We start from the raw sequence: 102,957 nt of genomic DNA, 5'->3' as shown, positions 1-102,957 counted from the left end.
TATTTTGTACTGCTGCTAATTAACATTCAACCTTACGCGATTATGAATCATGAAGCATGTTTGTGAAATAATCTTCGCCAGGTGTACTCGAGATCAATGTTTTAAGTCAAACAAATAAAATCTTGAAAATCTTGAAAAAATGAACTTGTCCTAACAAAATCGTTCATTGGTCTGTTTGTGTCAAAAATAAAACGTTTTAGGCACAAATCTTGATTCCTTTTTTTTTCAATTGCCTTTTTTTCAAATAATTAAGATTAGTTACAATACACTTTTGTTCACTTTTGCCGGAAAACTATAAATTATGGTATACGAAGAGACAAACAAAGAATCTTAGCAAGTTACTGAATTATTTGACCTCGCAAACATAACATCGGCACTTTCTATTATTGCAATAAATTTACTTGTCCCACACTGGACTTTTTAAAAATCAAACATGTCATTAAAAATATGTATATCGTTATCATCTGTGAAACGGATATTCCATAACGGTCAACCAACTCGTGATGACGTCCGTAAAATTTATGAAGGGATGATTTCAACCTTACAAGCGTGCCAGTATTTCATGCATGCATCTGAGGGTAATGTGTTCAATCTTAACAACAACAAAAAATCATCATAACATATCAAGCTTATAGATGTGTACGTCAGACAAGCCTTTTGCATATACAGATTACGAAGCTAGATTCAAAACTATTGAAAAAAAGGTAAATAAGAATTAAAAAAACCCGCAAAATCCTCAAAAATGTTCATCTTGTGCTCATTGTATGTATAGAAAATCCTTTATAAAACATGAAATATTCTATTAGTACAGTGCAGTCTTTTAACCCCGACACATTATTTATGTATGTGCCTGTCCCAAGTCAGGAGCCTGTAATTCAGTGGTTGTCGTTTGTTTATGTGTTATATATTTGTTTTTCGTTCATTTTTTTTAACATAAATAAGGCCGTTAGTGTTCTCGTTTGAATTGTTTTACATTGTCTTATCGGGGCCTTTTCTAGCTGGCTATGCGGTATGGGCTTTGCTCATTGTTGAAGGCCGTACGGTGACCTATAGTTGTTAATGTCTGTGTCATTTTGGTTTTTTGTGGATAGTTGTCTCATTGGCAATCATACCACATCTTCTTTTTTATATTTTGACTAAAATGAAAAAGAACAAGAAGAAGGTCGAGTGATATGACACCATAATGATATATATCTTGACGTGTTATTTTAAATCAAAGTACCAAATAACTAACATTTATGTCATATGATACTTCAAATTAAAAAAAAAGTTAAATTTGTTTTATATACTTGAAAGGCTGAGTAATATGATAAAACACATATACATTGACCTTCTTAAATACACTGATTAATCTTAAAAATTAAAATAAAAAAATGTAAGTTATTGAATAATAACATTGAGAATGGAAATGGGGAATGTGTCAAAGAGACAACAACCAGACCATAGAACAGACAACAGCAGAAAGTCACCAACCGGTCTTCAATGCAGCGAGAAATCCCCGCACCCGGAGGCGTCCTTCAGCTGGTCCCTAAACAAATATATATTCTAGTTCAGTGATAATGAACGCTATACTAAACTCCAAATTGTACATAAGAAACTAAAATTTAAAATACTACGAGACGAAATAAGTCTTCTTGTACACTAAATCACCGATAGCTTGCTTTACTGTATACGGTGACTTGAACTACGAGATCTTTTAGCTAGCACTAGACAGAGCAAGGTCGAGGGAACACTGTGATGAAAAAAGGTCATAAGTGGAAATTAATAGTGCTAATTTATTCTGTAAACACTAGTTCAATATTCTTGGTAATTAACAATCGTAATGAAACGAAATGGGAACAAGTCGCTTTACTATTGTGTGTATATCCTCTCACTTATGTTTCGCATACTCCATGATTCTGTATTGATTGCTTACTAACATCACATGCGGTAAAGGTCGGCAATAAAACACGAAATTTAATCACCAGCCGAAGTTTTTACTACATAAAATATTATTGTAGATAACAAGAGTTATTAATTTGTATCAAATGTACAAAACCATGCATAGAGGTCTAAGTATATATAAGTGTATTGGTTAATTTACAATATAAGGTTAGAAACCTGTTTTACAATACTCGAAGATAAAATATCAAAACAATAAAAACAAAACGAAATACAAACTAACTATTTATCAATCCAAGATTGAATCATCCTGATAAATAATGGTTGAAAACTATTAAAATTCTCACAAAATGTTTATTTGACTGCAAAAAGTAAAATCACAAAAACACTGAACTCCGAGGAAAATTAAAAACGGAAAGTCCCTAATCAAATGGCAAAATCAAATGATAAACATTTCAAATGAATGGACAACAACTGTCATATTCCTGACTTGGTACAACATACCCTCTGATCTAAGAAGTAAAGACCACCACTATCGCGTATCGCCTTACTTAAATATTTTAAAATCATAGCGACATCAAGTTAATTCGTTTTATGATGACAGACTGCGTTTACAGCTATACAACGTTTTATCAGAGACAACAGGCGTTAGATAGGGTTTCTATCCGCTGTTGTGACATTCTGGCTGAGTCTTGTTCGTACGGCTTCACAGGAATATTTCATTATATTCTGAAAATACCTACATCAGTTGCAATGTTTAAATTTGTTTGATGCAAAAAAAATGACCAAAGTCAAAGTAGCAATTCATTCATATACATTCAAAATAAAGAAAGCAATCCATTCATATACATATATATATCAGTCTAAAGATTTGCACAACTGTACTGATATAAGATGTTATTATACGAAAATGTTGTTATTAAATCGTGTTTACAAATATTTCGGCTTAACAAATGGCCTTCTTCTGTGTCACAAGTTTTAACAATACTGTATTGTTAAAACTTGTGACACAGAAGAATATTTTTATTTCTTCATTTCTGAAATGAAATATGCTGTTAATGGCTTTAACATGTTCTCATTTACAGTATGCATATGTTGCCTGTCATCGTCTGGCATTAAAAAGCTACAAATTCATCTGCAAAGGTATTACGAAAAATGGTTTAAATAACTTCTACCATGTAAAGAAAATTTAATTGATTAAACAGACACTATCGTCGTACACAAATCCCTCTTTAAATTACTTAAAATTAACTTTGTGTTAAAAACAAATGTCTTTTAACTAGTCTGCATAGACATCGAGTTACATAAAAGTTTTATTTAAAGTCGGCTCACATGAAGTATCAGTAATAAAAGCTCTGTAAGACTTTTAACCGACAAAAATAATAATTTGCTTGACCTTTTTAAAAGTCTACAAAAGTTTGCACACACAACCGCTGGACTGATAATAAACAATTGTTAGATTTTTAAATTTAACAATTTCAGTTAGTAACACTATACATTTTAAAAAACTAATGTTTTTTGACACACTATTCTAATTACTACATAATTACAGAACACATTATTTTCATGTACAGATATCTAGTGACCAAGCCACAAGATATTTTTTTCATGTGAAATGTTTCAGTTTGAAATTGTAAAAACATAATTCGGACTCAGGGATCTATTGTCCAAAACGTTTTAGTGGTAAATTATTTCCAATTTTCTGGTAGACATGAGACCGTTTGTGCAGTTCACGTTATTCTCGTATTTTATAAGGTGTACTGTATGCTGGTGGATAGGAGGATCGGAAGAGCCGCCTGAAACAGGATATGCAGGTTATACTGGACCTCTAGGGGAAGGAAAGTAAGTATAATTATAATATAATCCTTTTGGCATTTCATTTTAACAATAAAGCATTAATCAATTTTAACTATTTGTAATAGGCTCTGAAAATATAGGGGTTTTTTTAAAATACCTACGGGACATGCAGTTTAAGCGTTGTTTTTTTTAGTTTTTTTTCACGGATAACATCATGCGTTTCTTCAACGTCAAATTCTTGAAATTCTTGATGTGTGAACTTCTTTCATATTTTTTGTCGTTTGATCATGTTTGTTTGTGCTAAATCCCCCTATGATCTTGAAAAAACACGGAAGATTCCTTTCAGTGTCTGCATAGGTATTTTTAGTCAAGTAGATCGTTATCTAAATTCAAATTGTCCATCATAATTTTAGAAATTACGGTTTCATGTTACTATCGAACATTTTTAAATCTTCAATAGATTGAAACAAGACGAGTATTTTTTGTTTTGGTTACTTGTTATACCTTTGTCAAATGATAAAAATATGCTATTAAAATCGAGACTGCAATTCAACGTGAAGAACATATTTTTTCCAGATATGTTATTCTCCATTTGACCCACACCCTCCTTAAAAAGGGTATGAAGGGGTTTTAAAAATATACCGTAAGATACTAATAATTTTTGCTCAAGAAAAGATAAGTGCAAGTTTTGCAAAACAAAATATGCAGGAAGTAATTGTGTAGAAGCCACGAATTCAGCACTAATGTTAATCGTTATCTATTTCTGAAATGAATTTCTGATTATTCTCTTAAAGTCCTTTTATTCTCTACATTTTTCTCCAACCGGTTTCACATCTTTGTGATAATCATGGATGAATGTAACTAACGGTAACGTAACGTCACGATAATAAGTCTGTAACAATGCATTAAAGGGACGTAACCCTTACAAAAGTAACGTTTTATCTGTTTAGGCTTGGTTTGTACTTTTGTATAAACATATTTTCTTTATTAATCCTCATTTCTTCGGTGAATTGGTCGTCACATTGGTAAAATGTGAAAACATTGTATTTGGGTGATTTGGTACTAGCGCATGAATCCAGGTGTTCACTTACGTTAATCATCCTAATTTCTTTATGTCGGATTTGTTGACGGTGAACAGTAAATCTTTTCCGTAAAGTGTTTCCTGTTTGTCCAATATAATCCTTTTTACACCCATTACATCTGATGACATAAATTAAATTGCTCGATGCACACGTAAAAGAGTTTTTAATAGTGAAAATCTCTCCTGATTTAAATTCATATTGGTTACATTCTTTGGTTACATCTTCTGACATCAGACTCGGACTTCTCTTGAACTGAATTTTTATGTGCGTATTGTTATGCGTTTACTTTTCTACATTGGTTAGAGGTATAGGGGGAGGGTCGAGATCTCACAAACAAATTTAACCCCGCCGCATTTTTGCGCCTGTCCCAAGTCAGGAGCCTCTGGCCTTTGTTAGTCTTGTATTATTTTAATTTTAGTTTCTTGTGTACAATTTGGACATTAGTATGGCGTTCATTATCACTGGACTAGTATATATTTGTTTAGGGGCCAGCTGAAGGACGCCTCCGGGTGCGGGAATTTCTCGCTACATTGAAGACCTGTTGGTGACCCTCTGCTGTTGTTTTTTATTTGGTCGGGTTGTTGTCTCTTTGACACATTCCCCATTTCCATTCTCAATTTTATATGAATGTCCTTCCATAATATTTTGACAAATACCGCAATTTGAACGTCCGCATTTTTTTACAGAAGGAATTGTATCATCTTTGTTTAATTTCGCGCTGGTGAGTAATTTTTTCAAGGATTTTGACTGTCTTTTACTCTTAATAATTCTCTGTGTAGCAAGGGCTCTTTTCATTCTTTGGTCTTTCATCAAAGTTGGTACATTTTGATATATTATGGTATAGGCCTCTGTATTTCTTGGGTTATACGATGAAACGTATGGTAAAATTTGATTCGTATCAATTACTGTGTTTTTCGGTCTTCTTAGTTCTTGAATATTTATAGCCTTTGCACGTTTTATTCCATTATCAATCAAAGTTTTTGGATATTGTCTCTCTAAAAGTATTTCGTTAAGTTCTTCGAGTCTTTTATTTCTCAATTCAATACTGGAGACAATAGTACAAATTCTTCTCGCCAAATTGAACGGTATGTTTGTTCTTGTGTGTTTTGGGTGACAAGAATTGAAAAGTAAGTATTGTTTAGAGTCTGTCGGTTTAAAGTAAATATCGGTTTCAATTTCTGTATCTTTTTTATGATTAAGATATCTAGAAATGGTAATTGTTTATCGCTTAATTCCATGGTGAACTGAATACTTTTGTTGATATCATTGATTAAATTTCTAAATTCATTCAATTTTTCTAAACTAGAAGTGCACAATATAAAACAGTCATCTAAGTAACGTTTCCAATTATCTGAAATATATTCGTGGAATTGGGAACCGAACTGTAATTTGGATCGTTCGTACATTTGAGTCTCCAAATACGCCATTACTAAATTTGTATAGGTTGGGGCAACTTTTGTTCCCATGGCTGTACCAGATATCTGTCTGTAAGATTCCCCGTTGAAATTGAAGTAGTTATTTTGAAGAATAAATTTAATTCCTTCAATAATGAATTTATTCTCTATCCGATCAGGTACTTCGGATGGAAAATTTTCAAGCCAAAATTCAATAACTGTTAATCCATATTCATGTGGTATGGTGGTATACAGGTTAACTACATCAAAAGAAACCATAATGCTGTCTTTGCAAACTGTTCTGGGAAGATAGTTCAACATATCTAAGTCATCTCGAACAAAGCTTGGTATATGTTTAAGTATTGGTTTCAAAAGAATATCTAGAAAATTACTTAGTCTATGTGTTTCACAAGAAGGACCTGCTACATGTGGTATATTCACACATTCTGACTTTGAATTTTTACAAGATTCCCTAATAACATTACTTTTGTGAATTTTTGGAAGTCCGTAAAAATTACTGCTTTTACATTTAAAATTTGTTAGGTAATCGCATTCTTTGTCGGTTAATCTTTTTCTTAGTAAGTGTATACAGGCTATTAATTTGCTTTTTATTTTTGACTGATTGTAGTTCTTTACTTTTCCATAATAAGTATTGTCCTGTAATAAGTTATTGGCTATATTTATATAGTAATGAAGATCCATAACTACAACAGCACTTCCTTTGTCTGCTTCTTTGATTATTATATCTTTGTTATTTTTTAATTTGTATATTGTTTCCCATTCCTGACGACTTGTATTTGGTCGGCATTACGGACTTTGTATTTCGTTAAAGGGAAAATTTGTTATATGATCACAAAATGTATCTAATGCTTTGTTTTTACCCTTTGACGATTTATAGGTACTTTTATTCCGGACAATAGATTCGTCTGGATTCTTTTTATCAAATAATTCTTCTGTTAAACGTAATTTTCGACAGAAATTTGAAATGTCATCTTTAACCTCATTATAATTTGGTGTTTGTGGAGTCGGGGTAAATTTTAGTCCCTTTGGAAGTATTTGAATCTCTGGTGCTGATAATGTTAAGTTAGATAGATTAATTATTCTTGGTATCTCATATTTTGACGGTTCCACCGAGTGTCTCGGTTTCTCTCGCCAGGTTCTAAAAAACGTTATCTTGAATTTCGGTTTCTTTGATATTGATTCCTGTTATTATTTTGACTCTCTGTACTTTCGTCATTTCTTTTATAATTACTATTACTTTGTTCATATCTTTGTGAACGTTGTTGGTGGTTCTGTCTAAAATTGTTCGTTGGGCTGTGGTTTCTATTTCCCTGCATAAATCTGTTTCGCTGATTTTGCTGATTTTTGGAAATTGTTTCGTCTAGAAGTTGACGAACTACGGTTTCTGTTATTGTATGTATTATCTGGTCTGACCTTTTCTACATTAACATATTTGTTTTGATATTTGTTTTGACTGTTTGTTAGTCTTTCTATTTGGTGCTTGTCTAGCTGCTTGGGAAAATGATTTATTTTCAAATTTCTTGAAGAAAGGGTTTTCTGAATTATACTCTTGTTTAAATTCGGTTTCGTAATGATGAAACCAATCGTCACTCTTCTCCCAACGTAGAAGGGATGAAATTTCATCATTTTCGCAATCTTCTTTCCAGAGTTTAATGGTATTATCGCGTAAAAATCCCTCCGCTTTTTTAGAAATTTCTTGTTCAATTTCTTCATCGATAAATTTAACTTTCTGTTCATTTGAATCAGCTCTTGATGGGAGTAATTTAATCTCCGTGCGGAATTTGTCCATTGACATTTTTTCTCGCAGACGTCTTTGCTGTTCGGGTTCATCAGGGATTTCTTTAACCTGAAGTTTTCTTGGAAGAATGATTGGTGTCGATGTTATCCAATTTTTGTATATATCTGCTTTATTTCCGTTTTCAGCATATTCCAAAAAGCAAATTTTCGTAAAGTAAGGTTCTTATTCCAAAAGTGGCCTATACGACTCTTGATAAGATAAGTTGATCGCTGTTGACCATCATCATTATTGTCAGATTTTTGTTCAATATTTGCTGATTGAGGTCTCAATAAAACAGTGTCTAATTTTTTGCATAAGTTATTTATATTTTGACTGACCTGTAATGTTTGAGATCTTTCTTCCTCTTCTTGTCTCCAGTATTGAATTGAGAAATAAAAGACTCGAAGAACTTAACGAAATACTTTTAGAGAGACAATATCCAAAAACTTTAATTGATAATGGAATAAAACGTGCAAAGGATATAAATATTCAAGAACTAAGAAGACCGAAAAACACAGTAATTGATACGAATCAAATTTTACCATACGTTTCATCGTATAACCCAAGAAATACAGAGGCGTATACCATAATATATCAAAATGTACCAACTTTGAGGAAAGACCAAAGAATGAAAAGAGCCCTTGCTACACAGAAAATTATTAAGAGTAAAAGACAGTCAAAATCCTTGAAGAAATTACTCACCAGCGCGAAATTAAACAAAGATGATACAATTCCTTCTGTAAAAAAATGCGGACGTTCAAATTGCGGTATTTGTCAAAATATTATGGAAGGACATTCATATAAAATTGAGAATGGAAATGGGGAATGTGTCAAAGAGACAACAACCCGACCAAATAAAAAACAACAGCAGAGGGTCACCAACAGGTCTTCAATGTAGCGAGAAATTCCCGCACCCGGAGGCGTCCTTCAGCTGGCCCCTAAACAAATATATACTAGTCCAGTGATAATGAACGCCATACTAATGTCCAAATTGTACACAAGAAACTAAAATTAAAATAATACAAGACTAACAAAGGCCAGAGGCTCCTGACTTGGGACAGGCGCAAAAATGCGGCGGGGTAAAATTTGTTTGTGAGATCTCGACCCTCCCCCTATACCTCTAACCAATGTAGAAAAGTAAACGCATAACAATACACACATAAAAATTCAGTTCAAGAGAAGTCCGAGTTTGATGTCAGAAGATGTAACCAAAGAATGTAACCAATATGAATTTAAATCAGGAGAGATTTTCACTATTAAAAACTCTTTTACGTGTGCATCGAGCAATTTAATTTATGTCATCAGATGTAATGGGTGTAAAAAGGATTATATTGGACAAACAGGAAACACTTTACGGAAAAGATTTACTGTTCACCGTCAACAAATCCGACATAAAGAAATTAGGATGATTAACGTAAGTGAACACCTGGATTCATGCGCTAGTACCAAATCACCCAAATACAATGTTTTCCCATTTAACCAATGTGACGACCAATTCACCGAAGAAATGAGGATTAATAAAGAAAATATGTTTATACAAAAGTACAAACCAAGCCTAAACAGGTAAGACGTTACTTTTGTAAGGGTTACGTCCCTTTAATGCATTGTTACAGACTTATTATCTTGACGTTACGTTACCGTTAGTTACATTCATTCATGATTATCACAAAGATGTGAAACCGGTTGGAGAAAAATGTAGAGAATAAAAGGACTTTAAGAGCATTTTGAAATTTAATTTTATTTATATTTCTACTTGTGTGGACACAGAGTTCAATTTTTAGTATATATATATATATATATATATACAACTCGTCTAAACATCAACCCAACAATGTTAGACCTGTAAATTTGCTTTCGCAAATTTTTGGTTTTTCCCTCGCCGGGATTCGAACCCATGCTACTGTGATATCGTGACACCAAATCGCCTGCACTGCAGCCGTCCCGCTAGACCACACGACCACCTGGGCTCTCTAAAAAGAGCTTTCGCTGGCCGTGTGTTACCTTTCCTCGTCAGTTTTAATCTAGCGACGTACTACAGTACATGATATATAAGGCATGAAGATGTTATTGTATATATATATATATATATATAACCTGTTTAAGGCAAATTCATCTATTTACACTCATAAGCAGGCAAGAAAATCAACACCCCAAATATCAAACCAGCTTGTAGAAAACTTGCAGGAAAATACGGAGTTCTTATAATTAAGATTGCTGTTACCAAATTTTAAAAATTATATTGAATAAAGGAATATAAATCATCATGCAAATATCTGGTTCATTGTCTGGCTGCTGTTAGACTTTTTGTCCACTTAATTGATAGCTCTTCTTCATTTAGATAAGCTTAGGATTATCAAATATTGGCCTTGACCATCACTGGAAAAGTATTATTGTCGAAATGCGCATATGGTGGAGATTGATTAATACCGTTAAATTCATTATTGTAATATTCTTATATAAATAAATTTGGTGTATTTACTGTCTTCTGATTGGTTAGAATTATTAGTTTTATTTTCAATGTTGTCAATTTTGATGGCGACACGCCCACTCTGACGTTGTGTATTCATACGCCAACATGTGTGTACGTTTTTATTGTTAATATATATAATATAAAAAAAATTGAGCTTTATTTTTGATAAAAATTTATCTATAATGAATGGCAATAATTTATTTTGATTTTATTGAACCATAAAACTAATTTTTGACTCTTTATATTTTACATAATCCGCTTCGCGGATTATTCAATGTGAAGAGTCAAAAATTAGTTTTATGGTTCAATAAAATCAAAATAAATTATTGCCATACATTATAAATAAATTTCTATCAAAAATAAAGCTCAAAGAATTTTTATGACAACTCTAAATAGCAAGACATACAATAAAATATAACTATAATTTTCGTTCCAGTTATAAAATATTTAAATCACCTAGGGCAGATTGTAATGGCAACCATTTTTTTTATATATATATTCTTTTTGTGTAGGCGATAAGAAATTTACTGTATGTTGTTCTATTCTTATACAGTATTTTAAATATGCAATACTACCTTTCACAGAAGGTTTTTCTCCTGAATTTGTACTGCTATAAATATAAAATTTTAAAATCAACATTATATGTTGTACTACATTATATCGGTCAAAAGTTTCCCCAATACCAAAAATAACATCGTTTGCCTCTATATGTTTAAGGCTAAATCAACATTTTAATAATAAATCTTGAAGTGCTATCCAAATATTTTTGCTGTATATACATTCCAAAAAAATATGCAATAAGCTTTCATTGGTTTCAGTGCAAAAAGTGCACATTTCTGTTTCTATTAAACCACATTAATAAAGAAAAGAGTTTGTGTATACAATTCTATGTAATACACTTGAATTGAAAATTCTGAAGTTTAGTGTTTTTTGTTGCTTAAATGCCATCGAATAAATTTTTCCTCAATCATCAATCTTAACACATAAATCATCAGACCATTTATTTTGTGATCTTAAAGGATTTTCTTAAATTTTTTCTAGAAATAATGATAGGTAGTTGATGTATGGAAAATTTCTTATTGTGTGGGTGTCCATAGTCAGACAGAAGTCATCACACTATTTACATTTATGAAGTTCCTGGATATAGCAATAGTGAATTAATGATGTCTGCATACATGAATCAAGAAATTCATAATTAATCTAGGATTGAGATTTTGCATTTGCGTCACAATGCATTCAAAGTCGTTCAATAATCTGGTTACAGATCCTGTGTTTCTGCTACGATTACAAGCCATAAAAGGAGAGTGTCATGATATTGATGTGATTGGTCGTTCAATATTACAAAATCAAAAATAAAATTACCAATATACCGAACTCCGAGGAAAATTTAAAACGGAAAGTCCCCAATCAAATGAAAAAACACGTCAAACGAATTGACAACGCCTATTATAATCCGAACTTGGCACAGACAATATTAAATGCAGAATATGGTGGATTGAACCTGGTTTTAAGCACTAAACCTCTCACTTGTATGACAGTCGCATCAAATTCAGTTGTATTTACAACGATGCGTGATCAAAACAGACATTCTAGGTAAAACATTGCACAATAAGGATACAGCAGTCATCAACGTGTCACAATCAGAACAACAACTCACAAATATCTAACAAAGAAGCACAAAAAGCATATATTTATTTTAACAACCACGTTCGTTGCTTCATTGCATCAAAATAATTTGCAGTTATTTTAGTAAATCATCAAAACATCATTCATTAATTAATAATCCCGTCTCTGATATATTTCAACAACAATAGTGTGCTTTACTTGTAAATCCTTGCGCTAAAGCTGTCAAAAGTACACTTGGAAGTTTCGCATGACCGCAAATCTCTACTTCTGATTTATCTTATTCAACTATATATCTAATAGAATGTACAATTAGGTTTTATACATTGGTTTGAGCGCTCATACACATATTCAATTTTGGCAATAGTAGTCGACCGGTGTTCAAATGTCTTAGAAGATAAGGTAACTAACAACAACTAGGACTGTCCAGATGGTACATAATTTACCATGTTTTGTAAAAAATCAGGAGTCTTTAATCCTCCATTATTACTATTTATGGAACTTAGCACGTCGAAACAATAATCATGTATGTTTAAAGTCAGGAACCTCTGGTCTTTATCAGTCTTGTATGGTTTTAATATTTTTTGTTCATCTACATATATATGTTTCGGAATTAAGTGTGACATACATTTTCCCCGAAATAGTACAGGTTTTTGTTAAGGATCGAAGTAAAGCACTTATGCTGGTCTTGCTGCTGGCATTTTTAAGGAACTATTAGTGGTCATGTGCTGTTTCTCCCCTTTAGTAGGGTTTTTGTCTACTTGACACATTCTCCATTTCCATTCACAATTTGACATATTTTTAAAGAACAACACTTATTTTATCACAATTCATGTCAAAACCGAAATGAATACAACTGAACAGATAATACCCTCGTAGACTGATATTGTACCAGTAGTAGTACTAATCAAGCACTGCAAACACATAAAAAATGCCTACATTAATGTATCCGAAATGATTTTCTGAATTTAACTCGATCTGTAACGTTAAATGCTGAATATTTCATATCAAGGATATATAATACCGAAATAATTAAAGAATTCAATAACCAAAAGGCCATTAGAATAATAACAAAATCAATCTAAGGCTATCTTTATCAATTATCCCACCAAGTAGGTTAGATGATAACACAAATATTCATATTCCTATTTAAATATGTGTAACGATGATATCACTCACTTTTTTGATTTTGTATTTACATTAACAACACGACAGGTGCCACATGTGGTGTAGAATCTGCTGACCCTTTCCAGATCATATTAGATAACCTGGTGTTGGTAGGGATTCATGTTGTTGGCTGTTGTTTATTTTTTGGTCATTTTCCCTTTTTTACAATGGGGTTGTTAGCTTGTTTTCCACTTATGAGTTTAGATATTCCTTTAGTAGCTTCCGTTCTTCTTTCCCTTAAATTTTATTCAGCAATCAACTATAGATTGCATTTCTGTAAATATTGACAATGTAATTTCCCATAAGCACTCTTGTTACGGCTAAAACTGTACCACTTTTACTATGAAGTTTTGAATCTTATCCTAGAATTGAAAGTTCATATTCACTACAATTTTTTCAAAGGTCAACATATAAGGCTGTGCGGCATATCTTCAACGTTGATATGCCCTGAATTTTTCAGAGTTTAAACTAACACTAATTTTCTTAACTACTCCAACCTCGAATGACGGATTACCACAGATTTCAATGTAAACAATATGCGGTAACGTTCCCAAGTTATGTATCTATGAGATTGAACACATAGATATTAACTGGGAACCAGTATGTAAACAAACTTAGTTTTCTATTTTCTAAATCCCCACAAAAGAGGCGTGGGTTGAGAAACAGTTATATTTACAAAGTGCAATCTATACAAACATTTATTCAAATAGAAAACTCTCTAAAATCAGTTTTTCTCACATATATACTCATTTATTAGAATTAATGCCTTAAAGAAATCACTAAGTATTCTCTAAGTTTTGTTTTACTGAACATTTTATACGCCCTCCCCTGTTTTAATTTTTGAAAGAATTTGAAAAAAAAGACTTTGATTATTGCTAGCTTACCCTATTTGTATATTTTCTGATAAAAAATCCCTAGAACCTGTTTAAAGCTGTTTTAATAACATAATTAAAGCATATCAGAATACTATAAATGTAATGTTTAGCAGTCAAGATTATATAAAGTATCCAGGGGGTAGGCAATATTCTATGGTTTTTGCCCCTGGGTCCTCAAATTTCCTAAATTATTCTGCTGTTTCTAGCCATTTGGCATATTTAATACATATTCAGGATAGAACACACTATTGTTTGTTTTGTTGAGATAGTTTTTTATCCCTAACTTGTATTGTTTATGACGTGGTGACAAAAAAAAAGCAGATTTAGGTGTTACAGCTTACTTTTGGGTTATAGACAGGACACAAATACCCCATAAATAATATTGAGGAAGAATCTATGAGTTTCATTGAGTTTGAAGAGTAAATATAAGCACTTCTTAACAATTTAACTTACTTATATGCAAATATATATGAATTATTTTTGTATTCAGGACTTTAAGTAAACTTTGCATACTGTTAATTGTAAATTTATGCTAAGTCGTCATATCTAAGGCCCTAGTCTGGATTCTATCAATCTTCATGAAATATTTATAAAAAATCATATTTGAGTTAATTTCTTTAAAATCTTTAAGATAAAGCAATTTGGTTAAATTCTGAATGTTCTTTTTTGTTTTTCTTCTCTCTGTTGTTCACTCTATATAATCAGTCGAAGTATAAAAAGAAGTTGCTAAGAAAGTTTTTCCAGTTTTTTCTAAACTTTTTTCATCATGGTTTTTCTAAATCAATACTGATACCTTAAATTTAAAAAAAAGGAAAGTTGTTGATAGGAATATTGTCTAATTGTCATTGATTTGAAATAATCATAAATGCATTTATACTATGTAAAACTACATGAAAAGTACAGCTTTATAAATGCATTGATGAATATTTAACAAAAACATGTTTTGATGTGAATGGAATACTTTCTTTCTTGTGTATTATCGTGAGATATAGTAATAATGCATTCTCTTGTCGACATTATCAAAATTAACAACAATTTACTTAAAAGTCTCCTAAACATCAAACGCTTTCATAAAAATTTATAAAACCATGACATAATATATCATATCAATCGTGTTGTTTAGTCTTTAGTTTTCTTGGTGTTTTTTGTGTACTATTGTGTTTCTGTTTGAATGTTTTAAGCCATTGTGTTGTCAGTGTATTTTTGATCTACATGTATTAGTTTGAATGCCCCTCTGATATCTATCGTTCTCTTTTAATTAAAATTTATGAAATATGTTTTTTTTTTATTTCTTATCTGTTATTTACCGCTGAAGGGACGAAATGCTCTTTGAAGATTCATTAAGATACGGTTCAACTTAAAAACATTTTAAATTGTCAATAGCTAAGCTTAACCTTTCTAAAATTTTGTAATAACAGGAATCTAATTTTTATCAAGAAATTGCATAATCTGAAAACTAATGTTTACTTTATACTCAGAACTTCTTTTCTAGGCAAAATGTACAGAAAGTGTCATGGACTGAAAAGACGAAAACCAAATATCATTGTGGTTTGTTTAACTGGGGACGGTGTTCTAGATATGGGTAGGTACTGTAATCAGTGTTAGTTTTTTTAAGTACATTATGATAATGATTTACCTCTGAGATATCTTAATTCAGTCAACATTCAATATTTAAATGTCAATCGTACGTAATAGAATAATTCATTGAACGGAATTCAATATCAGCCGTCATGGTCTATTAACCCAGAAACTTTTGCTGCGTGTTAGTGTTAACATTTATGATAAGGTCAGTTTAACGTGTTTAAGGCGGACCAGTAATGGTAATGTTATAATATTTGGTCCAATAACGGTAAATTATTATATTTTGTATTCAGTTCTACCTATAGCGTACATGTATTAACATTTGTAAATGTCATATCCTAAGTAATTTTTTCGCCCCACTTTTGGGTTTAAGTATATTGACAAAACTGTTTGCATAATTCACTTGTTTAAAGTTGTGATTATGCCATTTTAAGAACATAAACTAAAAGTAAGCAAGTCCATTATCTTTAGTGCATTTCATTTCCTTGGAAGAAAGTCATTGTTGAATTACTATTGATATTTTGAACTCTATCTAACATTGTTAACGTATTGAAGTTAGTGAATCGGTCATTTAATAAGAGGACCACTGATACCAATTTTATGTTTTCTATGTTTTGTTTTGTAAACTCATACCACATAGTATACTATCTAATTACAAAAGAGAAATGTAGATTTAAACATTTATCATTGTTATATTTTTGAAAGATCCTCAATAGATGATCATTCGTGCATTTAGCGACTACCGTGATGCTGCCCGATGACTTCATGTACTCAAATGTCACTATTTCAATGAGTCTGAGACTGTTATTTCAAAACTTGCCTCTCTAACATACAGGCTTCCATTGTAATCTTGGTTGAAGTAGTAAACAATCCATGAATACAATTAAATCGGTATTGTAATACAATGTACCGATGGAATATTCTTTGTAGACACACGTTAAGTGTCGTATTGGTATGTCTTTTATTCTATTGTTTTTATAGTATAAGTATAATGTAAATTGTTTATTTTCAAATAACAGCTGATAAGGGGAATTAGATGTCAAAAAATTCCGTCTCCACCGGTTTGGGTCAAATTGTATTATATCTATATTCACTGTACATTTTTTGAGCGCACTTAGTAACGAGTTAACTGTTGATTTATAGATGGCATTTAAGCAGACAGTGTTATGGAGGCTACATATTTGTCCGGAAAATAAATCTTGACATGAATTAAACATAAATCATATCATCATTCCATGCATAAAAAAAAATCTGCTTTTGTTTTTTGTTGACAGGACTGTAACCCATTTTTACTTGAAGTGTCTTGATGGTTGGGCACAAAAGACCCAATCTTCGGACTATTGTGAATTAGGTTTGTTTCAACTATATATACATATATATATATACATATATGTCCTAAAATGGAGATTTTGGGTATACACTAAGGTCCACCTTATTTCAACTTTGCTTGAAGATGTTGAAACAAAGGATTTTTATATTATGACAACTAATTATTTAGGATAAAAATAAAAACAGCAATGAAAGCACTATTTTTTTTCCTTTATTTTTTTCTTTCTCAGTATATGTTTGGAGTATTTCATGTGCAATTCCTTCAAAAAAAGGCAACAGTAATAAACCGCTGTTCGAAATTCATAAATCGATCGAAAAAAAACAAATCCAGGTTACAAACTAAAACTGAGTGAAACACATCAATTTTAAGAGGAGAACTACGACACAAAAGAAACACACTACTAAAATGTAACAAACACTGACGCGAACTATAATATAGCAATAGCCATTTTCCTGACTTGGTACAGGACAATTTAATAAAACAAATTGGTGGGTTTAACCTGATTTAGAATGTCAATAGGACACAAGTGTTATTCCGATTTTGGTTTGAAAATAACTTCTAAAAGTCTTTATTACCATTTTATCTGACATGGTTTTATCATTCTAACTATGTTTTTTCGAATTCTGGTATACTGAGTTCATTCATTTTTTCCAAATTTGTCCAGGTCACCGTTTTCAAAACCATGAAAGTGCTCAAATTACAACGAAACATATGTTTCTATAAAATGTCATTTTCCATGGGTTTCTTTTGTAAGCAACGGTCAAATCAAATTGACATTTTGTAACTAAGGAGCCGCTATGTGGACTTGCAGAAACATTTAAAACGCGAATAATGCAAAAGAATAGAAAATAAAACAACATCTACCTAAAAATACTGCTCTACATGTAAAACCCGTCGTGTCAACGTTGCTCACGCTATTTCAGACCTGGTAAATAATCTAATTCGGAAGGTCACATTTGTGAAAAAGGATGTGTTATCAAATAAAATTTACTTTATAATATTTTGGATTTCCGTGCATTTACAGCAATATGTGATTCAAAGACTAACCTAATGGGAGCATGTAGCATCTTCTACTCAAATGATTACCAGAAAACTAGGGCAGGTATTATTCGTTCTAGTGGTGGATCATGTACAGCACCAGAAACTTGTAGCGCGTGTACTACTGGTTTTTATAGTGATGGCCCATACTGTCGCAGTAAGTAATTTATTAAATGTATTATTAAACAATTAGTCATTGAAAGCAAGATATTATTACATTTGCATTGAAGGGCTACGAACAGTTAATTTCATAGTATATACCTTTCCATTGACTATCGAATTCAGAAAATGTTCACAAATTGAGAAATCTTTAAAACAAAAATATATAATTAATACAATAAAATAAATATTATTCTTGTATATATAGAAACTATGCATGTCTCCACGTTTCGTTGTGTTCCTTCTTCAATCGACGAATATTACCCGACTTACAATTTATGGTTAAACCATGAATGTCAAGTGTCACATTAAATTGAACAAAGTTTATTAAAATCAATATATTCTGCAGGGACACAGAGAGATACCTTTGATTGATGTCTCTGTCACACATTACTTATCTGCATGCTCTCTTTAGAAGAAGCTGGACGCAATGTAACCACACAGATTTTTCGACAGAACATAAAATTGGATATCTGCTTTTATATTTAATCTCAGTGATGTTTTAGGTTACCCATACCGAAACATGGACATTCCCATTTTTGTTCACTGTAAATTCATATAATGCTATCCACAATATAAATGCAAGTTTCTATTGTTGCGAACCCTACTTGTATCTGGTCAATTGTTTGGGTAATAATGTTTCTGTTGAAATTAGAGTTTGATTTTTGGTGATTGCAAGGACCTAATATCTTCCTTTGAAGACTCCTTGAAGAAAAGACTACTAATTTAAATGATTAAACATGCATTTTAAAAGAATTATCTATTTGTCTGCAGATTTATACATTAGGTGAACACTCAGCTGATTAAATATCATTTTCTGTCATATCCGTTTGTACTATCATTACTGGAATAAGCAACTTTTATTACAGATTAAATTTGATGATTCCAAGAATAATGTGGATAATGCCAAGATTAAAGTTGAAAATTTCAATATTAAAGTTGATATTCAAGATTAAAGTTGATAATTCTATAATAAAAGTCGACAATTTGAAAAAAAAAAAAAAATAAAAAAAAATAAAAATGAATGGCCCTTATAAGCTTCCGTACATAGCAAAATTACGTAACTTAATGGAAATTCGAAACGGAAAGTTCATTATCATATGGCAAAAGCTCGTACACATTTAACAAACTAAAACAGCTGTCATATTCCTGACTTGGTACAGATATTTCCTTACGTAGAAAATCGTGGTTTTATTGCTAGCTTAATATTTGAATTTTTGAAATACTAAGGTTTTTTTTACCTCGTGCTTTATTTGGCCTTTTTAACATTTTTTTTATTCGAGCGTCACTGATGAGTCTTTTGTAGACGAAACGCGCCTCTGGTGTATATATAAATTTCAATGGTATCTATAATGAGTTTATTTACTAGAATGACAATCGCGTAGAATTCCATTGTTTTGACAAAAACAAATGTGATCAACACAAACAGACTTAATTAGGGTACAACAGTCTACATAATGTTATTATCTTGATCACTATGAAACAAATAACTATTTCTACAAGGAAAATGATATGGCATATGTACACTCAAAAGATAAATTACATATGCAAAAATGAATGAAAAGAACACCAAAAATTACCATAGCACAATAACACCATGATGGGATGTATATATACCGAGTCACGCCAAAAGTATTAATATTACCATTATCCTTGTCACGACACCAATATCATAGATGGTTGCAACGAGCACAAATTAAGGCTAGGTATTAATAACGTCAGCTTGCAATAATACTTGCATTTATCATATGTTTATTAGTAAATACAGTAGATTTGCATATGTGATAAATAGCCTGCTGTTTAATCCATATCGCGCAACTTTGATGCGCACCCTTTATCACATACCCTTTATCACACCCCTACCCTTTATCGCATACCCTTTATCACACCCCTACTCTTTTTTTTTACAGTCAGTTTTGGTCTTTTTTTTTGCTTAAGAAAAATTTTCCTCAAAATAGGTAAATTTTTTGAATGACGTCATTGTTTGGTATGTGACGTCACGAACGTCGAGTTTTCATATTGTATGTGACGTCACGAACGTCAAGTTTTCATATTTTTTGGCACACTAAATGCAACTATGAAAAATACAAAACACACAAATTAATACTATAATACAATAGAATAGACAAAATATTTTTAAAACAACAGCACGCAAATTGTAAGGTAACCCAGGTGCTTCGGATAAGTAATTGAGCAGTTCTTTTAAGGCCTTTGAAAGACAAAAGTAGAAATGAAGGTAACCCAGTGCTATGGATCAGAAAACAGTTCATATAATATAATACTCTTCTGTTGAACTATATGATAAAGCGTATAATACATGGCAAAATCAGTATCACATGCCGTATCACCCTCGACCAATATCATCCCTCGGGCCTAAAGGCCCTTGGGCTGATATTGATGTCTCGGGATGATACGACATATGATACGGATTTTGCCATGTATTATTCTCTATGTATTGGAACTCTGAGATAGGGTAAAGATGGGGAAAATCGGACAACGGGGAATTTCGGACATTTTTATAAATTAAGCATTTTAGATATGATAACAATAAAAAAGTACCAATCTTATATATAAATGCATTCGTATATATATAAATAAATAATTATTTTATGCTGTCCTCGGAATTTGTTTACGGTATGCAGAATTACCACGTGACATACTTCGGTACTTCCTGGATCACTTCCGTCAACATTGGAAAAGAAAGTTTCTGTGGCGGCAAATACAAACGACAAGAATCTCTATTACCCAGTATTTATAAACAGGTAATACATTATTCATGTGTTTTTCTGAGCAAACGTTTGTAAAAACCCTTTGGGAATTCACTACTTGTTAGAATATTGAGATTTAGTAAAAAAATAAATGATATTTCAGTCTTTTTTAGCTGTCCGTATTTCCCCATACAACTTCCATTATGAAAGGGGAAATTCGGACAACGATTTCTATTAATTTTCAAAATGAATTTCTTACTTAAACACGATATAACCACAATTTTAAACAATGTGCACAAAATTTACACATTCCAAAAACAATGATACACAATATTTACACACTTTAAAACAATATACACAATATTTACCCACTCTAAAACATTATCAGAAGATTATATGTAACTTGTTTTGACTAGTCTTGATATATTTAACATTATAATTAAAATGGAGGAACATTATATAAGTATTGTTCTTTTTCTCATCTCTGTTGAAAATATTGTTACCATCGAACATCAACCTTGTCATTTTAGGATGAAGATGCTTATTATTCATAATCTTTGGTGTGTTGGAATGCACCACTGGGGATCAAGGCAACTAGCCGTTGGCGCAGGGTATAAGCTATGTAGAGAATCGAACAACCCAAAAGATGCAAATGCAGTTTGTGTTTTGGATGGGCCGAACAAAAAAGCATACATGAAGAGGGAAGATGCCCAAATTATTTCAAAAATTATAGATTTGGGATTGTCAAACAATTGGCTTCTCAAACCAAAAGAAGACGCTATTGTTAAACAAAGAAGGACTGGGCCTCAGCAAAGATGCTCAATTGGATGCAAAACATCGAGTGTTGAAATTGATAATGCTACTAACCATTTAAGGAAACATGGAGTATTTTTTTAACTTAAAGAATGCTGAAACCACAAAAAAAAAAATGAATAATTCTTGACTTTATTTTTTTGTTTGTTTCTCTTATATTACTCCAAGCATACCTCTAGATAATACGTATTTCCGACTTTGAAACTTAAAAGCACAGTATTTTCGTTGCATTTAGAATGAGTAATATCAAGGCTATAATAACTATACATTTCTATTATTACTAATTATGAAAAGTAGATGTGGTATGCTTGTCAATGAGACTAATTACAACCAAAGACAATATGACATAGAAATTAGCAACTTTAGGTCATCGTATGGCCATCAGCAATGAGCAAACAGCATACTGTACAGTCAGCTTCTAAAGACTCCGAAATGACAAATGTAAAACAAATTAAACAAGAAACTAACCACCTGATTTTTACCACAGGTACTCAACTACAGATTAGATATGAAGTCCGTTAATCGTCTACGTCAACACTCGGCACCCCTCTAGGTGTGGATATTACGTGTGGATGTTGGCAGAGACATATAATACATTTATTTTATGTCTTTGGTTGTCTTAACTGAAAAATGCACGTAAACGACGGACAGGGTTTATTTCTAACCTGTAGTCAATACCCTGTGATTTATAAAAACTAAACAATGAAAGAAAAACTAAAAGGATATACAGCAAGATAAAAACGACAAAGCACTCATTAGCGTTGTGTCATGCTATAGTTTTGGTCAAGCTTAATAAACTATGTTCCACCTCAACAAATCTTGCAGTCTTCTACATGGTGTATACATGTATTCATCTGTCTTTGCATATAATCTAAAGTTCTCTCGCTAGGAAGTTATGTTATATTGCCAAAAGTTAAGCTTGTGTTCGATGGTAACAATAACAGAGATGAAAAAGGGAAATTTTTCTTTGTTTATAGCCAAAGGAATCATTCCTTTTTTCTCTCTGTTATAGGATGGCTAGAAAAGTTAAAGGGTTGTATCAGAAACAGTCACCAATGCTTCAAAGAGCGATTGAGGCAGTCCGTTCAAATCAGATGTCGATCAGAAAAGCAGCTGATCATTATGGTGTTAAAAAATCTACCCTTGGGGATCATGTGTCTGGAAAAATTGCAACTGGCAGGAAAAGTGGTAGAAGCACAGTTTTTGAACTGGATGTTGAAAAACAGATTGTTGCGAAAGCCCAATTGGTGTCACAACAAGGGTTCGGGGTATCGAGAAAGCAGCTTATGAGAAAGGCAGGGCAATTAGCTCGTACAATGAAGCTTAAAACTCCATTTAAAAAAGGCATTCCGGGTCAAGCTTGGTGGGACGGATTCAGACAAAGAAATCCGGAACTAGTCCTTCGAAAGCCAGAAAAACTAGCAAGTACAAGGGCTAGAAATTTAAATAAGCCAGTAGTTGATAACTACTTTAAAGATCTGGATAACACCTTAACTGAGCTAAATTTAAGAGATTCGCCAAATGCCATTTGGAACATGGACGAAACTAATTCAAACATGGAACACACACCTGCTAAAAAGTGTTCTAGAAAAGGTGTTAAATCGGTCCCGGGATTAGTTTCCAACTCAAGGGAATCAGTTACGGTTGTCGCCTGTATTAGTGCCGCAGGTATTGCAATGTCCCCAATGAATGTTGTAAAGGGGAAAACATAAAAATCATTAAATGGATTTAACAAGTCAGAAGGGCATGAAAACGCCGTGTGGGCATTTCAAAAGAATGCATGGATGATGATGCAGGATGCCTTAAATGGTTCCGTGAGGTTTTTCTACAGAACTGTGGTCCAACACGACCACAACTGTTAATAGTAGACCAACACAGGTCACATGAGGCGTTGGATTTACTGGAAGAAGGTATGAGGGAAAATGTTAGAATACTTGCACTACCTCCCCATACTACACATTTCTTGTGCCCGCTAGACCGCACCGTATTTGGACCGTTTAAAAAACATTACAATTCTGCATGTGACGATTTTACCATGCAATCACCAAGCAATCTGGTAATGAAATGGAATTGACCAAAACTTAGCAATGATGCGTTTAAACTAGCATTCAGCCACAGAAATATTGTGAGCGGTTTTAGAGCGTGTGGTATATTTCCTTTCAACCCGTCTGCTATTCCACTTGAGGCTTACATGCCTGCCGAGCCTACAAACATTGAATATCCCGAACCTGAAATTACCCGAGAAATTACCACCACAGAGACAAGATCCGAGGAGGAACAGCATGATATTGACCCTAACCCTACAAATACCAGTACCACAGATCTACCGCCATATGATGGTGTAAACCCTGAAATTAATCTCGAGCTCCTCTCTCAGATCGCGGTTGAAAACCAGGATTCAATACTTGATGAAAAAGAAAGGGAAGAGGTGGAAGAAATTTTTGATCTCTCCGTATTAATTGGAAAAAGTACTGAACCGGAAGTAATTGATTTGCCACTTACTCTCCCCCTGACAACTCTGGAGATAACATCAGGCACAATTTGCTTCAGGATCACACAGTTGAACCAATTCAACATGGTGCAATTAAACAAAGGCGAGATGACCCTCTATGGTCTTCAACAATGATGCAATTCCCATTAAAAGTTGTTGATTGGAATTCAGAAATTAACAACATTTTTACGGTCGCTTCACATGCAAGTATAAATGAGAAACCGCAAAAAAGAAAAAAGAAACAAACCGGTCACCGTGTCTTGACGTCCGATGATTGCATTGTTGAAAAACGCCTGCAAAAACAAAAGAAGGAAGAGAATGATACTAAGAAGAAGGCCAACGCAGAAAACAGAAAGAAAAAGGCAATTGACGTATTTATCAAGAAAATGAAGTGAATTGTAGCGTATATGATGTACTCAGTTAAAACAGAGCCGTATCAAACAAATGACTCTAGTTATAAACAGTTACGATAAAGTTGTTTGGCTGAACCAGTTTAGTAAATGCATTTCTAACATTACAATCCTCAATGCTCTTCAACTTTGTACTTTATTTGGCCTTTCATTATTTTTGATTCAAGCGACACTGATGAGTCTGGTATGGCCGAAAATCGTGTCTCTGGCGTAGAAAAAATATAAGCACAATACTTTAATTTTAAATACCGACTTCACCTGCATATGGGATATCTTTCATGCACAAACTGATATAGGTTGAGCATGAGTGCCCCTCTGTTGGAAATAAAAACATACCTCCACCTAATTTTAGTCAACTGACGAAGAAACATTCAAAACTATAAAATGTTATCTAAGACATCGCCACTGAATCAGTGATATATGTACACATAAATACATGTAAGACTAAAACTAAAGTACATATATAAGACTAAAACTGACATTCGGTCATTACCTGCATTCCCCAAGTCCTGTTCAAATCTGATTCATGATAAAATAAAAATTAAAACCAATGAAATCAAAGGCGAATTAAGAGACCCCCCCCTTGTCTGGAAAAATATGGTTGATTATTTAGAGAACCACTGGAGCATGACCGGAGTGGGCCCTCTCTTAGGCAGTCAGTGGGCCCCCACTTATGAAAATTTCTGGATTCGCCACTGGAAATATCCCTCTAATAGAATAGTGTTTAAATCCCAGTTTTCTAATATGGTAGCTAGGTGGAACCTAAAACTAAAAAATTTGCAAATGCATGTACATGTGATAATATAAATTCTCCAAATTTCACTGTATTTTCCCTTTTGATGTTTTTCAACTACAGCCAGTTTGATGTGGGTTGATGTTTGATTGTTGTACATGTTATATATCGACATGAGATTTGTTTATATACATAATACTTATTTCCCTAAATTCAAATAAAATAGATGTAAGAAATTAAAGAAAACCGTATGCAAATATTAAAACCAGATGCTCCGCAGGGCGCAGCTTTATACGACCGCAGAGGTTGAACCCTGAACGGTTGGGGCAAGTATGGACACAATATTCAAGCTGGTAAAACAATAATAAAACAATCCTTTAAAATGAAAACATTTACTTTTTAGTATGTGGGAAGATAGCCAATTGCAACCACAGAGTGTGTACCTCTGGATCCTCTCAAATATGTGAATGGTGTGAAGGAGAACTTTCACCAGCACGTTATTATAAAGCTTATACTAAAAATTCAGCTGGAACACAATGTGAGAGTAAGTAGTAATGTATGATTGACATATGGATATTAATTATTGAGTTATGTCCCTTACTTGTTATCATTTCGACATGGTGTCCTTTCACACTAGAAAGTGAACGACTATGTCCCTTGATAATGACATTGTGTCCCTTTCACATGGTAAATTGTTCAGATACATGTATGTGCCCTAATTTATACCAAATAAAAAATTTTAAAAAAGAAAAGACATTCACAGGTAAATTGTTCAGGTATGTCCATAGTTGAGACCATGATGATATAGTGTCCCTTACATATGGGAAATTATAACATACGTCCCTAAATCCTGACCATGAAGAGTAGTATTTTTTCACTTGATTACATTATGGATGTATATCAATTTGTTTTTGATTATATCAGTAACCCACTTAAAATTAAGGTAGATCTGGTGTCTTTTTATAAGCATCCATTTTTGGCATGCTGCAGAAATAGTTTATGCTTGGTTTAAGAATATTTTATCCTAGCCGTATTTGACACAATGTTTTGGAATTTTAAGTCCTGATAAGTTTTATGTAGACGAAGCGCGCATCTGGCGTATCAAATTATAAGCTTGGTACCTTTAATAGCTATATATAGTTTATATCAGAAACAAAATTCAAACAAAAAGAAAAGAATTGAAAGAAAAAGACATAAACACATTCATAGATCATTTTCACGATCTTTTATTATAATTTGACAATAAAATGTTTTGTTCAATGAACATTTAAAATATATGAAAAGCGTTTTACCATTTAAAATTTCAATAATAAATTTTAATTAGAAATATAAGGAATATAGTCTTTAACCTGTGGAATTCATGTTAGTGCTCTTAGTCAACGCAATAAACAAAGTAATATATTGGAAAAATAAGAACTTTCTGATTTGGCGCTAGGATATATGAAACAATTACTTATGGAACACCTATCCATTTAGCCAATTACATGCTAGAAACGATAACATTTACACACCATCTATCCTTCAATTTCGAGAAGAACCAATACAGGAGGCTCCATTCAAACGTAAAACTAAATGATAATGTCCATACATTTAAATAGAAAGATGAAAAGACATTAATGTTTCAATTCATGACACAAAGAATCAAAAATCCTGTGAGAGTAGCATCTCTTTTAACATTATTTACAGATTTAGATAGCTGCTAGCGATTCTTTTCTTTTCTATACAATCTTAATTTCTCTATCAACATTATTACATTTTTAATATTCAGCTGTATTTCCTCCCCTCCAGTTGACATTAGAATGTCCCCGTATAGCCTTCTAACGGCAAGTAACAACACAATGACGATTGCATTTTTTAAATTGTGATTTCAAATGTTACGTTAGCTTGTGTGATTTGAAGTTATGGCGGGCAAAAAATTGCATACAAATATTAAAACGTTTTTAATGAACTTCAGAAGGTATAGTACTTAGTATAGAGTGTACAAACTCTTCAAAATTGACGACACTAGATAGGAATCGACTAAATATAGTTCCACTTAAAGAGGCTTGAAAATAAACTAAACATATTTTTTTTTAAATTATGGAACACTAATACAAATGGCAAATTTTGTTCATATCCATTCAATTGAAGCAATTAGAGTTTCAGTGCAGTATATTTTGATTGAGTAAGTTTTAATGTTAGCAATCAATAAATATATGATTGTTTCACAATCAGACTCTCATTCATTTTTTTTTTTATTGATTTCTAGATAGACATTTTCATTTTTGTATCCAAAAAAATAGGATAGAGCAGGTGGGAAAATGCCGCATTAATAATTTTTGCGACATACTTGAGACTTCTATAAAACAAATTACCTTATTGCTATCAACCGTTGGCTTGATGTATTACTGTTTTAATTATTGTCTTTTTTGAATTTCACAGAAGCGTGTTCCTGGAGAGCAGACAGTACTCGATGTTACCCAGGTGAATGTGGTAGTGAGTTAGCTAGTAATTGTGTATGTGCTGCCAATTTTGGAGGTACTCATTGTGAAAACAGTAAGTTTTAATTTCAATTGTGTAGTTTTCCTTTTTTGTAGTATAGGGGGAAGAACGTATATTTGATATTTGTAAAAGCGTTGTGTACTAATTTTATATACACTCTTCAAGCCATACATTGCTGTTGTCTATTCGTTTGATGTGTTTTATCATTTGTTTTTATCATTTACTTAGAGAGTCACACTTTCCGTTTTGAATTTTCTTCGAAGGTCAGTATGTTTGTGATTTTACTCTGTACTTGTGAGCATAGTTAGTAAAAAAAATCCAGCAATACAAACTATTACTTGTTGTGTATAAGGACATTAATATGGATTTAATCTATCAACTACCTATTCAGGAATATGACAGTTGTTATCTATTTGTTTGATGTGTTCCAGTATTTTTATAATTTTGCCATTCCATTTTTTATTTTACTTCTTTCTTCAACTTTAACTAAATAAAATACACATTTAATCTGTTTTTTTCATTTCCTGAAACATAAGTGATAGAATTATTTAAATATGTTGTATTCAAAAAAGAATATTATATCCAATGAGAGAACTCTCCACCAGAGACGAGATGATATACAAGTTAAGAACTATTATTCATCGTACGTCCTTCAACGATAAACAACACCCAAACTGCATAGAGATCTATAAAGGGCCCTGACAAGAAACATATATCAGAAAAGAGAACCAAATATGTGAATATGATGTCAGTCCTAAAAAACGAAATTGATACACAAATTTTATATCATCCGGAAAATTCCTTTTTGAGAAAATTTCAAAGAAATTTTTTTAGAAATTTGATTCTCTGTCTGTCTTGTTTACATTTGATTGACCTAGATTTTTGAGAATGACAAAAAATTTCATTGAAATAAAAAGAAGAAAAATTTCTAAACAAAATTGCCCTTTAATTTTTTGTTTGAATATCAGATATAATATTATATTATTCAATGTTAAGTGTATTTGAATGCTAAGATACTATATAAAAAACAATCATAATTCGATTATACTGACCTCTTGATCTGATCGAAACCATGCTCTCTCACTTTCGATTAATCAGAAACTAAAAGCTAAACAAAAAACGGTCAAAGTTCCGTTTTCATTTTCATTGTTAAGTAAAGTAATGCACACATGTTGTAGACAGCTATTACTCTGTAAATTGTAACTAACACGCAATACTATGTAGAATTATAAAAAGTTTGCCAATGAAATCCCCTGGTTTTATTGGTAATTAACCATACAGGGCAGAACCTTAGTGCCATTGTTGTAACATTAAGGGGATTTGTTAACAACTATTATAGTGAAATAAAGTATATAAAAAGAAACATATAAAACATTTAAAAAAAAGAAAACGTAAGACCTGATGTATGTACAATACAAAATACGGAATAACAGTTATGACAAACAGCAACATTTGAAACCCACGGGCTTCTTATTTAGGATGTGACGGGGTTTAACATGTTTGCTGACGCCATCTCCTTCCTCTAACCTGGGAGAGTGTTGTAACAGTGTAATAAAAAGTCATGAATGGAATGTAACAATTACTGTTCACTGACTCTTATTATAACCACCAGGCGACCTTGATGAGAGGGGTATCTTTTTTATGAATCTATATTTTCGTGTTTAAACAATACTTTGAGTGAAAATGCCGTGAATAGTTACCTATGACTTTGTATATGTCGATATTTGGTTCATCGGAGTTGAAGTAACAAGTCCCTGCTTTTTTAAACTATCTATGAAAACGCTTCACCTGTACAGTAAATATGTATGACGTCCATTTTCAGTGAACCAATACACATTTATGTTTAAAAGGTCAGCTGAAGCGCACGCCTCTGGATGCGGGATTTTGTTTGATGTGCTGATGTGCTGATAATCCATTAACAGACTTCGGCAGTGTTATGCTCTTTTGACGGGTTGTTATCTCTTTGACATATTCTTATTTCAATTCTCAATTTCAGTATTATGAATTAACTGTTTCCAAAACTTTTGAATTTTGGAAATACTAAGGCGTTTCTATCTCACTAATAGATTACCTTCGCTATATTTGGCAAAACTTTTAGGTATTAGCACTTTTTCAATGCTCTTCAACTTCTTACCTTATTTGGCCTTTCTAACCTTTTTGGATTCGACCGTCACTAATGAGTCTTTGTAGACGAAACTCGCGTCTGGCGTAAATACAAAATGTATTCCTGGTATATATGATAAATTTATTAAAAGTCTAGGGGTATATTTTGGACTTAACAAAGATGAATGTGACAGATTAAATACAGAAAAGATTTTTAAGAAAGTCTCAAGATGCAATCAATAGCTGGAACAGAAGAAATCTTACAATTTTAGGTAGAATAACAGTAATTAAATCTCCTATCCTACCAAATTTAACTTTCTTGGCATCTGTTACAACTATATCCAAAAAAATTTTGAATGAATTCAAAAAACTGATTTACAATTTCATTTGGGGCAATAAAAAAGAAAAAGTTAAACGGATATATTTATGTAAAGATTATTTGGAAGGAGGCCTAAAATGATTAATATTGACAATTTCCTATCAGCTATACAATTATCCTGGGTCAAACGATTAACATCCACACACTTTGCAAACTGGAAAGTTATTCCCCTTTTCTTTTTTTAATATATTTGGAGAAAACTTCCTTATTCAACATGAATCCAGGTAACATAAAAGCAATCCCAAACCTTAGTAAAACACTCCCCCTTTTTTTACTTAGAAATAATTAAAAGTTGGTTTAAAATAAAAAATATCTCAAACAAAACCAACGATACAACTTTTATTAATATAAGACAACAATATATCTGGGGCAATAAGCATATAAAATTTCAAAACAAATGCTTAATATTTTCAAATTGGATAACAAATGGGATACTATTTATTAATGATGTAATCGACAAAGAAGGAAATATCTCACAAAAAATTGTACTAGATAAACTGACAATTAAATCAAATTGGATATCAGAACTATCAAGAATCAAAAATGCAATACCAAAAAAATGGCAAATAGAAATGAAATCAGATAAATCGTGCCATACTCAAGTTAAAACAGATAAAAAACTATACTTAAAAACACAAAACAACACAAAATTGATCTGCATTGAAAACCTTCCACCAAAAGAAATATATAAAAGCATTAATTCAAGTAATATAGAGGAAGAAACACCAATTGGCTTTCTAAAATGGAAAACACAATTTAAATAAGAATCGTCAAGCTATCTGTATAAAATGCTTAACTTCATATTCTACAGTTTACAAGTTAACAAATTAAAAATATTCCGGTGGAAGCTACTTCACTATATCCTTCCTTGTAAACAGCTATTGTACATCTGGAAACTGAAAAGCGATGACCAGTGCCATATTTGCAACCAATTAGAAAACTATGAACACTTTTTCATCACATGCCAATACTTTCAATTTTTTTGGAAAAAGGTCAAATTACTACTGGACAAAATAAAAATGGGGACACATATAATCACTTTCAAAAATCTAATACTTGGGTATAAAATATATGGTAAAAACTACTATGACATCAATCTGTTTCTGACTGTATTAATGTTCTCTATTCATAAATCTACATATGCATCAGAATATTATATAAACAAACAAATGTTGATGTCTACAGAATTTTTATGTTAGAATTTCAACAATGCTTTGATAGTATGAAAGTTCTTGATAAAAAATCAAGTAGGTTTTTAAGTGATGTTTATAAAAAATATATAATAACCATGTTTATATCATAAATGTATTTATATTTAATATCATTATACATATCATGAAGGATGACTCATAGGAAATGTAAACAAGTTTCATGTGTATGTTTACATATGACAAATGATCAATGTTTACCTGTACAAAAAGTCAGCTTGCTTAGTGAACATTAACACTGTACTATCTAATGTCAGACAAGAAATTCCTTTACATTTTAGAATAAATCATGATGCTTTCTATAAAATTATCACAAATAAAACAATTGGAAATATTTCAAAAACTCACCATTAGAGACACTTGAATTAGATGAGAACCTCCTGCTCATCATCAAATTTATACACGTGGCATTCTTTAATCATCCGATCATCTCAACTTTCACGTGAACTTGTTTAGATCAAGGTTAAGGTCAACGATTAACTTCTTTCTTTGTTGTATGAGCTTCCTATCTAAGGAACGCCCCTACTGGGTAATCAGGAGTATTTACAGGAGAACTGCAAACTTATAAACAATATCAGACAATAGATAGTACAAATTTCATAATTACGTAATATGAGGAAACTGTAAAAAAAATTGTCAAAATCAATGTATTTATATATCATTACTGTTTATATACCTATATGGAGTTATTTTCTTTCAGAACGACAGGTCATTCTTTTTCAGAATCAACCCGGACGATACCAAGTTTCAATGATATATGCTCCAAGGCATAAAATAATGACCTGTATAAGGTCATTATTTTCCTTGATAAACATGCAATCTATGATTTACTTCAAAACTTTATTCGTCTAATAGTTTTTTGTTGCCGATTTGGAAATTTATATTTTAAAGTCCAATCGATGATAGGTGTAAAAGAAACCGTCATTGTAGTGCCGCATTTTAGTTTTAGAAACAAATAACGTGAAGTTTTGTTAATTTATTGCTACAATAAAGAAACATTATCATATATGTCAGATGAATTTTAATGTAGACTTTCATAACATAAATCCAGATTTAACATATTCGTGTGTAAGATTTTGAAAATCTTATTGAGTCAAACTGAATAGGTTGCAATTGAATGATTTTTGGTTGCTTGCTTAACGTCCAGTGGCAAATATGTCATGCATGTTCAGATCGATACACACTGAATAGGAACTCATACTGTGACCTACATGTATTTATATTCGTCTTCGTGTCAGTTCTTAACTTTTTAAAATTTATGCATACCTTTTACTCTATCAAATGATCAGCTAATAAGATAATCTTATATTCTATTGAATAACATTAACGTAACTCACGAAAGGGTTGGGTGCGGAGGGTATATAATTATATCCTGATTATCTTTTAATAAAATGTATTGCTATTCAAATTGAAAGACAATCTTTCTGAATTTTTCATCCGATTCAAGTAAAATTGTTAGAATTCATAAACTTTTTTCCGCGATAGAAATAACATAACAAATAGAAAAAAAAACATAGCCCCTCCCCCTTTTTCCATAAGCTAAGTGGTACAATAAATTACTTACAATGTGTCTTGTATTTGTCATACACCGTTATCGGATGGTAACAATACATTTGTATCTTACTTCATGCAGTTACAGTAATATTTTTTATTGTGTATGGATAATAATTTTTAAAAGGTTTATATCTAAATTATTTAGTGAGTTTTATTTCACATTCTAAATGAGCCGCAGGGCGTATTAAAACCTGAACGCATTAGAAAGGAATATCCCACTTTAGTGTTGTCGGTAAAATAGGATATTAACTTTTACAAATCTTTATAAAATTAATATTTTTTGGCGGTATATAAGTCAGATAATGCATATTTTAAGGTTTTTCTTGTCGTAGAACACACCTCGGGGTGTCAGGATTGTTCAAAGAAAGACCTCCCTCCGGTCGGTCTTTCATTTGATCAATCCTGACACCCCTCGGTGTGTTCCACGACAAGAAAAAACCTTAAAATATGCATTATCTATAACATAACTAATCATATTTGATATATAATAATTTTACTGTATAATCTCCCTGGTTAAACAGTAACTAATTTACAGGGATACCCGACTGAATGCTGTGAGTCGAGTAAGTTGTAAACAGCAGAGAATTGTGCAATAAAGGATCTATTTTATTAAAAAAAACAAAAAAAATGATAAATTTATTTATTGATCTCATTGAACTAATAAAAACTTGGACGTATGATGATGATAAGCTAGTTAATTAGATATTGACATGTCCTTTTTCATGGATATACAAGTTTAAATATACTGTGTAGTATGAATACAACTTGTTGTCATGTATAAAAGTTATACTCACAAACGAGTCATTGTCATAAAACGTGTCCATTAACTCCAATCGTGTCTAGGTTACATCATTGCTTGCTCAAACTAGTCTAAATAATTTTGAACGCTGAAACGTGTTCCTTCACTAAAATAAATTGTCTAGCATATATAACACCTAAACATGTCCAACTCTATGCAAGACAAGTGACATTTATATATTTAATATTGAAAACGTATACATACAATCTTCAATAGATATAAACAGAACATAGAACTCATTTTATCCACTGCGTACGTAATGATCAGCAAATGAAAAAAATTGTCATAATTCAATCTTTTTGGAATATGATATCTTTTAATTTGAATACGAAATTTCATTTTCTCCTCCTTCACTGTGGATATTACTTGATTTACGTCGTAAGACCATGGCTATCTAAATCATCACTTCTTTCCTATAAATGCCAGTTCTGAACAAGGCATTTATTTAAATCATGATAAGATTTCTGCAATAGTCAACTGTTATAGCTTCTTTCGAATTGGAAGTGTCCTTATATATAAGTATCACATATCGTTCCAACGATTACTTTTAGGAAGTCTTGGTGTAGTTTGATCGTCAAAAATGGTTAAAAATCGTTTTATGAATACGTTAAAGGAAGTATAAGAATCACACATGATAGGGGTAATGAATAAAGGCAACAGTAGTATACCGCTGTTCAAAAGTCGTAAATCTATGGACAAAAAAACAAAATTGGGGTAACAAACTAAAACTGAGGGAAACCCATTAAATATAAGAGGAGAACAACGACACAACATTAAAATGTAACATACACAGAAACGGACTAAGCATTAGATAAAATTGTACATGTTTAGGCTATATGGGAATTAAAATCAAGTTTGAGCGAAATGGAAATGGTTTGTTTTGTCAAAGTCAGGTAAAATGATGGCGGTAATTGTTTGATAAATAAAAACAGTAAACACTAAAAGAAAAACTGACATTAATAATAGAGTATCAAGGACTTTATTTGGGAACTTGGACCAATATAAGCTTTGATTTTGCGCATAAAGCTCGTATGGCATTTACAGAGATGATAACAGAGTTGATATGAGAAAATATAAAAAACCAGCAGTTTGCAAATCTGTTTTCAATTTGTATTTCAGTTAATGATGCACCAAAAATACTCTATAATTTTGGTGAATTTGCTGACACTGGTGGTCATAATGTTTTAAGAAATGATCCAAACTCCGATCTGGATAGCAACCCAATTATGTGGACAAATTTTGTGGCATATACAGTTATTAAAACAGAGATACATGCCAAGTATTTGCAACCACCTGATGATAGAGGTGATACACATTACGTCCGAGGTTTTAAAGTTGGTGTTATTGAGGAAAAAGTCACACTGTCGTATTACAAAGGTTTGTATATAAACAATATGTGAAGTAGAATTTATTGAATTTCAGAGGTACTTCTCACAAGCTTTTTACTGCAGAACATAGTGCATTTGCTAATAATTGTTTTTTATATGCGACTAAAGACGCAAACACTTTATATAAAAGTTAACAAACAAAAATTTGAAAACAAAAAGCTCAAGGACAGAACATTAGGATCCAATTGAACAATTCTGAAAATCCTCTTTTATGGTTTGTTGCAATCATAATAATGGTTTCAATGTGATATACGTGTAAATGCATTTAAACATACAAAATATTTACAGGTTCTACGTTGAATTCTGTTAAAGCCACAACCTGCCCTGGAATGGATAAAAGTAATCCAGTTGACGATAAGTTATGTGAGTCCAGTATAAATTCTTGGACTGGATTTGAACATGATGACAAGTATGTATTCCTTATGAAAATACCAGAAACCTTATAAAGACGAATTGTCGATTGTATAGCCGAGTTGCGACTACACTTATTTAAAAAATGAATGCTTCTGTTTGTTGTTTCATTTGGGTGTAAATTATTTGTTTTGTACTTGATAGGTCGAAATCACACAGCTATAAATATGCTGAAAATTTTCATTTCTTTCTTAAATATACAGTATCAACTTCATAAATAAAACTGTACACGATGGTTTTGAAGTATAGATTCACGATACTGGTGAAGTTCATCATCTTAATAACATATTAAAATATTCTTTTATTTTTGTTTGAATATTACTTTTATTGGTTAGTTTTGTAATATCTATTTGACGTGGCTCGGTATTTGTACATCCTGTCATTGTGTTATTGTGCTATGGTAAAATTTGTATTTTTGTCGCAAAAATTGCTTATGCACTTTGTCTATATGACCTTTTGTGTTTCGTTGTTACATATTTTTGTTTGTTTTCATAGTTATAAGGATTAAGAAGGGTAACACAATGTGCTCTGTTGTACCCCTATTTGACATTTTTAACTATTATGTCTGTTTGTTTTGTTCACAAATCGTTGTCAATATAATGGAATTGTATGCGACTGTCATACAAGTGAAAGGTTTAGCTAGCTTTAACTCCAGGTTTAATTCCCCATTTCTACAAAAAATAATTCTACAGGAATATGACAGTTGTTATCCATTCGTCGGATGTTTTTGAGCTTTTGATTTTGCAATTTGATAAGGAACTCAGAGTTCGGTATTTGTGTGATTTTACTTTTTAATTTTATGATATAGTATACTTTGTCCAAACCCCTAAAAAAATGGTAATGTGCACATGGCAACTTATAGATTTGTCTGTCCTTAACTTTATTTTCATGGTACTTGTATTTAAAAGTAGATACCGATTTGACTTTATATTCTTGGTTCATTGACCATTATCGTACTTTTATTTCCATATTATTCAAAATTTAGTATTTGTTGCACGTTATTATGACCTTTAAGGGACTTGCAACGAATTCAATCATTTATTTCCCTTATCTTACAATCGCAGGGTGATAGCTGAATTCTCATCCACCAATGGAGGGTTTGTCCAAGTTGCTAATAGAGAACTAAATTATCATAACGGTGTCATCAATACTTATTACTACAATGGCCAGACAGCTACAAGAGAATTTGAATACCACTGGGATTTAGTTGATCCATACCATTGCTCAGTGTCTAAAGGAAAATCTTGTTCCCCGTTTGTATCTGTTGGAACAGATATTACCGATAATGTAAGCAGCTGATATATAAATCAGTTATAGTTGTTTTTAAACATAAATAATCAATGTATAATCCGTTTGCGTTCTATAAATTAACACCAATTAATTGTTAAGAGTTATATTATGCAGTGTAAAACATGTACAAAGTTAAATAATATATGACGAATGAACATGAGAGGATCTTGTAAAGCAAATTCTTTTTAATCCCTTTAGTTGAAAACATGGCTTCATCGCTAAGAATGAAATATAAGGAAAACATGCATTATTTGTCGTTTTCTTTAAAAATCACTACTGAAAAAGAGTTATTCTAACAGACAAAAATGCTCAAAATCTAACGATCTAGCTACTGCATATTCCACCAAAAGTAACAGGATAAATTGCCGATCAACGTATCGTAAGCAAGGAAAATGTCAAAACTATTTCGGAGTTTGATTATCATTAAAATCTGAATTACTTCAAGTTTTATTTTTGTACGACATATCTTGTTGAATAATCGCATTATTAAAACCGACAAAAAAGTTCTGTTGTTTTGGATAATTTGTGAATCTGTGTATGCATTTCAGCCCAGTATAACATTTACATGGGACGAATGGGCAGACGACTTATCTGGACTTGATCATTATGAATATGATCTGTTTGAGCTTGGAGACGGTTTGGAGTTGGTGGATGGCAAAGACAAAATACAAACAAATACAAACGTTCCTGTTGCAGAATCTTCTGTAAATTACTCTATTTAATTTAGTATTTTTTATCCACATGCAATCATGTCAATATAAAAACCCTTGTCGTTTCACTAAATCATTCAAAGATTGGCCACTTTATTGAAGCATTTATCCCATCGAAACTAACAGATACAGTTTAGTCTGCCTTATATCGTAACTTATAAATTTAAAATTGACAATGGAGGTCGGTTGAAAACAAAACTTCACAACAAAGAGATGCTTTCAGTTTTCAAATTATGAAGATTCAATTTCTATGTAGTAACATTTAAACAGCGCCTGCATATCAATTATATGTTTTCCTGTTGATATGATATTCCCAAGGTTGCATTTCCTAACATGATTTCTTTAACAATTGGCTGCTGCTCACAAGAACACATTTGAAACATGAGTTCTAATTAGTGAAGTTGTAATCATTCCTTCAAAGAATTGTACGAATGTCATCGCGAGTAGGTTGACCATTTAGGAGTGTCTGTTTTTTTAGATAACGAGGGTTTAGACATAACAACACTCTTGTCCTCTATTTCTCGAATGTAATATACTATATTAGACTAACTAACGGGATTGAACTTACATGAACAAAACGACAGGACTTCTTTCCCATCTGACGTTGTTGCAATCCCCTAGTTTGTATGGGGTTTGTGTTGTTCAGGGTTTAACTTTGTTTTTTATTAACTGTTTATTGTCTATTCAATGTTTTTCGTGATTTGCCATGAAATTGTCAGTCTGTTGTCGATATATTAGTTTGAATAACCCTTTGGTATCTTTGGTCAACTTTTGACTTTTAGTCTTTTGTTATTGACCTTTGAACATAGTGCCTTTTACATAAATATATACAAATATCCAAGGTCATGTTTTTACCTTTTTACACCAACAGTTGTATTCCGCTTTTCAAAAGTCATAAATTGATTAAGAAAAAAGATATCTTGGTTACAAACTAAATCTGAGGGAAAGCCATATAAAAACTAAAAACTATTAAAAATATTTCGTTTTTTTCTAGGCAACTTTAACTATGACAAAGCCAGGGATGTATTCGATTCATATGACTGCAGTAGACAAGGCAGGAAATTATATGACAGGGCGTGGTTTGTTCTTCTTTGATGACGAATCCGTTGTAGACAAACAGGGAGATCCAACTTACTGTCCAACTGCCTCACAAAATACATCAAATGAATGGGTTGTAGTGGATACTGACAAAGTCAAAGTTCAGTTCAAAGATAGATTTATAAATACCAGACACAAACAAAAAAGATGGCTGAATAGAGTACAGACATATAATCCACAAAAAGTTATTTATGAAGATTTGTATGGTGATAGGACCAATGAACCTATTTCTCATATTCATGGTAAGTTATTGTTTGTTATGGAGCAATTCAGTGTGGCTAATTTGCTATTGTATAATAAGGAGTAATGGTACAATCGTACAGGTATTTCTTGTGTAGAAAATGGCAGAAATATTTTCAAAACAAGATGAACCATTGGTGTTTTTTAAAAACATCTATGATTTGCTGGATTTACTGGGTTTAAACACAGACATAATTTATTCTCACTACGAATAGAATTTACAACAAAGCTCTTCAGAAATGAGACAAAAATACTATCATTAATTGAAAGTGTTTAATGAATTTCACACTTATAATATCTATAATTGTGTTCGCCTGTTGACAAATCTGTTCTTTTACGAATAGAAAATAGGTTACTGCTTCAAAGTTGTTAGGTTGACATGGTAAATAATTTGATCATTTGAAAGAAGTTTAGACAAAAATACCTTTTCAGATCGAAATTAGTTTAGTAGATTTGGGTTATAAGTATTGAAGTGAAAGACATATTCATTAAACTGTACCATTTGATTTACAGCCATTGTAGATTTCCAAGTGTCATATGAGGTTCGCAGTGATCCAGATACTGTTAAAGATTCACGTCCTTTAACACCGATATCACCATTACAAAATCAGTATGACATCCTAACATTAAATTGGGCTGATGGAGATCGTCTAACATCAACAGTTAAAGCTTTTGATGTTCTTCGTGAATTTAACGAAGACACTATTGTTATTTACAAAGATGCCACGCCACCTGTTATAGAAAATCTATGGTTGACCAAAGGTAACAGATTGAACATCAGTGTACATTACTTGGAAGATTTTACCAAAATGACGTAAGTCGTTATTTTTATAGTTTCTTGATATATATAATATAAAAGTTAACACCAACAATCAATGGATCAGTTCTAGAACTTTCGGTTTAATTAAGGAATGACTGTAATATTTTTTCTGTCTATGAAGAAATAACATTAAAAATTTGGTGCACACTGAATAACGCGCGTAGCGGGTTATTTAACAGTGTGCACCACATTTGTTATGTTATTTCGAATAGACAGAAAAAATATTACAGTCATTTCTTATAATTTAATTCTAAATTCCATTTTAAACCGTAGAAAACCATGAAAAAACGTTGATGACGTCACGGTCACTTGACTAAATTATGTCTATGGGCTCATAACAAAATAACGTCAGCCAATCAGAAGACGCGTTACATTCAAAATTAAATTATTGAAGAATGTTTGATTCCTTTGCTTAAAATATGAAAAAATTGAAATAAATTTTATTGAAATTTAATTTGCAGTTAAATAAAATACAGAATGATTTATTCAAATTCAGATTAAGTACAATGAATGCAATTTTTCAAGTGAGTATCAACAGATGCAGAAGGTGAAAAATTGTATGTGTTAAAAACAAACAATTCAGAGGACAAAGTATTACATCTTTAATTCCCTATAAGAGAGAGCAGATTCATTATGTTGTCTCTTTGTACATAAGAATGAGTAAATTATGATTTTTTTAATAAATAGTGGATTAATTTTCTTTTATCATTTCACATTATGTAGGCCTATACTATCCACAAAGTTTGAATTCAGTATTTGTTTTGATAACTTTATTATAAATTTAAATAAAGGAAATAGTAGTATATTACTGTTAAACAGTCATATATCGATAAACATTCTTACGAACTCAATTCGAGAAAAACACATTAATTTAATGATAAAAATAACAGAACAACAGAAACCCCGATATGCAAAAATACAAACGCCGACATATTTCATGGCTAGCAACACCTCCCGCTTAATGCTTAAGTCTTATCAAACACCAAAAATGAGTTGAACTCATACGTTATATTTATATTACTCAGGATAGAATGGGAAGCTTATGACATTCACAGTGGACTGGACTCTATATATTGGAAGTTGTATGATCATAAGACTGGGGATGATCATGGGTATGAAGATATCATTGCTCAAGGGTCGGCTGGTGTAAGTTTTACATTCAACACATTTTGTGTTATTGCAGTCAGCTGATTAGAGTTGATTAAGATAAAATGACTTTAACAAACTGGATAGAAGATATTTAATTTTTTTTCTACGTTAGAATCTGGTAAGAAGTCATACATTTTGAGGCTTTTTTTGAAACAACTGTTTGTTTTCTGGAGAAGGAGAACAGACTATTATTCCCTTTCGTCTTGTTACTTGCAAGAATGTTTGTTTCTAACCTTAATCGGCTATGGTATTCATTTCCGATATCCGCAACCAGTGTAAAAATGAAATGCATTCGTTTAAGCGAAATTTGTAGATAAGTGGTCAATAAATACAAAAGATAATATTACTATAAATATTTCTTAATATGAAAAAGAAGATGTGGTATGATTGCCAATGAGACAACTATCCACAAAAGACCAAAATGACACAGACATTAACAACTATAGGTCACCGTACAGCCTTCAACAATGAGCAAAGCCCATACCGCATAGTCAGTTATAAAAGGCCCCGATAAGACAATGTAAAACAGTTCAAACGAGAAAACTAACGGCCTTATTTATGTAAAAAAATGAACGAAAATCAAATATTTAACACATAAACAAACGACAACCACTGAATTACAGGCTCCTGACTTGGGACAGGCACATACATAAATAATGTGGCGGGGTTAAACATGTTAGCGGGATCCCAACCCTCCCCCTAACCTGGGACAGTGGTATAACAGTACAACATAAGAACGAACTATAAAAATCAGTTGAAAAAGGCTTAACTCATCATAAGGACAAACAAACAAGTGGACGTGGCCCGGTACTTATACATCCCGACACAAAAAGACACAAAGAACAGATCTGAGAGTACTCGCAGTTATCTGACAGCTAATTCAAAGCCATTAACAACTAATAAAAAAATCATGCGTCTAAGACTAAACAATCAATCCGTACACATCCAACATCCAATGGATTTAGTATAAAGACGTCATAAACAGCCAGAGAAAAACATGACCTTGTGCAATGCCAAGTTACAGGTATCGACAGATTGTAGATCCATGAATATGTATATGCATATAACATACCAGTTGTATAATGTTGTTTTATAAATGCGATATATTTTATCCTCAGTATTTTAAACGCTTGCAAGTAAATAATTCGACCTCAGTGAATCCGCATTCATGTGAAATTCATTAAATCCCTTGGCTAGATATAGATACCGCATGCATTGTGTGTGTTTAGTTTTTTAAAGGAACATAATGTCAACATGGAAAGAGAAACAAATGTAAATCATTTCATTTACTGATTCTATCCACAAAAGATCACTCTTATACGGGTAAAAAGGATGGTTTACATCTATTTTTATCTATAAAAATGACATTAAACATACGTTAAAAAATCCAAATGCACGAGTCTGATATCTACCTATATCTTTTTTTATGTTTAATCGCACATATGGCAATCGAAGGTCAGAGGGGGTGGGGTGAGGGGGTCAAATGACAGTAAACTAGATTTTGTTAATTTTAGACTTTTTATAAATTGGATAAATGGTTGACATTGTTATAAATAAAATAAGAGAATTTAAATCAATTTGGTGAACATAAATTTGACCCCTTTCAGCTTTGTGATAACTGATTGCTTGATTGTTCATTGCTTCACGTCCAATGGCAAATATTTGATATATGTTCAAGACAAACTTTCTTCGTTATAATGTTGGTGTCTTACATATTATAAACAAAGTACATAAAGATTTAAGTACAAATCTGATCTTTACATGTTCATTGTTTATTGAAGATGCTGAGTTTATGCGATAATATATAGAAAAATATTGATCAGCCGAGGTGGGTTAAAATGAGAAATAAATCACAGTACAAAAAATCAGTATAATCACTTCTTTTTTGGTCGATTTTTACGAAAAGTTAAACGGTTGTTTAACCATTGTAAGCATTTATCGAAGTGTAAAAAAAATACAGAGCTTATTGGTTTTAAATAATCAAATTATGTTGACTTTTCCTTTCAGGATATGCCATCTTGTGAGAGTCAATATAGATACTATCCTAGAGGAGCTAATTGTTACTGTACACCCTTTCAAGGTTGTTTTCATCGACATTTTCAAATTAAACCAGAAATCAAGCTAACCGGAGGTCTGCTGCAGAATAAAGATATAGGAATGCATGAATATGATTATTACATAGAAGTTTCTGTCACAAATATTGCTAAAATTACAACTGTATTAAAGAAAAAGGTCAGTTTGATTCAAGGATAAATTATTCATCATCTTAGGTATATAAATTGTTTTTTTCTTGAAGGTTAATGATATTATTGCATTATTTTTTAGCTTTTATACTCTACTAATGTTTCTTTGGTCAGTCGTTATGTTTAATAATTTCCAATAAATATTATACATATTTTGCACTGAAGTGTGCGGATACTCCATTTGTACATTCTTCCGCCATTCGCTGGTCTGATCCGAACTCAAATGTTCAGTTATCTCATCAAAATTGAAAATAAGAGTTTCTTGGTATTTAATGTCAATCTTCGTATTGGTAAATTTAATTATGCAACCAATTTTCAGGTTGGTTGCTGATTTTCTTTTGTTTACCGCATACCAGTGTTTTTCGTATGCAAGTAATTTATAAGAAAAAATGTGTCAGATCCAAATTGAGTAATTAGAATTTCTGAACTAAATTCTACGAAATCAATACAATTACACTTACTAATTATTGAGTACAGATATTTGTGTAATATAATTGTTTATTGTTAACTTAAACAATAGAAGATGACATTAATATCTTTGTCCACTTTGATATGTAGATAATTGTTTTGGAAAATCTTGACCTTAATGTACATAGACCATATGATTCTTATATACTATTTGATTATTACAGATAACAATTGATATAAGCCCCCCTCATTCCGGAATGGTGCATGATGGTATTAGAAGTAACCCAGAGATAGACTATCAACAAGGAACTGACCTCAAATCATACTGGGAAGAGTTTTTTGATAGAGAAAGTGGGGTGTTTTTCTACCAATATATAGTTGGTACTAGCTGTGCTGGCAAGAATGATTTTACCCTTGATGGAACAAACCCAAATGTAAGGAAAGAACATACAAATGTTAACAGACTAATTTGATATAATGGGAACTAAGTTTAGGACATATACTATCTTTTCAGTTCCAACAGTCGTTATTTCCCTATTGTAAATCAAATACATGTTTACCTAGATTAGCATGTCATCGTTATAACAATGTATATTAATAGTCAGTTTTTTGTGATCTACAATAGGTCTTTGATAATTTTTTTTAACTTGGTTTCCTAATTATACTGTCGTTATTCATTGTTGTCATAGCAACCAACTTCACAAGTTAACCTAAATACACAAATAAAAATTGTCAATTATTATCACCATTCTGACAATTTACACCACTGGGTCGATGCCACTGCTGGCGAACGTTTCGTCCCCGAGGGTATCACCAGCCCAGTTAACAACACTTCAGTGTTGACATGAATATCAATAATGTGGTCATTATTATAAATTTCCTGTTTACAAAACTTTGAATTTATCGAAAAACTAAGGATTTTCTCATCCCAGACATAGATTACGTTAGCCGTATTTGGCACAACTTTAGGGTATTTTGAATCCTCATTGCTCTTCAACTTTGTTATCTTTTTGGCTTTATAAATATTTTGATATGAGCGTCACTGATGAGTCTTATGTATTTGTATTTCTATGATTGAAATAAACTATAAAAAGTACAATTAGGAATATTTTATATGACTGCTTACGTGAGACTTTCAACGAAAGTCCATACAATATTAATGTAAGCAACTAAAATATGACAGTATATTTCGCTATTTGAGGTCCCTACATGGCACAATGTGGAACAATTATAATGAGAAAACTAACAATCTGATTTTTGAAAAATCAATTAATAAAACAAACCAGATCTTATATTCGTGGTATCATGCTAAAATGTATGATGATAGGAATAGTCGTATATTTCATGACCACTATAAAGAAATTCCATGCTTTTGTCAAACATTCTTAAATCAGTACTGTCAATATGTTACTACAGCCGTTTATATTTGATTTTTAGCTAGTAGAGACCTACAACACCTTTGGTAGCCATACTGCGAGCGGTGATGGGACGTATTACTTCACTGTGGTAGCATATAACAGAGCTCTAGATCCCTCAGATCCAGTATGTTCAGATGGAGTTACCATAGACAGTTCAGTCCCAGGAGTTCAGGAAATAGTTCTGGAAAATTCTCGGATTACTGGAGGACTTATAAAAGATTCCACAAGTACTAACTATTACATTTTAGGATCTGATCGTACGAGGAGACTTATATCTAATCCCACTGCTGGTTGTATGTAAGTAATACTAAAACATAATCAACATGTTTAGTTGTGTGAATACAATTAACAGTGATAACCTATCATATAGCTTTGTTTGAGAATAAGATGTAAACTTAACCCACTGCTGGTATTGTGTAATTCAAGTATGAAGATAATTCCAATGCTGGTTGTGCATCAGTAAGACATTCACATAACTGATCTGCTAGTTTTGTGTAAATACGATTTGTACCAAATTAGATTGCTGGCTGTATGCAATTATCAATTGAAGATAATCACTTTGCTTGTTGTTTGCAAGTAAGTCTTAAACATCATCCCGATGTTGATTATGCATATGTGAGACTAAAACAAGATCGTCTTTTTGTATATGGGATTTCCCAAATTACAAACAAAAACTGCTGCATACAATCATTATGCATAATTTGCAAAAATGTAAAGAAATAAATAGAGAGCTAGAAATTTTCCAAAATTTTTCTAATTGATATAAAATTGTAACGCCTCAGCCTATCATTATGTTTTGAAGGAGTAAAGCAACATCGCTGACTGACATAGATCTCTACCCTCAGGAAAAGTTTGACAATGGTAGTCTGGTAGAAGTGGATGGTAATGTTTTCTGTGGTAATTCTTCTGGTGCACCAAGTAACATAGGATTAACATTGTATAGATCTTCTTTGGTAAGTGTAAGAATATAAAAAATAAGGTGGGAGATATCTTTTCTTACATGGACCACTTTATGTTTATGAAAGAAAAGAGATATCTATCAGTTACTTTAAAACCATATTTAAAACAGTTGTAGGTCACAATAAAACTATCATCAATGAACAAATCTATACTGTAAAGTAAGGTAAAATGCCACCATAAAAAAAAAACACCCCAGTAAAACAAAATTAAAGACAAACAACAGCGTTATTTTGTACAAATATAAGAAAATTATGAGGTTAATATGTTTAAGAGGCATTAGCTCCATCATTACCCAGAACTGTAATTAAAAGAACAATATTAGAACAAACTATAAAAATCAGTTGATTTGTTGATTGATTGCAATCAGATAATCAAGTTGTTTTATTTTCAATTTTAATTGATTACAAAAGCACGGGTAAACTGTACAAAACTAATGAACATATGCATAAAAGAGAAGTGGGATATACCTTAATGAGATATTTGCCCAACAATCAAAATGACATAAAGTGTATGTATATGCCTGCACCAGATCATGCAGATCGTCAAGGTCAAAATATTTGAAAAATTAAAGCCTTATATCAATAATGAGAAGGTGATAAAAGAAAAAGGGACCTACAGTATCATGAAGCCTTGAAAGGGATGAAATCTATGCGTGAATAATCCAAGTGCAGAATTGTTAAGATGTATGCAAATGTAAATCTTCTTTTTTCTGTACATCCCTACTGCATCAAAGCAGCCAGATATCTGATATTTGAGAGACAAAATTAAATTGTCAATGATTAATTTTCAGATGGAGATTTCTTGGGAACCTGTAGACATTCCAGCTAAAGTATATGATTATGAACTAGGGTTTTCATCAACTTCAGGAAGTGCTGCACCAGATATCATGGCATTTGAATCAACAAAACAACATGCTCACCACCGAATAGTTCATACAAACATTCCAGATGGAACACAATTCTATATCATTATAAAAACCATCAGTAAATCTAACGTAGAAGGATTAACAGTAAGTAAAAACTTAATATCAGTCCTTGATTGTATGTATTTAAGTGTTTTAATGTAATAGATTAATAAAAATCGGCCTTTTTATTTCTAAGATGATAAATGATTTGTGTAGTTTTTCTAATTGTCATATTGATCAGTTCTGAATTAAATCTTCCTAATTAATATACAGTTTTGTTAATTTTATTTGTCACACATAAACAAGCAGTGGAGAGACAATGAGGGTAATGAAGAGCATCGTTTTATCTTACATATGCAGCTTTAATAGGCACAAACAAAAGACGACAAGCCTGTCACTGGTAAAGGGTTGATTGTTTTTTTTAAATTATGTGCAATTCCGGCGTTCTGCATTTGCGCCGATCTGCATTTCATTTGCGCCGATTTTTTCTTTCATTTGCGCCGATTTTTTTTTCATTTGCGCCGATTTTTTTTTCATTTGCGCCGATTTTTTTACAGGTAAATTACAGGTGAATAGATATAAGAAGATGTGGTATGAGTGCCAATGAGACAACTCTCTAACAAAGTCATGTTATTTTTCATTTATTATTATAGACGTCTTCGGTTAGCCACTTGTACAAATGAAATGAATTGTCAATCATAACATGTATATATATATATATATATATATAACTGTTGTCCCCTGCTCACCACGGGGAGATGGCAGAAGGACCACAAGAAACATCTCCAGACTTTTTCCTTGACAGTACCCGTAGTGCATAGCCTCTGACTTTCGGTCATCTGCCACATGGTTATAGTCGTTTTGTGTTTTGATAATAGTCAGACTATCAGAATCCGTGGTGACTGGATTTACACGATTGTATGGTTCATTAGTAAGATATGTTTTAGGACACTGACCTTCCTATATGTATGATCGTCGCTGATTAAAGAATGGCTTAGTTTTAATGTGCAATATGTCCATCATGTTACAACGAAGTTCCAGAACAATATGAATCAAAATTAACTTATCAAACATAAGTGAACAACATTTATAACCAGATTTTACCAATGGTATAGTACATATACAAGTATTAACTTAACTGTAAATCTAATTAGGAGCAAATATAAAATCGGCGCAAATGAAAAAATGAAATCGGCGCAAATGAAAGAATGAAAATTTCCAAAATCGGCGCAAATGTCAAACGCCCGTGCAATTCATCGCTACATTATGTCAAATGTCAATACAAATTATGTCAAAAAAATATTGGCCAAAAAATGATAAACAAACAAATTTAAAATATCATTTACATTGATTTCATGAAAACTCAAAAATTCGATCGACGCATTATTTTTATATACTTGTAATGTTTGAAATATAAAAAAAGCTTGAAATGTTTTAATGGATAATTATTTGTTTTCATTTAATTTATTTCGCTGTTGTAATAACACTTAAAATACAACTTTCAATTCATAAGATAAATAATTTCCAAGAAGCAAAATATAGTACTTTATAGCTCTAGAAATAACTTTGTACACGGGGTGTATATGACAATATATAAGACATGTCATTTGACATACGTTTCTGGTTTTTTACCTGTCGCGAATATTGGAGCGTATCTACCTGTTCGTAATGTGTCAGGCTTATTATTATCTTTGAATATATCAATATAGATGTTATGATATGTATGGACTATAAAAAGGTTCTATATTTGCGTCGAAAAGGCTACTTTAAGAAAACACATTATATTAAACATGCAATCGTCAGCACTTTGACTTTTAGATAACGAAAATAGCATAATGTATTTAAAATAAGACAAAGACACAATTTTTGAAAAACCCCGACATCGACAAAAAATTTGATAAAACTGGATAGATGAAAAAAAAAAAAAAATACAGCAAAATGTGGACTACAAAATATTTAGAAGACATAGACACAATAAGGCTATGAATATCATAGGATTGTGCCAAATATTATTGGGTTTCAACATCCCTGATTGGCCTGGTTTTTTGAAATATTAAATATATTAAATGTAAAACAATGCTTGTCCGGACACCTTTATTTATATATTATCATTATGTATGTATTTAAATTCGATGGAGTTTTTACTCTGAATTTTTACACGTACATTTTATAGACTTTAGGTCCTTGTTTTATGGATACAACACCACCAGAGTTTGTTGGTGGCAGCAGTGTATTTACAGTAAAATTGTCAGGGGATTACCTTATAACTTCATGGCCTCACGACGCTGTCTCTGACAGTGAAGAATTCTTCGAGCTTGACTACAAGTTTGCAGTTGGTGAGTCTAAAACATACCATTCAATGTATAATAAATCGAAAATATAAAAAAAACTGCCTTTGCCATTGAAATCTATAACTCTTCAATGTAAAAGTTGCAAGTGTATTCGTTTTATATCTTTATTTCTATTTTTTTTTATAGTTATTTGGTTTAAAAAAAATAGTCATCGATACGCTGTAAATTTTGGATAACTATGATGAGCAGACAAGGCTATAACTCATTGTAGTGTCATATCACGATACTACAGTGAAGTCACAACTAACTGTTTAAATTTTAGATGATTTATCAATTTCTTCGATTTAGTGAGCAAAACTCTCTAAAAATCAGATAAACATTAATTTATGGCATGTGGTATATATCTCGAGTCAATACAACACAGTGTCATTTGGTATTATTAGCTTGCAGTTATCGATTTGATTGTCAATATGTAAGTCATAGTTTTTAATCCTATGAACGTATACATTTTGATATTTATTATTGAAATGTAATAACTCTTTTAAATTAACTTTAGCTTTACGAGAATTCTCTTGCGATCTGTAAATTTGTATTTACCTCCAAAACATGTCTAGGTAAATCGTTAATTAAAATCGACCGCGTGGAAACTGTGTATATTTAATATGGGTTTAGTAGGCGTGGTTGGTATTGGTGTTACACCCCTTTATAATATCCTTATTGAGGAATAGTCTGAAACGTTTCTCCCTGAAATCACATTACAAAATCAATAATGAACGATTTGAATAAATAAAAAAACACATTAAATGCTAAGTATTTGGTATTGATGGAATTTTTTGTTAAGACAAATGGAAGTATGTTCTTTATATAAGAGACTTTACCATTCGATAGGCCACTAGTCTGAATGCCACATTTAAAGATAGTCAGTAAGATATATTCGTTACACAGTGTGTAAGTAACCTTATGCGATATATATGGAATCAGAAAATTCCATATCAGGTTCCAGCTTTGCATTATATTTAAGAATATATTAATAATACAAAGATAAAATCAATACACCTCATACTCCTTTGTTTATAAGATTGCATTGCGACCCTTACACGTTTGTTTTAGGTTTCGTGTGTTAAAAAGTTGATGTCTTCTGTACTTTTACGAGTCATATCCTTGAATGTCCAACTACTGAAGATGGTTGGATGCAGCACATTTAATTAAAAAAAAAAACCAAAAAAAAAAAACACAATATAAATAGATTTTATAAAAAATATACTTCTATAATAAAATGTACAATAACTCTTAGGTCACAGCTCATTCGGTACAGACGTTCAAGGTTTCCAACCATTACAATCAGGAGATACCTGTTCCGTGACTTATCCACCTCATTGTACAGCAGTTAATATATCAGATATGAACTGGTTCCTGCATGGTCATCACTCATACTATGTGTCAATCAAAATAACCAATAGTGCAGGACTGGTAACCATTCAAACATCTAATTCATATATTCATGATGTTCAATTGCCAGCTGAAGGAGTTATTATAGATGTTGACCCAAAGGTTTGCTTGTCTTTATTTAATTTGTACTTATAGAATAGACTAGAACACACCCGTGATATCGCGGGTCCGTGACTGATATATAACTATGCGTATGCCTTATTTTAGTATTGGTATTGTCATCTGATAAAGTCATGCCGATTATAACATGTATAAGGTGCACAGTTTTCTCTGCTTTCAAAATCTTTCTGTTTGAACCCGTCGACCTGGAACCTATCAATTATTGGTAATATTAATAATTTGGAAAACAAAAGGGCCTGGAATGGAGTATTTTTTACTCAACAGTATACAGCAAAATTCTAAATACACTGTTTGGTGGTGCGCCTGTCAGATGCGGAACGTACAGATAAGGTAATAGGTAACAGGTGAATATACTATTGGTATCGGTGTCGGACTCGATCCGGAACTTCTTAATTATTGGAAATATTAATTACGTGGAAAACAAACGGGCCTAGAGTGGTGTAATTTTTAATCAACACCATTGTACTATATTAGTTATATATAAAGTTGAATTCTTTGATTCATCGTTTTTACGTGATGACGGCTGACAAATTGGATCTCGTAATTTTAGTATTATAGATATATTATATATAATTTCTTATAGAATAGAACAAGCATTTTTGGTTGTGTCTGTTCTATTGAAAATCTATAGTTATATATAGATAGAAATGCAAACAGTAAGGCAAAAGTAAAATAACAAAAATACCAAATTCCGGAGTAATTTCAAAACCAAAAGACCATAAACAAATGGCAAAATCAACAGCATAAAACACATCAAACGATTAATAACAACTGTCATATTCCTGACTTGGTACAGGCGTTTTCTTGCTTGTAAGACAGTCGCATACAATTCCATTATATCGACATAGCAGTTCTTATTCCACTAGTTTTTGCTCATGACAGATGCCAATCTATTGCCAATGTGAATATAGATAAACAATTCATATTGAAACTCGTATTAGAACACATTGTTTAATAAAAGAAAACTTTCTCTCATTCCTAAAATATCATACTGCCAATGACTCTGTACATATGTTTTTTTTTTGTTTCATTGCAAAACAAAACATCATTGTTTGCTTTCCTGATATTACTGTTTTGTTTCTTTCAGGATTATATGACTGATATTCCACTCACAGTAAGATAATATTTAAGCATAAAGCATATCAAGTTATTATTTCACATGATAAGAAAAATAGTCGACAAGAACCTTTATCAATAATTGCTTAGAAATGGTTAATTTCGTAAAATAATTGATAGTAGAATTTAGTGTCAGTTGTTTTAGAAATAATACATTATAAGATCTTTCAAGATTATGAAATTGTCAAGTTTTAAATCTAATTCTTATCTGATTTTTTAAGGACATAGAAGATGTAGATTTTCAGACATCTACCACTAGTATAGCAGCACGATGGTTAGGGTTTGCACATCCACATCTAAATGTTACATACAAGATAAGCATCGGTACAACAGCAGGAGGAAGTGGTGTTGTTTCAATGAAAGATGTTGGTGCAAATTTGTCTCACCACGAATCCGGATTGTCTTTGACACCATTTGAGGTAAGATATGTTATATGCTTGGTAAAATGTATTTGTCTCTTAAATGGAAATGAAGGTCAATTCAGAATGACTGATAACTTTCAATACTTTAAATATAAGTACAGTACAAATTCATCTTTAAGAATGAAGGGCTATTATAGGAAGTCAAATACTGTCTAATAATTTTAAATGTTATCTAAACAAAGACAACACTATTTATCTTAGCTTGTAATGATTTATTTACATTCGTAAAAAAACTACATTACAAGTAACATTCTTTTGAATAAAAAAAATCTCATCAGCAGGCAATCATTTATTTGTTAATTTAATTTTAAGAATAAAATTGGTGTAGGGATGACCTCAATAAAATAAATAGATATAAAAAGACGAATTTGTTTTGAATAAATATTTCGTTTATATTTCGACTAATAGCATGTGGACAATTTTCTGAATTTTATTCTGAATTATTCTTGACAGGTGAAAATGTGTTTTAAATGTATATTTTTATATCTTATTTCGGTTGGCATGCAGTTTTTTTGTGTTTATTATGCATGTAATGATACAGTGAGCTAATATTCAACTCGTTTTGCATTTTATCATGTATTTCTGAAAATCAAAATTTCAAATAATACTTGACCAGAACTGCGAAACTAAACTAATAGCAGGATTTTAAGAATAAGGTTAGAAAAAAGTTTATTTGAATAAGCGATGGTATATTTCAATAAAAACTTTGTTCACTTATAACAGACTTTTAACATAATTATTTTGTATTCTTTGTGTACATTCTTTGTCAAAATTTGTGGTATTTTATATTATTCAGTACATGCTATCAACATCATTTTTTTTTAGACATACTATTTTACTGTGACTGCCATAAGTTCAGCAGGTAATACAGCAGTGTCGTCTGATGGTGTTACTATAGTAACAGAAAATGACGGGTTATCTGGAATAACAATCAATGATGGGAAACCCTGTAACATGACTGGTAAGTTTCAGTTATGTCACAGTAACAGTTATGAAATTATAAACTTGAGTCAGAAAAATGTATACAGATTTTAAAACATGTTAGCTAACAAATTCAAAATTTAAGTTCGCTCAATGATCATGTACAATAATTGTATTTTTATATCATTTTAAAATATTATCGTTCTGAATATTAGATAGTTACCATTTGACTTTAGGAGGTGATCCAGTGTGAAATGTAGTTGTGACTGTATTGTTACCAGCAACGTTTTGAAAACTTATAGAATTAGTTCATCAAAGGATGGTCTATGCTTTTCAACAGTGTACTTTGAAGTCAGTTATATAAGTGATGGTTTATGATTTGAATATCACAATGTTGAAAGCTGTACCCCAATTTTTGGCATTTTCACCTTTTATGTCTGTTTTTTTTGCTCACACGTTTTTAACAAAATAATGGAATTTTATGCGACTGTCCTACATGTGAGAGAATAAGCTAACTATAAAATAATAAACACCATAACTTGTTTCTTATTTTACTTCTGTCTACGATATATTTACAATGAAAACAGCTCTATGTAAATGATGGTCTATAATGTTCAAGCTGTTTCATTGTTCACAAAGAATACAGAGGTATAGGGGGAGGGGTTGAGATCTCATAAACATGTTTAACCCTGCCGCATTTTTGCGCCTGTCCCGTCAGGAGCCTCTGGCCTTTGTTAGTCTTGTATTTTTTAAATTTTAGTTTCTTGTGTACAATTCGGAAATTAGTATGGCGTTCATTATCACTGAACTAGTATATATTTGTTTAGGGGCCAGCTGAAGGACGCCTCCGGGTGCGGGAATGTCTCGCTACATTGAAGACCTGTTAGTGACCTTCTGCTGTTGTTTTTTCTATGGTCGGGTTGTTGTCTCTTTGACACATTCCCCATTTCCATTCTCAATTTTAAGCTCTATCTAAATAATGGTTCGATGATTTCAGATGTACGTATATTTCAAATAATTGTAAAATTTTCATTCTATTAATAAAATGTCTAACCCTAGTAAAACAAATTTGAACTGAAATGGTCATTTTAATCTGTAAAGCTCTATAATGACTAAAAATAAATTTTTCATCTTAAGATTCGTTCAATTTTCAAGACTTATTCATCAGACTGTTGGAAAACGTCAAAAATATGTATTCAGACAAATCAGTAGTTGTTATTGACCTGCATATGTACAAAATATAGAAATATTGAATTGTATCGAAAAGTGTACTGAAAAAGACTTATACGAATGTTAATGATGTTGATTGGCAACATATTTGTTACGTTCTGAGGACGTGTTTTTCAATAGACTGTCAGTATTCCAATGGGAACAAACTGTGTCTCCACTTGCCGACTTGTTTCTTTATTATTATGAGGCTGACTTCATGCAGGAACTTCTGAGGAAGAAAGACAAGAAGTTAGCAATATCCTTTAACTCTACTTTCCGCTATATAGATGATGTTCTTTCACTAAATAATTCAAAAATTGGTGACTATGTGGAACGCATCTATCCCATCGAAATAGAGATAAAGGATACTACAGATACAGTTAAGTCGGCCTCATATCTTGACTTACATTTAGAAATTGACAATGAGGGTCGGTTGAAAACAAAACTTTACTACAAAAGAGATGATTTCAGCTTTCCAATTGTGAACTTTCCATTTCTAAGTAGCAACATTCCAGCAGCACCTGCCTACAGGGTATATATCTCCCAATTGATAAGATATTCCCGTGCTTGCATTTCCTATCATGATTGTCTTGATAGAGGGTTGCTGCTCATAAGGAAGCTATTAAACCAAGAGTACCAAATGGTGAAGTTGAAATCATCCCTTCGTAAATTTTACGGACGCCATCACGAATTGGTTAACCGTTATGGAATAATCGTTTCACAAATGATATCGGACATGTTCCTTACGTCGTAACTACAATCCCCTTCCCTTTCATGAATGTGACCTACCGAATTAGACTATTGACCGGATTTGTTATCACATAAGCAACATGACGGGTGCTACATGTGGAGCAGGATATGCTTACCCTTCCGGAGCACCTGAGCATCAAATTCACTGAGCTTACGAAAGGTCAAGATATAACACATATGCCATAAAGTTGGTCATTTTAGCCATATGATGTCACAGCCCACGATTCTTGCTTTTCTCTATGGAAAGGGTTGCAAGATGGTAATTGTTAGTCCTGTGCTGTGGTATATTTGTTTGATAAAACGAACAATAATAGAAATAATTGAGTGAGCATATGATACTGATTAAAATGCTGGCAAACAATTTCATTTGCATTGAACTGTTGTGATACTATTGTAAGCATGTGTTATTCTATTTCAGATTTAACGTTGGCCCATCATGAGGATGTAAGTTGAAATAAAACATAGACATCATATATATAGATAGTTACCTTTTTTGTATTTGGAGTTGTTGTGTACACTTTTTTAGGCGTTTATATAATTTATTTATTGTGTACATGTATGGTTACTCGTAACGATCCAGCGCCCTCGTGGGGAAAGTCGTTGACTACTTTTCAGACGTTTTATATATATATATATATATATATATATATATACTAGTATATTGACTCTTAAAATTCAAGAGTCTATATGGAATTGAGGGTAAATTATGTGGCCTTCCAAATACCGTTTCGATCCCTAACATCACTGTAGAGACACATATTGTCGAAATCTAGATCTAGTGTACAAAAACAAATATATTGACACCTTGTGTTTGTGGCATAACATCTTGGCCATAAGTTTGTCGTTTTCTGTTTAGTATTAAATTTATATTAAGATCCATTTTGTAACATCTTGTGATCAATTTTATTTGGCAATCGCCAATGGCAGTCAGTAGGGTTAAACAACATCAGTTGTTCGACCTGTTAGTCAAATGCGTTTTGTTTAAATATACTTTTCCACTTTTTTGGTCTTTTGGAAAATGTTGTTTGTGCTGTATTTAGTCCCTTCTACAACGAAATTTGTTTTACATGCACACGTATAAAAATTGCGGTTTTTATTCAACGCAATCATGGGTTTGAACGTAGTTTTCAATTTAGACTCGGATATACAAGTATATATATATGTTGTGTACAAGTTATCATTTTGTACAAATTATAATTTGTACAAAAATATTGTACAAATTATAATTTGTATTTTGACTTTGTACAAATTGTAATTTGTACAAAAAGTGCTTGTACAAATTACAATTTGTACAAAAATGGACAAAAATTCACTTATAACTTGTACAATTATTTATCATATGGATTTTGGTGAAAAAAGCATCGATACACATTATTGAAATGCTATTAAATGACCACACAGTACACCTAAGTTACAAAATCAAACATTATTTCTTTATCATTCGTTTGAGCAGTTGATCTAGTGATTTATGGAATCAGGTATTACAAACCATCTTTTGACTCCCAAATCGATGACGACCTGTTTTACTGGCATTTTAACTGCTTCACATAGCGAACGTTGAAGCTCAAGAACCGTTGCTGTGAATAAACATGTGTATTTCACTGCTTCAGTTGGACTTTTAGACAAATAAATATCCAAGAAAGAAAGCGAGATTAAACACCCCATTTGGTTAAGGAATATGACTATGCTAAAGTCGGGAATATGTCAGTTGTTTTTCTGCCGTTTTTTTATCAATGTTTTTTTCAACAAGGATCTTTGTTTTATAAATATCAAACTTAACGGAAATCAGTTGAGACAATCTAAGCTTGAAAAAACAACGTTAAACATATGCAGAACAGACAGACAGACTTTTATTTTATAGTTGGTGTAGTATTATAAAATCATCAGACCCAATGGCATTGAACCATCAATCTTTTCACAAACAAAAGTGAAGCTGAACAAGTCATATAAATCCAATCTTTTGAGGTACCAATTACAAATATAAACTATAACTTGTTTAAAGAAAGATTTGATTGTTTTCATGGAATTTTTGAAATAACGAATAAGTGGCAACATATCTTTTGAGATCCTTTTCACGAACATCAAAATGCTATGCACGATCTTTCACGATACAAAATATCAAATTTTACAACTATAATCGTTTTTGCAAACTTTCTAAATAAAACAAAAATCCTCAAAATAACGATAAGAACTCATCAAGCAGTACTATTGAATGATCTCTTTTTTTTTTTTTAAAGAAAAAGTAGTTTATGTATTAAAAATTTGTATAAAAATCCTATTTGTTTACTTTTTTCTCTCAAAAATTTCGAAGATCAATCTGCCTTTTGTAGTTGTGGAAAACGGTGTATATTGTTAATTAAGTTTAGTGTGTGGTCAGTTAATTACAATTCTATCGTGTGAATCAATGCATTTTTCACCAAAATTCATATTTAAAACTGTTGTACAAGTTATAAGTGAATTTTGGTCAAATTTTGTACAAATTGTAATTTGTACAGGCACGTTTTGTACAAATTATAATTTGTACAAAGTCAAAATACAAATTATAATTTGTACAATATTTTTGTACAAATTATAATTTGTACAAAATGATAACTTGTACACAACATATATATATATTCGTTATCTATTTATGTACATTTAGTCAAAAAGAACAGCTGTAAATTTTGTTTAAAGGCAGACTTTTATTTGCACTATGGTTGATAGTTGTTTATTGGCATTCATACACATCACCATATTTTTATATTGTAAACAGTTAACGTAGCCCTATAAATGGTTACTAAAGAAGCTAAGTAGGTATACAATTTGTTCAACAAGATTGTCAACTGTTAATTATAACCTCAATTTAAGACAATATCTCATCCAAAACATGTACATGTTTCCATTAGCGTTTAGAATTGTAATAGACAAAGCATGCATTGAGACTTTTTGAGACTGTGTTAAACAAATATCATGTGTTTTAATTTCAATAACAATAATGTATTCTATTAAAAAATGCAAGGATAACAACTCGAAATCAGTATAGCTGAATGTCAATATGATTTTGCTGTAGGATAACAGAATATATTGTGCAGATGATGTTGATGTTCAGATGTCCATTAGCTCTCTTAAAGCTTACTGGTCTGTGCCAGTAGGTATACAACCATACACTACAGATGCTTACATTGCTATAGAAAAAAGAACTGGGGTAGGAAGTAAGTTGGAAAGTACAAAACGAAGTAATTGTCCCTTCAAAAGGACGTATTTTCATAAAAAAAATCTAGAATTAAATATGCAAGTATCTTTGATGGAATACTATAACTTTAAAAAAAATTATTCAATCTAAATGTTTGGTGTAAAATTAAAATGATCCGTCAAAAAAGTACCGTTACTGTAAATATGTAAGTTCCTGAATTGCATTAAGATGAAAGATATACATACAAGATAATTTGTGTGGCAGTAGTCAAATTTTGTTGCAGTACATCCAGGCGACTGTAAATATTTTCTGACACTCTATAATTAGTTGTTTAAACATTCATAACACTGTCAAACCAGAATAGAATGCAACAGAACTGTAAGCTTTATGTCAAAACATCTTAGTTTTGACAGCTAAAATAACAGTATTACAGTCACAGCAGATATCGAAGGTGACGACTCAGGGTTCATAGGGTTCATCAGACCTTTGCAGTTTTTACAAACACTTATTAAAATCTGACTTTACAAGAAAAACTTTTAGATGCCACTATGAAATATAAATTCTGTGGTAAATGTGAGACGTATTTAACAAATCATAACACGTCTTACTTCAGAAGTATGATAAACGAACAGTTTTAGAAAACACTGTCTACTAATTTCCAATAGGTCAATGGTATTAGTATTTCTTCCCCATGTCCCAAAGCATCACTGAGCTTAAATGTTTATGGTTTGTTTTTAGATATGTGGACCATTTTCCGAGATTTTGTCCATTATGCAACTGTTTTTGATGTTAGTATAGATGATCTAACATTAGATCCAGGAATTAAATATCGTATTGTACTGAAACTGTGTGCGAGAACCATTTGTTTCCAAACTGTTCACACTGATGGTGTAATGGTTATCGCAAATACTCCAATAGCAGGGGACATTACCATAAAACATCTTAATACCACAGTAGGAAATGGAGTTGAGAAGGTCAGTACGTTACAGTTAAGACCAACGTTAACATTTGATGAGTTTAGTTTAAACATATTTGTTTATAGTGGATTGGTAAACAAGTTATTGCAACTTATATCAATCCTTTCACTTTTCGGATGCGAGTGCTGCCCTGTAGTGGCATTAGCCTGCTCATTTTGATGAGTTTAGAAAAGATCCACCTTTCAATAGGTTCTGTTTGAGATGAATAATGAATAATATCAAGTGAGACATAAATATAAGACAAACAGCATAGCTTACATGTAAACGAACAACGGAAATATGAAATAAATATCGAAATCAATTCGATAGTTTCATATACTTGTGAAATTGCATTAAAGTATTCAATGTCTTTTCAAAAAAATTGCTTTCATTATAACCACACAGGTTAAATGGATGTACCTTACCTTGAGATACAGTTTATGGTTTTTGACTTTGTGCCACAGTTTATGATTTTCTTCTTGTGCTACTGTTTTAAACAACAAAATTTCAACGGGATTTTCATAAGCAAGCATCGATCAATAAATTGAACTACAGTATGGTTTTCCAGTCATGTCTTTATGTTAATTGTTAAAGAGTGTGCACATTTTGTATGTTTAACACAAGTGCAATATGTACTTTAAGTTTAATGAATTTGCCTCTTCGTTAGCTTACTTCATACAGTTTATTCATGGATTCAGTTTTTTTTTACTTATCCGTATTCGTATTTGGTACAATGTATAAGTTACAATTGTTTTTCAATTGGTTTTCCGAACTTGAGAATTACGTATCTCATATTGATTTCAGGAGAAGTTTGACTAGAAATATTCATACAATATCAAATATGAATATGAATCAACCCCATCAAAAAAGATAGTAATCTGTAGAAATTTTAGTTGTCGTAATTTCTTGAATTTTGGCAAATATGAGTTCATTGATTCTACTGATGAAATCAAGGTATTTCGACCAATTATTTTATTTTTGGCTTCTGAACATTAAGATTGTTAGTATCTGTTTGAAAGAATACAAATGTATCCGAAAAAGTAGCAGCCTGAACTATTGTCACATTTGGTTACTATATACAGCTGTTTCATACAACTGTTGCAATGTGTTAATAGTTTTAAAACTATTATTTTCAGTTATTGGTGTCATTCACTCAATTTTATGACCCTGATATTGAAGATACAACAGAAAAATATGCTGCTGTTGACAAGTATGAGTTTGCCATCACAGATAACTCTGTACTCGGAAAACCTTACATGACATGGACTAATCTGGTCACCTATACAACAAATGCAAATCAGGTAAACTTAATAGCAAGGTCGTATTGTGACCTTTTGCTTTATACATTTACATCATTTGGACTCTAATGAACAGTTGCCTTTAGGGCAACCATACCTCATCTCCCCTGTATTTGATTTAGTATATGGCACAAATGTTGTAGATTTTGTGGTATTCCTTTTTTTGTTTTTTTTGTTTTTTGTTTTTTTAATTTTATGTTTATTCATAAATAAGGTATTAAGTATGGCTCCACCTAAGAATCATGCAGAGGGTGATACAGTGATAGTTGTCAAATTTACTTTTTTGGGCTTCATTTGTTCTTTTTTGATAAGAAACTAAAAAAATAACAATTACACATGTGTTGTACATTTGGTTGCTTTGGTAACGATGGCACCATAACAATCCTTTAATTTCAGTCCTAAAACCTTAAAAAGTTCTGTTTTTCATCACAGATTTTATATAAACTGCTAATTGATTTCGATAAAACAAATATATGTTATCATAGTTCCACATTTGTTCTGAAAGTTGTTTTTATATACAGATGAAAAGGAGTAGATTTAGATATATACTAATGAGAACATACCTAAATGACACAAGCATCGATTTGTACCATAATTTGACATGATAAAATTAGGTATGAGGATTATGTGAACATGACAAACGGTCTGATGCATTGTCTCATCTAGCGTTCAACAACCTAAAAATGTAGGTATTTACATAAAATGAACTTCTAGCCCTTTTCTCAGGATTTCCCAAAAGTTGGTATTAAGTCTCATCAATCATGTAAGCATGCAATCTTCTGTAATACACTTCAACTTTCATTGCTCAACAAGTTCTTGTTTATTGAAACATTTAAGCAAGGGTATCATGGGTTGAGGTTTATTGGAATCTGGTCAGAATAACCGAGTAATTATATATAAATATTATAAGAATACATACAGAATTGTTATTTTTTCAGATTTCCTTTGAATATGAGTTGAATGGGGCAATGGATTTTTCAAGATGTAAAAGGTTTTCTATAAGAGGATATAACAATGTCAAGTTATACACAACCATATCTACCGAGATTAAAGACTGTGATGCATATAATCCGATATTGATGATACCTAATATTGTCATCGATGCTGTAGGAGCACCTGATGCTTTAGGTAATACTTATTACGTCCCTTGTTTTAACACGGCAAATTTAGGACAGTATTTATAGCGTTATGCTTGTGTAAAAACAATGATCTAAACACATGAATAGTATGAAGTCTTACTAAGACGTTTGCATATGTAATTGTCACAATCAGTTCAGCAAGCATTAATCATCAATCAGAACTTTGCTTGAAGTTTATTTGAATGCACATAAAAATCACCAGAAGTACATTCAGTTAAAATTACAAAATGTTATTATTTTCAGAGAGTCATGGTAAACAGATTTATTTAGAAGAAAATGAATATTGGCCAGAACCAGACATGGATTACACCCCATACAAGAATGTAATATCAGCTGCCTGGCCTACTTTACGTCATAAGGATTATGATTATGCTATACTAGATGCAAAGACTATAGATGTAACAACATATTATCGCCAGATCAACCAGCTGAGTTTAACAAACCCATGTGACCATCCGGATAGCATTAGATGTGGACATACAAGTAAGAATGCGATGTACACACTTTTTAGAATTGTTGATATATCGATATAAATATATCTGTTCTAGATCCAAGATAAACATACAAACGACAACACCTGAGATCACCCCTAGTTTTTTGGTGGGGTTCGTGTTGTTTATTCTTTAGTTTTCTATGTTGTGTCGTGTGTGCTGTTTTTTGTTTGTCCTTTTCATTTTTAGCCATGGCATTGTCAGTTTGTTTTAGATTTATGAGTTTGACTGTCCCTTTGGTATCTTTCGTCCCTCTTTTAAAACACATCTTACATTTCAAAAAGTTGTTTGGTATGCACATTTGACGGATATCAGTGCTGTTAAGTTATAACTGCGAATTTATTAAAAAATGGATAGGTCGTTGTTATACAAATGTATGCCTTAAATTTTTGAGATATGCAGAATATGCTTGATTTGAAGTAGATCATGTCTTTTGAAATTTATTTTTTAATGTTTTTCACAATTCATTACACATTGTACATATTAAGTCGCTTCACAATTTACTTGTCATTGCACACATGAATGAATTCAATTTTAAACGCTTTATAAAAATCAAATACGCAGGGGAAACCTGCGGGTTGTCACTCTTGGATGAAAAAAAAAGAATGAAATGCATTATATTTCATACTGGCTAGATAGTTTACTGTGCTTAGTATCATCGATGCAGATTTTAACCAGATGACTTACTTTGTAAAATAAACCGTATTCCTGTAATTGATTTGATATGGTACCGTATGTTTCGTCTCCCAGAATTATAAAATGTTATGAAAAAAAAAATTAAGACTCTCATAGTGGTCAAAAGGTTGATAGTTATCGTAATAAGCGATCGTGATCATTTACATAATGTCAGTTGCTAATATGCCTTTTCTGTATACCTTTTTGTGTTTCTTGGTTACATATGACGTGGCTACGTTTTTTTTTCTATAAAATCGCGTCATTGTGTTAGTGTTCTATGATATTTGTTGTATTCTTGTCTTTCGTTTTTGCAAATGAGTTTTGTCTGCGTGCCTTTTTTGTTGTTTTCTTGTATATGATGTGGGTCTGTACTTATACATCCCGTCATTGTTTCATGGTAAATGTTGGTTTATATATCAGTTTGTGTTTATAGTGATTAAGATAATAACACAACGTAGACTGATGTACCCCTATTTTGACATTTTTACCTATCATCTCTTTGTTTTGTTCACACCACGTTGTCAATATAATGAAATTGTATACGACTGTCATACAAGTGAAAGGTTTAGTTAGCTATAAAACCAGGTTTAATCCGCCTTTTTTTACATAAGAAAATGCCTGTACCAAGTGAGGAATATTACAGTTGTTGTCTATCCGTTTGATATGTATGAGCTTTTGATTCTGCGATTTAATAAGGGACGTTCGTTTTAAATTTTCCTCGTAGCTCAGTTTTTTTTATGATTTTACTTTTTTTTCATTTTGCAAAAAAAGGTTAATTCCAATTTCAATTTTGGACATTAACATTTCTGTTGTAGTTAATGGTTTTATGAATGAAATATTCAGTAACAATGAGCTTGTTCATGGAACCCGGTACACTGTGTGTGTTCATGCTACTCCTATACAAATAATGAGAGAGACCTGGATTGAGTATTTAGAAGAAATAAATTCATGTAGTGATGGTATTGTTGTTGATCTGACACCACCTGTAGCAGGAAGATTGTGGATTGGTTTAAATCCGAATATAATCTATCAGGTGATTAAAAACTAATTCGTGAAAACACACTGAAATTAGAGCCTTCTTATTTCATTTATATAACTTTCTATTAATCATTTGAAGCCAGAGGGCTGATATTGACAGGCTGGTCCTTTGATATAGGTTTGTCTTATTTAAAAGCTATCTGTTCTAAATTTCAGAAAGAAGTGTTATTGAAACGTATTCTAAACTAGTTTTTTTTATAACAGTTCATTAGTCCAATTGGAAGTTTCAGTTTACTATAATGTTTCAATTTAGCAGATAAGCAAGTTTTTATGACTATCTCAACTACAAACGTGTGCTTGAGCACAAATAAACCTGAAGAATGTAAAAGTACCTGTTAAAACAATAATAAGGGATTGCAGTTATGCGAAAAATAGAAATTTGAACTTTGTGTTATTTTTACATAACAAAACTTACTTTAGCGCTGCAGAAATTTGATAAAATATTAACAATATTATGATTTATACTTCATAAGACTTCTAATACAGACCTATATATAAACTGGGATGGTTTTCGTGACGTAGAAGAATATGACACTGGACCACATGCTACTGGTATAAAGGAGTATATACTGGGCATCGGTAAGTACTGGTACATGTCTTAGCGTGTAATTTATGTTATTATTATAAAAGAAAAAACAATTGGTATATGTACGTTATGTATATACCAGCTGTAGCTTATTGCACGTACATTATTTTACTTTTTGATACTGGTGTAAATCAGGACAAACAAAAAACATACAAAGATTGAAGAAGGCATCATCCTTTTTAAATACGTATACAAGAGTCAGTACTGAGTATTGGTAATTATTGTACCCTGCAAATTGTTAAGGTAAACATATTAAAATTGAGAATGGAAATTTGGCATGTGCCAAAGAGACAACAACCCGACCATAGAGCAGACAACAGCAGAAAGTCACCAACAGGTCTTCAATGCAACGAGAAATTCCCGCACCCGGAGGCGTCCCTCAGCTGGCCCCTAAACAAATATATACTGGTTTAGTGATAATGAACGCCATACTAAACTCCAAATTGTACACAAGAAACTAAAAGTTAAAATAATACAAGACTAACAAAGGCCAGAGGCTCCTAATTTGGGACAGGCGCAAAAATGCGGCGGGGTTAAACATGTTTGTGAGATCTCAACCCTCCCCCTATACCTCTAGCCAATGCAGAAAAGCAAACTCATAACAATACGCACATTAAAATTCAGTTCAAGAGAAGTCCGAGTCTGATGTCAGAAGATGTAAACAAAGTAAATAAACAAAATGACAATAATACATAAATAACATCAGACTACTAGCAGTTAACTGACATGCCAACTCCAGACTTCAATTTAACTGATTGAAAAATTATGTCTTCATCATATGAATATCAGGCACAATCCTCCCAGTGAGGGGTTTAGTATCATACCATCATAACATATATGAGAAGAACAGAACCCGTGTCATGCCAACAACTGGTTTATTAATAATAAATGTGGTTAGTTCCGATGCAAAGACCCTATGAGTGAATCAATATTAACGCCAAAATATGCAATCTTTAATGACCTGACAACAGTATCGTAACTATATTCCTTCTTAATAAGTCTATCTAAAGGTTTTGTTAGCTTCTGAGGTGAATACTGACATGTTTGTGCTTTATAAAGAATATTTCCATAAAATATTGGATGTGAATTACCTGAACGTTTAAGAAGTCTGCATGTTGAGCTATATTTTCGAATGATGTCCTTATACCGATGATAAAATTTAGTAAATGTTTTGACTAGTTTGTGATATCGAAAACCCTGGTGTAATATTTTTTCAGTAATACATAGATATCTCTCGATAAAATCTAAAACATTGTTACATACACTAGCGAATCGAACAAGTTGAGAATTATAAACACCGTAAGATGGTGATAAGGTAATGTCACCATCTAAAAATGGATAATTAACGATAGGAAATGAGAAATCATATCTTTTAACATAAATTTTAGTATTAAGCTTTCCGTAAATGATATATTGTATATTTCATAATTATGGTGTTTACAACAGTCAAAATGTTGCTGTACTAGTTTTTATATGAGTATTGATTTTGAATTTGCAGTACAAATAAAAAACAGCTGTCAACTGTTTGGATATAGGTTGGTACATCTCAGTATCTGACGAAATTTCGGTTTATTGAAACGTCAAAAAACACCTTTGTAACCTCCTTCATTTGTCACAGAACAGTTTGCAAAATTAAGGAAAAAGTCTATATATTTAAGTATACGTTTTGAATACAATTAAGCTATTACATTTGTTAATAGCTATATATTTGGGTAAAAGAAGTAATACATACAATGTAACCATTATATTTGGCTCTTTGTAAGGCATCAAGAATCAGAAGTAACCATTATGTTTGGCTCTTTGTAAGGCATCAAGAATCAGAAGTAACCATTATGCTTGGCTCTTTGTAAGGCATCAAGAATCAGAAGTAACCATTATGTTTGGCTCTTTGTAAGGCATCAAGAATCAGAAGTAACCATTATGTTTGGCTCTTTGTAAGGCATCAAAAATCAGAAGTAACCATTATGTTTGGCTCTTTGTAAGGCATCAAGAATCAGATGTAACCATTATGTTTGGCTCTTTGTAAGGCATCAAGAATCAGAAGTAACCATTATGTTTGGCTCTTTGTAAGGCATCAAGAATCAGATATAACCATTATGTTTGACTCTTTGTAAGGCATCAAGAATCAGAAGTAACCATTATGTTTGACTCTTTGTAAGGCATCAAGAATCAGAAGTAACCATTATGTTTGACTCTTTGTACGGCATCAAGAATCAGAAGTAACCATTATGTTTGACTCTTTGTAAGGCATCAAGAATCAGAAGTAACCATTATGTTTGACTCTTTGTAAGGCGTCAAGAATCAGATATAACCATTATGTTTGACTCTTTGTAAGGCATCAAGAATCAGAAGTAACCATTATGTTTGACTCTTTGTAAGGCATCAAGAATCAGAAGTAACCATTATGTTTGACTCTTTGTACGGCATCAAGAATCAGAAGTAACCATAATGTTTGACTCTTTGTAAGGCATCAAGAATCAGAACTAACCATTATGTTTGACTCTTTGTAAGGCATCAAGAATCAGAAGTAACCATTATGTTTGACTCTTTGTAAGGCATCAAGAATCAGAAGTAACCATTATGTTTGACTCTTTGTAAGGCATCAAGAATCAGAAGTCAACATTATGTTTGACTCTTTGTAAGGCATGAACAATCAGAAGTAACCATTATGTTTGACTCTTTGTTAGGCATCAAGAATCAGAAGTAACCATTATGTTTGACTCTTTGTAAGGCGTCAAGAATCAGAAGTAACCATTATGTTTGGCTCTTTGTAAGGCATTAAGAATCAGAAGTAACCATTATGTTTGGCTCTTTGTAAGGCATCAAGAATCAGAAGTAACCATTATGCTTGGCTCTTTGTAAGGCATCAAGAATCAGAAGTAACCATTATGTTTGGCTCTTTGTAAGGCATCAAGAACCAGAAGTAACCATTAAGGCATCAAGAATCAGAAGTAACCATATGCTTGGCTCTTTGTAAGGCATCAAGAATCAGAAGTAACCATTATGTTTGACTCTTTGTAGGGCATCAATAATCAGAAGTAACCATTATGTTTGGCTCTTTGTAAGGCATCAAGAATCAGAAGTAACCATTATGCTTGAGTCTTTGTAAGGCATCAAGAATCAGAAGTAACCATTATGTTTGACTCTTTGTAAGGCATCAAGAATCAGAAGTAACCATTATGTTTGGCTCTTTGTTAGGCATCAAGAATCAGAAGTAACCATTATGCTTGGCTCTTTGTAAGGCATCACGAATCAGAAGTAACCATTATGTTTGGCTCTTTGTAAGGCATCAAGAACCAGAAGTAACCATTAAGGCATCAAGAATCAGAAGTAACCATTATGCTTGAGTCTTTGTAAGGCATCAAGAATCAGAAGTAACCATTATGTTTGGCTCTTTGTAAGGCATAGAGAATCAGAAGTAACCATTATGTTTGGCTCTTTGTAAGGCATCAAGAATCAGATGTAACCATTATGTTTGGCTCTTTGTAAGGCATCACGAATCAGAAGTAACCATTATGTTTGGCTCTTTGTAAGGCATCAAGAACCAGAAGTAACCATTAAGGCATCAAGAATCAGAAGTAACCATTATGCTTGAGTCTTTGTAAGGCATCAAGAATCAGAAGTAACCATTATGTTTGGCTCTTTGTAAGGCACCAAGAATCAGAAGTAACCATTATGTTTGGCTCTTTGTAAGGCATCAAGAATCAGATGTAACCATTATGTTTGGCTCTTTGTAAGGCACCAAGAATCAGAAGAAACCTTTATGTTTGGCTCTTTGTAAGGCATCAAGAATCAGATGTAACCATTATGTTTGGCTCTTTGTAAGGCACCAAGAATCAGAAGTAACCATTATGTTTGGCTCTTTGTAAGGCATCAAGAATCAGATGTAACCATTATGTTTGGCTCTTTGTAAGGCACCAAGAATCAGAAGTAACCATTATGTTTGGCTCTTTGTAAGGCATCACGAATCAGAAGTAACCATTATGTTTGGCTCTTTGTAAGGCATCAAGAACCAGAAGTAACCATTAAGGCATCAAGAATCAGAAGTAACCATTATGCTTGAGTCTTTGTAAGGCATCAAGAATCAGATGTAACCATTATGCTTGGCTCTTTGTAAGGCATCACGAATCAGAAGTAACCATTATGTTTGGCTCTTTGTAAGGCATCAAGAACCAGAAGTAACCATTAAGGCATCAAGAATCAGAAGTAACCATTATGCTTGAGTCTTTGTAAGGCATCAAGAATCAGAAGTAACCATTATGTTTGGCTCTTTGTAAGGCACCAAGAATCAGAAGTAACCATTATGTTTGGCTCTTTGTAAGGCATCAAGAATCAGATGTAACCATTATGTTTGAGTCTTTGTAAGGCATCAAGAATCAGAAGTAACCATTATGCTTGAGTCTTTGTAAGGCATCAAGAATCAGAAGTAACCATTATGTTTGACTCTTTGTAAGGCATCAATAATCAGAAGTCAACATTATGCTTGACTCTTTGTAAGGCATCAAGAATCAGAAGTAACCATTATGTTTGACTCTTTGTAAGGCATCAAGAATCAGAAGTAACATTATGTTTGAGTCTTTGTAAGGCATCAAGAATCAGAAGTAACCATTATGTTTGACTCTTTGTAAAGCATCAAGAATCAGAAGTAACCATTATGTTTGACTCTTTGTAAGGCATCAAGAATCAGAAGTAACCATTATGTTTGACTCTTTGTAAGGCATCAAGAATCAGAAGTAACCATTATGTTTGAGTCTTTGTAAGGCATCAAGAATCAGAAGTAACCATTATGTTTGACTCTTTGTAAGGCATCAAGAATCAGAAGTAACCATTATGCTTGAGTCTTTGTAAGGCATCAAGAATCAGAAGTAACCATTATGTTTGACTCTTTGTAAGGCATCAAGAATCAGAAGTAACCATTATGTTTGAGTCTTTGTAAGGCATCAAGAATCAGAAGTAACCATTATGTTTGACTCTTTGTAAAGCATCAAGAATCAGAAGTAACCATTATGTTTGAGTCTTTGTAAGGCATCAAGAATCAGAAGTAACCATTATGTTTGACTCTTTGTAAGGCATCAAGAACCAGAAGTAACCATTATGTTTGACTCTTTGTAAAGCATCAAGAATCAGAAGTAACCATTATGTTTGACTCTTTGTAAGGCACCAAGAATCAGAAGTAACCATTATGTTTGACTCTTTGTAAGGCATCAAGAATCAGAAGTAACATTATGTTTGAGTCTTTGTAAGGCATCAAGAATCAGAAGTAACCATTATGTTTGACTCTTTGTAAAGCATCAAGAATCAGAACTAACCATTATGTTTGACTATTTGTAAGGCATCAAGAATCAGAAGTAACCATTATGTTTGACTCTTTGTAAGGCATCAAGAATCAGAAGTAACCATTATGTTTGGCTCTTTGTAAGGCATTAAGAATCAGAAGTAACCGTTATGTTTGGCTCTTTGTAAGGCATCAAGAATCAGAAGTAACCATTATGCTTGGCTCTTTGTAAGGCATCAAGAATCAGAAGTAACCATTATGTTTGGCTCTTTGTTAGGCATCAAGAACCAGAAGTAACCATTAAGGCATCAAGAATCAGAAGTAACCATTATGCTTGGCTCTTTGTAAGGCATCAAGAATCAGAAGTAACCATTATGTTTGACTCTTTGTAGGGCATCAAGAATCAGAAGTAACCATTATGTTTGGCTCTTTGTAAGGCATCAAGAATCAGAAGTAACCATTATGCTTGGCTCTTTGTAAGGCATCAAGAATCAGAAGTAACCATTATGTTTGACTCTTTGTAAGGCATCAATAATCAGAAGTCAACATTATGCTTTGCTCTTTGTAAGGCATCACGAATCAGAAGTAACCATTATGTTTGGCTCTTTGTAATGCATCACGAATCAGAAGTAACCATTATGTTTGGCTCTTTGTAAGGCATCACGAATCAGAAGTAACCATTATGTTTGACTCTTTGTAAGGCATGAACAATCAGAAGTAACCATTATGTTTGACTCTTTGTAAGGCATCAAGAATCAGAAGTAACCATTATGTTTGACTCTTTGTAAGGCATCAAGAATCAGAAGTAACCATTATGTTTGAGTCTTTGTAAGGCATCAAGAATCAGAAGTAACCATTATGTTTGACTCTTTGTAAAGCATCAAGAATCAGAAGTAACCATTATGTTTGACTCTTTGTAAGGCATCAAGAATCAGAAGTAACCATTATGTTTGACTCTTTGTAAGGCATCAAGAATCAGAAGTAACATTATGTTTGAGTCTTTGTAAGGCATCAAGAATCAGAAGTAACCATTATGTTTGACTCTTTGTAAAGCATCAAGAATCAGAAGTAACCATTATGTTTGACTCTTTGTAAGGCATCAAGAATCAGAAGTAACCATTATGTTTGACTCTTTGTAAGGCATCAAGAATCAGACGCCGGTTGTTTGCTACTCTCTCTCTCAAAAAAGAAGATGATGCATATCATTACAGCTACTTCACATAATGAAACAAGCTAAGATTAATGAATTTAAGACCTAACAAAACATATTTGATTTTTGACAGGCACAACACCAGGCGGAAATGATGTATATGCTTTTGAAAATGTAGGGGTAGTGCAACACAAAGCATTACATAGACTTCCTCTGCAGAATGGATATATATATTATGCCACACTGAAAGGTTAGTTCGTATAATTAGTGTGTTTCAATTTTCTTTTTATTATAAAAGACTCTACTGTCGATATAACTGAGATTTTAAAACCACAAACAAAACCCGAAATTATCCAACTTCACAATGGAAAAGATCTGAATAAATGTTTTCCTGGTATTTTGAATACCCATTAGACTTACTACATGGAATTCAGAAACTGCTGACTAGAGATTGTTTCTTGTACCTAATGACGTAATAAAGCAATCATTTTGCTCCATGGTGTCAGACATTTTATCTTGTGACGTCATTGTTTTTATGGAATGTTTGTGAAATTCAGTAATGTGGGGAATTTGTGATACATTTGTATAAGGTTTATAAGGAAATAAACATTATTACGGTAAGGCACTTATTTGTATAGTCGTGTTTTGAGAAGTACGAAAGACCTTCCCTAAATGCCATTAAGTTTAATTGAATAATGATAATTTTTCTTATTTTTAGCTGTTGATTTTGCTAATAGAGAGACAGTTAAAATTTCCGATCCACTTACTATTGATATAACTCCACCAGACAGAACAGATAATCCTATTACTTTGATTAATCGTCACATTACATCAACAACAGAAATAAGTCCTTGGTAAGTATATAAAGGTCATAAGATCGTCACATTACATTAACAACAGAAATAAGTCGTTGGTAAGTATACAAGAGGTCATAAGATCGTCATAGTACATCAACAACAGAAATAAGTCCTTGGTAAGTATATATACAAAAGGTGCTAAGATCGTCACATGACAACAACTACAGAAATAAGTCCTTGGTAAGTATATAAAAGGTCATTAGATTGTCACATAACATCAACAACAGAACTAAGTCCTTGGTAAGTATACACAAGGTCATAAGATCGTCACATGACATCAGCAACAGAAATAAGTCCTTGTTAAGTATATAAAAGGTCATAAGATTGTCATATGACATCAGCAAAAGAAATAAATCCTTGGTAAGTATATAAAAGGCCATGAGATTGTCACATGACATCAACAACAGAAATAAGTCCTTGGTTAGTATTTTAAAGGCCATAAGCTTGTCACATCACATCAACAACAGAAATTAGTCCTTGGTTAGTATATAAAAGGCCATAAGATTGTCACATCACATCAACAACAGAAATAAGTCCTTGGTAAGTATATAAAAGGCCATAAGATTGTCACATCACATCAACAACGGAAATAAGTCCTTGGTAAGTATATAAAAGGCCATAAGATGGTCACATCACATCAACAACAGAAATAAGTCCTTGGTTAGCATATAAAAGGCCATAAGATCGGCACATCACATCAACAACAGAAATAAGTCCTTGGTTAGTATATAAAAGGCCATAAGATTGTCACATCACATCAACAACAGAAATAAGTCCTTGGTTAGTATATAAAAGGCCATAAGATTGTCACATCACATCAACAACAGAAATAAGTCCTTGGTTAGTATATAAAAGGCCATAAGATTGTCACATCACATCAACAACAGAAATAAGTCCTTGGTAAGTATATAAAAGGCCATAAGATTGTCACATCATATCAACAACAGAAATAAGTCCTTGGTTAGTATATACAAGGCCATAAGATCGGCACATTACATCAACAACAGAAATAAGTCCTTGGTTAGTATATAAAAGGCCATAAGATTGTCACATCACATCAACAACAGAAATAAGTCCTTGGTAAGTATATAAAAGGCCATAAGATTGTCACATCACATCAACAACAGAAATAAGTCCTTGGTTAGTATATACAAGGCCATAAGATCGGCACATCACATCAAGAACAGAAATAAGTCCTTGGTTAGTATATAAAAGGCCATAAGATTGTCACATCACATCAACAACAGAAATAAGTCCTTGGTAAGTATATAAAAGGCCATAAGATTGTCACATCACATCAACAACAGAAATAAGTCCTTGATTAGTATATAAAAGGCCATAAGATTGTCACATCACGTTCTTTCTATGATGTTTGTGTCAATCAGATGGGTCTGATTCTACAGATAGGTGGGTTCCTGATGCATGTTTTGGTTTGTGTTTAAAGCCATCTATAGTTTTGTTCTTCTTTCAAAAACAAATTCCCAGCCAACCTCAGATTGTAAGGTTTCAGTTGAAGTGAAAATTGGTAAACAGGTTACAATTTTTGCGACCTCTATGAAAATTTTCGAATTTATGTTCAGAAATTGGGTGAGTTTAAAAAACATTTCAGTTTGTTTCGAGTTGATACGAATATCAAAGTGTATTTAAATGTTTCTTTACAGTTGTAAATATGCTTTCAATATTATTGTTCAATTTTGCAATTAAATCCCTGGTGGGTATGTGTTATACTTAAGGTGGTATGGGTTTCTAAAATAAAAATGATAGAATTTGTTCATACTTTACCAAAACGTAGTATCTATTGATATATGTTCAAAAATATAATAAAAATGATAAGTCGCCGCGCATTTTCTCAAGCTTCAGGTTGTAACAAAATGACAAATTTTGTATGAATTGTACAGGAAAAAACACCATTTTGTGATTAGAAAATGATATAATTGTAAAATAAATTAGGAAAAGATAGCTTTGAGACAATGCTTTGAGAATATCAAAAGAAAAGATAGGGTCAGCGTATGTTTTCTCCTGCTAAAATACAAAATAGGAAAATTCCATGTAGATTCCGTCAGAAAATGCACTGTTTTAGAGTAACCTCCCCTTAAAATGCCAATTAAAAAAAATAAATGAAAAACAACCAAAAAAAATCTACACTGAAAATTCTCATTAAAGCTGCAATCCTGCATCAAATTTTGCTAACTTGATAGACAATATGGACATAGGTTGTCTGTTTTTACAATCCAAGATGGCGAAACACCCATACCACGTTAAAGGAATATGTTTACCATTTGAGGAAAAGCTGAGGTCTGGCTTTAATAATTGATATGATCATAATATCGGATATGACAGGTCAAAATGAAATAATCCATTTAGGTCACCAAACAATCAGTTCATTTATATCGCAATGGATAACAAGATTTGTAGAAGAAACGCAAGTGTGACTTACAATCGATAAGCGGGGTATCTTCGTTGAGTTTTTATACAATTGAACACGTTAAATCTATATTGTTCATTTTACTATTTCAGTTGGAAAGGAGTGTTCATAGATTTACAAAGTGGTTTGGATTATTATCTGTGGTCAGTTGGATCACAACCTGGATACACGGATATGATGTCGTACATGAGAACGACAGATGAATGTGGAATAACAGACACAAATAGTCCTCTTTCACTACTGGATGGTCATTCTTATTACATTAATGTCAGGGTAAGAAAATAAATTTACCCTCATCTATTTTTTGTTTTAATAGATATTTCTTGAAATTTGCTTAGTATTTGCACGACACGCTAGAATTGTTCGATTGTACTTTATAAATTATGTAACTATATTGTTTTTTTTTGTTTTGTTTTTTTACATATTCCTAATTTCCATTCTCAATTTTATTATTGATAAAGGAGTTCTAAACAGTTTTCATAATATAAATACGATATATACGTTCACAAAATGTGGTGCAAATCTGATACATTTTCCCTGAGAGATTCTATGTTTACTGTATAAATCCAAAGTGATGCAAATTACAACGTGAAAATTATTATAAGTAAAACACTCAGAATTAATATCGTCATCCTTGTTACTTACTATATACAGGGAGTATCTGTTTAAAAATCTTACTTGTCATTTCAGTTAGGTATTTGGTTCCTCTATGAATTTCCAACAGTATATCAACAGTTTGCATTCCCTTTCTAAAACAAAAGTTAAATACAGTATGTTAGGCTGAAAAGAATAAAATTGACATAGAAAAAAATTCAGATTCACGTTGAATTGTCTGTTATGATGCAAGTGGTGCAATACGTGGAGAAAAATCTGATAAGTGAGCCATGCCAACAGTAGTATAGCTCGTGTTGCTCAGACGCTATTTTGTTCTATTTTAATATTCACTACTTTTGTTCGTCACGATGTTGTTAGTTATTCTTAAACCTATGAATTTGAATATCTCTAGGGCTTTTGGTATCACCTATATCTCTTTTGTAAAAGAGAAACTGATTCCTTTTTTTAACAAACAACGGCACAAAGGAGTATGTCTGGTAAGGCCCGATTTTGGCCTCAAATTTCAGGTTAATCCGTTGAAAGATTGTGGACACTTTTTCAATACTTAAATGTCTACTTCAGTCGATTTAATTAGTTTATGTGAAAGATTTGAACTGATTAAGACATTAAAGGCGCTCACATGCAAGCTTAAATATGAAAAATCAGATGGTTTTTGTCAAAAATGAAAGTGACCGCATCCGTGTTCGCTCTCAACTTTTATATTGTTATGTGTAATTATCAAATTCAACTTACATTTAAGTATATAGAATGAACACACATGCCGCCACTTCCATTAAAGACGGAAACCGTCTAAATTTAACTTTAATGATAAAGTTGTGAAGATTTTAGTAATTTAGCATTACTAAATGATGTTTGTACCCAATATATGATCATTGTATTGTCAAAAAACCCCATATTTATGTAACAGAAGTATTCTCTTGTCCAATAAATAGCTAACAGTTTACATTTTAACAATTTTGTGAAACTGCTGTATTTTGGGGCCAAAAAGGGGTTTAACTTGACATACTCCTTTTGTTTTTAGGCATTTAACAAAGCAGGATTGTCTTCATTAGCCACATCCTGGGCTTTTGAACTGGACACAACGCCACCTATACCTGGTCACGTGTATGATGGAGATAAGGATCAGGTGACAGGAAGTGTGAAAGATATTGACTATCAAACCGAGACCAAAGTTTTACATGCTCACTGGGAAGGATTTCATGAATCTCATTCAACTATCAAAGATTATTATGTCTCAATTGGAACCTGTCCTCAATGTGAAGACATTTTAGGACAACAAGCCATAGGAATAGCATATGGTGAGAAAAATGTATTAAACAGGCTCATTTGTTGCATTTGCCTGTTTTTTTTTAAATCTTTGGTTGGGTTGATATCTCTTTGACACATTCCCCATTTCCATTCAATTATTCATTTTAACTTTAGATTGCAATTTGTATACAAGAAAGATACAGTTTTGACAAAGAACTTCAATAAACTTTAAAACAAATTACAAGGTTTCGCTTAACTTGAAAGGTTTGAACTTGAGTTTTTTTTCCTTGACATACATCTACTAAGATATTGATTATATAAGATCGTATGATAAAGCAGAGAAGACAAATGTGTTTTCCTGTAGGTTAATTCTAATACTGAATATTTATAATTTATTTCTTCTTCTTCTTCAAATATTATTTTATTATTATTATTATTGAATTATACACATATATTTGTGATATTGTATTTTTTAATAAATATTTTGACAGTACATTGTCAAACCGAAATTATGATTTCTCTTTTAGAATTTACCCTAGAAAATACTCACCTTGGTACAGGACTAAGATATTACACGACTGTCACTGCATGTAACACAGCAGAAATGTGTACGACTGTGACATCAGATGGTGTAATTATAGACAACAGTCCACCAACAACAGGCACTGTGCAGGATGGTACTGGATATTACGATACAGAATATCAATCAATGAAGTAAGATTGTTTTGCATTCATTCAAAACAGATGGCACATTGACGAATGTTGTGGTTCAGTTGAAAAGAATTAAAAAAATGATGATGTTGTAATAATAAACTTCAAGAGTTGTAATTTATTTAAATAAGATGAATGCGAAGAAACAATAGTCTCATGCCATTCGTTTGACAAATGAGAGAAAGACATATCAATAGTAATTGATAATAAAAACAGTTCTTTAAACACTACATGTATATGCAATTCAAACTTAAAAATGTCCCTATTATTCAAATTGATGCTTCAGAATATTAACTTATAATTTTCGGTTTTTAAACGAAGGAATATTTATCGCAAATTAAATGCATCTTAAAATTGCGTATGCACCCCATTATTCAAAACGAAATTTTTCTGTACAATAATAATATTTATTATATTAGTAAGAGCATACCGTTAAACGTCTCATAAATGACGCAGTCAATATTCAACAATAAAACAGCATTAAGGGCTTTTATAAATTTGTTTCCCTATGATATTACATTCCTTGAAATTGATAGCTCATTAAACCTATCCCTTTTCTACCCAAATGATGTTCAGCGTTAAAGCCAGATTTAATCCACCATTTTCTACATAGAAAATGTATATACCAAGTCAGGAATATGACAGTTGTTGTTTATTCGTTTGTCGGTTTGAGCTTTTGATTTTGCTACTAGTATTTGATAAGGGACTTTTCTTTTTGATATTCCCGCGGAGCTGACTATTTTTGTGATTTTAGTTTTTTCCACTTAATGAATATTTTAAAAGCATTGACCAAACACATATTCATATATGAAGAGTGTATACATATATCCATGTTTATCGTATTGTATTCAATAAACATTCTACCAATGAATGGAGGGTGATACAATATTCCCCTCACCAGACATTTGAATTGTTCACGTCAAAAACAGAAATTCAAAGGAAAAAAAAACAAAACTGGATTTCATAATTTTGTTAACCACACATTGATTATAAAAACTAAAATCAATCGGTCGAAGAGAGTAAATTCATCTTATAATAAGAGAAACAGTTATTTATACCTATCTGCATCGTTACAGAAACTACATATCAGCTAAATGGTATGGATTTGATGATGCCCAGTCAGGTTTGGAGAAATACGAATGGAGAGTAGGAACAAAGCCAGGGAATGGTGATATTGTACCAACTATAGAGCTTCATTTGACCGAAACAGCAGCATTATTGGACTCATCAAGTTATAATCTTAGCCTTCCTATCAACACACGGATGTATATAACAGTCAGAGCTTATAATAAAGCAGGTGTGTATTTAGTTTGACATATATAGGTGAGGCAAATTGTATTTGTTCAACTAGTATTTAGCAGACAAATTTCTTTAAACATTGTTGTTGATATTTGTTTTGAAAGTAGGTTTTAAGGACTTCAAAGGAAATCTGAACAAACTTGTGATTACCCGGCTGATGTTGTGATTGATAAAATGCTTTAACAAATTGACAAATGCAGTACACAAATGAAATCACTACGCAGACCATTCAAAATACTTTAGAATAACCGTTTCACAGATGATATCTGATATGTTTCTCAAGTGCTCCACGAAACCTCTTTCTTAATTATTAACATCTTTTTTTATCAGCAATCAATGACGGGATTCAAAGTTATTGTGAAACTGCCTATTCTAGAGGTGGCGTGAAGCAGATGTGGATACTTAAACATTTCAAAGATCTTTTAGTAATAGTAAAGCTCAAAGATATTAAAGCAACCAAAAGCACTTTAAATTAAAAAAAATCTAAAATTGTAAATTATGTTTTTTTTGCTGGATGTTTTTACCCGATCCTATTTCGGACCCCCCTGTGTTTAAGAGGGCGTATCTAATTAGTCATGCCTGATTAATTTTAAGTATATTGAACCTCAACTTAAAGACCTACACTGGGTAAATAAGTTCGAGGTACAATAAGTAGACAAAAGAAATCCTTTGTGAAATGAGATCGTCCCAGGTATCTTAGATAATTATTTTGCGTTGAATAACAATGAAAAATGCTGCAGCAGGTTTGAAAGAATACCTACAATCTAACTCTTTTTCATCTTGAAATAGTATTAAAACATTTGACTTTTGTACACTAAACACAAGTATTCCACATTCCAAACTAAAAGACAAATTGAAAGAGTTGGTATTGCTTTGTTTCATAAAAAGAATGGCCAACGTAGATAAAAGTATCTTGTTTTAGAGAGGGATAAATCCTACTTTGTAAAGAATCACTCTGATTCAAACAAAAAAATCTCTGAAACTGACATTATCAAGATGCTTGACTTCTTAAATGACAACATATTTGCTACGTTCGGAGGACGAGTTTTTCAACAGACTGTCAGCATTCCAATGGGAACAAATCGTGCCGACTTGTTTTTTTTTTTATTATTATGAGACTGACGTCATACAGGAACTTCGTAGGAAGAAAGATAAGAAGTTAGCAATATGTTTTAACTCTACTTTCCGCTATATAGATGATGTTCTTTCACTAAATAATTCAAAATTTGGTGACTATGTTGAACGCATCTATACCATCGCAATAGAGATAAAGGATACAACAGATACAGTTAAGTCGGCCTAATATCTTGACTTACATCTGGAAATTGACAATGAAGGTTGGTTGAAAACGACAAAAGAGATGATTTCAGCTTTCCAATTGTGAACTTTCCATTTCTAAGTAGCAACATTCCAGTAGCACCTGCATACGGTTTATACATCTCCCAATTGACACGATATTCCCATGCTTGTATTTTCTATCATGATTGTCTTGATAGAGGGTTGCTGCTCACAAGGAAGCTATTAAACCAAGAGTTCCAAATGGTGAAGTTGAAATCATCACTTCTTAAATTTTACGGAAGCCATCAAGAGTTGGTTGACCGTTATGGAATAACCGTTTTACGAATGGTATCGGATATGTTCTTTGCGTCGTAACTACAACCCCCTTCCCTTTCACGAATGTGACCTACTGAATTAGACTATTTCCCGTTTTTATTATCGCATAAGCAACACGACGGGTGTCACATGTGGAGCAGGATCTGCTTGCCTATCCGGAGCACCTGAGATCACCCTTAGTTTTTGGTGGGGTTCGTGTTGTTTATTCTTTAGTTTTCTATGTTGTGTCTTCTGTACTATTATTTGTCTGTTTGTCTTTTTATTTTTAGCCATGGCGTTGTCAGTTTATATTCAATCTATGAGTTTGACAGTCCCTCTGGTATCTTTCGTCCCTCTTTTAGCTCTTACAAACACCAGATTGAATCCATGATGGCCAGATGGACAAACATATTCTGTAGTCTTTAGTCACATTAGCTTTGTTTTTGTTTGAATTGTTTTACATCCTGTCATATCTCGACAATTAAACTGACAAAACGGACGTTTTCCTTCTGTATTGAAGGCCATACAATGACATATATATGCTAAAACCCACTTGATTTGAACATTGTTGGAGAGTTGTTTCGTTGTTAAATCTCTAATTTGTTCATTGTTTCTTATAAACCTGCATAAATTGATAAATAAAGATTGAAATAGTTAGACAGTTTTTGATACTATGGGAAATGCCCTATGTAGAGGATATTCATATATTCATGTTTTTTACTTGATATGCAGATTTGAAACAGTATGGCATGTTTTACTTGCAGGGTTGTGGGCAGAGTCATCCTCAAGTGGTTTAAGTGTAGATGACACGCCACCTGTCTTGTCAAAAGTAACGACATTCTCTAACGATTTTGGAATCAATGAAATGACTCAAATATATAGGACAACGATGAAGGTCGAATGGGAAGTTGATGATGTAGAATCATTTATAAAGAGACAATACCTGTCAATCAAATCTCATATTGGAGGCGAATTTTTACTATCTTCACTGCCAGTAAGTAGGCTAAAAGGGCTCCACTGTATTGTTGTAACAATTAAACTCTTGTATGATTGTCGTCTTTGTTAAAAAATAATAAATTAAAAAAAATGTTTTTGGTGAACAGAACTAATATCAAACATGACAGGCTTTAGTTTTCATAATCTGGATCCAACAACATCATGTATTTATATTGAATATTTGCTCCATGAACATTGATCATTTATCTCACCTAGGTCAATGGTATTGCCCGGTCCTATGTATTTACTGGTTTAGATCTACATGATGGAGTGACATACTATGTGACTTTGATTACTTGTAACAGTGCAGATATCTGTATCTCAGATACTTCACAGGGAATGTTTGTAGATAGCACTCCACCATCCAGAGGTATGTATCTATTGACTAAGTGAGTAAGGGCAGCAACTCTCTAACAGTGCAGATATCTCTATCTCAGATACATCACATGGAATGTTTGTAGTTAGCACTCTGCCATCCAGAGGTATGTATCTATTGACTAAGGGAAGGGAGGTGTGTGTTACTCTTACAGTGCAGATATCTGTATCTCAGATACCTCACATGTAATGTTTGTAGATAGCACTCCACCATCCACAGGTATGTATCTATGGACTAAGTGAGTAAGGGGCAGCAATTCTCTAACAGTGCAGATATCTGTATCTCAGATACATCAGAAGGAATGTTTGTAGATAGCACTCCACCATCCAGAGGTATGTACCTATTGACCAAGGGAGGAGAGGTGTCTGTTACTCTAACAGTGTAGACATCTGTATCTCAGATACGTCACAGGAAATGTTTGTAGATAGCACTCCACCATCCAGAGGTATGCATCTATTGACTGAGGGAGGGGAGGTGTCTGTTTCTCTAACAGTGTAGACATCTGCATCTCAGATACTTCACAGGGAATGTTTGTCGATAGCACTCCAACTTCCAGAGGTATGTATCTATGTATTAAAGGAGGTGCGGTGTCTGATACTCTAACAGTGTAGACATCTGTATCTCAGATACTTCACATGGAATGTTTGTCGATAGCACTCCACCATCCAGAGGTGTGTATCTATTGACTAAGGGATGAGAGGTGTCTGTTACTCTAACAGTGTAGACATCTGTATCACAGGTACATCACAGGAAATTTTTGTAGATAGCACTCCACCATCCACAGGTATGTATCTATGGACTAAGTGAGTAAGGGGCAGCAATTCTCTAACAGTGCAGATATCTGTATCTCAGATACATCAGAAGGAATGTTTGTAGATAGCACTCCACCATCCAGAGGTATGTACCTATTGACCAAGGGAGGAGAGGTGTCTGTTACTCTAACAGTGTAGACATCTGTATCTCAGATACGTCACAGGAAATGTTTGTAGATAGCACTCCACCATCCAGAGGTATGCATCTATTGACTAAGGGAGGGGAGGTGTCTGTTTCTCTAACAGTGTAAACATCTGTATCTCAGATTTATTACAGGGAATGTTTGTAGATAGCACTCAACCTTCCAGAGTTTTGAATATATGGAGGTAGGGATTCTTTTAAAAATACAGATATCTGTATCTCAAATACGTCAGAGGGAATATTTGTTTTCCTTCAACATAAGATATGTAGAGGGCACAGAGGGGTATTCACTCTTTAAAAAGGTAGATATGTGTATTTCAGATACATCACATGGCATATATGCAGATAATTCCATATGGTGGTTTCTATGGAGTGAGGAGGGAACGTAGGTATTCATCTCTCTAACAGTAAAGAGGTTATGTTTCATTCTCAACTACATCGGAAGGAATGTTTATAGTCACACAGAGATTTGTATACCTACCCTGACATTGTGTTTTGCGAGCCATCTAATTTACCAAGATTTTGCCATGCATATATTTAAATGAATGTTCTGTTTATTTTTGTATTTCAGGAATGTGTGCTGAAAGCCAATCATGGTACCCTAATCTTGCCGATCATATGCTCCAATGAATCTTCTGTTTATTTTAGGAATGTTTGCTGTCAGTACTGACCATGCTTCTGATCAAGATCTCTCCAGAAATGAACATGGGTGGATGACCTATGGAAGTAATGCTGTGTATCTTGCCTGGCTAGGATTCAGTGATATACATTCACAGATTGATCATTATATGGTCACTGTGGGCTCCTCTTACATGGCCAAGAATCTGAATAAGGTATGTTGTAATGATCTGACTCAGAGAATATTTATACACCTTAGTTTGCACCTCATAAGGTCGGAATTGTCATAAATTATCAACCGATATTTTTTTTTATTGATGTTTAAGTATTTGAAATGTTTGTTTATATTTTCGTTTATTTGTATGTAGCTCTTTAAAATCAATTGTTTGATTTAGAGGTCGAAAAAAGGAGGGTATAAATTTATAGAAGAGGCGGCATTAAGGTGAATCGGATGAGTGTCATTTTGACACATTTTTTTAGATGGTCTTTAACTATTATACTTGTTTGGCTTTTTTTTGGTTGATCCGAGCGTCACTGATGAACTTATGTAGACAAAACATGCGTCTGTTGTGTCAAATTTTAGGCCTGATATATACCTGTAATCACTATAAGATGAAAATTGAAAACGTGGAACGGCCTTAAATTATAATTCAATATAATAGTAAGCAAAATATGAAATACAAAAATACCAAACCCAGAGGAAAGTTTAAAAAGGGAAAAAACAAAAGCTCAAACACATCAAACGAATAGATAACAACTGTCATATTCTTGACTTATGAATTATTAACAGTGTTTTGATTTATAGGATCTTGAAACCAAGTATATTCACGTAGATAGCAACACAGACCATGGTGATGAGGGCAAAGTTCAACTGCATAAAATCGAGACTGTTGTATTGACTCAATTTGATGAAGTATTTATCACCCTGTGGGCTGTTAATAAGGTAAGTTAGAGCCAGAACCTTTGTATTAGAAGAATGACGTAAAGTGTATATTTTGTCTGTGAATGTTCAGTTGGATAATTATTTAAATGCCATAAACCTAATGTTACAACAAGTCATGTAAATATTATTTAAAACCTTTAAAAATACTTAACTATCTAGAAGTATTCAAAAATTAATGCATACTTATCATTGTTTGGCAAGTTAGACTAAGATATGTTCCTGTTTGAAGACATTGTGAAAAAATACGAAATTGAATATTTTCTAAAGGAGCAAATCATATTGTTTTTTTTTTAAATATCTGAAAGAATTAATCATAAAGATCAGATATTTTTATTTTGATTAGTGCTTATATTTCAAGCGGTAAATAATAAAAAGCCAACTTTGACCTTCAATATGCTTTCTACAGGTTGGTTTAAGAAGTCACATGATTCATTCAGCTTTTAAAAGGACTCCACCGAGCTATCTGGACTTGGTGAGACGATGTGATGCAATATCATGTGAAGGCCATTGTGTTTGTTCTCCACAAGACCAGAAGTGTCCATTTAATCCAAGTCTTGGTAACTGTACTGATGTTTCTGATGGTTAGTATGATAAGACACTTTTATATCAAATTCTAAAAAGAATCAGAATTTTGTAAAAGGTTATCGATGTGTATTCCATGACATCTATAGATTAAAGTCAATTTTAAGACCGTTTTCATTTGAATCTATTGCACACATGAATTTTAAAATTAACATGTTTTGTCTAAATAAACTCAACATAAATACTAGGCTAGATATTTAGTTTATTTTGTATTTGATGTTTACCCAAATCAAAGAATACTGGCTGCGAAAAGAGGTAAAACATTACAAGCTACGTACCTTTATAAACATTTCAAACATTCATTTGTTTAAGGTGAAAATATTTGTGTTTTGTTTTAAAACTTACATATCCCCTCCTCTTGTCTGTGGTAAATACTTCATCTAGAAGGTTTATATACAATATACTGTTTTTTCAGTGAAATGTTTTTCTTCTACTGCACTTTACCTATCATTCCAAATATCACTGAAATTAGATATAATATTAAGAATATATTTATACTTTCCCCCTTTCATATTTTCCATGTATGGGTTAGGAAATAGTGCTGTACAGTTTACTCATACCATTATCTGTAACAGTTTGTTTTCACACTTTGTTGTAAAGGATATTGTGGTTTCAAATTTTTATTAAGATTTGTGCATGCTGATATTGAAACATGTATTTACAAAATGTATAAGTTCTACCGAGACCTTGTGGCTGGAATGGTTCTTACGCTGAACATATTGTTACTATATACGTTTAAACTTTAACTTGTGACTACGGCGTCAATTATTTAGAAGCCGTTTGAAACAGTAAACTTTTCAAAAACATCAAAGCAAACTACAGAATGAGTTGATATAGAGAAATAAGTTAGAACTTATAAAAGTTCATACTAGAGATAAGGATGAAAAGTCGAGACAGAAGTGCAAAAAGAGATAACAAAAATTATTCATCACTTTCTTAAAAAAGTGTGTGCAATTGCGTTTTAGCATATAATGAATAATTTCAAGTTTACGTTTTATGGCAAAAACAATTGAATATTGACCTTTGAGTTCTCAAAAACAAGTTTTTTTTTATTGAAGTGAAGTATAAATCATCTTTTGTTGATATTTGAATTCTTTACCTCCAACAGTTACCAATTTTATAAGTAATTGTTCTTACGAGAAAGATTGCTAATTTTTCATTTGTTATTGTTATTTGAATAAGAACTGGCAACACTTTCCATTTCCGTTACAAGGAGTTAAAAAAGCTCCTCCTGAATCCACCACTATCAATGACACATCACTTTTATACTCTTTTATAGGTTTGACTTTCGAAAAGGCTTTTATCAAGTTTTTCAGATTGTTTCACGCAGACTATTTGTTATATTTGTTGTTGTATTGAATGGTACAATGAGTATCTGTAGAACTTTCTAAACTATGTCGAGGTTAATAATTTGGATTTCAAATTGTATTCAATATGTCATGTAGGTATGACTTCACATTATATTTTAATGAAACAATATTGTAATACGCATAATAAAGTGTATATTTAGATTTCTTGAGTAAAAAGAGCACATTGCATTTTTGTTAACACAATTTTTTTCAGGTGTATTTTCTGGTACACAGTACACCTTATTGTTAGTAAAGGACACAAATGGTTATACTACGGATGACCAAGCTGTAACAGCTTCCGACAGTGTGCTGAGAGCTTCATGGATTATATCTCAACAGTTTCCCTCTAAACCATTATGGTAAGTTTGTACAACTCAATGTAACAACATTCGACAGTGTGCTGAAAGCTTCATGGATTATATTTCAATAGTTTCCCTCTAAACCCTTATGGTAAGTTTGTACAACTCAATGTAACAACATTCTACAGTGTGCTGAGATCTTCTTGCATTATATCTCAACAGTTCTCCTCTAAACCCTTATGATAAGTTTATCCAACTAAATGTTTATACACCCATTTATCAATGTATTATGATCCACTTACACATATGCTCTTTCATTCTTACCATTGCTGCAAGTTCTAGTCAGTTTTCAGTTGTTTGTACAGAATTTTGCTATAAACTTTCACCAACATTTATAGTTGCTTTAAAAGTCTATGTCATTTTGGAATCTGGTGGTTTATTGTTTCATTGAAATTCTTTCACATCTTCTAATATTTTGCATTGTTTCAAAACGTGTTAAACTTTATTTGAAATAAAATTGTACTACATCAGTTTTGAAGCTTTCTTAATATGATGTAATACACTTATTGTATTACTGTAGACTGACAAAGTTACCTTTATATTGTATATGTGGTTAATCTATAATGTATGTATTGCAACCTTATTGTTCCCTAACCTTATGAAATTACATGTAACATGTAATACTGGCCTTATTTATACTGAAGGTATGAATGGAGTGCGGGTTACGCAGATGATGCAACGCCAACTGGTATATATGACCCAGTCAAGGAGAAGGTTTGGCAGGATGCTGGTCAGTTGATGGATTCTGTATTCACTATTGGACCAGGTAGACATTAAATGATTATGGATCTTTTTTCAACTGAAAATTTGATTTGATATTAACATGTTATATTCATGTGATTTGTGACATTTCTTGCTATTTCAAAAAGTGTATTTAGATGATTCTCAATACTAGCAGAATATAACATACTTACCGGTCAATTCCAGATGACTGCTGCTTTATGCAGTATATAAATGTGTTCATTTCGTAACCTTACACTACTTTAACGGAAATTATTCTTTCGCAACCTTGATACCTTTAACATTTTATGAGTGGTTGCTGAAGACAATTTGACAAAGACGTAGTGCATGCTTGCTATAATTTAATAAAAAAAAAAATGATTTTTTTTTGTCTGCAAATATGTGTGAGAATGTCTCTGATGCAAATAAATAATTCTTAATACAGGGAAATAATCATAGTGAAAAATTCAAGTTGATGTTTTTATTCTTTCTGAGGTATTGAGATTTTTGTGAAGTCAAAAAAAATAAAAAATTGTAAGATTCAAAAAGGAAGTAATCACTAAAACTACATTTTGAAAACAATGATTTTGCTAAACGTTTGTCAACATTACCCGTTACTCACATGCTTAACCAGACTAATCATCGTTAAAATGCTAATATTTTTCAGATCAACAATTGTTAGAAAACACAATCAAATATTCTGTGTTTGTACGGATATGGTACACATCTGACATTTATGCTGTATTTAAGACGGATGGTATAGTTGTGATGACACAGACACCTGCTGTAGCTACAGTTAGAGGAACGGCTGTGAGTACTTCAAATTTACGGCTGTTTTATCAGATCTGATGTCTACATTAAATTCAAGACATACGTATTATTGTGATGATTCAGACACCAATGATTAGACAAACTGCTGTTCTTGCATTTTCAAGAACTTTTTTGGCTGGGTTTCCCCTATGTTCCTTATAAGCATGGTTGGGTTCAGTGTTATTATCGAAGTTTTAAGTCAATTGCTTCTATATATATAAGTTGTTTCATATAGTTATTAAACTTTTCTAAATGTTGGTATCAATATACCATGCAAATTTGTACCTCACTTTGCGAAAACATTTGGATTTTTTTGGGCATTTTTCCAAATGATGAAACACGTTTTCAGAAGCATCCTTATGTAATCTACGCCTTTGCTGTCTTCAACCGGCAGCTTTAATTTTTTTTTATTATATCAATTGAGTTATGCACTATACGTATTCACGTATTCAATTAAGAAATTTTTTCTGATAATGAACCTATTTTCCGCAATATTTTAGAGGATGCCTTTTATGTGTCATACAGCTTTCTACCCAAGGGCTTTTAACATTTTATTTTGTTTGTAAAAAAATGGTTATGTGCATCTCACTTTGGGTAATTTAGATTTGCACGTAGAGACTATAATTTTTTCTTTCAGGCAGTCAACACATTTGTTATATTAAACGCATGTTTAAGGGTCAATATCATTAATAACTTTTGATATTAAACAAACAACGATCATAACAATCAATGTATTGGTTGCGAACTTTTAGTCTTTGTCATATTAAGACATTTGGTAAGTTTGAAAAAAATACCTGGCGTCTCGCCTGAGTCATGTATCTTAGCAACATATATCTACTGTACAGTACTTTAACTTTTTTTCATTAAAAGCAATTGATTTCAAACAATCCAAAGGAAAAAAATTAGTTGTAACATTTGAAGTTAATTTTAAGGCACAGTTGATGCTGAAAGAATAAACTTTGGTGAATGCTAAGGATGAAGCCAGTTGACTTTATCATGTCATTGAATCAATGAAAAAAAAATCTTTTTAATTTAAAGGTGATAGAAAAGGTTTTGAATACCTATGTAAAGGATGATGATTATATGAGAATAGGGAGACCTATAACATTTATGTGGAAGGACAAATTTCTGAATGCTGCAGCCACTATTGATGAATATAAACTTTACATTAGTTCATTTCCTGGTGGTAAGTACAGTATCCAGTAGTTACAATAAGAAATGGTCAATTACTGGCTTATTGTCAAGACTTGATTAAAATCAAGATATGGTTGACAATGATACAACTCTTCACTAGAGACCTACTGATGTTGAAGTTAGCAATTATAAGTCCATTGGTATATACAATTTGATGTTAAATAATTCCCGAAATGTAACTTCAATATCCTTTCCTATAAAAACAATAATTGAACGATTTTTAAGCAATTAACATGCGATAGCGAATTACAGACCAATTAGTTCTTGTCAAATATAACAAGAATTCAATGTAAATTCATTTTACGTTATCAATCATCAAATCATTTTTATCGAAATTGTCATGTTGTAAAATTATCAAAATATTGTTTTCTCGACATATTAAGATAATTTTCTCTGAATTAATAGTGTCCTTTTTACTTAAAGGATATGATATTTTGACCATACCCACGGATTTAGATGGAACAGTGGAAGGATTTAACATGTCTAGAGTCAACTTATCGCCAGGAATAAAATACTATTCTAACGTGATAGCTTATAACTATGCTGGTGTTCACACTACGTCCACGTCCGATGGATTTATTGTAGATCATGTAGACCCTTCAGCAGGGATTGTATATGATGGATTAGGTAAGTCAATGGTTCTACCATTCATGGCCATGAATTTATAATACAGTTTTTAAAAATGACTAATGCATTACAAAACCATGCATAAATATGTGTTTTATTTAAACAACATAGCTATGACTTTAAATAAATCTGATTATAAAAGTTGGTAATATTAATATTGTGTAATGTCAAAGAAAAAACATTAAGCTGTGAAATAATAATAGGGGTAATTACATAATTTTGACTCTAAATTGCTCCGCTTGAAAAAGGAGGTGTATTTTGTTTTACATGTTAAATTGTCTATTACCCTTTTGGTTTCCAAATGATACATATAGTAACGTTTGATCAAATGTCGTAATGTTTGTACACAGGTTTTGATATTTGTTACCTATTATGTCTATTAGTTATGTTAACGCATCGTTGATATAATGGAATTTTATGCGACTTTCATACAAGTTAGAGGTTTAGCTACCTAAAAACCAAGGTTAAATCAAACACTTCCACATAAGACAATGTCTGTATCTAGTCAGGAATATAACAGGAATATGACAGCTGGTATTCAGTGGTTTTATTTGTTTTGACTTTCAATTTTGTCATTCACTCAGGGACTTTTCATAGAAGACCAAGCGTGTAGCAAGTTTTGCATCGATAAAAACATTGCAAAATTAAAAAAAAACCAGTATTCTATATATATGTCTGTAATTCTATTAAAATCTGCTTGAAATTAAATGCCTTCATATATAAGAATAAATATTTGCCTCAGGAAAGTCTCATTTTACATTCATTTTTAGCTATAAAAAACATAACCTATCCAACATCGATATAAGTAGAATTGCCTCTAAAAGGTGTTTTATTTATTTGCTTACTTTGAATACAGGGATTATGGATGTAGAGTATAAGAACTCTTCAAACATAGTGGAAGCCCATTGGCATGGATTTATAGACACAGAGTCTGGTATTCGGTCATACCAATGGTGTGTTGGGGAGACAACATTTGTTGATACAAATTATGAACAATCAGAATGTGATATTTTACCTTGGACTAATGTTGGACTTCATGTTTCTGTATCTCGAAATCTATCAACAGATATTCCCCAGGGTAGGTCTCTTATCAACAAACTAATGCACCACTTTTATTGAACATAGGTGAGATATGTACACATTTGTCATTTGAAGGGTTAAGGACACAAAAACATGTCAAACCATACCACGTTTTTAATGTTTCCATACTAATTCAAAAACCCATAATGCAGTGGTTGTGGGCTAGCTGTATGTCTGTTTGTTTCTTAAGCATTTATACTTATGCCTTAAACATGTTTGTCATTTTTTTTAATAACTTTAATGTGTTTTCTTTAAATACAACGTAAAGTACTCGGCATAAGAAAGTTAAGCAATTTCAAAGGAAGGTAAGATAATCAAATATCGCTTTTATATAGGAGAATGCTTATCTTCTATGGTAACTTATGACAACAGTTTACTTAAAACTTATTTATATACTGAATGATACAAATCTGTAGCAGAAAACATTGATTGTCGAACCTAAAGGAGGGTAGGTGCATATTTGAAATAATTGGTTAAATATAAAAAAGACTATTATTATGTGACTGTAACTTGATAACTATATTTGTGGAAAACTGGACCACTTCGAAGTCATAAACTTGAATGTAAATGTTCCATCATGTAAATAATAACTGTGTCACATTGTGTTTGTTTATTTACCGTTTGAATAATATACTGTCTAAGATAAGAAACTTGGTCATACACATCAACAAATTTGAACATAAACTTTATTTCAAACTACAAAACAAAATTATTTTCATTCAATTTTATAGATAGAAGTTCATATGAGAGGTCAAAGATGCATAAGGGCTTCGAACTCATAAGTCGAAAACAAACTAACAAAGGCTGAAAAGACTAAAAGCGAAAATGACATTAAAAAGCACACAAAAAATAACATAGAAACACTATAATACTTAATGTGATCTCAGGTGCTCTGATAGGGAAGTAGATCTTTGTACACAAGTGGCAGCCATTGTGTTATATTTGCAGTTGTTTTATTTTAGATTTCAATAATTGTATTACAGGTACTAAAATATACAATAAGGTCTATGCTGTGGACAATGTAGGAAGAACATCACCGATTGTTACATCAGATGGTGCCATAGTAGATAAAACACCTCCTGTTTCAGAAAAATTCATTCATATTGATGATAATATTGTTGACAATCCTTCATTTGAAGACACGAGTGGCGATCTATTACCTTGGTTGAATGTTAGTTCTACAGATATATGCACGATATCTAGTAGTTACCACCCATTGTCATGGATACCGGATTTATCAACATGCATGGCTGTTATATCGTCTCAAGTTAATTTAGCTAAAGACGGACAGTCTTTTCTTTTCATCAGAGGAAACGTTCAGCAAAAACTTGTTGATGTCAAAACTGGATGTTTTTACAAGATATCATTTTACTCAAGTCATTTACCCATAACAGATTCTGTAGGAGCAAACAAGGAAGGTTTCGTACAACTTGGTAATGACAAACAAGTATTCCTGATATATACAAAACCATATCGCCATGACGGACATGGAGAGGGTAAAAGTAGGGCGGAAATTTCCTGGCATGCGCACACCTTCTATTTCAAGGCTACAAATGACCAGGTTAATATCAGTATTGGTAGTATGGACATGACTACAGGAATATTTATAGATAATGTATCTGTTCAGAAGGTGAATTTGACAACAGCATCACCAGGTGGTCACGTGATTGGTCATGTGATATATTTACATGAATGGAGTTCCATACACGGGTCATGGAGTTTTGCTGATCCAGAATCTCCAGTCATAGATTACAGCTGGGCAATAGGTTGGTAATGGATACTTTTTCAATTAAATTATCTATTTTAGAAGATTTTCAATGGGCTTTGTCTTACGGGTTCCCTTGTAAAATCTTGTGAGTTTTTTTATCAGATGGTGATTTGACTTAAATATATATATATTTCTTGTTGAGGTTAACCATAATTCGATATGATCAGTTCACATTGATACATTTGAAATGCGCATGTTACACTTGATTTAATGATTTGATAAGATTCGTGAATTTACGAATATGTGACGGTTAGACACTTATATGTGTATCTCTTTATGTTTGTATTTATAATATTTGTCTATGTTATATCTGTATTTAAAAATCAATCCATTTATTCAATATCAATTACATTATTAATGACATTATTTTATTGTATTCCATTTATTATTTCATGTTATCATTGAAGTTTATTCTTTACTAGTTTACTGTAATGCTTACTCTTTGTAATAAGTTTCATTATTGACCATTTTTATTTTTATTATTTCCATTGTCAAGGTTATGCAACTGGAGGAACACAAATACAGCCATTCAGAAGTGTAGGATTGATGAACTTTGGGTTTAACAACAATGTGACCCTGGTACACAACACATATATTTACATCACAGCTATAGCTACAAATGGGGCAGACCTGAGAGGAATTTCTTACTCTGACCCAATACTAGTAGATCTGACACCAGTTGACATCAAATTTGTCAATGATGGATTAGGTAAACAATATATATTAATAGATGTATAAGTTTCAAAATTTGATATTTTATTCTTTTGAAGAAAACAAATGACAACAGAAAAAAATAATATAGTTCAGCAACTCTTTTCATTTCACTACAAAATAAACAAATGAAATTTTTTTTTCAAGTTAATGTTTATGTTTTATATCTAATAATTGGAACTATTAAACGATAATCATTCGAGGGTAACAGATATATAAGTAATTAAAACAAAATCGAGTTTTAATATTTTGATATGAAGAAACGGTTCAAACATGTTAAAAGGAAACAAGGAGAAATTTACCAAAGATGTTTAAAATTAACAAAACCATCACCAACAACCAATACCTCTTAAAATGCTTAAAAAAATGTTATATCACAGACAAACACAGAAATTTTAGAGTCATATTTAAGAAAACTATATTCTAAAAGGAGACTTATCAAAATTGCAGGCGGAGATGAAGATGCTTGGGAATTTAATGAAGTAGTAGCAAACTGGGACTACGAAGATCCAGAATCTGGTATCCTGTTCTGTAAATGGGCTGTAGGTAAGACATTACTAAGTAGCAAACTGGGATTACGAAGATCCAGAATCTGGTATCTTGTACTGTAAATGGGCTGTTGGAAGACTTCACTAAGTAGCAAACTGGGACTACGAAGATCTAGACTCTGGTATCCTGTTCTGTAAATGTGCTGTAGGTAAGACTTTCTTAGTAGCAAACAGGGACTACGAAGATCCAGAATCTGGTATCGTGTTCTGTAAATGGGCTGTAGGTTAAACATTACTTAGTAGCAAACTGGGACTACAAAGATCCAGAATCTGGTATCTTGTTATGTAAATGGACTGTAGGTAAAACATTACTTAGTAGCAAACTGGGACTACGAAGATCCAGAATCTGGTATCTTGTTCTGTAAATGGGCTGTAGGTAAACATTACTTAGTAGCAAACTGGGACTACGAAGATCCAGAATCTGGTATCCTGTTCTGTAAATAGGCTGTTGGTAAGACTTCACTTAGTAGCAAACTGGGACAACGAAGATCCAGAATCTGCTGTCCTGTTCTGTAAATGGGCTGTAGGTAAAACATTACTTAGTAGCAAACGTGGACTACGAAGATCCAGAATCTGCTGTCCTGTTCTGTAAATGGGCTGTAAGTTAGACATTACTACATGTAAGTAGCAAACTGGGACTACGAAGATTCAGAATCTAGTATCTTTTACTGTAATAGGATGTAGGTAAGACATAACGTAGTAGCAAACTGGGACTAAAGATCCAAAATCTGGTACACTGTTCTGTAAGTGGGATGTTGATAAGACATTCCGAAGTAGCAAACTGGGACTACGAAGATCCAGAATCTGCTGTCCTGTTCTGTAAATGGGCTGTAGGTAAAACATTACTTAGTAGCAAACTTGGACTACGAAGATCCAGAATCTGATATCTTGTACTGTAAATGGGCTGTAGGTAAGACTTTTTTTAGTAGGAAACTGGGACAACGAAGATCCAGAATCTGGTATTTTGTTCTGTAAATGGGCTGTAAGTAAGACATTACGTAGTAGCAAACTGGGACTACGAAGATTCAGAATCTGGTATCCTGTTCTGTAAATGGGCTGTAGGTAATACTTTACGTAGTAGCAAGCTTGGACTACGACGATCCAGAATCTGGTATCCTGTTCTGAAAATGGGCTAGAGGTAAGACATTACTACATGTAAGTAGCAAACTGGGACTACGAAGATTCAGAATCTAGTATCTTGTACTGTAATAGGATGTAGCTAAGACATTACGTAGTAGCAAACTGGGACTACGAAGATCCAAAATCTGGTACCCTGTTCTGTAAGTGGGATGTTGATAAGACATTCCGTAGAAGCAAACTGGGACTACGAAGATCCAGAATCTGCTGTCCTGTTCTGTAAATGGGCTGTAGGTAAAACATTACTTAGGAGCAAACTGGGACTACGATGATCCAGAATCTGGTATCCTGTTCTGTAAATAGGCTGTAGGTAAGACTTTTTTTAGTAGCAAACTGGGACAACGAAGATCCAGAATCTGGTATTCTGTTCTGTAAATGGGTTGTAAGTAAGACATTACGTAGTAGCAAACTGGGACTACGAAGATTCAGAATCTGGTATCCTGTTCTGTAAATTAGCTGTAGGTAGACTTTACGTAGTAGCAAGCTGGGACTACGACGATCTAGAATCTGGTATCCTGTTCTGTAAATGGGCTGTAGGTAAGACATTAATTACTTAGAAGCAAACTGGGACTGAAAAGATTCAGAATCTGGTATCTTGTTCTGTAAATGGGCTGTTGGTAAGACTTCATTTAGTAGCAAACTGGGACTACGAAGATCCAGAATCTGGTATCCTGTTCTGTTAATTGGCTGTAAGTAAGACATTACATAGTAGCAAACTGGGACTACGAAGATTCAGAATCTGGTATCCTGTTCTGTAAATGGGCTGTAGGTAAGACTCTACGTAGTAGCAAGCTGGGACTACGATGATCCAGAATCTTGTATCCTGTTCTGTAAATAGGCTGTAGGTAAGACATTACTTAGAAGCAAACTGGGACTACGAAGATCCAGAATCTGGTATCCTGTTCTGTTAATGGGCTGTAGGTAAGACATTACTTAGTTGTAAACTGGGACTAAGACGACCACAAATCATGTTATTTGTCTGTGAATGGACTTTACTTTACTTTAAGCTACCTTGGATACTAGTATTGGATCCTGATATCCTGTCGGGGATACAGTTGATTAAGATATTTTTATGATATGATATCAAGTCTTGGTTCTGATTAGTTAGCAGACACGTGGCTCAGATATTACACACAAAACTTTACATATCCAGGTTATGAAATGATTGTAAAGGTTTTTCGGGAAGGGTTCATTTTACAAGTTGGTCTAGTATTTCAAATATTTAGAAAACTGACTTTCATATCTTGTTTTTTGTAGGTTACCAGCCTGGTGGAAATGAGCTACTACCATACACAGTGATCACAACTATGTCTGCATACAAAGAATTTCCTTACAGTGTACTGATAGGGAGAACAATTTATACCACTCTGACTTGTGAAAATAGGGCTGGTCTTATCTCAACTCTGACTGCAGATGGTGTAAAGATATCTAACCAGCCTCCTTCCATAGACTCAGCGGTAGTAGAAACAATGCCTCTATCCATGACAGAGTATACTCCACAAATCAATAATCAAGGTGTGATAGACAATATAAGACTTAAGTGGACAGGATTTATTGATGATATAGGGGTTGAGAGATTTAAGGTACAGTTGACATGTCAAACCTTTCTCTCTAAAACTTTCTTTTGTTATTATCATTTTACCTTTCTGAAGAAAGGTACAGTTTCTTTTTTTAGCTATTTGTTTAGTTAGGAGAAAGGTAATTAAGAAAATCGTATCATTTTCTAGACAAAAGGGTGAGTGATTAACAGTGATTAGTACAGATAACACATAATACTAATATCAAAAACCATCAACATATATGAGAGAGATGTCGAAAATAAACTGCTTAACACTGTAAAAACGCTAAACAAAAACACATAAATCAAAGGACTGAGTTAGCAACACGAAGCCCCCAAAACAACGGAGGTGATCTCAGGTGCTCTTAATTGGTTATCAGATCCTGTCCTAAATGAGAAAATTTATACTATCATATAAAAACATTCAATCATATTAAGCAAAACAGGTGAGATATTTAAGTGTGTTTGCTCTTGTATATAAGTTGTCTCCAAATTCACTTAAATACATAAGCTGAAGTTGAATCTTTCTATATGTATCTTGCCTACATCTTTTCAATCTAAAAATGTGTTTTGCGAAAGATAGTTCAGGGTTATGTATGTGTTCTTGTTAGGTAATAGAACTTCAGCTTTAACTGATTGATTTGACATATTTTTAGGTATTTTGTGTTTGCAGTGTCATGAAAATAAGTTTGCCACATTTTGAACCTGTGATTTTGAGATAAAAGTTATTACTTTAAACCTGCATAAAAAATGATTTAAAGTTATTGTGATGCATAGATAGTTGTCTATTTTAGGTATTTTACAACAAGGATGGCTCGTCAGAGTTGATGTTCTTTGCTGATGTACAGGATGTTTTATATGCACATTTTACGGAGACTGCATTAACAGAAGGAGCATATGACTTCTCTGTCCAAGCTGTCAATAAACTGTTTAAAATCAGTAACAAAGTGAAGGCCAATTCAACAGTAGATACATCAGTACCCACAGTAGATAGTAAGTGAAACTGTTACTTGACTGTCCCTTTGGTATCTTACGTCCCTCTTTTAACATATTACACCTATATTAGCTGCATATCTGGGTAATATGTATCATCAGTACTATTATGCTGTTGTTATATCATTGATACATGTACAAAACTATCTGACAAAAGTCGTGTTTTAAAAGGAATTCCAAAGAATTTGCGGAAGGTTTATTTAGGAACTAATTAAGTACAGTTACATAGAAAGTACTCTTTCGATTGTTACTTGTCTCTATTTTACACAGACACAATAAAAGACTGATAAATAAAAATAACTCTTTATTTATTTGCAGTGTTTGAAGCTTTTTTTATGAATTGATCATCCATACAAATACTAAAATATGAAGATAAAATGAACGCAAGGATATATAATTATTGTACTTGAGCCGACAATCGTTTAATGGTGCAAACTATTTACATATAGCTGACACTATTATACCATACAAACAGTACCATTCTTGTACCCCTTTTCAATTAGAATTTTTCTGATAACCTTTTTTTAATATAAATATCTATCAGTTAATTTCAGCAAAAATCTATTTCAGACTCAAAGAACTTGGCGCTTAGTTGGATTAATAACAAAGTGGTTGTATCTTGGGACACCATATTTACTGCTGATGATGCATTGTTCTATGAAGTGTCTTCTGGTTCAGCTCAAGCAGGTGTAGACATAATACAGTGGCAAGAAACCAGTAATACAAGTATAACATTTGGCATACCAGCCTCTGTTTCAGCTACCACAGGGTTAACAGTCCATGTTACAGTTACAGCTGTGTCCATCGGTGGACATTCAGCAGTAAAAATTGGGCAATTTATTCTTCCATGATGGGTCACTTAATTGTTTCTATCTTCTGATTGTTATAAAAGGGTATTTGCAATGGTCATATTTAAATGTTGACAAGAAAGTGTCTATTCATCCGTCCTGATATTTGATTATTATGTAAAATCTATTGTATATATGTGCATTAACCTTAGTGATGTAACTTTTTCTATATATCCATGAAATAATCCAAAGTCAAGAAAATATTATTCATATACATATTACAAGAAATTCTTTTTTATCTGATAAAACCTTACAAGGGAAGGTAAAAAACTCTAATATAAATCATCGCAAATATTTATTTTTTTTTGTCTTCGATTGCATGAATATATCATGAAATTAGAAAAGGCAAATACCAAAAATTAAGTATCATCGACAAAAAGTTGGTTCACAATAATATTATTTGATTTAAGAGTTTTTAACTTGTGATAAAACAACATATCCGTCCATTGTTATCGTTTATAAGTATTCATATATATGTACATATTAATTCTGCATTGTTATCTTTTTGAATATACATTTGTGGTGATTTTTTAATAATATTTACCATTGTCCTTCATTACGTTCAGTTGGTTGTATTCTCTCTTTTATTGAGATCCTGTTAGTTTGTTTTAACTCACTTTTAGAATGCCAATAGATGATTGTTAAGATTCGTCAGCAAATATTTTACTTTATTTCGTATGTGACGCTCCATTAAAAACCAAATTGCCGTAATAAAGTACGAAAATAAAGAGCTTTAGGGACCACAGTTTCCTAAAGGTTTGGCCAAATATAGCTAGTATTGTCTCTTCTTGGAATGGAAAAGTATTTCGAACAATTTTAACTTTTACGCACAGAGCAGACTAATAGGCTTAATTTATCATCTCAGTGACAGACTGTTCTCGTTTTCGATGATACTCTATTAATTTGTTTTATGAATTGAAAACTTTGAAGTGTAAACAGTAAATTCGGTAAAAGTTTAGTTTGATTTTCTAACTAATCAGCTATAGCATTGCTTCTAAGTGGCATAATACTCTATGTTTCGATAAGATTCCCTTATTAATATGTAGACTTCATAACTTTCAAATGCTTATACAACATTTAATACATTGTATTTTTATGTGACCTCTAACTTATGAGTTCCTGTATTATGTTTCTAAATGGCATAATCCTTTCAAAGAACAAATAATCAGTTTAAATTAATATTGATAAGAACAGATAAAATTTCGATGCATAAAACGACAATATCAATAAATATAAAAAATAATCAAGTTTTGCTTTTATTACTGCATTTTATCTTGAGAAAACCGTAAATTTGACTTTACTTCATTGTTATCATATAAGTAAAAATAAGTTATAAATTTAGATGGCAAAAGTCTATATATTCTAACAAATTGAAACAGTTGTTGCACAGCAAAACATGCAATGATCAATGTACCCAAAGAAAAAAATTGATTGAAATGGGAAGTAAAACAGATAGATATAGGAAGATGTGGTGTGAGTGCCAATGAGACAACCCTCCATCCAAAAAACAATTTAAAAAAAGTTAAACCATTAAAGGTCAATGTACGGCCTTCAACACGGAACCTTGGCTCACACCGAATAACAAGCTTAAAAGGCCCCAAAATTACTAGTGTAAAACCATTCAAACGGAAAAACCAACGGTCTAATCTCTATAAAAAAAAAACAAACAAAAAAACAAAAAAAAAACGAGAAACGAGAAACACGTATAAATTACATAAACAAACGACAACTACTGTACATCAGATTCCTGACTTAGGACAGGTGCAAACATATGCACCGGGATTGAACGTTTTAATGGATCCAAACCTTCTCCCTTTTTCTGAAACAATAGCATAACATCACAACATAGAAAAACACACAATAAAATATCAATTGGCAGGCTTAACTCAATCAAAAAACGTAAATTAATACACTATGAACGAATAAATTTGATCTGCAATATCTGATCTGTTATATGTTTTATATATATAATCTCGTCATAAATAGCAGGATTACATTTTTTGTATTTATGCCAGATATAAAAGACTTATCAGTGACGCTCAAATCCAAAAAAGTTAAAAAGGCCAAATAAAGTATGAAGTTGAAGAGCATTCAGTTTTGTAAACAGTTAATTTATAAATATGACCATATCAATAATAATTCATGTCAGCACAGAAGTGCTGGTTTCTAGGCCGGTGATACCCTCGGGGAGTTAAAACTCCACCAGAAGTGGCATCGACCCAGTGGTTGTTAATAAACTCATCATAGATACCAGGATTAAAATTTGTATTTACTCTAGACGCGTAATTATGATATATAATATGTTTAACTTGTGACCTCACAGCCAGTGAATTGTCAGACTGTCAAACATCAGTTTCCGGAAAATAACAAACGTTCATGTTTAAACTGTTGAAATATTGCAAAGATTAAAATTTGATTAATTCGGTTTGAACTGAATGAAGGGGCACAAATGATTTGTTTTTCTTATACATGTACACAACTTGATTTATAGGTCGTGCGCAACATATGACTTAACAATACTTACGCAAGTAATCTCCCATTATGAGTTCTAGTGCCTATCAATACACACAGAACTATCAATACACACAGAATTATATATCAGAGCAAGTTATCAGTAAAGCCAGATATGTATTTCATATATATCGGATCTTTCTTAATGATATTAGGATTATCCACGTTTTATTCAATCCTACACCTATCATATGTGATATGTATCCAACAGTTTGTCGTTAAGTTCAAACAATATCAATTTCAAGCAGACTTTGTTTTATAAGTCGTTGCTTCATGGAAATGTTCAGATTTAATCCCATAATTGACTATTTTTATTTATGGTCACCTGTAGACCTTATTACATTTATCTAGCTTATCAAGAGTACACATACTGAAAGGTTTTGCCTGTTTTACTGGTCATGATTAAATTGTATGCAAGTACTCTTTACATATAACACAGTCTTTCTACGGGTATCACTCTAAATTAACATCATATAAGGTTCACTGAATGGCAAAAGGAATCCTGCTATATGGAAAGACATAAAATATATTCGACCTTTACTTATGGTTTCTGGAAAATGAATCCCAATGCTGACTAATCTTTTCTAATGAACAATGAATATGACGTCGTAAATATTAGATGGCCATGTTGCACAGACAGGTATATGTTTTAACATAATAGTTGACTAGTGTATAATAATATGATGACCTGTAGAATTCTCACTTCGACAGTTAAACACTCGATAATGATGCGTTCGTTTGTATCCATGGACTTTTAAATATCAAGCCAGGGCCGATCGGAACGGGAATGTTGAATGCAATGATGGGTGAAAGGTGATGCACTAATTCCAAAAGGGTCCATAAAATCGTCTTCATAGTCAAATATGTGAATAAAAAGATTTTTCACAGTATTATACTAAAAGTAAAATCAACAAAGTATTTGTTTTACGTTTTAAGGTGCATTGATATGTTTATGTTCCGAACCATCTGAATATGGTCATGACCATATATGTATGGCCCGGGTAATAAAATGATGAAAAGTTGAAAAGGTGTCGCATAATTATGAGTACCTGGAAATTTAATCATATGGTAATCAATGTTACAAGATTAATAAAAAAAAGTAAATTTCACATTAAAGTTAGATAGTGCTGCTCAGTCTTTATTTTCTAGGCTTTATGCGCTGTACTTTTGTTTGTTTTAGTTTGATTGTCCCTCAGGTATCTTTAGCCTCTTATTGAATTAACATTTCTCATATATCTGTTCTTACTCCTATTGATCCGATCTTACAATGAAATTAGGATGGTGTGTATTTAGTTGCAAGAAAACTGACCATTTAAGGGAAAACAAGTAGAATTTAAAAGAAATTTGTTCCTTGAGTAATAATTTAAGAATTATAAAAAAAACAAACAAACCCGGAACATGTCTAAAACGCCTGTGGTTTTACTTATTGGCGAAAAACATCGACAGCAAAGAGAAAGGCGCTTCAAATGGACATAGGCGAAGATTGAATATCAAATACACCAAAATTCAGACATTATATGTAAAAGGCCCGTTAATAGCTAAATGAGTTAAATACTTATATGGTCCGATAATACGTGTATGTTAAGACCATATGAGTAAACGTATAAGGTGATGACCATACGTGTATGATCCGAAATATATTCATATAAAGCAATAAAATAAAAATAATCATCAGATAAAAAATATTTCGATATACCTAATCAAGTCCAATTAAAAAATTAAATACACCTTAGTTTTAAAGCATTGTCACATCTCATTATTTTTCTACCAAATTGATCAATTATAGATTGTATAGAACCACTCATTTTGGCCCGATCAGAAACTACACAAAACATATATAAACAGGTTTAATCCACTATTTTCTACATAAGAAAATGCATGTACCAAGTCAGGAATATAACAGTTGTTATTCATGTGTTTGAGCTTTTGATTTTGCCATTTGATTAGTGACTTTACTTTTTGAATTTACCTCGGAGTTCAGTATATTTGTGATTTTACTTTTTACTTAAACAAAGTCGATGTCAAGTTTCTTTCTACTTGGATTTATTCCCCGAGGGTATCATTAACTAAGTAGTTTTATGCATTATGAATACAAATAATACAAAGAATAAACCGGGTAACCAAGGTGCTCTTCTTCTGCTACACTGAACACTGTAGCATTTGATTTGTGTGCTTTCCACAGAATATCATACGGTATATCCCTGATTTGACGGATGTTCAGTCAGAAGGTAATTACTACTTTAAAAATTCAGATACTTTTCCATAAATTAAAACCATGTTGCGTTCATATTTTCGACTGTTTACAAACACCTACTACAAGTGAATTAACACATATCATTTCTTCTTGTAAACATAAAAAAAGGAAATAAGAGCACGTATAAGTAATGTAATATGTTTATCACGACAGGAAAAACGTATAATACTAAATCTTTTGCGCCCCTGGACTGTTCCAACCAAAATGTCATGTACGGAATTGAATGCACTTTGTGTGGACTACTGGATGTTGGTTAAACTCGACAAACATTGCCTAAAAGGATGAATCAACACCGGTCTGAT

General features: G+C 32.3%; 1 protein-coding gene across 1 annotated transcript; it reads left to right on the top strand.

Moving 5' to 3' along the window:
- The first annotated feature begins 3,379 nt into the window (after positions 1-3,379).
- Positions 3,380-99,133, top strand: LOC139485130 (uncharacterized). Its single transcript, XM_071269281.1, has 54 exons — positions 3,380-3,723; positions 15,580-15,669; positions 16,943-17,019; positions 18,023-18,193; positions 25,754-25,894; positions 27,772-27,885; positions 34,994-35,251; positions 35,551-35,671; positions 36,738-36,960; positions 37,512-37,667; positions 38,668-39,013; positions 39,525-39,825; positions 40,857-40,977; positions 42,988-43,212; positions 43,856-44,065; positions 45,069-45,346; positions 45,852-46,002; positions 46,800-47,018; positions 49,087-49,249; positions 50,499-50,755; positions 51,861-51,887; positions 52,111-52,308; positions 53,137-53,272; positions 55,610-55,635; positions 58,241-58,382; positions 59,102-59,337; positions 60,456-60,620; positions 61,556-61,745; positions 62,000-62,239; positions 63,738-63,955; positions 64,434-64,539; positions 71,105-71,221; positions 71,690-71,825; positions 74,346-74,526; positions 75,890-76,166; positions 76,644-76,830; positions 77,904-78,124; positions 80,484-80,713; positions 80,932-81,085; positions 82,694-82,878; positions 83,469-83,606; positions 84,013-84,187; positions 85,752-85,896; positions 86,541-86,662; positions 87,284-87,426; positions 88,465-88,612; positions 89,044-89,247; positions 90,104-90,325; positions 91,311-92,093; positions 92,592-92,804; positions 93,257-93,352; positions 95,749-96,074; positions 96,844-97,042; positions 97,613-99,133. The coding sequence occupies exons 1-54, from the start codon at positions 3,593-3,595 to the stop codon at positions 97,891-97,893; spliced, it is 10,320 nt and encodes a 3,439-aa protein (XP_071125382.1). The 5' UTR covers positions 3,380-3,592; the 3' UTR covers positions 97,894-99,133.
- Positions 99,134-102,957: the final 3,824 nt, after the last annotated feature.

This window comes from Mytilus edulis, chromosome 8 (genome assembly GCF_963676685.1).
Source record: "Mytilus edulis chromosome 8, xbMytEdul2.2, whole genome shotgun sequence".
Lineage (NCBI taxonomy): Eukaryota > Metazoa > Mollusca > Bivalvia > Mytilida > Mytilidae > Mytilus > Mytilus edulis.
The sequence above is the reverse complement of the archived record's forward strand: the minus strand, read 5'-3'. Positions and strand labels throughout refer to the sequence as shown.

Bases quoted from the DNA above. Each gene is read 5' to 3' on its own strand.
- LOC139485130 (XM_071269281.1), top strand. From the start codon at position 3,593: ATGAGACCGTTTGTGCAGTTCACGTTATTCTCGTATTTTATAAGGTGT. The intron at 59,338-60,455 runs GTCAGTACGTTA...TATTATTTTCAG, and splicing joins TAGGAAATGGAGTTGAGAAG to TTATTGGTGTCATTCACTCA. The intron at 86,663-87,283 runs GTAGACATTAAA...AATATTTTTCAG, and splicing joins TGTATTCACTATTGGACCAG to ATCAACAATTGTTAGAAAAC.